General features: G+C 55.9%; 2 protein-coding genes and 2 long non-coding RNA genes across 10 annotated transcripts; 2 read left to right on the forward strand and 2 right to left on the reverse strand.

The window, feature by feature from the left end:
* Positions 1 to 7,018: 7,018 nt before the first annotated feature.
* Positions 7,019 to 8,377, reverse strand: LOC138920653 (uncharacterized). The gene is made up of 2 exons (XR_011432192.1): positions 8,240 to 8,377; positions 7,019 to 7,252 (listed from the first exon to the last, which is right to left on the reverse strand). It is a non-coding gene; the product is annotated as an uncharacterized lncRNA (long non-coding RNA).
* A 10,305-nt stretch (positions 8,378 to 18,682) lies between these two features.
* LAPTM5 (lysosomal protein transmembrane 5) lies at positions 18,683 to 42,845 on the forward strand. Its single transcript, XM_001503920.6, has 8 exons — positions 18,683 to 19,292; positions 33,708 to 33,801; positions 34,439 to 34,515; positions 36,070 to 36,201; positions 36,905 to 37,027; positions 38,202 to 38,297; positions 40,123 to 40,215; positions 41,443 to 42,845. The coding sequence occupies exons 1-8, from the start codon at positions 19,212 to 19,214 to the stop codon at positions 41,530 to 41,532; spliced, it is 786 nt and encodes a 261-aa protein (XP_001503970.3). The 5' UTR covers positions 18,683 to 19,211; the 3' UTR covers positions 41,533 to 42,845.
* Positions 42,846 to 47,731: 4,886 nt separating this feature from the next.
* Positions 47,732 to 51,170, reverse strand: LOC106782816 (uncharacterized). 7 transcript variants are annotated; one of them, XR_011432197.1, is made up of 6 exons: positions 50,865 to 51,170; positions 49,836 to 50,000; positions 49,580 to 49,730; positions 49,037 to 49,187; positions 48,797 to 48,854; positions 47,732 to 48,263 (listed from the first exon to the last, which is right to left on the reverse strand). It is a non-coding gene; the product is annotated as an uncharacterized lncRNA (long non-coding RNA). The 7 variants fall into 7 exon arrangements; XR_011432198.1 differs by having other exon boundaries at positions 47,732 to 47,928; positions 49,836 to 50,109; positions 50,865 to 51,054; XR_011432193.1 differs by having other exon boundaries at positions 49,836 to 50,109; positions 50,865 to 51,054.
* A 2,487-nt stretch (positions 51,171 to 53,657) lies between these two features.
* On the forward strand, positions 53,658 to 63,471 carry MATN1 (matrilin 1). Its single transcript, XM_001503922.6, has 8 exons — positions 53,658 to 53,970; positions 55,775 to 56,121; positions 58,326 to 58,548; positions 59,715 to 59,840; positions 60,309 to 60,725; positions 61,307 to 61,459; positions 62,218 to 62,298; positions 62,959 to 63,471. Exons 1-8 carry the CDS (start codon positions 53,880 to 53,882, stop codon positions 63,006 to 63,008), a joined length of 1,488 nt encoding a protein of 495 aa, XP_001503972.2. The 5' UTR covers positions 53,658 to 53,879; the 3' UTR covers positions 63,009 to 63,471.
* Positions 63,472 to 139,393: the final 75,922 nt, after the last annotated feature.

Here is a 139,393-nt window from a genome sequence, read left to right on the forward strand (position 1 = left end):
GCTCTATTTGGGGGAATGGAAAAGTGAGCGTTTACTAAGGTGCTAAGTATGTGCTGGTGCTCTCGATGTGACACTTTATTTTCTGCCAACATAGTGAAATCAGGAATGTTATCCCCATTTTACAGATGAGGCAACTGGACTCAGAGAAGAGAAGTGAGTTGCTCAGAGCTCCCACGGCCAGGAAGCAGCAGAGCTGGAGCTCACACGCTGGTTCTCTCTTCTTCCAGGCAGCCGTCCCAACACAGGGCGAATGTGCCGTCCAGGAGGGACAGGCCAGGCGGGGAGGCCTCCATCCTTCCTCCCTCCCTCCTGCACTCTGCGTCCAGGCTGCTGCCTGCGGCTCCCCACCATGAGCTCTGCCCCTGTGGGCAGATCCCTCCATGCTCCAGGCTAGACTTGTGTCCCCTCAAAATCCCTATGTTGAGACCTAACCTCCAAGTATTGGTGTGAGAAGCTGGGGCCTTTGGAATGGGTTTAGTGTCCTTATAAAAGGGACCCCAGAGAGCTCCCTCGCCATCCTGCCTTGTGATGATGTGCGAGAAGTCGGCTGTCTGTGGACCGGGAAGTGGACCCTCACAGACGCTGAGCCTGCCGATGCCGTGGTCTCGGACTTCTAGCCGCCAGAGCTGTGAGAATTAAATTTCCGTTGCTTTGTAAGCCTCGGTTTTCTCGTTGTGTGATAGAGACAAGCCATGGACGGTTCGGGATTTTCAGCTGCTCCCAGGATGGGAGGTGCAGGGATGCAGCTGGTCATGGGGATGGTCTCAGGGTCTCTTGGTTTCCAGGCTGCCCCTCCGTCTCGTGTGGCTCTGCCTGTCCCTAGGTGGGTGGTGGCCTCACTTTCTCTTCTGCAGACAGGCTTCCTCCATGTGGCCATGAGGACAGTAGGGCGGGGCCACAGGCAGCCTGGGTTATGTCTTCACAGCCTAGCCACCCCAGGTAGAGTGTCTCTACCGGCATCTCAGTATAAAACCCCAGGGCGAGAGTCTGATTGGCTGGTCTATTCCTGGGCCAATCACTGTGGCCAACTGGAGGTGTGACATTCCAGTTGGCCAGATCTGGGTCACATATCCACCCTTGTGGTTGGGGAGAGGGTCCTGACCCCTTGGGGTGGGGTCAAGGCAATCAGAAACAGCTAACACACCACACTTAGCATGTGCCAGCGCTGCTCTAAGCCCCTTTAATGCACAGATTCATTTAACTCTCACCACATGACCCCATTTTACAGGCAAAGGAACCAAGGCAGCGAGGCGCACGGCTGGTGCACGGTGGAGCTGGGGTTTGAACTTAGTCTGGTTCCTGAGCTCGTGCGGAAGGGTGACTGTAAAGGCCGTAGAGATGTCAGAGGCAGAGGGAAGGGCCGTTTGACAGACAAAAGCTGTCTGTGTCCCTTCTGCCACCTTTGACGGCACAGAAGGCACCCAGACCTGGGCTTGGCACACAGTGGGCCTTTTGGGATGGCAGTGCCCCTTCCATTTCCTTGGAAAATCAGGGCAGATCAGCTTCATTGCCAAGGAACCAGGTTGGTGAGCCCACTTGAAAGGTCCCTGGCTGTAGCCCAGCCTGAGCAGCTCGGAGGACCACTGCTCCCCTGCTGGGAAAACTGGAGGAGGCCATTCGGTCCCTCCCCCTGCATCCCCTCCCCCCTGGACAGAGGTCTCTCTCTCTCAGTGCAGAGGGAGCCCGGGGAGAGGGCCTGGGGTCGGGGGAGAGTCTGGAGTCTGAGGGCACCATGCTCCTCGGGCATCGCCCCCCTCCTGGGCATCGCCCTCCTTCCCTCTGTTATCCTTGGAGCCTGTGGGTCACTGGCCCACGAGGGCCAGGGGTGGGTCTCTGCTGAGCACACAAACACCAGCCCGCCATCCAGTGGCCGATGAACAAGGGGAGCCCTCAGCAGAGCTCGATAAGCTTTCCAAAAACAAGACTGGGCCCCTGGGATGCTGCGTGCCTCCCTCCTGCTGGAAGCTGCTAATTTATGCTAATGAGATGCATGAAAACCCCAAGTCCCCAGCCGGTCCAGGGTGACAGGGAGGATCCAGCTGACCAAGCAGAGGATGAAGGGGACCTGTGTTCCCCAGGCTCCCGGGTCTGGGTCCTGGCCCTTACCTGGGCCCCTGGAGCGGCCCCAGTTCTCCTGACCTCTGCCCTGCTGGACCAGAGAGGCCAGGCCTTATCCTGGTGCCAGAGGCCCTGGGGAAGGGGAAAGGGATGGGAGCTCTGGGGCACGTAGGCTGCCTGGCTGGGAAAGGGCCAGGTCCCTGACAGGCATTATCTCACTGACTACCCTCCCACCTCCCGACATACACATAGGAGTCACTATGGCCCTGAGGATGTGGAGGCCGGGAGGGGTTTAGTGGCTAGTCCAGAAATGTAAGCAGTTGGTGACAACTCTGGTCTCAGGCAACCTGGGACAGGGTTCCTGGATTGGGCAGCGAATATGGCGTGGCCTGGAGCAAGCTGCTTACCCTCTGCACCTCAGGCCCCTCATCTGTCAAATGTCAAATGGGGAGGATGCTGCTGTGTGGGTGGGAGCTCAGCAGACTCAGCTGTGACCATCAGCAAATCCTGCAGCTGAGTGGGAGCCGCTCCACCTGTCTGACTCAGAAGCCAAGCTCGTCCAGAGGGCCCAGGCTCTTTCCCCCCTGAGGAGTCTGGGGACAAGAAAAATCCCAAGGCCCACACCATTTCCATCGGAGGCCCCACCTCGTGTTATATGCCAAGTGCAGGGGCAGCTGGGGGCCCTGGGGCCAGATCTCGGCTCCTCTGGCCCCTGGGCAGCAGCCTTGGGTCGTGCAAGGGGCACGCGGTTCAGGATCAGGGATGTGGGCTCAAGTCCTGGTCCTGACTTCCTGGAGGTCACAGCTAGGCTGTGAAGACATAACCCAGGCTGCCTGTGGCCCTGGCCTCCTGGTCTCATGGCCACATGGAGGAAGTCTGTCTGCAGAAGAGAAAGTGAGGCCACCACCCACCTAGGGACAGGCAGAGCCACAGGAGATGGAGGGGCAGCCTGGAAACCAAGAGACCCTGAGACCATCCCCATGACCAGCTGCATCCCTGCACCTCCCATCCTGGGAGCAAGTGGAAATCATGAACCATCCATGGCTTCTCTCTATAGCACAACGAGAAAACTGAGGCTTATAAAGCAACTGGTCTGCCACGGTGTGACCCGAGGGTGGGCTTCTTGCTGTGAGATGAGGTCTGCAGTCGAGCGCCCCAGGGTCTGTGCTGTTTCTGCTGCCGGAAGTGTTCTGCTCCCTCCTCACCTTTCGGGGCACACGCTGTGTCTACGAGGCCCTGGCTGCTCCCACCAGGCTGAGATGCCATCTCTTGGACCTTAGCTGCTGCCCTCCTCCTGCTCACTTAGCCACCCTCTCCCGCCCCAGTGCTCACCCACTCGCTCCGGTGCCCTCCTCAGTGTTGTCTGCACTGAGCACCGTGCCCAACACCCGCAAGGTCAGGACAAACCTCACTTCTGCCCTTATGGTTTTCTCTGGTCTCAGTTTCCCCATCTGTACAATGCTGGGAGGGGTCATCTGAGGAGCTGTCAGCTGGGTCTTACTTTTCTGGGCATACCATGACCTCTGGCTGGTGAGGGACCCCAGAGGCAGGGGGACGGCTTCCTTGGCCTTCCAGCGATCAGCTGATATTCTGAGTGGCCCATCTGGAGGCCTGGACCTCGCAGCTGTGAAGAATTAATTTAACTTTTCCATGGAGGCCTTGGCTCCCAGCCCCGGCCACGTGAGTTATTTTGGGACACCCTGGTCGGTGCTCTCTGCCCTCGTCCAAATAAACGGGCCCCAACCAGCGAAGCCTGGAAATCCCCACCCACCCTCATTTCTGGCCCTGCTGGGTTGTGTGGCCAGTCAGTGGCCGAAATCTGGCATATTCTCTGGATTCCCTAAGCCTGGGCTTGGTGGAATATGCACAGATCTGAAAACGTCCTGACCTATTCACGGCATTGTGGTCTCTGCACTGGGCAAGGGCATCCTTCAGTGAAGAAAAATAAAAGTAAAAATAAAATAAACATAAACAATCCCAGTGGCAGCCCACAGAGTGTGGCGGGGCGTGCAACACAGCCCGAGACCAGGAAGAGAACCATTTTCCTGTCAGCTGATCACAAACACACAGGCGGCCCATGGGACCGGGCAAAACAACTCTAATTTTTCCACTGAGCGCGTCAGCCCTGACAAAGTTGGCTACGGTTCAGAGTCCAGGTGTCCTGGGGCCCCTCTCCCTGTTTCCCATCCCTTTATCTCCCCAACCAGGGCCTCATGCCCTGCTGCTGGCTCCCTGTGGGGTCCTGCCCAGAGACAGGTGTTCCCAGCTCCCCTGGGAGGGCCAGAGAAAGTCCCACTGTCCTCCTCGGGGCAGCCAGGGGTCCTTGCAAATCTTCTATCTCAGCATCCACAAGACAGGGCTTTTTCAGGGCTTAGGGGGCGTCTCTCACATCAGACAGCTTGGATGCTTCCCAGGGCTAAAAGATGCCCCCAGCCTGGCCCCAGCAGTGAAATGGGGAAGGAACAGGGCTCACGGGGGCCGGACCTCTGCTTTCTTCTGTTAGGGCAGCAGCAGCCTGCACTTATGGAGCAGTTCTGGTGTGCCTGGCATGGTGCCAAGGAGTCTACATTCTGCTTTAATGCCCATAACAACCCTGCGGGGAGATTCTATTCCGGGGTGTGCTGGTAAGCAGGCTCTCTGAAAAAGCAAAACAAAACAAACCACAACAATTCTTGCTGACTAGCAGTATTTGCCAATTACTGTGTGTAAATACTTCCACGTGGCCCACAGGTTGCTGGACAGAGAGTCAGGAATGCGCGTGCGCAGGCGGCCTCGGGCCCACGGGAGTGGCTCCGAGTGTGCGGCTGGTTCTCTGTGTCCCGTTCACTGGGGGCGGGTACCATCCCCACCGGCAAACGGGTGCGTGAGGCGAGCAGCTTTCTCTCTCTGTTCTGCACTGACCTTCATTTCTACTCTATGCTTTCGCCCTGTTAGTGGTGGAATTAGCATCATCTCATCATTCTTGGTCCCTCAGTCCCTGCCCCTGGGTTGTCTAATGTCTGAGGATTTAGGCAGCGCTGGGATGCTGGTGGGGAGGGGCACATTAGACCCCAATATTGTCATCTCCCAGCCTCCCCCACCTTGTCCCTGTTCTTGTCTCATCCTTGCAGGGCACTGCCGAGTCCTTCCTCACTCCTGATTACAACGTCCCTTCAGAGCACCAGCACCCTGGGGCCACGTTGGTGCCATGCCTGTGCCACCGTGGGAGCAGGGGAGGCATTCCATTCTACCTGCCCCTCTGAGGGGGGAGCTCTCGGGTTGCCCGCCACAGGGCAGGGCTCTGGCCGCTGCATCTGCCCACAGAAGGGCCATGTCCCCGGCTGCTGTGCCGGGTGGGAACTCTGCTCTCACCGCATCCCGGGGCCCTCCCTCTGTCTTGGGTCTCCAGAGCCATCTGGAGAAGTGTCACTCCAGTGGGGGCTCAGGGAGGCCCAGCCTCCCAGCTCTCTCCACGGCTCTTGCATGCCCCCTCCTGCGGCTCTGGAATCTTCCTGGTCTCGAGGGCAGCGAGGACTTCTCTGGTTCGTCACGTGGGCTTCCACATATTCATTCTCTGGCAGAGTCTGGACTTCTGAGACTCAAAAGCCAGTGGATTTGACTCCTCTGATGTCCGCATTCTTCTCTGTCGTTCCTTAGAGAGCAGCATGCCCAGCTGCCCTGAGCCGGGGGCAGGGAGGCGGGAGGGGGAAAGGACATGGGAAATTCTGGGAACGGAGGTATTGGCGAATCTTTCAACCTGTGATCCTACCATGTGCTAAGAAGGAAACAAGTGCGGAGGGGTCAAGTGACCTGACCCCCGGTCGTCTAGCAGGTCAGAGCCCGAACTGGATGAACCCAAGTCCCTAGCCCCATAGAAAGCCACTATCCAGAGGATGGGAGGGTTGTCCCCTTGGACCAGATGGGGGATGGAGGCCTAGAGAGGAGAAAAACTTATCTAAGTGGATGCACAAATCGAGGCAGAGAGAAGACTGGAACTCAGGGCTCCAGTCTCTGTCTGGTGTTGGCCCCACGGGACCAGGTGCCGCCCAGAGTCCCCGGGAGGCCTCAGAAAGCCTGAGGAGGAAGGAGAGAAACAAGAAGGGAGCTGCTAGTGCCTGGCTGCCCCCCTCGCCATGAGACCTCAGGCTGGGCCGTGCCCTCTCTGAAGGTCCATTGCTCATCTCATTTGCTGGAGGTGCTGTGAAAGGAGAAGAGATGAGGAGGCGGAGGAGCGGGCCCCCTTCAAGGCAGCCTGTTTCTCCTCCAGGCCTCTTCTGGGCACCGTGGCTCAGAACTTAGATTCCTGAAGCCCCCTCACCCCCTCTGTTATTTTCTAACGGTCTCAGACGTACACAGCAAAGTCGCAAGAACAGTATGGAAAACTGTTTTGCCCTTGACCATCGGAGAGTAAGTTGCTGCCAGGGTGACCCAGTTTCCTGGATATTTTAGTGTCTGTTTCCTACCACGAGGGACATTCTCTCCCACAAACACAATCCCTGACGTTGACACATCTCTAGGGCAATCCTCAAGCTCCATCGAGGGCCGAGCGTTGGCCCGGGAACGCCCTTGCACTGAGCTGTCCCGTCCCTCTAGTCACCTTCAGCCTGGAACGGTGAGTTCCTCACTTCCTCCTCCCTTCTCAACTTTCACACGCTTGACACTGTTGAAGATTGCAGGCCGGCTGCTTCGTAGCGTGTTCCTCATTTTGGCTTTGTTTCCTCTTGATTAGGTTCAAGTTGGGCATCTTTAGCCGAACTCTCACAGAAGTGATGCTGGGTTCTAGCTGCATCCCACGGGTGTCCCTCGCTCTGGATTTGCTCCAGGGCTGATGAAGTCTCCTGGATCCCTGACGGGGGTCCCGCTGCAGCCTCAAGTGACTCCTCTCCTCTTTGTAATGAAAAAGCATTTTGCCAGGAGATACCCTGAGACGATGGGAATAGCTCGTTCCTCATCAAAGTTTTAATTCATTTGTTCACGCCAGTATGGACTTATGGTTTTCTGTTTTATTTAGTGGGTGATGACGTGTTACTATCATCCTTAACTTGATGCTCAAAACGGGCTGGAGGGTGCCCCTCACGCTGGGCCTTGTGTCCCCGAGGATGCCTCATGATTCTTTGAGAACTTCCTTACTTTCTGGCACAAAAAGACGTTCTGGGCTTATCTTATTCTGTCCCTGGTCCCAAGCGTGGAATCAGCCATTTCTTCAAGAAAGGACCTAATTTTAAGTTTTTCATGTGATTCCCAAAGGAGATAGAGCATACAGTCATTGTCTCGTGTGTGTTAGACGTGTGTTAAAAGAGTTTATTTATGAAACACAACATTAAAAAAAAACCAACCCAGACGTCTTGGAACCGTGTTTGGGAAGTTCTTATTTTTGAAAAGTGCACTAGAAGCTTTAAAAGCCTGGGGGTCATGGGATTGTGCTTGAGCGTCTTGTGGTTTCTGCCTTGCCCCCCCAGCCTGGGGGTGCATGTCCTCCGTCTGGCCCCCCCACTGCTGCCTTGGCCAGCACAGCTGAAGCCCAGAGGGGCGCAGGCGGGGCTGGGGTCCCGCCAGAGCAAACACAGCCCCTGCGCATGCAGGGCCAAAGGAAACAGCCCTGGGTCAATATTAGCCCGCACCAAGGAGGCCCCTGGAATGTGCAGTTTGTCCCCTGTGGCCTCTGGGAGGGAGAGTGGACTCGGAGCTCACAGGATCCCTCCATGACGTTGGTCCAACCTCCTTCTGTGGGATGGGGAAACTGAGGCCCGGAGGGGGCAGGGACTAGTCTTGGGCCACAGTGTGAGTGGCGGGCTGGCCATCAGGACGCTCATTGGTGTTCTCCATTCTTTCCTCGGGGTGTTTCCACTTTTCCCCCTCTGGCTTCTGGTTAGGTCAGCGAGCACTGGACTGGGAGTCAGGAATCCTGGATTCCTGCCGGTTCTGCTGTGACACTCCGGGGATGTTACTGCCTGGCTCTGGCCTCCTTCTCCTTTATCTCTAAGATCCCGTCTCCCTGCCAGCCATGTGCACTGACCTCCAGGGGTTCTGCCCCGGAACTCGGATCCTCAAACTCAAAAGCTGTTTGGGGCCGGGGAGGAGAAGGTAAATGTGCGATGCAAGCTGTTGAGAGGTGACAGGGAGAGGGGAGGACCCCTGAGAGCAGGAAAGCGCGTGCCCTAGGGAAGGCGTTCAAAGCAAAACAACAACAAGATCAACCTACCGTGTGGCCACAGGAAGTCCCGGCGAGCGCGTTTGCAGGCTCTGCTGACTGTTTTCACAGTAGCTAGCAGGAGGCAGAAAGAGAGGCCACCTGCTCGCTCCTGATCGAGCTGTCTCTCACATGTGACCCCGCGGAGAGGAGGCAGGGCTGGGGCTGCAGCATCCAGGCCCAGGGGTTGCCCTGTGGGCTGTAGTCTCAGTGTGCACTGAGATGCGGCCCTGAGAAGCAGGGAGTGGACCCAGCCAGGCCTGGGGCTCATGTGGTCCCCCTTCTGCCTTTGTGCTGGGCGGGGGAGGGTTGATCTCAGCTCCAGCTGCCACGACGTGCATGCCACCCACCCACCTGCCGCCTTATCTGTGGGCCTTCGGCCTCCTATCTCCCAGCTCCACCTGCTTCCCGCACCCACCCTCCTACCATGGAGGAGAGTCACTGACTGCCAACCCCTGTCCACACCCTGACCCAGGCTCCCCAACCCCCTTCAGCCCTCAAGGAAGCCGAGAACCAGCTTCTGCTCATCCCAGGCCAGCATTTGAGTCCCAGCTCTGCCACGTCCTGGCTGTAGGATTCTGGGCAACTTACTCAGCCTCTCAAAGTCTCTGTTTTCTCATCTGTGAAATGGTAACCTGGTCCCACTGGATCACGGGGCTGTCATGGGGATTGAACCAGGTAAGGAAAGAGAGTGTGGAATAAAGCAGGGGCTCAGGACACACCCCTCCTCTCATCCTCAGCTCCCAGACTGCATCAGAGACTCCCGTCTCAGCACATCAGAGCCTGGCTGGAGGCCCGCCTTCTTCTGGAAGTCTTCCTTGATTGCCACAACCCAGGCTGAACTCCGACCTCCAGACTCAAAGAGTAAATAGCTCAGCAGCTTTGCGCTGGGCTGCGGTGGGCAGGAAAGGGCCTCGGTGGGCATCTGGGCGGCTTCTCATTCAGAAGCTTAGGAAAGAGAAGGGACGGGGCCAAGCCCACAGAGTGACCGAGGGACAGAGCCGGATCTTGAAGCCCATACTGGTCCTCCTTCTGCAGTCTCCCTGCTCCTCTTGCTTAACATCCTTCCAAGCTGTAGAATCACTGAGTATCCATGAGGGAAGGCGCTCTTATTTGATGAATGGGTAAACTGAGGCACAGGAGAGTAAGTCGGGACACCAAACAAATTATACAGAAGCAGCTTCCAGTTCTGTGCTCTTTCTAGCACGACCCCTGGCCTTCTGTGGACTGCACTCTTCCTTTTCCAGGAACCCAGGTGGCCAGTGGCAGACATTTACAGACACTGACTCTGTGCCCAGCCCCACCCTGGCCTGATTGAGCCTTCACTCCAGATTAACACACCGACAGGGTGAAGAGACAGCATAGTCAGGACCTGGAAAATGGTAGAACTCAGGATACACAAGTAACTCAGAAGAAGGAATGATATAGAAACAACAGCATAAAAGTTCTGGAAGAAAACATGATGGATTATTTTTATAATCAGACATTTTAACAGATACTATCACTTAAAATATCAAGAAATTCAAGTATCCTCTAAAAATGATGAAAAGAACCCATAAGGAAATAAAAGATAAACTGTGCAAAAATATTTATAACTTACATCACTGGCAAAAGCTTCCTTTATATATAAAGAGCATCTTCAAATCAATAAGATATAGATCACCAAGCAACGGAAAAAATGGGCAGAAGCTCTGGACAGTGTATAGGAAAGGAAACACAAATGGTTTTTAAACACATGAGAATATTCTTAACCTAACTTACAAAATGGATTGAACTGCATGCAATGCAAGCCATTTTTCATCTTTCATATTGGTAAAGATCACAAAGTTTGATAACTCACTGTGTTGGTGAGGATGTGGGAAACAGGCAGTGTTTTGCGTTGCAGGTGGGAGTGTATGTTCGTAAAACCTCTGTGAAAGGCAAGTTGTCAATATTGATCAAAATTGGCATGCTTGTACCCTTTAATCTGGTGATCCCACTGTCGGGAATTTATCTTACACATGTACTCAAACACCTGAAAATGATGCATATACCAGGATCTCTATTGCTGTAGTGTTTGTAATTACAAAAGATTGGAGACTGTCTAATCCATTGGTTGGAGTTGATTTTGTTATGAGGTAGCCACTCAAGGAGTACTATGCAGCCATGATAAACAGTGGGAATGCTCTTTATGTACATAAATGGAGCGAGTTCCAAATGGATCGTTCATGGGGGAACACATGGCACAGGATGTGTGTAACGTATGTTACCATTTTTTAATAAGGATACGAATATGGACGTGCTTGTGTACATGTAGAAACCTCTGGAAGGAAACACCAGAAAACAGGTACTCGTGTTTCCCCTGGGGAGGGTGATGGGGTAGCTGTTGGACAGGCGTGGGATGGATACTTACTTTTCACTTTGTATCCTTTTGTATATTTGTGCTTCGTCATCTATTCAAAAATCAGCTTTAGGGGCCAGTCCCGTGGCCGAGAGGTTAAGTCCTCGCGCTCCGCTTCGGTGGCCCAGGGTTTCGCCAGTTCGGATCCTGGGTGCGGACATGGCACCGCTCATCAGGCCATGCTGAGGCGGCGTCCCGCACGCCACAACCAGAGGTGCTCACAGCTAGAATAGACAACTATGTACTGGGGGGCTTTGGGGAGAAGAAGAAGAGAAAAAAAAAAAGATTGGCAACAGATGTTAGCTCAGGTGCTGATCTTGAAAAGAAAACAGTCAGCTTTAGAATGTGGATGGCGAGGGCGCTTACCCAGAAGGAGAGGAGCTGTGGGGTCGTCTCAGACGTCGCTAAGGGGGAAGTGAGGAGGTGGAGGAGGCAGCAAGATTTGCCCCCTGGACACGCCCCAACCTTTCTTCTCCGTCCCGAGCAGCATCGGGAGGTCCCATGCCGTGGTGGAAAGTCAAGAGGATCTCAAGCCTGAACCCCAGTTCTAAACGGACTCCCAGCAAACCAATTCACTGCTGGGATCCTCAGCTTCTTAGTCTGTGAAATGGGGACAAGAACAGGCTCCTTCAGAGTTAAAATGAGACGACACATGTGAAAGGCCAACCCTGTCTGTGCTCTATAATGCTGCCCCTTCAGCATCACCATCCCCTCTGGTCCCTGGGAACCCCCTGGGGGCAGGGCCCAGCCCCCTCCCTGCCCTCCCCTCCCCAGGCAGGAGCTCACGGCTGGTGGCTTAGCAAAGCAGTGAGGGGTGGGGTGGAAAATGTCAACATCAGATTAGCCCCGGTGGGAAGTCGCACACTTCTCCAACCACAAACGCCCCCACATTTCCCTCCAGCATAGGGGGGTTTTGGGGACATGGTGGGGGCTGAGGCTGGTGACACCAGGCACAGCTTCGGGCCTTACACTCCCAAGGCCTCTTGGCCAAGGTGTTCTTGGGGGGTGGAGAGTACCCCTGCAGGGGCTCTGGGCCTCCTGGCTGCCCCCCTGGGCGGGACCCGGAAGGGCTCTGCCTCCGGGAAGGTCTTGGCTTCAGCGGGGCGCCGCGGACCTAGTGGCAGCCCCAGCTTAGCGGCTGCCGAGGAGTGGGTCCTGCAGGCCATAGGGAGCCACCGAAAGTTCTGGAGCCAGACAGGGCTTGTTCGGAATCAGCCGTTAGGAGTATAGTTGGCAGGGAGAAAGGTGACGGATCGAGGCCTCAGAGGCCACCTGTCCGGTCCAACATCCTCATCTCTATCTCAATCCTCATAGTAATTCTGCAAGAAAGGCCAACCTATTGTTATCCCCATTTTACAGATGAGAAAACCGAGAGAGTCGGTGACAGTGGCCCTGGGTCACACAGCCGAGCAGGGGCAAAGGGGGGGTGGGAACCCAGGTTTGTCCCCTCTGGGGTCTGCGGACTTCCCCTGCGCCTGATACCTCTCTAGCGAGGGGCCAGCTACTTTTAGATCACCGGCGTCATCTCGATTATGCCTTTTACTAAGAGGTGGTATTGTCACCCGTCCCTGTGACGCTCTTACTAATGTCGTGACTATTATTGGCCTCTGCCCTTCCCAGCTGGGTTTTGGCTGGAATCATCAGGCTGTGCCCTGTGCCCCCAGTCTTGCTCCACCTCGAGGCAGCCCTGACCTGCCGGGGCCTTGGTGTCGTTCACTGCTCCATCCCCAGGCCTAGCACAGGCCGCAGCATGTGGTAGGTATACAATAAATGCTGTTCAATGAACAAACGAACCATAGAGTCACCTGTCAGATGAGCACATCCACAATGTCCCCCTGGGGGCGGACATGGGAACAGACCCAGGTTCCCCTGAACGTGAGGCCGGCGTGGCGGGGCCGCAGGGTCTGAGCTTGTGCGTCTTATTGGGGGCATCCTTGCAAGCACAGCGCTGGACCCGAGGACCCCTGGGCAGAGTCTGTGGGGGGCAGATGGCTTTCGAGTCACACGGGTCCTAGATAATTTCCTCGTTTGTCCAGTGTTTTTAATTGTTGAAGTACATACATATTCATCTCGATTCTGCCTTTTGCTAAAAGGTGGTGATGTTACTTGTGACTGTGATGTTATTACTATCTATATATATATATATGTCCTTATTGATTCTGAATTGGCGCCCAGACCCCCTGCCATTCAGACACTTGTAGGAGGACAGAGGGCCCTGAGGCTCAGTTCTGACAGCAGATCCAGCCCTTCCAGCCTCTGGGCCAAAGAAACACCTTCCCTGCTTGGAGGGCATGGGGGCTGGGCCCGGGCAGCCCCCGGAGGCTGCTCAGCCAGGGCTTCCTTCTTCTGCCCCCAGCCTCTCTGCGCAGCGAATCCAGCGGCAGGCGGGGGTGGCTGGGCCCCGGCGGCGGGCATGAGAAAGGCAGAAGGATTTGGGAGGTGAGGGGGACACTGAATCCACAGGGCTTGGTGACCAGGAGGAGAGAGGGATCCTGGGCCATGGGGAGGCTCGGGGGGAGTGGTGGTCCACACCCAGATGGCTCGGTGTGAGGTGCACTGGTCCAAGGTGGATGCAGGCGGGGTGCCTGTGTGTCAGGGGGGTGCTGAGTCTCAGCGGCTGACCTGGGCAGGGGGTTGGCAGCAGCTGGGCTACCCAGAGCAGGGACAGTGGCCCCGGGACGTGGCAGAGGTGGCTGCAGACTACAGCCTGGCCGCCTCATGGCCCTGCTTCCCAACCTGTCCAGGGCCACACCCGGTGCTGGCAAAGGGGAGGCCTCGGCCACAATTGGGCTTCTCAGCCCACGGCCGGCCCCAGACAGATCTTTCGGCAGTGGCTGGAGATTTACTGGCGCCGCTGAAAGGGTTGCAGTCAGCAGCCCTGGGCTGGCTGACTGGGGCCCCTCGGCTGTTTACCCCTCGCCAAGGAATTTGAGGGAAACGGCCCAGGCGGGCTGGAGGGTGTCCGGGCGCTGGTGCTGTTGTTAAGAACCTGCCTGGTACAACCTGCCTGGCTGGTCCCAGGGCCATGGTGGGCCAGGCCTCAGAGAGTATGGCTTTTGACCCCTCCCCGGTGTCACAGACAGGGAAACAGAGGTTAGAGGGGGGAAGTGATCATCCCAAAGTCCCACAGCAAGTCTGTTCTCCAGTTAGGACGAGAAGCCAGGCTCGTGGATGCAGTGCAAAGCAACTGAGAATTATCACTTGCCGAAATGACCTTGTTGATGTGTGTCCCTTTTTTACTGTCTCCCCACTAGAATGTTCACCCCATGAGAGCATGGACCTTGTCTGTTTTGCTCACTGCTGCAGCCCAAGCACCTAACACAAGCCTCCTGTTGAATGGATGAATGAAGTCAGAAGACGTGCGTAGAGTTTCTTTTTCTCACATTACAAGACATCTAGAGGAAGGGGGGTTCAGAGCTGGTACAGAGGCTTCATGGTGCCATCAGGGCCCCAGGCTCTTTCTCTCTCTCCCCTCCAGTATTCTTAGGGTATGGTTTTTGTCCTCGTGCTTGCAAAATGGCTGCTGTTCTTCCGGGCATTGTGTCTGCATTCCTGGCAGGAATAGTGGGGTTAGGATAACGGGGAGAAGGCCTGTGCTTATGTGGTCTGGCCCTTTTTAATCAGGATAGCCATCAGTTTCCTAGAAGTCCCTTCATAGTGCACTGGCCGGAACCATAAAGGGCAGTTCTCCACCTTTCCTTTTTTTGAACCTCTTCCAGGGACTTGGCCCTTAGGAGGGTTTCTCGCTTTCGTTGTTTGCTTGTTGTTGTTTTTATTTGATTAAGTAAAAATCCCCTATCTGGGGAAATGCCCCAGTGAGATCATTCTGACTGCGGCGTTAACAGCAGGTGCACTGCCTAGCCGCCAGCTTTCCAGGGACCTGGATCCGCGAGGTTCTTTCCAAGGGCGGCGTGAAGAGCTGGGAGGAGGGAGGTGCAGCGGGAGACTGAGACTTCCCAGGGATGACCCCCTAGTCCTTGCAGCAGCCCTGAACGCAGCATGGCAATGCCCACTCGCTAGCTGCCGAGTGAGGCAGAGGCTGGGTGGAGACCAGAGCTGGGAGGGGAGTGAGGTTCCCAGCTCCGGGTCAGTGCTCTGCTCCCCACAGATGGCACCAGCTGCATCTGCAGTCCGAGACGCTGAACTTTGGGGAACGCCCAGAGCTGATATGCAGTCAGAGGGCACTGGCACAACTCTTCCTGCCCACGGGACTGACCGACTGGTCCCTGGAGGGCCTGCTGTCCCCAAGCCCGGGCCTGTGGGCTGTCTTTGCCAGGCTGACCCTCTGAGCTCAAGGCCTGGCTCCCGTCTGCAGGACAGGGGAGTGGGGGGGGGTGCCTGAGGTGGCACGTGCAGGTCCCCGTCCCAGGCAAGCACGCTGGGCTGGGGGCAGGAGGAGGAAAGAAGCGCTGTGCTGTCTCCTATATTCGAGACCACTGGCCTTGGCCCTGCAGGTCCCGGCTCCAAATCCCCGAAGTGGGAGGGAGGTGGTGAGGGCACCCAGGGGGAGCTGCAGACCAGTGGTCTGGCAGGAAGCTTGACCCTTGGCCTGGGCGAGCTGCAGAGGGCACTCAGGGGCCCTCCCAGGGAGGAGAGACCCAGAGCCACCCTTGGCTGCCACAACTCTCATGCTTCCCAAGCGGCTGTCCTTACGCAGGACCTGCATTCTGGTTCTGCTGCAGACCTACTGTGTGTCCTGCGGCAGGCCGCTGCCCCCTCGGGCCTGCCAGGCGCGGATCAGCTCCTCTTTGCTGCCTTCCTCTCCGGACTGGGCCTGGGGAGTCTCAGACGAGCTAGGAGCCGGGAAAGGGCCTAGCTAAGGACAGAGATAATCATAGCAACAATCACAATCAAAGTACCTCCCACGATTGAGTTGCTACTCGGAGCCAGACACTCCTAAGAGCTTTTCCCGGGTTAATTGAAAGGACACCGGACTCTCCAACTCTTTGTTTGAATACGAAACCTGGCAGAGTCGCGGGTTTTATTTTTACCTCCAGGCACGTGGGTGAAGAGGGAAGTTCCAATCGCGTCCTCCCAGCTTAACAAAGAAAACTCAGAGAGACTCTGCCTTTGAGGAAACAGAGAGGTCTATCTAAATGTTAATACAACGCAGCAGCGAATTATTAAAGTAAGACGAACAGCCAGAATTACAGATTCAAGATGACTTTCCAGGCTGTGGGAATCGCCCCTGAAGTCAGGGAGCAGGGAAGATGACTTTGTCGAAGGAACACTGAGGGGGACAGGTTCATAAGCAGGTCGTCTCCATCTTGCTGTGACCGTGGACGTGTGGACCATTTCCTCCTCTTTGTCTTAAGGAATTCAGAAGATCTGAAGTTTTCAAGGGTTCCACTAAGTGACAAAGTGAGTTTAAAATGTGTTCTGCTCAAAGCTTGTCATTTGTAACAGAAAGGGGCAGAAGAGGAGAAAGGGGCATTAGCATGTGCGTTTTCTTATTTAATCCTCACAAACAATGAGATGGGTGTTGTCAGTATCCTGACCCTAAGCAGGAGGAGCCTGAAGCTCAGAGAGGTCCATGACTTGCCCAAGATCGCACAGCAAGGAAGTCCAGGGTAGCTTCTGTGAAGTATGCTTGGGCTCCAGTGTCAGAGAGACCCAGGTTCCACTGTGGCCTGTGCTGAGGAGCTGGATGAGTTTCCTGTCGCTGCTGTGACAAATGACCATCAACTCAGTAACATACAATGACACAAATTTATGATCTTATAGTGCTGGAGGTCAGAAGTCCAAAATGGGTTTCTCTGGGCTAAAATCAAGGTGTCAGCAGGGCTGCATTCCTTTTGCACGGGGGAAATCTGTCCCCTGCCCCTTCTGGCTTCTAGAAGCCGCCTGCAGTCCTTGGCTTGTGGCCCCTTCCTCCATCCTCAGAGCCAGCAGGTTAGCATCTTCCAGTCTTTGTCTGACTCTGATATTCCTGCCTCCCTCTTTCACGTATGGGGACCCTTTTGATTACATTGGGCCCAGGCGGATAATCCAAATTAATCTCAAGATCCTTAACTTAATCATACCTGCAGAGTCCCTTTGCCATTTTTGGTAACATATATTCTCGGGTTCCAGGGATCAGGATGGGGGTATCTTTGCGGGGGGAACCTTTAGTCTGCCTACCCCAGTGGCTTTGGCCAAGGAGCCTGGCATTTGGGATAACAGCCACCCCTTCCTCAGGAGGTTTGGAGGGGATGAACATAAAGAGGATCAAGCTTCCAGCCCAGAGGGAGTGACGGAGGCCTCAGCAAGGGACCAGCATGTGCTGGAGACTGGCGGCCCAGCGAGGAACACATGATCCATCGTAACGCCCGTGCTTCCCACTGGGAGACAGTACCTGGGAGATGCCACTTGCCCAGGAGGGGGCTGCCCCTGGAGGTCACTGGTCCCTCCTGGGGATGTGGCCCAGGACTCAGCATCAGGCAGACCAGGGTTCACATCCCAGCTCTGCCTCCTCCCAGCAGCCTGAGTGGGACCAAGAAGGGAGGAAACCAACAGACACGTTGACACGTGACCTCGTTTCATGTTTACCAAGGTGGAGCCTCTGCCTCTGTCTTGCACATGTGGAAACAATAGCTCAGAGACATCAAGTGCCTTCTCTGAAATCACACAGCTACTGTGGGATTTCCCACTCACCAGGATTCTCAAACTGGTGGTGCCCACACCACTCTGGCCGTTTGCCACATCTGTCTGCCTCCTGGCCTGTGGCTGCCTTGATATTTTTCTTTAAATCTACTTATTGCTTTTTTATTTAAATGTTTTTAAATGAGACTTTATATAATTCCCACAAATGGAAAATCACAGAATTCATGGGCTAGTTATGTATGTTTTTATAATGCACATTAAAATGAATTTATCATCATAAAAATGGAAAGTGTTCACCCGTGCACCATGGAAAACGATTTCACACGCCAGTGGTGGGTTTCAGCCTCCTCTTTGGAAGCTGTCTCCACTCCGGCTTTGGTTTCACCCATCAGAATGTTATTAATGGCTGTCATTTACTGTGGGATTACATTTCCAAATGGCTTCCTAGCACAGTTAAATCCAGACTCCCCAGCATGGCCTCAGAGCCCTCCTGGCCCCTGCTTTCCTCATCATCAGCCACTCTGGTCCTGCTGCTCTGGGGCAAAGTGGACTTTTCTTGCTGTGGGGCGACCCAGCCAGAAGGTGCCAGGATTTGAACCCAGGCCGTGAGCCTTGGAGCCCAAACACTGAACTACCACACTGTACCACCTTTTCATGACGTCTGGTCTCAGCAAGGCCTGTGATCAAAAATAAACAGGCCTGGAAGTGAAGGAGGAAAGAGATTGGCTGGGTTGCTCAGGAGCCCCAAGCTTGCAGAACCCCCTTGGTTCATTGGCAAACAGAGAAAGTTCTGATTAAGTCCACCAGTCTAGTTTTGTGGGTCCAAGAGAGCAACTCCTGCCACGGGGGAGGAGCGTAGAGCCCTTTTATAACCTTGCCTGGGGCAGAAATGATGGGCAGCTGTAGTGGCCAATCCTAACTCCAAGATCTCACGTGAGGGCAGGACTTCAGCTGTGTTCTCCATTGCAAGTGAGCTCAGCATCTGTACAGAGCAGACTTACCATGGGGATTTTGCAGGTGTCTCCTGTTCTCTTCTTTGATTACCATATGGATGATTTATCATCTGAGAAGGGAGCATAGATCCCAGTGCACCTTGCTTAATAGTCACGGTTTATTAATTCCAACTTTCCCCAAGAGTGAAAAAAATCAGGGGAAAAAATCCCTGATTGCATGTGAGCATCAGGGGGCCTTGAGGCCCACGAAGGTTGACTGAGAGTTTCCCAGCATGCTGTGAGGCATTAATGACCCGGCCATGGGACGAGCCAAGCCCAGGGCCTGACACATGGTTGATGGATTTGCTTAGTAATTATTCTTCTGTCCTGCTTTGGACAGAGCTCAGGAAGAGCATGCCTCTCTGAGGCTGGCAGTAGAGGGAAGAGAACACTGGCTCTGAGGGGGTGGCTTCTAGAACCAGTCAGCCTCGGTTCAAGTCCTCATTCCTCCACGGGCTAGCTGTGGGACCTTGAACAAATCACTTCCCCTCTCTGTGCCCCAGTTTCTTCAGCTGTAAAATGGGGATAATAATAGTATCTTCTTCAAAGGGTTGAGGTGAGGATTAAAGGATTAATCCAGCAGCATGCTTAGAACATGCAAGAAATATGAGACAAAGCTATTCTTGCAGGGGCAGACCTGAGTTTGAATCCTGCCACCAGCACTAACTGCTGTGTGATCTTGGGTGAATGTCTTGATCTCTCTGGACCTCTGTTTCTCTAACTGGAAATGGGTCTGGTAACAGTTGCTGCTTCCAAGGGTGGCAGCAAGCATCCAGGAAGGACAGCGAATGGACAGTGCTGACGGCGCCAGGGTCTGCACTCCCCAGGGAAGCCCCTCCTGAGCGTGTGCTCGGAGGCAGGCCAGTGGCCCTTCCCAGCTGCCCCGCCCCAGTTGTGACAATCTTGCCTCTGCCTGTGTGAAGGGGCAGGAAGGAAGTGAGGAGAGCAGCCGGCAGCTTCCCCTTTTCTGTCCTGCTCCGGGCGCTGGCTCCTTCCCCCTCAGTGCCTCGGAGGAGGGGACGGCAACACCATGGCCCCCAGCAGCGTCCGCCAGACCTGCTGCTGCTTCAACGTCCGCATTGCCACCACCGCCCTGGCCATCTACCATGTGGTGAGTGCAGGCAGGCGCAGGGAGACGGGGGTGTGTGTGTGAGGGGGTGGAAGAGGGTCCCTGATCCGCTGAACCCCCTCCAACGGGAGCACGCTGCTCACCGCCTCTCCGTGGGACCCTGGACAAATCCTTTCCCCGCTCTGGGCCTCAGTGGCCAATCTGTCAAACGGGGGAAGGGGCCTGCAGCGGCCCGGAGCAGAGCAGCGGCGGGAGCGGGGTCTTCGTCCCGAGTGGATGGGACTCGCGTTCGCTCTGAGGCTCAGTTTCTGCCTCCGGGAAATGGACAGAATAGCAGCCACAAGGGCACCGGGTGCGAACGGAACAGAGCTGGGAAAGCGCATCGGGAGCCGGGATCTCGGGAGAAAGGTGGGCTGCGATCTTGCCAGGGTATGGGGTCAGGCCTCAGGCGCAGCTTTCACTCCTCCCGTGGGGCTCGGGCTGCTGCAGGGGACAGAGGCGGGACTGTCCCTTCTGTGCCTCCAGCGGGGAGGGAGAGGGCTGAGTCCTCTGAGCTTCCACTTGGGCCAACCACTGCCTTCTCCCCACCAAAGCAAACTGGAGGCCTTGTGCTCAGAAGTGGGGTGACTCGCCCGCCCGAGCTCCCATGGGGCGGCCTGCGGAGGAGGGAGCCTGCAGCTCCCCTTCGGAGGGTGGTGTGGGTGCACAGCCTTCGTCTCCTGTTACTCACAGGCAACTGTGGGCAAGTCATAGCCCCCAGGGCCAGAGGCTGCTCCCATCTCAGTGGCTGAGGGCTGGGACCTCTGCTCCGTCCTGTCCAGATCCATCCCCCCGCCCCACATTCCCGAGCCACACCCAGCTCCCCTTGACCCAGGCGCCTTCCTCCTGGGTGACTCAGGGCCTGTGGTTAGCAGTTCTCTTATGAGCCTGGAAGGGCTTCCTCAAATTCAGCCTAAACGCGGCCTGCTGCGGTGGGCTACTGTCAACTGCTCAGACCTGGCTGCATCTGTTTCCTGCCACAGGCAGAGCGGGCAGGGCTGCGGCAAGAGTCCAGCTTTCCCTTCGGAGGGGCGGCGCTCTTCAGTGGCCAGTGCATAGCCTCTGGATCCAGACTCCTGTGTGCAAATTCTGGCCTTGCCACTTCCTAGCTGTGCAGCCTCGGGCCACTTACTTATCCTCTCTGAACCTCAGTTTCCTCATCTGAAAAATGGGCTTGAGAATCATAATACTTCTCTGATGGGGCTGTTGTGAGGACCAAGGGGGTTGATCCCTACGAGGCCGTGCCTGACACGTGGTTGAGGGCTTTGTTATCGGTAGCGCCTCAGACCTGGAGCCTGCTGCCAGCACACCTGGAGTCAAGCTGTCAGACCCCAGGACGCTGATTTGGGGGGTGCACTCAGAGGCTGCACCTGCCAATGCAAGATGGATCCTGAGACGAGCAAATGGCAGCTTGGCTGCCCCACACAAGTCCTCAGGGCGTCTCCAGGCTCTGAGATTGTGCTGTGTTCTCCGAAGGACAGTGTGGTCCCTGTGGGAAGCGGGGGCCCAGCTCTGCCACTAACTGGCTGTGTGGCCTTAGACAAGCTTCTCTCTTGGGCCTCAGTTTCCCCTTTATAAAATGAGGGGTGAGGGGGATACGGACTGGCTCAGAGGCCTCAAACTGCCACGCCTCCAGGGGCCACACAGGTCATGTGAGTGAGTGGGGGGGCCGGTGGACCTGCAGGCACCTGGGGAGCCTGCGCTGGGTCCCCTCTGGCAACTGCTCTCTTTCTGCTGACTGTTGTCATGAAGGAAGGTGGCTGTGGGCGCTGCTCCACTGTTCAGAGAAGCAGGAAACTCAGGTTTTCACGCCACATCTTCTGATATCTTCATGTTGGTGACGGATTCACGGTAGAGAAGAAAGCCCTGTGCAGGCGTGGCTGAGTCGGTCTGCAGGCTGTCTGGGCCCGGGTCTGCCCTGCAAACCTCCGACTTGGTGACTCTTGAGGTTTCTTCTTGATCGCGCCATCTGAGGCCCTCTCTCGTACGTGGTTAAGTGACGTCAGTGCCCGCCCACAGAGCTGGAGAATGTGCGAGCAAGACCAGGGAAGTCTTCTTGGAGGTGGTGCCCCTGGCAGCGTTTAGGCGTGGGGTGTACGGATGGGGAGGAAGAGATGTGCAATGGTGTGGAGGCTGAAGGACAGTGGCTTGTGCAGGGGGCGCTACAGGGACCAGCCTGGCGCCTGCAGGTTGGGGAGCAGGGGGTGGTGGGGCTCGGAGAGGTAACCTCAAGAGTCTGGACCCCCACCATACTGCACTAGTGGCACTTCGGGCTGGAGAATTCTTTGCTGTGGGGACCGAACTACACATTGTAGGATGTGTAGCCACATCCCTGGCCGCTGCCTACAAGGTGCCAGTAGCACCCAGCCGTTGGGACAAGCAAAAATACCTCCAAACATTGCCAAATGTCCCCTGGGGAGCAAAATCGCTCCTAGTTGAGAACCACTGCCTATAATGGGAGCCATGGCATGTCCTAGAGCAGGAGAAGGTGTGAGAACAGAGGAGAAGCCTGGAAGCTGGAGGCCTGGCCCAGGCAGTCATCTCTGGGCTGGCGTCCTCGCCTGATTCCCGGGGTGGACCATTCTCCTGCCCCCTCTGGGAGAAACCTCTGCTCTTTCCCAGAAAGGGCAGGGGCTGGGGGCTTTCCTGGGGCCCAGCAATCGGGTGGCAGGTGTGCTGTCAGGGCCTCCAACATCTGGATGAAAAAGAGAAGCTGCTGTCCAGATGTGTTGATCACTCAAATTGGCCGTCATCTGGAGCCAGTCATGGGTGACAGCCCTGCACACTGAGAGCTATTTGTGGACTTGGCTCCTCTAGGGAGGGTTAAATCGGGCCCTTGATGTCCCGAGACAGTGCCTACTGAGCCACCAGGGGCGTTATTACGGGAGGAGCCTCCTGCGTCCAATGGGGGAAGCTGGGTTCTCGGCTTCTGGCTGGAGAGCCTGCCTCAGGATGTCACTGGGTTTGGGTAGAAGATTTTCTGGGTTGAGGGTGCTTTCTTACCCAAACTTGCACCCAGACGGGAGTCAGAGAACTTTCTCAAAGTGGCCTCTTTGGTCCTGGCCTGTCTGGCAATGCAAAGCCCATCCTAAGTCAATGGCAGTGGGTGGGGACCCCTAGAAGACCCTTTGGCCCAGAAACCTCTCTGGCCCTGACATCTCCACTCCAAAGTGCCTGGAACCCTATAGAAACGCCTCATCTGATGACAAGCTTACAATTCTGTGATTTCAGCTACGAGCAACAGGATGCAGCGAAACAAGGCCAGGAGGAAGTGAGGCCGATGCCAGCCGTGGCTGTCTCTGGGTTACAGGATTGTGAAAGCTCTGACTTGTCCGACTTTTCTGGATTCTCCGTATTTGGTACAGGGAGCACGTAGTACTTTTTAAAGTAAACTTTTTATTTTAGGACGGTTTTGGATTTACAGAAAAATGGCGAACATAGTCCAGAGTTCCTTTCTCCCCCACACCTGGTGTTCCTGTTGTTAACATCTTACGTTAGCGTGACACAGTTGTCACAACGCATGAGTCGCTGATGATACATGATTATTAACCGCGGTCTGTACTTTATTTGGATTTCCTCAGCTTTCCCTAATGCCCTTTTTCTGTTCCAGGATCCCACGTTACATTTGGTTGTCCTGCCTCCCGTTCCTCATGGCTGGGACGGTAGCTCAGACTTTCCGTGTTTTGGATGACCTTGGTAGTTTTGAGAGTACTGGCGATGCGTTTTGTGGCACATTCTTTAGACAGGGCTCGTCTGCTGGTTTTCTCGTGGTTGGACTCGGGGAACGTGTTTGGGAGGGAGAGTGCAGGGGTGAAGTGCCCCACTCAGGGCATCGTATCAGGCGTATGCACAGCCCACATGTCCTGTCCCTCTTGATGTTGACCTGGAGGCCCCGGCTGAGGTTGTGTGTGCCAGGTTTCTCCTGAAACGTCCCTCTCTTCCTCACGGTCCTTTTGGCAGGAAGTCACTCTGCACAGCCCACCCCTGAGCGGTGGGGAGCTGTGCTCGCCTCCTCGAGGGCAGAGGAGCGATGTAAGCAACATGGGATCCCTCACGGGAGGCTTGTCTGCTCTCCTCCTTTATTACACACAGAAGGGACTGACTGATTGGCAGGGACTCACGGATGTTTATTTCGTACTCTGCCTTCTAAGCCAAAGCTCCTTGATTGGGTTGCTCCAATGCACTACTTTTTAAACTGGAAACAGAAAAGCAGTAAAGCGGCCTCTGTTACGTCAAGGCGTCTCTCGAGAATGCAGATACGTCCTCAGCCTGTCTTTATTTCACACGCCCAGCCCCAGGCTGGGACGCAGGCCCACGCCTTCCTGGCCTCTGCCCTCCCGGGGTTCCAGTCTGCCGAGGAAAAGCTGTGATGACGTCTTTGATGGATGACGGGCTTCATAGCTGAAAGGACAGATCTCTGCTCGGCTCAATGCTCTTATTAATGATGAGAAAAAAGAGGTTCAAGAGGGTCCTCGACTTACTCCACGCCACATAGGGAGGTGGGGTGGGGGCTTGCTCCAGGCCTCCGCTACTGGCACACAGGTGTGTAGACTGAGCCAGTGAGTGAATAAGTGAATTCCTTACCTGGCCCAAGTCTGTCTGGGAGGCCCTTCCTTCACTCAGTCTTCATTTCTTCTTTATCATCCAGCACATAGGAAGCTTCCTCCTCCAGGAAGCCCTCCTGATTTGTCCTCCTCAGATCCCAGGGACTCCCCTCACTGCTCCGCTTTGGGATGGAAAAGATCCCAGGCCTGTCTCCTTCACTCACTGGTGACGTGACCTTGAGCAGGCAGGTACCTTTCCTGGGTGGACCTCAGTTTCCCCATCTGTTGAATGGCGCCAGTGGTCCCTGTCTCAAGGGTGATTGTTTCAAGGTATTGAGGTGACATGGCCGCACTGGAGTTGGGGGTGGCAGGCGAGTGCCTAGAGGGGGAGCAGACCGCAGAGACCACTCCCCGTTTGAAAGCTCATATCTTTGGGGTCTAAAAATAGGCCCCATCTGCCAGTGGGAAAGCCCCGGAGGCGAGTCTGTTAGAGCCTCCACCTTCACGCCTGGTGCCCCCGTGTGGCGCAGAGAGGCCTGCCTGGTGCTCTTCCTGGAGGGGCAGGGAGGCTGCTGGGTAGGGTGGGGGTCGTTGTTGGAACAGAGTTGGGCTCCTCAGCTCTGGGGTGTGTGCCCCACTCACCAGCTGATAAAACGTTGAGGCCCACACAGCACCCCCGGGCTGATGGGGGTGGCATGAGAGCCTTCTAGGGGCGAGGTTGGGCTCTGCTGTCCCAGGCCTGGTGGGCCGAGCGACGGTGGTCAGTCGTCCATGTCAGGTGTGCCAGGACAAGCCGGACCACAGGCTGGACCTCATCCCCTCCCTGCATCTTTGTTCTCAGGCCCAAGAGAAAGGAAGGAAGGGGCTTCTGGCACTGGGAGGTGGGTGGTGGTCCCCGTTGTTGGGGGCCACCTTGATTGGAGGGGCTGGGGCCGTGCTCAGATGGGGCCTCGTGGCTGGAGGGCAGAGGCAGGGTGGGCCTGAGCCCCCCAGGAAGTTAGGTTTTTATTTTGAGCCCAGGGCAGCGGCCTGGAACCAGGACTTTACTCTGAGCTCACTGTGAGGCCTGCATTGTTCTCCCAGGGGACCCCACCCTGCTGCGGGAACGGGGAGGGGATGGCACAGAACCCCCGATGGGGCAGGAAGCTGAGCAAAGAGCTGTGCAGGGCAAGGGCGCTGGCTCCCTGCCCTTCGAGTCCTCGGCCCTGCTCTGGGGCCCAGCACCCCAGGCCAAGGTACCTCCCCTTCTCCCCCAGCCTCAGTTTCCTCCTCTGTCAAATGGGAGTCAATGAGCCTGACCTGCAGGAGACTTGAAGGAAACCAGGTGGGAGATGCACCTGGCAGCTAGTAAGCACCCCACAAATGGCAGCCTCCACTGGAGCCCCTGCTTGACAGAAGAGGAAACTGAGGCTCAGCGAGCCTGAGCAACCTTGCCGCCTGTGCTAAAGAACAATAGCCCAGGTGGCCCGCTGGCCCGGGGCCCCGCAGCTGCAGACCGTGACGGGGGAAGGGCCTCGCTGGGGTGGGGGTCAGCTGTAATATCCGGGAAGCCCTGTTCTTAGAAACACGGAGCCCGCATGTACAGACGCAGTCTCGATTTCACCTGAGAAATGGGGAGAAAATGAGAATGTTAACAGCCTGCCTCACGAGGCGGGGGTGCGGGTGAAGGGATGGGCGTGTTGGCTGGGGGCCCGGCCTCTCCTGAAGCCTCAGGAGGAACAGCGCTGCTTACTCTCACGTGGGGGCCTCTGCTCCAAAGGTTAATAGGGAAGTGATGGTTGATGGGGGCAGTTTGCGGGGTGCACAGTGCTTCCCCAGATACTCAGGAAGTGGAGGATGGTGGGGGGGGCTTGGGCCGAGCCCAGAGGCTGACTCTGAGACCCCAGATTCGGCCCCTAAAGGGAGACTTGATGACCCCCCCTACTCCGCAAGAATGGCAGAGGCCGCTGGGATTTGCTGGGCCAGGAATTTCCCCTTTGGCGCCTGCCCCCGAGGGGGAAGCCTCGCCATTCTGCCTTCTTCCATAGGGGCTGGTCTGGAAGGGCAGAGGGCAGAGGGTGGCAGGGAGGGCCTGGCCAGGCTGCCACACGCAGGCAAAGGCAGAGGAGGCCCAAGCTGGCTGCTCCCCACGCAGTGCTCCCCTTCCTACGCTGCAGGGTGGTAACTTTGAGGAGCTCTCTGCGCTCTCTGTGGGCTCCTGGCCTGTACGCCATCTGTCCCTTCTGCCTGGAGCATTCCTTGTCCCGTCTCTGCCAGCCCCCCAGGCACCACCCCTGTAAAACCATGTCTTTCCTGATTTCTCCTCCATCCCTCCACCAGCCCAGCTGCATGGCGGCTACCATTTCCTCGGGGCTCATTGTGTGCCCAGCACAGATGACCCGAGGTCACAATTCACAAGAGAAACCTCTTGCAGTTCCCTGAATGCGTCTCCTCCACTTTTGCTTTTTCTCATGCTGTTCCCTCGGCCTGGAACACCTTTCCCACTGCCCTTTGGGAGAAATCTTCTTTAAGACTTCCCGCCTCTCAGAAGACTTTCTGGAGCCCCGTGCTCCTGGACCCTGAGTTCCCAGTGGCCCCGTTCCAGGACGGTTCCCCACCCCAACTGCTGGGACCCTGTGGATTGTGTCCTCTGGCCCGGACGCTCACCCAGGGCTTGGCCCGGCCTCACTCATCTTTGTAGTCCCCAGGGTCTGACACATAGCGGGTGCCGGCCAATCTCTTTTATCTGAGTTTTGTGAACGTTTATTGCTGTATAACTCACATATCATAAGTGCACATCTTGAATGGTTATGGAGTGAACACAGCCGTGTAATCTCCACGCAGATTAAGACATAGGGCAGGACCAGCACCCGAGGCCCCTGGATCCTGCCCCACTGGCCTTGTCCAGCACAGGTGGTTCTGGAACAACAGAGGGGTGAGGTCACGCCCAGCATGCCCTTTTGCATCTGGCTTCTTTCTCTCAACGTTACGTTTGTGAGCTTCATCCGTGTTGCTCTGTGTGGCCAGCTCACTGTCCCCTTGCTGCGTCGTGTTTGGCTGCATGTCACACCGTATTTGCCTGTCCTGCTGCGAGAGGACATTAGGATTGTTTCGGCTTGGAGGCTGTCACAAATCGAGGGGCCGTGGCCAGGGCACCTGCAGTTTGGGGTCCCCACACAAGCACTTCTGGTTGGTTCATCTTTCTGCATCTTCATCTTCAGGAGCTACCCCGTCCCTTCAGCTCCTCCTCGAAGCTGCCCTCCTGGTGGGTGGGTCCTTCTCTCTGTTCTACGGACAAGGAAACTGAGGCACAGAGGAGTAAAGTGGCCAGGCGGAGGGGACAGTTAGGAGCCCGAGGGCATGGGGAAGGGAGAAGGGACAGCAGAGCAGCAGCCTGGGGAGAAGCAGGCTCTCGGGGAGGGGAGGGAGCATGGCTGGGGCTCGGGGACGGGGCCTGGCAGTGGGATCGGGGCTGGCTGGGGAGGTGGTTGGGCAGATAGCTCTGTGGGGATAAGGGCCCCCACCCGGTGGCCCCCTGATAAGTCAGACAGGAAGCAGGAGGTGGGGGTGGGGGAGGGCGCTTCCTCTTGATGCTGACGCATCTGGTTCTCCGGCCTGTCCTCATCCCAGACAGCCGCAGGGGCCCAAGGAGCACAGGCGGGCCGGAGGGGTTTCCGGGGCTGAGCTCCAGGGAGACAGTGATAATAATAACAATAATAATAATGGCCTAAGTGTGCAGGAGCCCCTGGGTGGCAGGACACGGGGTGAGGGCGAGCAGCCCTGAGAGGGGAGGGGGACAGGAAGGCTGTGCACTTGGGACCCATTCTGCAAACTGCGTTATCTGTTAGGGACAAGCCCGGGCCTGGCTCCTTGTGCAACCTCAGCCAAGTCACGCCCAGGCCCCTGCTCTCCTCATATCTAAGTGGGGGAACAGTCCTGACCTCGCCAACCTGTCAGGAGGAGCAGACCAAGTTAACGGGTGGGAAAGTGCGCGCCAGTCAGCTGGTGCAGTGCAGGTGCTTGCTGAGGGTTGGGTCTCTTCGCAGATTTTACCCCCTGAAGTCTTGGTGGGGGGGATCTCTGCCTGCCTGCTTCTGAGAGGGTGGGTCTTGAGCTCCTAGGAGCCCCCAGGAGTTCTGAGAGAGTGGTCCCAGCTTCCTGGGTGGGGAACTGGTGTTTGAACCCCAGAATGGGGGGGTCTGGTGTCACCATCAGCATCTCCCCGATCTTCATCACCATCTTCATACGGTGATGTCACCACCATCACCAACATCAGCAGCAGCATCGTGGCCATATGATCATTGCAGTTAATTACCACTTCCCAGCATGCCTGCTGGTGTCACCTCCCTCACCACCCGCCTGCCACATCCACATCCTCTGTTATCACTGCACGCATGATCGTAACTGTCACCACCACGCCAGACCCAGTGAAAAGCCAGTCCCGCTTCCCTCCACAGTCACCGCTGTCAGCACATGTCCTCCACTCCAGCCAGCTGTGGCATCACCGCCGTGCTGGCCTGGGCCGTATGCAGTGGTGCCCCCAGGACCCCCGTCCTCCCAGGTTTTCCCTCTCCAGGACAGCCGCTGCCCCCTGTATTTCAGCTTGAGCCATTGGCTGCTCCTCGGAGCCACCAGGAAAACAGGTAGAAACTCCCCTGGCCTCCTGGCCACTTCCCCGTCTGCTCAGCTTAGGGAAGTCGTATTCGTTATTGTGAAAGAAGGGGCAGGATGGGGATGGGAATGGGAACTGAGACCAGGGGGGAGCGGAGAGAAGAGGCACAAAAGGAGAATGGAAAGCTGGGGAGGCAGTGGGCAGGCTGACCATGGCCAGGACTGATGGGGTCACATGGCCTGAGACCTTGGTGTCAGGAGGACTGAGGCTGATTCTGGCTCTGCAGCAGCCTTGCTGTGTGACCTTGAGCTGGTCCCTGCCTCTCTCTGGGCCTCAGTTCCCCATTGGTAACATGCCCTCTCTCAGAGAAGAGGTATTCCTGTCCCCGAGTTTCCCTGGATCTGCACTGCCAGCCTCCGGGCCTTTGCACGTGACATCCCCTCTTCCTGGAAGAGTTTTCTCTTTTCTCTGTTGGAAAACTCCTGCTTATCCTTCAAAGCTGCACGCAAGCATTTCCCACTTGTGAAACCCTCCATGAGTCTCCTAGACATTGGGGATTCCTCTAAGCTCCCTGCGTGTCCCCCATCACGACACTGAACACATTGTCACCCATCGGGTTCCCTGGGGGACTGTGACACCTGCAGGCCAGGGGCCTATCCAGACAGGGCATAGGGGCGGTTTGTGCTTAGAGAGTGTTTGCCGGATGAACAATCCAGGCAGCGAATGAATCTCCACACAGATTCACGAACGCTGCCACAGCGCTATTTATGGAGCGCTTGCTGTTAGCCTGGCTCCCTGCTCTCGTGCCACTTGACCTCACAGCAGCCCACGAGGCGGGTCTGGTTATTATCCTCATTTCCCGCACGAGGAGACCGAGGCTCAGAGAGATGACTGCCTGGCTCGAGGGCACAGAGCTCTGTGGGGCCAGGACCATCTGACCCCAGCTCCCTGGCTCTTAACCGCCTGGTCTCCCCAGCGCGGGATTAAGGACAGAACGTGCGAAGATGCTCTGTGGGAGATGCAGGTGGTGAGTGAACGCCGTCCAGCCGGGCGTCTGGGGGGAGCGGCCCCGTTCCTGTCCAGCCCCGCCAGGCCCCCAGATCGTGGGGAGGGGTCGCGCCGTGTCTAGGTGAATACCAGGGGCACGAGGGGGAGGTGAGGGCCAGGCGTCCTGGGTATCTGGACTCTGGGGTTTCTGGGTCTCCCTGGCATACATTGTAGGTAAGAGGGACTTTCCAGGAGCTACAGAGGGCTCTTGGCTGAGGACAGGGAGGGCCTCCGGGTGAGCAGCATGGACTCTGGGGTAGGAGACGCGGGCAGCCCGGGTGACACGCCACAGTTGGCAGGAGTCCTGTTCCCTGCTTCTCCCGTGTCTAATCATCCCCGTGGGACTGGGTATAGATGGGGTGACTCTGTGCATTGACTGGAGGGGGAAACTGAGGCCGGGGAAAAGCCAGGACCAGGCCAGGGTCAGCCAGCGGCGAGGCAGTGGGGGAGGCCCCCCAGGCCCCAGCTGCCGTCCCCAGAGCTCCTGGTGTCCAGGGCTGAGGATTGGAGAGACCGGGGCTGGGCCCCAGGGCAGCCCCTCAGCCCTGGAGTCCGGGAGAACAGGCCTCAGGGTTCGGATCCAGCCAGGCCACGTGCCGCAGGGCACAGGAGTTCTCTCTGAGCCTCGGCTTCCTCTCCTGTCACGTGGGGAGAAGGTTGCCTCTCTTGGGGGTTTTGGGAAGCTGTGGTGCGGGCCTGTCTGTGCAGATCTGAGCGCACAGCAGGCGCTCGGTAACGGTCAGTTCCTCTCCATCTCATCTCTAGGGAGCCCAGCCGCCTCTCCTTCTCCTGGATCCGGGACGGGGGTCTTCTGTGGAAGGTTAGGGTCCAGCGGAGGGTCCGAGTCAGGCCCTGGGGTTGCCTCAGACTGTGACCTGGGGCTGCTCCCTGCCTTCTCTGAGCCTCCGGGTTCTCATCTGGCAAATGGGGCAGAATCATCTCCTGCCCCACTGCAGGACCGTGGAGAAGGCGAAATGGGGTGAAGGCGGGGGGGGGGGGGGCCTGTTCTTAAACACAGGTGGTTTTTACAAAAGTTGAGCTGCTTCTGATGTCGCCGCTGCTGCCGGCACAGGGGAGGGAGGGAGAGAGGGAGGCTGCAGAGCGAAGAGGAGACGGCGCCCACGTGCGTGCGAGTGGGGAAGGAGAGTGGGCCTCAGGCCAAGCCAGGAGGCTGGGAGACCCTGGGAGGACAGTGTCGGGGAAGAGAATCAGATCGAGGGCCCATTGGCCTGGGTTTGAATCCCAGGCCTACAAATGACCAGCTGGGAGGCCTTGGGCCTCTCTGTGCCTCGCTTTCCTCATCTGTGAGATGAGGGAGGGGGTAGTGAGAGCAGACCCTTAGCTGGGTTGCAGGAGGATCATTGGGACGGTGCGGGGGCGCCCCTGGCATGGACTCGGGCTGTACGGACGTCCCTTCCCTTCCTTCTCCTTCCTGGGGCCACAGCACGTTTAGGAGCAGTTCCTGGAGAGCTGTGGTTGGGATGCTAATGGTGAGATTGCAGGCGTGATGGCAGGGCCGTGAGAGACGGTTAGTGCCAGAATGGAGGAGCTGGGGGCTGTGGGTGACAGTGGTCTCTACAGTGGGGTGACGCCCAAGGGACCGCTGGGGGCTCAGGATGGCAATAAATATTAGAATTTCTAAACTTTTCGATCATATTCTTGATTAATGTCCGGATGTGTGTGTGTATGTTTCGTGGGATGTTCATGGTAAACCAAGACTGTAGCACATGCATGTGATTTGGAAATAAAGAAATACGGAAGAGCGTATTCAGAAGGTTTCGCTGACACAGGGGCGTGACCAAGACATCCGAGCCCCCTGGGGTTGGGGCCTGCAGGGGTTCTGAGTTGTCTCGGGGGCGGGGTGCATGGGAAGGAATCAGGACAGCACCGGGAGGCATAGACTCCAATCTCCACTCTGTCCCCGACTTTCTGTGTGTCCCTGGGCAAGCCACCTAACCTCTCTGAGCTCATAAAACAAGCAGAAGGAGCTTGCAAAATAAGTAGATGGAGGCTCTTTCTAGCAATCGGAGGTTGGGATTGTCTGATTCTGAGCTTTCTTCCAGATCTCAGACAATCCTGGATTCTTAGGACTTTAAAAGTCTTCTTGTGCCACCCTGGCAGGTGCTCGTGTGCCTTTCTAAGCTCAGCTGCGACCCATCTGTGGTGTGCTTGCACACCCCCAGGGACGGGGAGCTCACCATCTCACAGGGTGTCCTGTTCTGGCCTGGATTGAATGTCACCTGCATCCTTTCTCTTTCGCTCATTCGGGGTGAAGCTGGGAGGGGAAGGGCCCGGCAAAGTTTCTTCTCTCCCTCAGGGCTGCTTCCTGTGGGCGCCAGCCGCAGCGCCAGCCCCCCACCCGCCTTCCGCTCTCGCCTCCTCTTGATCTTTCTGGAGAAGTGAAGCCCTTTGTGTTCACCCTGCACCTGGGGTGGGGGCAGCTAGAGCAAGCTCTCAGTCAGCCCCTGGCCCCTGCTCCTAGTCCTGCTTGGCCCCCTTGTGAGCTCACACCAGCCAACAGCAGACTGTGTCTGTGAGCACCCACTGCCGGGCACACGCTTGGTGCTCTGCAAATACCATGCAGTGTCTTCCTTATGAAATCCAGAGAGTGCCATTTTCCAGATGAGTCTATTGAGAAGTGAAGTGACTTGTCCAAGGTCACATAGTGACCTGGATTCAAGTCCCTCTCTGTCTGGTTCTGGAGCCCAGCTCCTCATCACTCTTCCGTACTGTCCCTTTCTGCACACCCTGCACAGGATATAACATGGCAGGAAGACAGACTGAGACCTGAGTCTAAGTTAAAAAAACCCACGCAGTCAGCAAGGGGGAAACAGATGGTGGATGTCTGGTTGCCTGTCACCTGGGCATGAGTTACCAGAGCAGGGCTGCCTAGAAAGCCAGTGTAAACTTAGGCCATATTAATAGAGGTAGGGCACATGCTATGAGGAAGGAGATAGTCTTGTTGTTCTCAGTGTGGGCGAATGGTACCTGGAGAATTGTGTGTGTGTGTGGTGGGTGAAGAGAAGAAGGTGTGCTGCAAGGACATGGGCACGTGAAGACTGTGAGTTCCCCATGGCTGGGAGCATTGAGGTGGAGGTTGCATAGCACAGAATTCCTGCATTGGAAGGTGGAGGGCATGGCAAGGGGACCTCCAAGGTCCTTTCCAACTGCAGATTTGTGGCTGGCCTTCAGCTGTTGCCAAGGCCACCCCAATACTCAGGCCTGTCAGATTTGCCCTTCTCCATCATTCCTAGCAAGGGTCCCCTGAGGGGATGGGGTTCATTCATCCATCCATCCATCCACCTATCCATCATCCATCCATCCATCCGCCCATCCATCCATCTGTCCATCCATCATCTATCCATACATCTGTCTATCCATCCATACATCCATCTGCCCACCCATCCGTCTATCCATCCATCCATCCATCCATCCATCATCCATCCATCCATCCACCAAATACAATAGCTAGGGCAGTGAACAAGAGACACACAGGCCTTTCCTGCCTGGACCCTACAGTCCAGTGGGGTAACAGTGATAATAACAGTGAGCATGGATTGAGTGCTTACTATCTGCCAGGTGCTTTAGGTGGATTATATCCCATCTGCCCCTCTACGACCCTATGAGGCAGGTGTTATTACCATCCTTGCTTTGCAGATGGGGAAATTGAGGGGGCTGGAGGATGGGGTTGACAGGGCACCCCAGGGAGTCCTGGGTCAGATGCTCCCAGGCCTGTGCTGATGATTCCAAGAACTTGAAGCCCTATGATGCTCAGATGCTGCAACTGAGGTCCCACGATGCCCTGAGCCTGTCGTTATGAAAGGGGGTGCAGTCCCGCCCCGTCTTCTCCTCGAGCCTGATCTCGGTAGTCACATTTACTGCTTTACTGAGATGTGGACATAGTCCTAATGCCCTCCCGGGAAGTTGTCCTTTACTCTTTATGATAGCCTCCTAAAGTAGCTTCTAGATTATCTTCACTTTACAGAGGGGGAAACTGAGGCACCGAGAGGTCAAGTAACTTGCCCAAGCTCACACAGCTGGGAAGAGGAAGAACCAGGCTGAGCTGTCTATCCGTACAGGCCACACTTATCCAGTATGCTCCACTCCTGCATCTCCTCCAGGACCGCCCCCCCCGCCCCGTGCCCAAACAGGCCCCTGATGCATACCAGCGGGGTGGGAGGGCCGGTGGTGGAGCTGTGCAGGCCCTGGCTGACGGACGCTCCATTCTGCCCCCAGATCATGAGCGTGTTGCTGTTCATCGAGCACTCGGTGGAGGTGGCCCACGGCAAGGCCTCCTGCAAGCTCTCGCAGACGGGCTACCTCAGGATCGGTGGGTGAGGGGGTGCCTCGGCAGGGCTGGCGGGGGGCGGGGCTGGATTAGACGCCTCAGATCCTTCAGCTGCAAATGGGACCTTCCACTTGGCCCCACGTGGGGCTCCAGGAGAGAGAGCAGGTAGGATGAGGAGCTTTGCCAACCTCACCAGGTTAGAAAGGTGAGAGCGGACCCCCCGCCCACCCCGGTCCCAGCTTCTGCCCACGCCAGGACGAGATAGAAACTCCTCACGGCGGGATCAGCCACATTCGGCTCTCTCTCCAGGCCCCCTGTCCCCCACGATCTGGCTGCGCTGACCGCACCACGATCGGCCCTGGCTCGGGTCCCCTGCTTGGCCTCCTGGTCACTCAGCTCACAGGCCACTCCTCAGAGGCCTTCCTGGACCTCAGCCTGGCTAACGCAGACCCCGGCCCGCCTGCCCCCTGGCACCCTCTGTTGCACAATCCTGTGTTACCCAAGATCTTGTCTGCTGCCTTTGTGGCCCATCAAGGCTGAGAACTGCAGGGAGTGGGGCCCAGGCCTTCTTGTTTGCTGTCCTGGCCCCCGCACGGGTGGTTCCCAAAGTGTGGTCCCCGGAGCCCGGGTGGGGGTACCGGGGCACCTCTGGTCCTCACTGCTCTCCTTTGCCTTTCAGCCGACCTGACCTCCAGCTTCCTGCTCATCATCATGCTCTTTGTCATCAGCTTGAGCCTGCTGATCGGTGTGGTCAAGGTAAGGGCCTGGCTGGGGGAGGGAGAAGGGGGCCAGGACGTGGGGGGGGGCGGGGAAGGAGGCCCAGCTGCCCTCATGCCCCAAATTCCCTCCTGCTCGGTGGGCAGTGCTGGCTGCTGAGGGGGCAGGAGGCGGGTATTTTGGGAAGCCTCACCTGCACCCTAGAGATCTCCATGCTCACCTTTTGCAGTGCCTCGTGGCCACACCTGACTCCTTGGGCCAGAGGCCTCGGTTCCCTGTTAAAATGTCCCTCCCAGGGGTGGGGAGAGGGGGCTGCACGGTGGGCCGTCGCGGATCACGGACACTTTGGAGAGAACTAGCTGGGGACCCACATCCTTTGAAACTGCAAATGGAGGCAGGGGATTTTGCTAGAAGAAAGAGGAAGAATCGTTTTGTGGTACGGGGAGAGGGAGAAAGCAGTGGGTTTGACCATCCGTGGGAGGAGCCACAGCAGAGGGAGCGCGGATGGTGCAGCTCAGTCCACTGGGGAGCGGCTGAGCAGCTTGAGACAGTCTGTGCCTGGCCTCCTGCGAAAGAGGAGCCCGCCCATCCCTCGGCCCCCTGGGAAGTCAGGGCCTTTGCCACACGGCCTCGGGAGCAGGACCCAGAAAGAGGGCCGCCTGGGCAGACAGGGGCCTGGTCCTCACAGGATGTCTCCAGGCAGGGATGTCTCCACCTTGCCTGAAATGCCACCAGCACCCCAGCTAACGCCGCCCTCTGGGAAGCCCTGCACCCCAGGGAATGACTTCACCTTGTGTGGGTGGCTCCCGGGTCCTTATGCAGAAACACAAATGGTCCAGCAAGGAAAGGGGACACGGGCGTCCCTGCCGGCTCTGAGAGTCAGGCTGGGCTGTTTTGGCCGCCTCCTGAGTGATTTTAGACAACCACATGAGAAACCACAAAACCACTCCTGTGACTGGGCCCCTCTGTGGGTTCATACGCATCGATACCGGTCACAGTGGTCACTCGTTCTCCGTTGAAGGAGGGGCACTACGGCCTTGGCCTCGTGGGGCCTCTTACTGCAACTGACCACCCCCGGGGATGCCCGCATGGAGGAAGGTCCGGCTGTTCAAGCGGCGCAGGCTTCTTCCTGCCTCCAGGCCTTTGCTCAGGCTGCCCTCTGCCTCCATTCCCCTCCCCCTTTCCCTCCTGCTTCTTTCCAGATCTGCCCCGTGTCCCCGCCTCCAGGAAGTCCTCTCTGATCCGTTCTCATCTGTAAAATGGCCCTTCCTAGTTAGGTTCTTGAAAGCGAATCAAGTCACACCCTGTTCCTGGAGCCCCTGGAGCACTTGTCTCTATAAATGGGGACCGTCCCTGTGTCTCCTGCGACAGCAGGACTCCTCGCGCTCAGGGCCTGGATCTTACCTTCTCCCCATCCTCAGAGGCTCCCTCAGAGGAAGGCGTGTGGATCCGCAAGGGGTGACCTCAGCGGAGCCCAGCGGGGATGACTTGGGAGGGAAGGGGGCTGCCAGCGAGGGGGCACACAGGGACATCAGGCTGCGTGGGGGGTTGTTGTGCAAGGGACCCCCTAACGGGGCCGGGCCTGCCTTTCAGAACCGGGAGAAGTACCTGCTGCCCTTCCTGTCCCTCCAAATCATGGACTTCCTCCTGTGCCTGCTCACCCTGCTGGGCTCCTACATTGAGCTGCCTGCCTACCTCAAGTTCGCCTCCCGCAGCAGCCGGGCCGTGAGTACCCAGCCTGGGGAGGCGGGAGGGGCTCAGGCCAGCGGAGAGGGGGCCTCCCAAGGCCCACCCTACTTGGTGACCTTCAGCAAGTCCCTGAGTCCCTCCACATCACGCCACGTTTCTTCCTCTGTGAGATGTGTCTATGATCGCATCTCAGGAGCATTAAAGATGAGATGCACGTAGGGTGCCCAGCTCGTGGGACACCCTCGACAGATGCCAACCCCATGTGAATTTACCCCAGAGGAAAGGACACAGGCCCTGGTCAGTCCCCAGCCCCTGCTTTGCCCCTCCTTTGTAACCAAGCTGAGGGAAGGGAGATAAAGATAATTAAAGCAGTGACGAGCGTCTGCAGTGGGAATGTGGGCGATGGCTGGCGCCCATCACTGATGCAGCTCCCCAAAAGTTACTGTTCACACTTCCCCTGACAATGGTCCTCCAAGAGGCTGAGGTGCTGTGTTGCAGAAGGATCCAGGGCTGGGAGCCAGGGGACCCTGGTTCTAGTCCTTGGTCTGCCACCAGCCCTTGGTGTGAACGTCCAGGAGTCTGTTTCTCTCTGGATACGGTGGGCTAGAGAGTTGCCGACGTCTCTGGCTGAGACAGTCTCTCAAGTTGAGATCCCACCGTGTGCCCCAGGTACCAGGGCCTCTGGGTTGGGGCTTCATTGCTGATCTGTCTCCTTCGTCCTCGTTTCTGCCCTCTAAAGGGCCCCTCCAAGGTCCCACTGATGACCCTGAAGCTGCTGGACTTCTGCCTGAGCATCCTGACCCTCTGCAGCTCCTACATGGAAGTGCCCACCTATCTCAACTTCAAGTCCATGAACCACATGGTGAGTCTGGGCCGGTGGTCCGCTCCCATCCCTGGCTGTGTGGCCTCGAGCAAGTTGCTTCCGCTCTCTGTGCCTCCGTGCCTAGGCTGGGTTCCCTAGAAGTGGAGCCTGGGAGGAGGATTCTTGTGTGAGTTGTTTATGGAGAGACAGCTCTCAGGAAGAAACTTGAGAGGAGGGAGGGAGGCAGGTTAGACAAAGGGAAGAAGCCAGGTGGACATGTGGCTTCAGGAGCAGCCCCGCCTGAGCACAGACAGAGCCCTGCAGTGTGAATGGCACCGCGGAAATAGTGTTCGTTGTTTATTTCAGTCTAATGAATAAATGATTGTCCTCTCGCACAGTTTTTGAGGATTGGGGGTTTGACAGGGGCTTAGCTGGCTTGTTCAGACTCAGGGTCTCTCCCGAGATCTGGATGGAGCTGCGGACGCCGAGGGCTTGACTAGGTCTGCGGGATCCACTCCCAAGGGAGCTCGCTGGCATGGTGCTGCCTCAGTTCCTCACCATGCGAACCTTTAAAAAGGCAGCTTGAGCGTCCTCGTGTCGCGGCTGCTGGCTTCCCTGAGGGAGTAGCCGAGAGAGCACGGAGCAAACGGCCGGTCTTTCCAGGCTCGTCTGGGAGGTCGCACTCACCTCTGCCATGTTCTGTCATTTGGGAGAAGTGAGGCGTTGAGTCTGCTCACGCTCAAGAGTGGGCAATGAGCTCTACTCTCTGAAGGGAGGAGGGTCGAAGGATGTGTGCACAGATTTGCAGACATCGCCGAGGTCGACCCCCAGGGCAGCAGCCTGCATCCCTCAGTCTCTGTGGCGAGCTCCCCCCGGGGGAGGGGCGCAGCCTCCCAGGTGCTTCAGGACTAGGTGGTTCTAGCCCCCAAGAGGAGCCTCTCTGGAAGGGTGCAGGCGTGCTCACCGCCAACTGGGGGATGGGTGCACCAGCCAGGTGAGGCTGTCTGGGCGGGCTTCCACTGCATCTGCTTCCCTGATTTGCTCACCTGTCAGATGGGGCTGATGGTAGGTGGCACCTGCCTCCCGGGGCTGTTGCAGGGGTTCAGGTGCGATTATGGCCATGCCACCCACGTTCCCGCGTACGTGGTGAGCGGCTTGTTATTCCTCAACGTGAGGGCGCTGTTCAAGCTCCTTGTGGCCAGAGGCACTGACGTGGCCCCCAAATCTGTTGCAGAATTATCTCCCCAGCCAGGAGGGCATGGCTCATAGCCAGTTTGTCAAGATGATGGTCATCTTCTCCGTCGCCTTCATCACCGTCCTCATTCTGAAGGTGAGCGGTCCCCGCCCCACGGCTCCGAGAGGGGCGGAGAGGCTGTGCTGCCCCAGGCCCACCCATGCCAGATGGTGAGGAGGCAGAGAAGTGTTATCTTCTGCTGCTCCCCTCCCTGCTCTTGGCTCCTTACTCCACCCTCCCCACGTGGGGCCCTCAGGGACACCCCATTTAGAGGAAGTGGATCTGTGAAGACCAGCTGTGTTCCGGTGTCAGGGACTTAGTGTGTAACCCAGAGAGGGCCTGATCCAGGGGAAGGAGGAGCTGTTCTGTCTGGAATCAGATTCAGAAAGACCCAGGTTTGAATCCTAGCTCTCCCCTCACTAGCTGTGTGGTTGGTTTTCAAGTCACTTCTCCCTGGGCCTCGGGTCTCCTCTGCGAAAGGGATGTAGTAAGTCTTGCTTTGTTCATGTCACAATTTTATGTGATTCAGGCACCAAAATGTAGATGGGTCCTGAGGTCATATTACTAGAGGTTGGGTGATAAGAAGGAGGGAGGAGAATGGTTTTTTCTCTGGGGTGGTAGGCCCAGAGGGTAGAGTCCAGTTTCAGGTCCCAGTTCCTAGAGAGATGGTGACACACTGGAGTGTGTTAATAGCAGCACAGCACAACCTGGAGGATGAAGAGGCCAGAAAACTCGGCCGTCTGAGGGAGTTAAGGAAACCAGAACAATTCAGCTTGGAAAAGAGATGACTTGGGGGGACAGGATCGCCGTCTCCAGATACCCACCCGAAGGGCTCTCATGGGGACTCTAGACGCCACAGCCGTGACCTGCAGCCTGAAGCCACGGGGAGGCTGATGTCGCCTCAACAGAATGAAGGGCTTTTAAAAAGTGTTCTTTTCTGACTGTGAAATTGACAAACGACCCTGTAGAAATTTGGAAACTACCGACGGGCAGAAAGAAGACAAGAAGCCCACCGTCCCCTCACTCTGAGCCCAGCTCCGCGACCTCCGGGTGCGCGTCCTCTGCCTTTCTGCATGGGCGGCTGCCACCAGGCATCACCCGCTTCTTTCTGGGAGCGGTCGCGGCCCTCGCCTGATGCCAGCCTGGAAACAGCTTCACGCCTCTCACGCTGCCCTCCAAGAACCGACCCGTCCCAAGTGCGTGGTGTGCCATCAGAACCTTCCTGAAGGCCGGCGGGGGCAACGTGGGGAACCTGGGGAAAACCAGGGATTTTCCAGATGACAGGACCTGCTCTCCTTCCTCAGGAGGTAGTTCGGGGGCAGAGCGAGAACTGTTGGTTGCTGCGCCCCTGGGGACTTCACTCCCACCTTGGGAGTCCTCGCCCAGCTCCTACACCACCTGCTAGGAGAGAGCAGCTGCCTCCGCCATCTGACACGCACAGACATCTGTACGTGCAATTTTTCTGGGTTTCTGAAGATGGGACACTGCTCCATGCACTGCATACGTGATCTGCTTTAAGAAACAACATTTCCTGAGCAATTTTGAAGAAAGCCTCTCCCGCCGTCAGCTCTGTCTCAGGATGGGTGGGGCCATTTCGGCGGGTAGTGAGCTTCCAGTCCCCGGGGGGTGGAGAGGCAGAATCTGCAGGACTATTGCCAGAGGGGGCTGCAGGGTGGCCCAGAAGCCTCCAGAAAGTCCCTCCCTGCAGTGTGTGGGGCAGTGAGAAGGGAGACACTGGCTGGACCTGGGACCGGCAGGTGGGGCGCCCCCCAACCAGAATAGGAGGCTGAGTAGCAGCAGCTGGCCGCTGCCTTCTTGGGTGAGCTGGGGCCCCCAGGAGGCGCCTGGCATTGGTCCCAGGCCCCCTGGGGCGGTGAGGACGGGGGGCACAGAGCACAGCCTGACCCGGGCCTCCTTCCAGGTGTACATGTTCAAGTGTGTGTGGCGATGCTACAGATTCATCAAGTGCACGAATTCGACCGAGGAGAGGAGCAGCTCCAAGACGCCCCAGAAGGTGAGCCTGGCTGGGGGGCGGGTCCCACTCACTGTGTCCTTTGGGGCAAGTCTCTTTCTCTTGCTGGGCCTCAGTTTCCCCACTTGTGAGAGGAGGGGTGGATCGGAAGAAATGAGAAGATCTCTTCCAGCTCGGATAGTCTAGGATTCTAGTCACACATTCAACATTTTCTGCCTCTCTCTTGGTTGGCCTCATACCCACCCCTGGGCGTGCAGAGAAAACTGAGATGCTGCCCCTCCTACAGGAGCGTATAGTCCAGAGAGAATCCAGACACAGAGCCCCACTTACAACTCAGGGTGAAGCACGGGGACCATGGAAGCACAGGGAGGCACCTGGCCTCATCTGGGGTGTCAGGGAAGGCTTCCTGGAGGAGGTGACACTTGAGCAAGTCTTAGACTTTCAATTGGTACAGGTTATCTGGGAAAGGGGAAGGGGCCTTCCAGACAGGGATGAGGGGCTCCGAGGAGCAGCTGATTGGAGAAGTGAGGGGAAAGTGCAGCCTGTTTAAATGACTACTGGCTCACTTTCCTCATCTGTAAAATGGGGATTGTATTAGTCAAGACCTTTTTGGTTGCAAGTAGCAGAAACCCAACTCAATCTGACTTAAGTAAAAAAAAGGAACTTATGAGCTCACAGAACTTGAAAGTCCGAGTGGGTCTGGCTTGGGCCTGGCTGAGTCCTGACATCTGGACGTGATCTCATCCTCTCCATCTCTTGACTCTGCTTTCCTCAGTGTTGGCTCTATTTTCAGGTATCCCTTTCCTCATGGTGGCAAAATGGCTGCCAAAATCCCTAGGCTGACGTCCCACCCTCTCAGCAACTCCAGTAGAAAGAAAGTTCCAGGAGTATGTCTCATTGGACCAGCTTGGGTCACAAGCTTATCCCCAAACCAATGATGATAGCCAGGGGGATGAAATTCTACTTTGAGTGGCCACGCCCAGGGTTGCCTGTACACTCCCTGCATGTGATGGATGGGACCGATTCTCCTGAAAGCACATGAACTAAGAATGTTGTTATCAAAATAAGGGGTTTGATGCTGAACAGGCAGAGGCAAGTCCGTCTGCTTCAGGAAGAGAAACTGCACCTGCCTCATGTGTGTGTTATGCGTGCTGGTCGTCCTCGTTGTCATCATTGTGGCAGATGTGGGGGTTGGAGCCCCTTGGCTCCAGGATGGGACCATGGTTCCTTCTGGCCAATCCTCATCCCTCATCTCTCTGTCCCTCCCAGGTGGTCCTGCCATCTTACGAGGAAGCTGTGGCCCTGCCATGCAAGACTCCGGAGGGGGACCCAGCGCCACCGCCATACTCAGAAGTGTGACGCCCGCCAGGCCCCAGCCCTGGCGCTGTGAGGGGCGGAGCTGCCTTGCAATCCGCTTCTTTGCTTTGGGGCCCCTGCGGCCTGGGTGCACCGCCCGGCTGACTTCAGGACCATCTGCTTGTGTCCCCCTCGCTGGCCTGCTTTTCCTGCGGGACCTGGGAGATGCTCGCCATTGGGTCAACCCTTTCGGCTGAATGACTCCTTGGGTCTCAAAAATTCAGTCCCACACTCAGCTTATTTTGAGCAGCTCTGACATTTGTTTAAAGAATTGGTCATCCTAAACTCAGGGAATTTGGTTAAACAACCCCCACTTGACCAGTTTAACCAAGTGGCTGACAAACCAGACACACTTGTCAGTTCAGTAAAGTAATCCGGTCCAACAGCAACAGTCTGTTGCGCTGGTTTATAAATAGTTGCCTGTTCACAGAGCAGTTTAGCCAAGTAATCAGCAGTGAGTTCTCCTACCGGAAACATATATCCGATTTCTTGAAATGGCTTGCTTTAAACACTGATCGAGTCAGCACCCATCAGTCAATATAGAATAGTGATAAAGTTCAATAATAAAAAAAAAAATCAAATTAATCCCCAAACCATACAATTCAATCTAATCCGAAAACCAGCTGCCCACTCTGGTCAATCCATCCCTTCTAAGGGGCTGAATCATTGTTAATTCAAATGAGGATTCAGTCACACTGTTGCCAAACTGGCATTCAATGTCTAGTTCCGGGAAATAATAATTGTTTCAATCATCAAACAGTCCCTTCGAATACACAACTGCTTTGCTAACGAGTGGTCATGATCAACCATCACTCGCACGTGGTCAGTGTGGGCACACGGCAGTGGGCTCTCCTCGCCACGCTCACCCCTGGTAAGGAGCAGCCAGGCCATCCCTCAGGCCAGCCGGTCTGCCGCCGACTCGGTGGAGGGGCCTCAGTTCTGCCCGATGCCTGTGGTCAAGCAGAAATTCAGCCCTGAAATCAGGCAAATTCGTTTGTTGGACTAAATCCACAGGTCAGTTCAGTCAAAACAGGCAAACCCTGAGTGGGCGCAGATGCCGCCCGGGGGCCGTGCTGGTGGTGGGGGAGGGGAAGCTTTGAGCCCCAACACCCACTGCTCTGCCTGCTCCCTGTGGCCAGGGTTCCCCAGGGGGCTGACCCACAGGCGGAGACGGGGCCACGGAGGCAGGTTCTCCGGGGTCTGTGGGGGGTACGGAGGGAGAGGGCTGTGCTAGGGGCTCCCCACCGGCACCCCCTTGTGTAATTGCTTTGTGTGCGACGGGGAAGAATTTTCAATAAAGCAGCAACATGCTTCTCTCTGGCTGATGTGGTCCCTACAAGGTGGTGCAGGCGGGGCTGGGGCCCCAACCATCACCCCGACACACACAAACACACACACATACACACACCCCTGTCCGTCCAGTCCAGAAACTCAAAGGGGCCATGTCTGGCTAGAGAGTGTCATGACCTGGCACTATTTCTGACCACGAATCATGGGCCACGTAAGCACCCCGATGTCTCCCAGGGCACAGGGGACAGGTGAACTCTGCTCACTTGGTCCCACACTGGGCACTGGGGGGGATGGCAATGGGCCAGACTTGCCTCCAGTTACCCACCAGTCTGGGGGAGGGGAAGACAGATCTGTGAATGACGACAACAGCCCATGGCCAACACCGCGACGGGGAAAGTCTGAGGGACCTCAGACAACCAGAGGAGGCTTCCTGGAGGAGGTCACACCCAGTTGAACCTGAAAGATGAGTGGGCAGCAGTCAGCAAGTGGGGAAGGATGTTCTGGGTGAAAGTAGCAGGATGTGGAGGGTGGGGGAAAGGAGCTGGGACGGGCGGCTCCAGCGGCTGGCGCTGGGGAGGGGCGGAGGCCGGCGGGGCCTTGGGGTCTGGATCGAGAAAGGCCTTCGCAGCGTTAGGTTCTTTGCTGCAAGCCCACACTGGTACTTCAGCCACGAAGGGCATTTCCAGGAGGGAGACAGTGGCAAGCAACAGAAACCTTAGTGGACCAAGTTTATTTAAAGAAAAAAATGGGGTTGTGATGTTTCTTGGCTGACGTTAAGTGAAAAGTCCAGGGGTTTCTGGCTTCTTGGTTGGACCTGGGAATCAAATTCTTCAGCGATCTCTTTCTCTCTTTCTCCCGCCTTCCTCCTCCCTGGTTAGGTCAGCAGTGAGCCGGAGGCCGGTGGAGCTGGGCCTGTGGCCAGCACCAAAAGAGGCCTAACTGAGCTGGATGGCGCACCCCACAGCACGGACTTATCCTGGCACAGGGGCGTCTTTGAGGGGCTTTGGGCACCGGAGTTAGAGGGCCGGGTTTGGGTTTTGGGAAGGAAGAGACCAAACCCTGGGACCCCTAGGAAGGCTGGTGAGGTCGTCCCGGAGAAGTGGACAAGCGGATTCCAGAGGTGGTGTTGACCTTCAGGGCTGGTTGGCTTTTCTCCGGGATCCAGATTTCTCCATGGATTTTGTCTGCTCTTTGTCACATCCCCAAGCCACTGGAAAAGTGAGGAGCGGACAGGGATGGACAGCGAGCTCCCATCCACACCCGGGGAAACTGAAGCCCAGAGATATCAAATGACCTTCCTGAGGCACAGAGTGGTCAGGGACTAGACCAAGTGCCATTTTTTTTTCCTACTCTAAGTGGAGGCTGTTGAGAGGGGCTTGGGCCCCAGTGTGGGTGAGCTGTTGCTTCTCGTGAAGATCCATGTGACGAGGTCCCCAGGAAACAGCAGCGAATGGGGATTGGGGCAGAAGTCACGAGAGGAGGGGGTTGGCCATGTCTCCAGTCTTGAATCCTCGTCAAGAGGACACCAAGGGGCCACGGCTGTGTGTCCTGAGGACCAGCCAGGGGGACACTGCCACCCTCCCCTGCCCCCAGCCCTGGCACCGAGCCAAGGAGCGGGCTTCGATGTATGGCAGGTTTGTGCTCTGTGGCTGGGCGCCCGGAGGGGCTGGCCCGAGGAACGGAAATAGCTGGGTTTGGGGAAGTCGCGTGGCTTGGCCAAGCCAAGCCAGCCCGCAATGTGCTGGGCAGCCCTTGCTGCGGCCCTATCAATGCCCCATTTGAGGCTCACACAGGAGTCCTTTGACAGGGCTGGCTTTGCACCCACTGAGAGGGCCTATTTGAGCTGGATGCTCGGAAAGGGTTGGGCTGGGCAGGTGAGGGCTGCCGGGACCGTCTCGCCCTTCGAGGGAAGGAGAGTTGGCCAAATCGAGCCCAGGTCACCAAGCCAGAGCACCTCAGTTCCCCAGGACTGTGATGGTAGCAGGAACGGTCCCCCATAATTGAGTGGACCCTGCATGCATCCTCTCTGTGCCCCACGCTGTAGGCGCTGTGTGATGATTATTCCTGAGGCTCAGTGTGGGCAAGCCTCTTGCCTATAGTCACGATCCATTGAGGGGCAGAGCTGGGGTTGACTCTAACAGGCCTGACTGGAGCCTGAGCTTGTCCCTCTGGTCCTCTCTGGCCCACCTTGTGCACCTCACAAGGCGAACAGAGTGAGGGCATCATTCGAGAACCTTGGAAAGCCCTTAAGATAGGGCCTGAGTTGTAACCGTTGCTGTGTGCCTGGTGGGAGGACAGGCCCGGCTCAGAGCCTGGAACTGCTTGTGATGGAGGACGGCATCCACTGTGGGTCCTAGACCAAGGCTGACTGGGAAGTGGTGCAGGCGAGGCATGCTGGGGGCGTGAACTCAGCAGAGGCCATGCGGCAGGGACTCAGGAGGCATTTGGGAAGAAGGACCTGCAGGGCCTGGACATCAAAGTGAGGGAAAGGGAAGGTCCAGGCTGGCGCCCAGGTTTGGAGAGCATTTGGGATGGTGGTGCCCAGGTTTGGAGAGCATTTGGGATGGTGGTGCCCAGCTCTGAGCCGAGGACACAGGACACGGGATGGAAGAGGGTGTGCTGAGTTTTGGGGGTGTTGCATTTGAGCTAGCTCGGGGGGACACAGGACGGGAAGGGCTGTGGAGCTCAGGACGCAGCTGTGTCTATAGGTCTGGAGGTCAGGAGAGAGAGGAGGAAGGTGGTTGGGATATGAGTGTCATCTGTGGATGTGTGGGTGAGATGTCCTGTGGGTGGGACGTCAGCCAGGTTCCTGGAGGTGCTAACCCGTCCGCTGGTCACGAGGCTGGCCCGTGGCCTCCTGTACACGGCCCCAGATGAAGACGCCTCCTTGCCCTGTCCAGCCTCTGGCTTCCAGCCTGCTTAACCCCTTGTAGGGCCTGAGAGCAAGACAGCACGGTGAGGCGTGCCAGCCCCAAGAGACACCTCATACACAGAGGCTGCGGCCGGAAGGGGCCGAGGACAGGATGGGCGACCCAGTCATACAGCAACATCTGGGGGCGGGCGGGTGAGTCCACCCACTGTGCAGGTGAGGAAAAGTTGCCCCGAGCTGGTGGGCATGCTGTCCCACTTTGCAGAACCTCTGCCTGACTTCTGGGGAGACCAGAGATTCATGTCCAATCAAGCATCCTGGGAACGCCTCCAATTTGCCATGAAATAGTTGTAAGTGTCAAGAAAAGCAGTTTCCAGGTTAAGGGAAGTCGAGGGGAAGACCCATCCTTGGGTTTCTGGGTGGCATCAGGCTATAAGAAGCAGCTACCGTGGGTCTCTGCGGCCACAGGCCCCTGCCCGCTACCCGCCCGGACGGGCTCCCCTGGGGCCAGTGCTCAGTGCCAGCCTCTCTCCTGGGCCTCCAGGAGGACGCCTCCCTAATTAGCTGCCAAGAGTGTTGCGATGGGCAGCAGGCTGGCAGGGCCGGCCGGCCACAGGGAGCCACAGCCCGAAATAAATAGTCTCTCTGGGAAAGTTCTGCTGTCACCTCAGAGGCCCAGGTGGTCCAGGAGGACCCTGGCCTTGCAGCTTCCTCTGCTCCATACGCCGGGGGACCGTCCAGGCAGGGGGACAGCACGGGCAAAGGTCTGGAGATGCGACCACATGGCAGAGGGACACTCCAGCCTGGGTGCCGCCGTCTTACCTCTGACAGCTCACAACGTGCAACGCTGTAAGTACGTCCAGCCTTGACCTTGACAGGGCCACGCTGCTGAACCTTTGTATGTCGGTGGAGCTGAAGTCCTTTCAGAGGGCTGGGGAGGAGCGGCGGTGTTCTAATGCACTTCAGCTGGGGCGATGGAGGAACGAGGGACATGCCAGGGACGTCCCTGGGCACCTGCCCAGCTCCTCTGCCCTGGGGAGATGATGTCAGGGACCTCAGGGCTCGTGTGGGAAGGGAGGTGTAAACGTCTCTGCGGTTGGCCATCCTTCTGAAGGCTGTGGGTAGAAGGGCCTGGACACTGACGGTCCTTGGTTGCCCGTAGTCACTCCGTGAGTCAGACGGGGCCAGGCCTTGCTTCCAGGTCGCCGACTTCCACAGGGTGCTTTCCCACCAGCCTTCATCGCTGACGGCACCACAAAGGGAGGGGCCTGGAGACTAAATTAGGAGAGTGACCACCGGGCTGTAGTTTTGATATGTTAATTAGCACCTGGTCCTTCCCTTACGGACCCTGAAGCCACTTTCTTCAAATTGAGAAATGCTGTGTTTCCTTGTCAATCCACTCCCCTCCCCCACCCTCCCTGGTTCTACCCCGTGTATACCACCTGCGGGGGCAGAATTCCAGATGGCCCTCAGTGACCCGTGACCCTGATCAGTCTCTCCCCTTGAATATGGGCAGAGCCTGTGAATCTGATGGGACAGTCCTTCCTGTGATTAGGTTATGTCACAGGGTACCGTTGGCTTTAAGCAAGGGAAATCATCATGGGTGAGCCTGACCTGATCAGGTGACCCCTTACAGGGGCTGGGCTCTTCCTGAAGAGAGGGACTCAGTATGGCAGCGATTTGAAGCCTGAGAGGGCCTTGGAGGGGGCCAGATGACAAGGAACTGTGGTGGCGTCTAGGAGCTGAGGGTGGCCCCTGGTCAATCAAAAGGACTGGGGCAAGGGGGAGCCTCAGTGTGACAACCTCTGGGCACTGAATTCTGCCAACCATCACGTGAGCCTGAAAGAGGATCCAGGCTCCAGAAAGGGATGCAGCCCGGCTGACGTGGTGGTTGCAGCCTTGTGAGGCCCTGAGCAGAGAGCCCAGCTTAGTTGTGCTCAGACTTCTGATCGACAGAAACTGAGGTCAGACGTCTATGCTGTTTTAGGTCACTAAATTTGTGGTCATTTGTTACACAGCAATCAGAAACAAATACACCACTCCTTCCCAATTTGGCGGAATTTTATTTTTCTCTCCTAAGCTTTTAAGCGGCAGCAGCAGCAAGAATCCTGAAAATCTGCAGACCTGGTCTGTGTGGCTCCAGAGTTTTGAAGCTGAAGGATGAAACGGGTGAGCTGACCACTGTTGACACATCTTCATCTGCTCTTCTCAGCTCTCCAGAGGCTCAGTTCGGAGGCTGGCTGGAGGATTATATTAAATTCAGGGCTCAGATCTTTGAGAGGGAAGGAGACAAATCGAAATGCCACTGGGGGCTGGAACCGGGCTGGTAAGGGGCTGAAACCCGTGTGTCATAAAGGATGGTTGTAGGAAGCGAGGATGTTTTCATAAGGGAAGAGTGGACTCAGTGGGGGCGTGACCACGATCTTCCGGTCGCTGAGCACGGATCACCAGGAGACCTGCTCGCTCTCAGAGCCAGATGGAACCCTCGGGGGGTCAGAGGGCTCCCCGTCCGAGAGGCGCTCTGCCATAGGCTGGACAGCAGCTTTCCCGAGACAGGAGAGAACTTGTGCTGCTTCTGGAAGGTTGGATGTGACCGGTGGTTGAGTTACATCAGAGCCACCTAGAGAGCTTAGAAACACGGATCCACCAGCTCTGGGGTGGAGCCTGGGAATCTGCATTTTTCTTTGGAAAAACCTAAAACCAAACTTTGTCGACAATTTAGAGATAACTGAAGGAAGTACAAAATAAGGAATAACTTGCAAACACATCAAGGTGAGGCGTCTGCTCAGAGCCCGCAGCTCCCAGCTGGCTCCGGGGTCCTGTTCGGACCCTCCCTTCCTCGCCCTCACCTGCCCTGCCTGTCAGGGGCCTGCTCTCCCCGACCCCCGGGAGGGCCCCAAACACGTCCTGGTCTTGGACCCCCACCCTTGTGAAAGCTTTGCCTTAGCTTCGCCTAAGTTGCCCCCAAAATAGACCCTGAGACAGAGACTTGCACAGGAAGTTTCTCTGGGGAGGTGGTCTCAGGAAACACAGAGGTCCCGGGAAAGAGGGGAAGTGAGACAGGGAAGGGATAAAAGCCAGTAAAAAATGCATAAATAAAAGGGTCACCTCTGTGGGGCTCACTGCTGCTTGATCCCCTGCTGCCCTCCTCACTGTCAGTGTGCAGCTGTAGGGAAAGCCACAGGTGGGCTGCAGGGCCATGGGGTGGGTCCGCTAGGGTTCCCAGCGCTAAACCCAGGCCTGCCCCCTGCCGCCCCCCAGTGCCCACTCCCTCTTCCAGCGTGATTGACACTGGGAGCCACTCCCCAGGGAAAGCTCCACCAGCTGCCCCTGGGGGCGTGGGCTCACCCTCTGGCCCCAAGGACGCATCCAACGCGGTGGCCTCTGTATTTTTAACACCCTCTCCAGGTGAGCACAAGGGGTGGCCACGCTGGATTTCCTGGTCTAGATGACCTTTGAGTTTCCTGCAGAGCCTGACATTCAAGGTTTCATGTTTCCCCTAAAACAAGGTGAGTCACTGTTTATCGAGCACAAACTCAGATAAGGTGCCTGTGCCAAGGGCAGCATCGGAGGCGCTCATGGTCTCGTAGGGGAGAGTCACCCAAACCAGTAAGGAAAATCCGAAACAGAATCTGCTGCAATTAAGGGGAAAAATGTGCTATGAGGAGGGAGTGACTCATTCTGTGGCAGAGAAGAGAGAGGGATGCGGGGGGTAGAGGGGGAGGCAGAGAGACAGGCAATGGCCTGGGGAAGGTGGCGAGAAAGAGCCTGAGGAGTCTGAAATGCCCAGCTGAGTTTGACTTTTCATCTAGAGGTGATGTAGGGCCAATGGGAGCTTTCTTTTTCTCTTGGGAAGAGTGACAGAGAGTGTCACTGCTCCTGAATACCCACCTCCTCCCCCTGGGCTGCTAGGCAGAGTCGGCCGTGTGCTCCTCGTCTGAGGCTGTTCGGAGAGACACATGCTGTCTCTCTCTTGACTGTGTGGCTGACCCAGGACTTGGAAATGGCAGGACAGCAGCGTGCAGGCAGCCTTGGGGAGGGCCTGTGCAGGGAGGCACCTGTCTAGCCCGGGTCTGCATCACCAGAGAGAAACAATCCCCGTGTTAAGCCATTGTGATCTGAGGGCTTGTTTGTTACTGCAACTCACCTATCCTGTCCTGACCGATACAAGAAGGTGCTGGAGAAACAATAAACACGGATGCAGCATTCAATACACCTCATCCTCCTCCATCCTGTGATATTGGCGTTGAGATCCCGACTTTACAGACACGGGACAGGACAGCAGCCAAGTGAAGGATTCACCTGAAGTCAGCTGGCAGGTGACAGAAGAGGGACTCAAACTCCGCTCTGTCTGGTTCCGGGGGTTTTTCATTTCACGAGTTTCCTCCCTGTCTGCATGCAAGCCCCTGGTGGAATGCGAGCTAATTTTGGGGGGGGGGGGTATGTGGATGAAAAAGTTAAATTTAATTAACTTTGAATTTATTTGAAGGCACATTGTAATAAATATATAAACTGTACATCAAACCAGTGATTTCACGGCTACTATTTTGTAGGAGGAGGAGAAATTTTTTCAAAAAGTGCGTTGATTTAGAGTGAATTGAAGAGAAGGATTAACTTGATAACAGTAAAGCTGTAGGTGGATCCAGCAAAACCGTGATGACGGTGGGCGAAGGATGAAGGGGGCACCCGGCCCTAGACCAGGTGGCACCTCTCGTCCCAGGAGCGCGAGCTCACCAGGTCTGCTGTTGAGGAAAAGACTGGGCGGGGGGCGCAGGGGCGGGCGCTGTGCGCCTTCCGCTGAACCACGCTCTGCTCACGGCCCCTCACTTTATCACAAACGCTCTCTCTTGGATAAAACACTAAAGGCTTTAAGTTTCTGGAAACCTGAGGTGTGTGAAAACAAGGCCGGGGAACAGCGGGAACCCTTCACGGCGGCCGGTCCCAATCGAAGAAGGCCCCTCCACGCATTTTTTTCTCGGGCCCATACCGGACGCACTGTTCCCGATTTTGATTCCCGGGGAAAAATGTTTCACATCTTACAAACACAAATATTTATTTTCTTTCCTCAAGGTATAGGCTGAACCTCCAGCTCCGCTCCCCCCGCAGCCCGCGCTCCCGCTGTGGAATGTTCTTTAACCCCCTTTTTGGGTCCCCATCTCTGTTCCTGAAAGCTTACCTGTGGCATATTTCTGGAGCTCCGCTGGTGAGGGGGAAGTGACACAGAAAAGGCGCCTGTGTTCCTCCAACGAGGCCACAGAACCGCCATTCAGAGCCGGAGCTGAAAGGGCTGTTTCACGGGCCCAGCTGCAGCCCCTGCCAAGAGGGCTTTGTCCCTGAGCTCCGGACGCAGCCCTGTCCATCGGGGAGAGAGCGGCGGGGGGGTGGGGGGGGCGGGGGGGGCGGGGAGGGGACTCCAGCTCACGTCCTCCTCGTCCACCACCAGCGGGACCCGGGGGCGAGCTCTCTGCCCAGGGGTCACTGCGGCTGACCCCAGGCTGACCCCTGTCGGTTAACATGGAAATGGAAGTGGATCATCATTACTTCCTTCTTTTAATTCATTTCTTCATTTGCTCACCAGATGCCGTGTGCCAGGAAGCATGTGTGGTCCTAGGGATACAGTGATGATTGAGATGGGCAATGCCCCCGCTTGGAGGGAGCTGGCATCCTCTGGGGGGTCGGTGGGGGGGGGTAACACTTTTTTTTTTTTTTGAGGAAGATTAGCCCTGAGCTAACATCTGCCACCAATCCTCCTCTTTTTGGTGAGGAAGACTGGCCCTGAGCTAATATCCGTGCCCCTCTTCCTCTACTTTACATGTGGGACGCCTACCACAGCATGGCTTGCCAAGCAGTGCCATGTCCGCACCCGGGATTGAAACCTGCGAACTCTGGCCGCCGAAGCGGAACGTGCGAACTTAACCGCTGCGCCACTGGGCCAGCCCCCGGGGTAGCACATTTATAACACAATTTTGGGAAATGGTAAGCACCACGGTGCCCATGCCCTACAGCAGCTCTGGAGAAGAAACTTTGACTTACAGGTCATAGAGAGAAAAGAAAGCAGCAGCTTCAGCTGGTTTGGGAATTATACACATAAATGAAACTGAAATGGGAGAAGTCAGAGAGAAAGGCTTTTTGCCTCCTTGTTCTCTAAAACTGGGGCAAAGGGGAAGAGGCCTGAGTTCCAGGCTTGGCTCTGCCCCTAAACCGGCTGGACAGCTTTAGGCAAGTCATGTACCTCTCTGGGCCTCAGTGTCCTCTCTGACAAATGGGCTAAGGTCCTTGGATCTGCTGGCCTCACCGGTTTGTTGGGAGAAGGAAGGTGACACGGTGATGGAGTGAGGGACTGCCACGTCACGTGTGGAGGGACTGTTACCTTTATTGTTGAAGATTGTGAGAATGCTGGTTGGGTCTGCTGTGTCCGGCAATCACTTTTTAAAAACTGTCCATGTGACGGGCCCGGTGGTGTAGTGGTTAAGTTTGCGTGCTCTGCTTTGGCAGCCCAGAGTTTGCGGACCTACACGCTGCTCATCAAACTACATTGTGGAGGTGTCCCACACACAAAATAGAGGAAGATGGGCACAGACATTAGCTCAGGGCCAATCTTCCTCACCACAAAAGAAAAACAAAAAATGCTGCATGTACATTTCTCTTTATTGAGGAATAATCTACACAGAGAGAAGTGTTAGTGATTACACCCCCTGGAAGGATGATTGTCCTTCAACCCCTACAGCTACCTCTGTCCTCTCGTAGCCTCCTCCCAGTGAGGCAGGCAAGCTGAGAGCCACCATTTCCTTGTCATTCTGCGTGATGTCAAGCTGAGGCTCAGAGATGTTAAGTCACCGGCTCCAGGTCACACAGCCAGTGAGCAGCAGAAGTACATTTGAACCTGGGTCTTTCAGGCGGCCAAGCCCATGCTCTTTCTGCTCCCATCAACAACTAGACCTGGATGCAGTGGCAGGGACCAGTCCTGGTGATGGTCCTTTATTCACAAGCCTTTATTGTTGCCTTCTCTGTGCAGAGCCTGGGCTGGCCTGGGTACAGAGATGAATCAATCAGAGCTCCCCGCTTGTGGGTGAGACAGACAATGCCCAGAAGCACAGGGAGGGGGCCTATCCCAGGGGGCTGGGGGAGAGGTGGGCATGCAGAAGGTGCCTCCACCATGGCCACATCCAAGCAAGCAGGGTGGCTGAGAGCACTGGCCTGGGGCCCTGTCCTGGCAATGACACTTCTCAGCTGTGTGATGTTAGACAAGTTACTTCACAGCTCTGTTTTCAGTTCCTCATCTGGGAAATGAGGGTAATAATAGTAGCTGCCTTGCAGGGTTGTCAAGAAAATTAAATGAGACAGTTCATAGAAGTCTGCTCCTGCAGTCAACCCTGGGAGGTAGGCACTGCCAGCGTCCCCAGTTTCCAGATGAGGAATCCAAGGCACAGAGAGGGGAAGTAACTTACCCATGGTCACACAGGCAGTATATAGCATACCCAGGTCATTTGCCTCCCGAGTCTGCGCTCTCAACCATCTTCTCCACTGCCTTGTGCATACTAACTGCTAACATACACGATTCTGATTCCGATCTTGAAAGATTCTGTCAGGCAGAGAGCTAGCGGGAGGAAAGGGCATTCTGGGCAGATGGCTCTGCCTGTGCAAAGGCCTGGAGGAGAACTCGAGAATCCAGGAGCAGCTGGAGAGCGGGCTGTGTGTGCAGAGGCAGGGGACAGCCAGGGCTGGAGAAGGGGAATTGTGTTCAGGGAGGAAACTGGGGTTGAACTGCAGGTGGAGGAGGATCTGGGTGTGGGACGAGGGTGCCGGGCTGGGGCACGAGGCCACCAGACTCTGGTTTCCCGGGCTTGGCGTGGCGGCTTCGTGACGGCGCAGGCTCCAGGCCTGGAGGAGCCGCCCTCCGCCCACCTGAGATTTCCTGAATTCCAGCGCAGCTCTGGTTGCTTCTGCAGGCAAAGGAGCCCTTGTGGTTGCAGGGGCCTCTCGGACCCAGGCCAGGCTGCTCCCTTCCTCTCCAGGCACACACACCTCCATTCAGCGGGGGCCCCGCCCCTCCAGGGGGCTGGGGGCCAGGGCAGCCACCCCCACGTCAGTGGGGGGCCGCCTGGCTGGGAGGCTGGGCAGCGAGGTTGATAAGACCCGGCCCCCACGGGCCCCCGCAACTGTGCCGGCTGCTGTCCACGCTGCCAGAAACATGAAGGTCATCTCTGGCACCAGCCTCGTGCTGTGCGGCCTGCTGCTGCTCCATGCCCCACGCACACTTGGCCTCGCACCCCCGTCCAGAGGTGAGGGGGCCTGTGGGAGGTGGGGGACACTGGGCGAGCGGCCCCTGACCAGCAGTCTGGGGGTCGGTCACTGAGATGGGCAGAGGCTAAATGGGATGCAGGATGGGGAGAGGGGCAGGGAGGCAGGGGTGCCAGCAGGCTGGTACAGGAGCAGGCAGAGATGGTGACATCCCTAAGGCCCAGGGCAGGGGTGACCCTTGGTCTGTTCTGCTGAGGGACATGAGGGGTCGCTCGAGGCCTTTCTCTGGAGACCCTGAGCCTTCCCTGGGGCTTCTGAGCCCCCAGGCTGCCCTCAGGGACCATGTACACTGCAGGGCCCGCGGTCCTCTGGATCATGGAGGGCAGAAGCTGCCCAGAGCGTCTGCTGACGTCTGCAGCTGCACCGAGCCCAGGGCCAAGCTCACGGCTCTTTCAGGAGGGCAGCTGGGGGGGGCCAGGACTCCATCCCCTCTTTGAGTAGCCCTCCAAGCACATCCTGGACTGGGCTCCCTACGAGGCTGCAGCACTCTCAAAGTTTCAGCCTTGGGCACAGAATCCTAGAACGCCCAACTCTTCCTGTACAGATGGGGAAACTGAGGCTGGAGAGGGGCGGACCTGCCTAAGACGACACAGTGAGATAGCCCCAGAGCCTCCTGCCTCTTGACCCACTGCTCTGTGTGTGGCCAATTCCTTCTCTCTCTTTGGGCCTCAGTTTACTCATTTGTAGCCTCAGCTAGTGGGAACCCGGGAAGGGCTGTGAGGTCATTTCTAAGGTCCCATGAGGAACTCTGATACCCAGGTCGAGGGCACAGTGGCTGGGGGCTGGGACAGCCAGCACACCTTCTCTTTTTGGATTCTTCCTGAATCCCCACTCAGGAGTGGCTGGGATCCAGTGTGGGGTGGAGAGGGGACTACATCCCACCCGCTGCGGGCCCAGGCCAGTGAAAGCCTCAAGCAGGCAGCTCCGTTCTCCCCCCCGGATGGATGAGAAAACTGAGGCTCCCCTAGGGCCACAGCGGGGCTGAGCCGGGATTCGAACCCTGTCTGCCTCCTTCCGCTCCATGCACTTCGAGCACCCGGTGCCGCCTCCCAGGGTGTCTGGAAAGACATGCTCCCCGGGCTGTGTCCGGGGCCACCTGGTCAGGCTGCCACGGTGGCCACTAGGAACTCCTGCCCCTTGCCCTGCCCTTGGACACCAGCCGGCCAGCTCCGCCGGGCGGAGGGAGACTCGGTCCACTTTGGTGATTCGCTCTGATGCTCAGATGAAAGAGGCCGTGTTGACGGGCACTGCGTGGCTCTCAAGGCTGTGCCCACCCCGGACGGCCCACCCTCAGTGCCTTCCTGCCCGGCTAGGAGAAAGAGCCGCCCTTGGTTTGTGGCAGCCCTTCTGGGCTGAAACCTGAAAAGTGGGTTTTAAAAGCTGTCCCCCTGAATGCCCACTGTGTGCCCAGCCCTGTGCTGGCACATCTGTGCCCTTGGCTCATCCTCAAAGGATCCTGTAAGGATGGGGTCATCAGCTCATGGTACAGACGAGGAAACGGAGGCTCAGAGAGGTGAAGTGAGTTACCAAGGGCCAAGGCTCAAGCCTCGTCCTTCCCTTGGGGCTGAGCTGTGTGGCCTTTGGCAAGTCGCTCATCTGTGTGTCTGCTCACGTGCTGACGAAAGGACCCAGCCAGCCGGGCCCAAGTCGTCTGCTCTGCCTGAGGCCTTGAGTCCAGATCGCAGCAGCCCCTGATGCTCGGCTCCTTTGCCTCCGAGCGTCTTCGGTCCAGCCTCCTGACCTCTGCCCCTTGCTCATCGCCCTCTCTTTCCTGCCCCCTCCCAGGGCACCTCTGTCGGACGCGGCCCACGGACCTGGTGTTTGTTGTGGACAGCTCGCGCAGCGTGCGGCCAGTGGAGTTTGAGAAGGTGAAGGTGTTCCTGTCCCAGGTCATCGAGTCCCTGGACGTGGGGCCCAATGCCACCCGCGTGGGCCTGGTCAACTACGCCAGCGCCGTGAAGCAGGAGTTCCCGCTGCGGGCCCACGGCTCCAAGGCCGCGCTGCTGCAGGCCGTGCGCCGCATCCAGCCACTGTCCACGGGGACCATGACGGGCCTGGCCATCCAGTTTGCCATCACCAGGGCCTTCAGTGAAGCCGAGGGCGGTCGCGCCAGGTCCCCCGACATCAGCAAGGTGCGTGCCCGCCCTGCTGGGTTCCCGCTGTTTGTCGGCTCCCACTTGTGCTAAGAACTTTGCCGGCACGCTCTTTGGTTCTCCCGACACCCCCGCGATGGCCGTTTTATTGGGGACCAGACCCAACTAAGAGAAGAGGCTGAGCTGGGATCGAACCCCTCTTTACCCACCTTCCGACCCCAGGAGTCACAATGGGGTGACGATGATTTCAGGGTGGTTGACCTTGGCTCCCCAGCCCGTCTGAGCTCCTCGAAGGCACAGCGAGAGGGTGCAGATGCTTATGTGATGGTCAGGGGCGTGGACACTGCCGCCGGCCTGTCCACGTTCAAGCCCCGGCTCCACCACACCAGCTGTGCCTCCCTGAGCAGGAGCTTCAGCCCGTGCGCCTCAGTTTCCTCACCTACAAAATGGGAGCAACACAGCGCCTTCTCAGAGGGCCGAGGCAGGACTAAACGAGTTCATCTGCTGAAGGCGCTCAGCACAGCGCCTCGGACCCAACAGGCCCCATGGAGGCGTTAGCTGAGTTTGTATTTAGTACGCCTTTGAGGGGAGGGGCTCAGAAACGCAAAGCAATGCCCCCAAGTCACACTGGCTGGGGCTCCAGGCCGAGCGTGAGCGTTTGCACAGAACTTGCATCCATGGGGCAACGTTTCAGGACTCAGCCCGGGGCCTGCGAGGCCGGTCAGTGTCCTCTCCCCGCAGGGCCTCCCACCGGCCTGCGCCTCCCTCTCGCAGCCCTCGTGGGCCTGAGGAGTCGCTATTCATCTGCCCAGCGCCCCAGCCCAGGGGAGGTATTCTTTCTTATCGCCCTCCGCGCCCCACTCTCTGGTAGGCAGACGTGCCTAACGTGACTGCCACACGGATAAAACCCTGCTCAGAGGTGGTATCCCCATTTTACAGATGAGGAAACAGGCACAGGGAGCTTAAGCAAGTTGCCCAGCTAATAAGTGGTAGAAGTGTTCCCACAGATGCTGGCGTATAATCCCAGGCATTACAGCCCTCCAAGAAACGACCTGTTGGGTAGCCTGCTGGTCTTATTCTGTGGGGACCGTTCACAGGTTCTGACGTGAGGGTGATGGTTGTGGTGGGCGAGAGAGGAGAGACCCTCCAGCAGGTGACACTGAGGGTCTGGGGGCGCTGGCTCAGGACATCAGGCGTTTAACCTGGAATTCAGCTGTGGGGGCTCCTACCAGGTGGAGTGAAAGTCCCAAAGCTGGATTGAAGGGGGACAGCAGCGACACATGGGGACTGTGGCAGCATCTGGCAGTGATGGTCACCAGCCAGGTTTTTAGTGCCAGGAGCCCAGGCCTTTGGAGGCGTCCAGGGCAATGATTCTAAACTAGTAGCTGCCCTTCCAGGCTCCCGACCCTGAGTCCTCTTAGGAGGACCTGGCCACCCGCCCTGATCCAGAGGAGGGAACGGAGGCTCAGGAAGGGGGTTGTCACCAGGGAGCTGCATTGCTAACCCAGGCCCGTCTCAATTGCAGTCACCAAGACAAGGGCAGGGACCCAGGAGTCCAAGCTGACCCAGGTCAGACGCAGAGAGGCAACCAAGGGGGCTGATCCGAGCCCCAGATTGGGGCTGAGCTGTGGGGACCCCAACTTCAGGGCACCCCAGGGAGGGGGAGGAGGGCCAGGCTCGGCCCCCGCGGTCTTCTTTCTAGGGTTCAGAACAGAGGAGCCTGTGGGAGGGAGCAGACAGTCTTTCCTCTACGGAAAGGGCATGTAGCATCCCGCGGAGGGAGGGGGGAAGGCGGCCTCTTCCCCCCAGTGCTTGGGCATCTATGTGGGAACCGCCCCCTTCCCAGGCCGAGACGGAAGGACGTCCAGACTGGAGGCCCAGCCGCTGTTCCTTAGCCTCCGCCGCCCTCTGGTGGCCACAGGCAGAACTGCACGGCGCTGGGGACACGGGCTCGGCTCCGTCCTCGGTGGCCACGGTCTAAGCGGGGAGACATCCAGAGGCCCCGGTCGGATGTGTCTTTCTGCCACAGGAAACCTGTCTCCGCTTCCGCTGGCCAGGTTCTCTTCCCCGGGGCAGAACACCTGCCACAGACTAGCCGCGTGACTGGGCAAGCTGCTCTGCCCTTCGGGGGCCTCAGTGTCCCCTTCTGTCCGGGGCCCCGGGCAGGGGCTCCCCGGAGGGCCAAGCGTCCCAGCCCATTCGGGCAGGATGGCCGGGCCTCACACGCTCCCCGCGTGTCGCAGGTGGTCATCGTGGTGACAGACGGGAGGCCCCAGGACAGCGTGCGCGACGTGTCTGCGCGGGCCCGGGCCAGCGGCATCGAGCTGTTCGCCATCGGCGTGGGCCGCGTGGACAAGGCCACGCTGCGGGAGATCGCCAGCGAGCCGCAGGACGAGCACGTCGACTACGTGGAGAGCTACAGCGTCATCGAGAAGCTGTCCAAGAAGTTCCAGGAGGCCTTCTGCGGTGCTCGGGGAGGCGGGATGGACAGGGCAGGGGCGGGGGCGGGGCTTAGAGAACGGGGCGGGGCCAGGAAGGGGGCGGGGCCGAGAGTGTCGGTGTCGGGGCGGGGCCAGGAAGGGGGCGGGACCACGGCGTGGGGCGGGGCCAGTACGTGGGCGGGGCCGAGAGTGTTGGTGTCGGGGCGGGGCCACGGCGTGGGCGGGGCTGAGTCAGTGTCGGGGCGGGGCCAGGGCTGAGACACTAAAGGTAAGGGCGGGGCTAGAGCTAGTGGGAGGGGACAGCGCTGGAGCCCGGACGGAGTCAATGTTTGGGGCGGGTCCAGGGCTGGGGCGAGGCCTGGGAGGGGCAGTGGCCTATATAGGGCGGGAACTGAGAGAGAGCCAACATCAGGGGCCCGTCTAGGGCTGGGGGCAGGGCCTAAGTGGGTTTGGGCAAAGTGAAATTTGGGTCGGATTGGGGTAAGACTAGCGCCGAGGTCGGGACCTGATCCAGGGGCGGGTCCCCAGCCTGGAGGCTTAAAGAAGCTGGGGAGGGACGAGCCAAGAGCCGTTTCTATGTGGTAGGGTCCTGGCAGGGACGAAGGAGGGTCCCGAACCCGGTAAGAGGAGGCGTTTGGTCAGGCGTTTGGGCGCCAGGCTTCTGTGATGAGGGAGAGGCCGAGAGGCCTGGGCACTGGGCAGGAGCAGTTTCAGAGTCCAGCGCAGAGGGGAGGTGGGCCTGTGAGGGCTCTTTGGGGTGGGACCAGTCAGATGGGGCGGGGTCCCGAGTAGAGTGGGAGGGGGGACAGGGCAAGAACTTTTCCCCATTTGTAAAACGGATCTAAGAAGAGCATGCCTTTTATTGTGAGGGTTCGATGAAATAATGCACGGTACAACACTCAACGTGTGGACTGAACAAATCCTTGCTGAGCGTCTTTTGCGTGCTGTTCATTGCAGCGTGTGCTGCTCTAGCCTCTTGGGGTCCAACAGGGAACAAGACAGATTAAAGGTCCTGCTCCTGTGGGCTGTACCTTTGTAGCGGGAAGTTTCAATTTATCATCAGCATTGTCACCTTCTTCAGGGACATAAGCTCTGGTGCAGTGATTTTGGCCTGGGCTGAGGGTCTGGGCCACCTGGCTGAGACCTCCAAGGCCCTGTGACTGTGAGATTCTGAGTCTCCTGTCCCTGCAGTGGTGTCAGACCTGTGTGCCACGGGAGACCACGACTGTGAGCAAGTGTGCGTCAGCTCCCCCGCCTCCTACACCTGTGCCTGCCACGAGGGCTTCACCTTGAACAGTGATGGCAAGACCTGCAATGGTCAGTGGGCTGGACACAGGCAAGCCCGGGGTAGGGTGGAGGGGCCGGGTTGGGGCCTCGGTCACACCCCTGGAAGCCCATGGGAGCCTCCTTACACTTTGCCTCTGGACCAATCGGCAAAAACGATAGACACCTTGTGGAGTTTGGGGTCTGCAGAAAGTTCTCTTGCAACTTCTGTGCCTCTTTTTGTCACAATGGGTGGTAGGTTTAGTGTGGTGGAAGGAGTCACACAGTCTTGAGTTCAAATCTTGATGCCGCCACTTCTGGGCTGCGTGACTTAGCCTTTAGGGCTTCAGTTTCCGATGCTGTAAAATGGGGCCAGGAACTTTGGCTTTATAGGGGGAGTTTTGAGGACAAAATGGGATGATCCCCGGCACAGAGCTTCGTGTGTGGTGGGTCCCCAGCCTGTGATCTGGACGGATGGCTCTGTCCTTAAGCTTCATCCTCTCACCTCCCCACCCTCCCTAGTCTGCAGCGGTGGTGGTGGCAGTTCAGCCACTGATCTGGTCTTCCTCATCGATGGATCCAAGAGTGTGCGGCCGGAGAACTTTGAGCTGGTGAAGAAGTTCATCAACCAGATCGTGGATACGCTGGATGTGTCGGACAAGCTGGCCCAGGTGGGGCTGGTGCAGTACTCGAGCTCCGTGCGCCAGGAGTTCCCGCTGGGCCGCTTCCACACCAAGAAGGACATCAAGGCAGCTGTGCGGAACATGTCCTACATGGAGAAGGGCACCATGACTGGGGCTGCCCTTAAGTACCTCATCGACAATTCCTTCACTGTGTCCAGTGGGGCTCGGCCCGGGGCCCAGAAGGTGGGCATCGTCTTCACGGATGGCCGGAGCCAGGACTACATTAATGATGCTGCTAAGAAAGCCAAGGACCTTGGTAGGTGCTGCCTGCCTGGACCCCGGACACCACTGATGGCCAGGGGTACACAGGGTACAGCCCAACTATAGCTTGTCTTAGTGTCTTTTCTAATTGGCGCCCTAAACCCAGGTTCAATGTGAAGCAGACAGGATGGGTTCATGCATCTCTTTCTTATACTGATGACAAAACCAGGCCCCAGAAGAGTAAGTGGCTTGTTTTGATGGTCCTTTTAGGTGGGGCTTGGAACTTTTCCGGTTGAATGTTCCCAAGAACACACCAACTATTGGAAGGCAACCCCACTTTGGGACAAGCCCGAGCCTCAGTTTTATCACCTATCAAGTGGGAATAATAATAACCACCAGATGGACAGTTAGGAGAGTTGAATGACATGACGAAGCTTCCAGTACAGGAAGTTAGCACAGGTCTGACGTACAGTAGAATCTCAGTAAATGTTGATTTCCTCAATGTCTTTCTCCCAGGCACTGTGCCTGCAATTCCAGCACCTGCCACCGGGAGGCATGCCTGGGCATTCTCCTGGACGCTCCCCTGGGGCTGCTGGTCCCCATGGCCACCCTTGTGCATCTTGTTCCTCTTGGCAGGCTTTAAGATGTTTGCCGTGGGCGTGGGCAATGCGGTGGAGGACGAGCTGAGGGAAATTGCCTCCGAGCCTGTGGCCGAGCACTACTTCTACACTGCTGACTTCAAGACCATCAACCAGATTGGCAAGAAGTTGCAGAAGAAGATCTGTGTGGGTGAGTGAGGGCAGAGCTGGCATGATGGAGCAGCAGGTGGGGCTCTGTGTGTGTGGGGGGGTGGAGCCATCCTGGAACTGGGCGTGGGTGGGGAAAAGCAGGAGCTGGGGTGGCACCAAGAGCTGGCAGCACCAGGAGGCGGGCTGACCGGTGCAACTCTCACTGCCAGCGGGCATATGTTGATTGCTCGTTGCACGAATGGCACTGTTCTCAGTGCTCTCCTAATATTCAATTCCTACCAAATCTTAACCCTGCTACCTCCCCCGATCCTCCCTGGGGACCTCGCCAGCTGGTTCCCGGTGGTAAAGGGTGTGAACTCCAGGGCCAGGCAGGCCTGGCTTACATTTGCTCTGACACTAACTAGCTGTTGGTCATGAACCAGTTCCACTTCTCGAGTTCTTCGTTTATAAAATGGGATTAATGACTTCAAACCCAAAGAGTTGGGGTGAGGCGTCACCAGATGACACAGAGGCCCCTGCCATCGTAGTCCTGCACACAGTAGGTGCTCAGCGTGGAGATGCTGTCACTGGAGCTCTTTTTGGGGCTCGGAGGGAGCGGACGACATTCAGGGGTCGCCCCCTCCATCACTCCTGGGAGCACTGTCTCAAGAACTCTACATGTCTCTGCCTTCTCAGATCTCCTGGGCCCCACACTCCCCCGAGACCCCCTAGTCCTGGCCCTGGGCAGTGCCCACCCTGGCCCCCGCTGGGCAGCCACTCACCATCCCCTGTTCTTTCCTTACTTCCTGCCCGCTCCAGAGGAAGACCCGTGTGCCTGTGAGTCCATTGAGAGATTCCAGGCCAAAGTGGAGGGGCTGCTGCAGGCGCTGACCAGGAAGCATATCCTTTCGTCAGGCCACTGGGGACAAGGGGCGCGCAGGGGGCAGGGCCTTGGGGGGAGAGGGGAGGGAGCCACGCCCCCTCTGCGGTGGGTCAGGGCAGGCTCCTCCTTGCCTGCTTCCTCCTGAATTCTGGCTGGCTTCTGGCCAGATAGGTTGGCTCCAGTTTTGGTGCTGACTCTGTCAAAAGCAGAGGCTCCCAGAGGGTAAACAGAGAAACTGAGGCAGGAGCCAAGATCTAGAGACTGGACACACACACAGAGTCCTGGACATGCTCAGGTGCCCCGTGGACTCCCCATTTCTCAGGCTCTCGGTGACGTGACTAACACCAGCCCCCACTGAAATGGGGCTGGGCCTCGATCGGGTCCCCTGGCTCAGGCAGGACTAGGTGGGGGACCAGCAGCCTGAACCTGCAGCTGGGCGGGGCTGGCATTCAGGGCTCACTGTGACCGGCTCAGTGTTTTGGAATGCACCATTCCGAGGACAGGGGAAGGGCGAGTTTTGACATTGGGAAGAACGCATGCTGGGGGGTGGGGATGAGAGAAAGCCCTGGAAGAGGGGCACTCTGAAGAAACAGGAAGTGGGGGTCCCCAGTGCAGGGGCCACCCACATCGCTGCCCTGCTCTGGGCAGCCTGCACCTCTCCTTAACTCGGGGTCCACTGGAAGCTGTGAGTAAGCGGCTGGCCATCCTGGAGAACAGAATCGTCTAAGGCCACCTGTCCTGCTATGGCCTCTCCATCTCCCGGCCCCAAGAGCAGCTCAGAGTCCCGCGTGTGTCCCCTAGAGCCCCAGTTTAGTCAAGCTTTGCCATTTCAGTGAGGGGGCTGGGGAGGGGCAGGGCCCCCGGAAGGCACGAGGCCCCCCCACCCCTGCCATCCTGCGAGCCCTGGCGGGGAGTGTGTGTCTGAGTGTGTGCTGGGAGCATGTGTGCGTTTGGGAGCACGTGTGTGCCTGAGGGCAGGCGTGTGTCTGGGAGCAGGGACGCGTGTGCGTGAGTGAGAACACGGGCGAGTGTAAGAGTGAGTGCGTTTGCATTTTTTTCAATCAAAAGCTTAATATATTCCTATTTTTTTAGTGCACCTTTCTTGACTGCGAGACGCTGTGAATCTCTTTTCTGATTTCTCTATTCCCTTTTAAAAAACAATTAAATGTGATTTAACTTAAGCACTGAAAGGGGCCAGAGGCGGTGTGGTTATTTGCAGAGCAGGAGGAAGGACTGATGAGGGTGGCGGGTGATGGGGGCCATTGCAGGATGGTGGCGGTGGTGGTAACAGCGATGACAGCAATGACTCCAAAACCAGTTCGCGTTTGTCCTGCCTTTTCCATTACAAATGCATTTATGGGATCTCACTTCATCCCCCCAGTAACCCTGCCCAGAAGAGACTTGCGTCGTCCTCATTTTACAGATGGGAAAGCTGAGCCTCCGAGGGATGGGGTGACTTGCTCAGCAGTGGGCCAGTTGGAGAGAGGGAACTTGAATCCAGGACTGCAAGACAGCGAAAGAAAAAGGCATTGGAGAAAGACGGCCGAGGCACCAGAGGGACTCATTCATTCATTCACGCATGCACGCGTGCAGACAACACTTACAGAGTGCATGGCTGCTGTCGGGCAGTGGGGAGATGGTGGCCTCTGGGACAGACTCAGGCCCTGACCTTGAGGGACTTACAGTTGAGCAGGGTGCCCTGTCACCCGCACCCCAACTGAGGAAAAGACAGTGGGTTTAGGTTGTACCCGGAGCCCCCGGGGTGAGTGTGTGTTGGTGGGTGTGAGTGTGCGTGCGAGGGAGGTGATGGGAAGGGTCCCAGGCTGAGCCCGGGCTGGCCCTAGGTGCCCCTCTGCCCTCTCCCCAGGCCCCTCTCAGAGTCCTCTCTGTGGCTTCCTTGGGCTTCAGCAGCTCCACCCCCACCCCCAACACGGACAGCTGCAGCCCTCACCTCAGGGACCGCACAACGGGAGACTCCTGACCCCCTGTGCCCTCAGCCCTGCGCGGGGTCTGCCAGCCTCTCCCTGGCCCCCTGGAGCAGTGCGCCTCCGGAATCTCAGTCCCTCACCTCCCAGAGGGCGAGCTTGGGCGATTTTCTGAACCCATTCTTGTTTAATGGAGCATTTTTAATGTTGCTACTAGATTCACACTTGAGAGCGTGTAAAAGGCTTTTTACAAGGAGCTCAGATCATCCTGAAGGATCTTCCTGTGAGGTAGTTGAGGGAGGCAGAATAACACCACCAACAGCACGCCGGAGCCACACCAGCACAACAGCACACCCTCACCAGAGTAACCTAGCACTCACACAACCGCCGGGACAGGGACCTGGGCACCAGCACACACACCTTTCACCGAGCCCTTTCTCTGTGCCAGGCCCTGCGCTGGGAGTTTTTCTGCCGTCCCAGGAGGCTCCTTGTCACAGCACTCCACCTGTGGCGATTGCTGAGCCCACACTGCCTTTCTTCTAGATTGTCTCACTCCCCACACACAGAGGGAGGGCAGGACAGCAGCACCGATGCCCTGTGACTGCTGCACTCAGCTGATTGGTCAATGGGAGGACACCTGACCCCCATTGAGCCAATCAACATCTCTCTTCTGGGAATTTGGATGGGAGGACCAGAGTGACCTGGCTGCTGGTGCCGGAGCTGGGAGGTCCCTATCTTCTTCCAGGTGTGCCGAAAGGCAGAGATTGGAGGCTGCATTTGCTGGGTCTCTGATGGCTTTCCAGTCCAAGGGGGTTTCAGTTATTTATTGCTGTGTAACAAACTACCCCGGAACTTAAAACCACCACCTCTTATTGTCGTGATTCTGTGGGCTGACTGGGCTCATTTGGGTGGTTCTTCTGCTCCCTATGGTGCTGGCTGGGGCTGCGGGTCTCAGCCAGGCTGGACCATCCAGAGTGGCCCATGCACGTGTCTGCTCCCATGGTAGACAGGGCTGCCAGCCTGGACATCTCTCTCTCTCTCCTTCTCTCTCTGTGTGGTCTCAGGGCCTGACCTTCTCCACGTGGCCTTTCTGGGGGAGGAAACTGGACTTCTTACATGGCAACTCAGGACTTCCAAAAGCTTCTTAAGTCTGAGGCCCAAAATTGGCCCTGAATTAATTTCACTGCATTTTGTTGGCCAAAGCAGTCCTAGGCCAGTCCAAATTCAAGGGGTGGGGAGACAAATTCCACTTTTCCAGGAGGGTGCGTGTCAAAGAATTGTGGCCATTTTTAATCCACCATGTGGGGTTATTCACTGGTCTCCCTCAGTGGGCCTGGCTACGCTCCCTGCCTTGGCCATTCATAAGACACTAGGAAACCTTAGCAAAGTTTAACGCGGTGGAGTCATGCAATGTGAGAGCCCTGACTTAGCTGTCCTCTCACCTCCATTTCCTTCCACCCCGTGGTGGCCTTGGAGTCTGGGTTCTCATCCTTCAATTCCAGGAGGTGACTGATCATCCCAGGTTCCAGCACCTCTCCTCAGTTGATGGTGATTCAGTGGGGCCTTTCTCCTCTCTGAGTCCCGCAGTCTATATCCATGGAAAAGAGATACTGGCATGGCCTCACAGGGGGTTGCAGGGTGCAAGCGAGATGCGTGGGGAGCCCTCAGCCCAGTGCCACCCACACGTCACATCCAAAGTGGAGTTGGCATCGTCGACACCATCTGGGGGGTGGTTTCCTGGCCACAGGGACAGGCCACACCTGTCAGTTCCTCAACACCTCCCTTGCTCCCATCTGGTGCCGGTGTCCCTTGAGCTGCTGTGGCCACCTGACCTCCAGTGGCCATGCCACCTGGGCCACCTGTAACCCACTGGGAGACCACCCCAGAGTACACACTGTGACTCTCTGCAGTCTTCTGTTCCTCAGCAGGGAGCTTGGCTCACCTGCATTGTGTTAGTGGATCCTGAGCCCCCAGCTCCACCAGGAGAAAAAGACGAGGACAGCCTTGCCTCTGCTTTGAGCAGCACCGCCTGAGTGCGCCAGGGCTCCGGGAGGCGAGGTGTAGAGGGTGGTACGAGCCTGCAAGCTTCCGGGGACAGCAGCCTCCTCTGTCACTCAGTCACGCAGCAAACGACTACTGCACCCCGGCCAGGCCCTCTTCTAGGCCCCAGGGGGAGAATGGAGAACAGAAACAGACAGAAGTCCCTGTGTTCATGGGCTGATGTTCCCGCCTCACTTTACTTCTTGCTGTGTGAGCCTGGACCTGTCATCCCCTCTCCCTGTGGGCCTCAGTTCCTCATCTGTTAGATGGAGAGATGATCCAGAAACGGAGGAAAAGAGAAAAATCCCCAAAGGGGTGTATGGTGTGTCCTCAAAATCCGAAAGCTGCCAGTGCTTCTTCTGTGAAGTCAAACAGGATGGAGATGTGCTGGGGCCACCCTTCCGGCCTGGCAGAGACCAAGCCCAAGGCTGAGTTTCCAGGAAGCATCTCGTCGGGAGGTGATGGTAGCGGAGGGGTTCGCAGCCCCTTCTGTGGAGTCATATGGCCCTGAGTGTGGCTCCGCACGGCCCCCTCACCTTGGACAAACTCCTTCACCCTCTGGCCTCAGCTTCCTCAACAGTAAACTGAGCAACAGCATTCTCCTCACAGAGTGGTCGCGCTGAGGGCACCCAGACAGACAGAGGGCTTGGTGTGTGGGCAGTCAGCCCCGGAGGGCTCCCTGGAGGAGGTGACAGAGGTGGATTTGCAGGGAACTTGAGGGCTGGAGGGGGCCCAGTGGTTGAGCAAAGACCTGCAGGGGAAACCTGGAAAGTGAGGTGTGTTGGGAGGGAGAGGAGAGCCGAAAAGGGGCAGAGAGGGAGCGGGAAGGAAGCAGTGCAATTAGGCTGTGGGCTCTAGGGCCAGTTCCAGTCTGATTTCCGTCTTCTTCCCTCCCCACCCCTTCCACAGTTATTAAGCATTGCCAAAAAGCCACAGCGTACACCAGGCACTGGGAATAGAATAGAAAATGCCCAGATGGTCTCTGGCCCCATGGCCCTCACAGCCTGGTGGGGAAGACAGCATTAGACGGGAAGTTGCACGGGAATCTGGCTGTGACAGCAGGATGGAGGGATCAGGGTGTGTTGCAGGGGCATGTAACAGAGGGTCCAATCAAGCCCTGGGGAGGTGGGGAGACGTCCTGGAAGAGGCGGACCTAAGTGTGGATCTAAAGGCTCTTCAGGAGTTAGGAAGGTAAAGGCGGTGGTGGGGAAGAGCATGTCAAGTGGAGGGAGCAGCATGTGCAATGGCCCTGAGGCAGGAAGGCTCCATGTGGCAGGAGAGCAGGCATGAGCAGGGAGGAGGCCCAAGATCAGCCTGGGCAGGGGCTCCATTGGGAGGGTGGTGTGAAGCCATTGAAGCGTTTTAAGTAAGATGATGGGACCAGATTCTCCAATGACAAATGGGACTTGTGCTTCTCCCACAAACACCTGGATGGGGTGTGAGGTGGGCTGTGAAGAGGCCTCAGCTGGGACGGGCAGGGGCCAGAACTCCCTATCACATGCCGGGGGAGGTGCAGGGACCCCGAGGCTGGCTCTGCTGGGTCACAGGCAGGGCGCCTGACCCACCTGTTGGGACGAGGCAGTGAGAGCTCGGGCTGGGTTCAAATCCTTACTTGTGGGAGACTGGGGAAACTGCTCATGATGGTGGCTCCGAGGGCCCCAGTGAATCCTTCCAGGGACACTGTGTGGCAGCATTAGCGTCACCCAGGTTACAAGCAATGGGACTTGTCCGAGTATGTGGAGGAGCCAGATTCCTCGGTTTGCCTGACGCAGAGGCCTTTCCTAATTACACAGCTTAGCTTTGCTGCCTGTGGTCGTGAACGTCAAGCCCCAGGTGCGTGGCAGGTGCTCCGCAGCTCCCAGGGGCCTCTCTCTCCCGCATCGTCCTTCCAGGCAGTCAGCAGGCTCACAGCTCGGCAGAGGGTGGACCTGCTCCCAGAGGAGCTGGGCCCAGGGGGCTGAGGGCAGAGTGGGCAGGGTCGGACCCCAGAGGAGGGGGCTGGTGGGGCCAGGCAGGGAGCGAGCGCCCCGCCAAGCAGACTGGGAGTTGGAGAAGGTGCTGGACGGGGAGACTGATCCGAGTCCAGAGCCAGGGAGGAGCCCACAGAGTGAGGCTGGGGGGGGCCACAGCTCAGAGGCTGAGAACTGGCGGGCCTGAGGCTGAGCTCGGGCCTCCTGCCGGCTCAGGCCCCAGTGCAGGCTGAGCCGAGGTGAGTTGGGGATCTGGGGCCTGTGGGCTGAGCCTCAGGATTTTTCATGAAAGTCACAAATGGAGGGGGGTGTTGCCTAGGACACAGCCATTGGGGGGGTGGGCTGTTTCCTGTTTCCAGCATTCCTGCTGGAGGAATTCCATGGCAGGAAGGAGTGTGCAAGACGCAGCTGGCAGGAGAAACGGTAAGTCAATCACCCGGACACTGGACCACAGGAGCCATGGGTCAGAATGGGTGAGCTGGGGCTCTTGGCTGCAAGGGAGAGGAACTCCACACCACCCAGCTTCAGCGCAGGAAGGGGCTTGATGGGATCCCGTGGCTGAAGGTGCTGGGGGAGGTGCTGTGCTCAGCCTCGTCTTCAGGCCTCTGGCTCTCTCCCTGCTTGACTCTGGTCTCCACCACAACAGCCTCACACCCAGGCAGGCCCTCTCCTGGAGACCACCCCACAGCCTTCTGCTTGCACCTTCCCGGCTCCACGTACGCAGAATTCAGCCTCACTGGCTCATATTGGGTTCTGCGCCCACCCTTGAGCCAGGGGGTTTTCCTATCCCTCGGTGATGGGTGGATCAGCCGCACGGGACCCCCGAGGCTTGAGAAGGCTGAGCAGTGGTTCCTCAAGGAGGAGGGCTGGTCATCTGATACCAGGTGTGGGGTGGGCAGAACTGACAGGTGTCCCCAGTGGTGGGGTCAGAGATGGGTGGAAGCCCTGTCTGGAATCGATCCTGTGGATCATTCTTCTCTGCAGGGGGCTGGGGCTGGGGGACCGAGCTCTTAAAGGGCCATGTTGCCAGGCTCCGAGGAAGGCGGGCCCGGCATCTTGGGGTCTGTCAAACCCAAACTCCCGCTGCTAACGCATCCCAATTCTTCCCACGTTTGCCGCGGGTCCTGTGAAATCCACCCTCTCCGTGTAATTGCCTCGTCTCTCTGCTCTCCCTTTGATTAACAGACGGTTATAAACAAGTCCCAGAAAGAAGGAAAACCGGCATCTCCCCCGGGCAGCCATGGTCTATGGGCAGAGGCGAGTTACTTTGTAATGGATATTTTTGTTTTTTTGATTTTTGTCTAGATAAACAGGACTAAACTAATTAGGATTTTTTTTCTCCTTTCTTTCCTCAGGTCTTGGACTACAATGGGAGTCTCTTGGCCCCACAGTGAATTGCTTACCAGGTTTCAATAAGGGGTTTGTCTTCGCAATTACAGTTCATTACTGGATTTACAAGGGAGGGAAGATGGCAAAGTCTGCTAAGGGGATTGTTCTGCATCTCTCCTTTTTAATTACATGATTTTCTCCTAGACCAATACGCTGTGAAAAATGCGGGGGTGGGGAGTTCCCAAGACCCCATCTGTTCCAGATGCGAATGCAATTAATACTGGAGGAGGGGGGAGCTGCTCCCCGGCTTCCTGCTGCCTGAGGATGGGCCGGGCCTCCTCTCCGAGCCGCTGTGGGGCTGGGAGGCTTGGGCATGGAGCTCGGTTGGCATCAGGGTATGATGACATGGGGAGGGGACAGCTCTGCTCATGGGGGCACGGCAACCTTTGAGCGTTTGGGGTCAGAATCAGATTTAGGCCACCCGCTGAGTTACCATGTTTTTATCCTCCACTAGATGCTGGGTGACAGGTGAACAATCTTTCATTCAAATGTCTCAGGGATACTTTTCATAAATTTGTTTCTCAAATGGGGAAACCAAGGCTGCCAGTTGTAAAGTGTCACACAGCCGGCAAGTGAGACAGCTGGGATTTGAACCCTGGAATCTCTGGCTCGAAAGTCAGGGCTCTGTCCAGACCATTGCCTCTCTGAGGTTCAGACTCACTATAATTTGGAAGGGGGTTCTAGTCCTTTCTCCGCAGGTTGGGACCATAGCAGGTTGACTCCCCTTCCTGTCTGCTTCTTTAGTTCATTCTATACACTGATACCAGAGTGATGATCCTACTGTACATATCTGATCAGGTCACACCCCTGCTCAAGAACCTTCTCTGGCTCCCTATTGTCTGCAATATAAAATTCAAATTTGGCTGGACACCATGGGCAGTGTATGATCTGGCTGATGCCCAGGCCTGTTGGACTCCAAATTTCCCACTATCCCCACTTGCCCTTTGCTGCTACCTGGTGGCCCAGTTCCCCATCTGTGAAATGGACCCCTGACACCGGGCAAGACGATCTCTAGGACTGCCTTGGACCTTGGATGTAGCAATCTTAGTGGGGCTGGAATCGCAGGCCTGAGGCTGCCATGGAGGAATCTGGCCACGGGATGGCACCATTGGCCCAGGAATGGGGTGGCCAGGCCCTGCTGGGGGACCGGGATCAGCCACTATCTCTACAAGCTGGGCTAGTTTCCCTCACTTGTGGCTCTCGGTGCACCTAATCGAATCCCCATAAACTGCCCCCTCTCTCTTGCACACACAGGCTCCCAAGGGGGCAGTGGCCTCTCTCCTGGGGCAGACCATGGATATGGGTCTCCTTGGGGATGGTCGTTATCTCCCCTCCCCAGCCGGGCCGCCCTCTCCTATTCCTTGCTCTGAGATGCTCTGGGAGGGGCCTGGGCTGGATGCATCTATTGCCTCCCAGGGCCTGTGCAGGGGCTTTGCTGGACCAGGGTGGTAGCTCTGACCCAAATGTTGGGGCTGGCTGGGGAGCTGGGTAGGAGCACCCCAATGAAATATTTTACTGTCCCCTGCCTTCGCTTGTTTCTATGGGGAAACGGCTCAGGCCCATGTCCCCAAATCCAGACATAAGTGTTTCTGAGCCAAGATAACTGCAGCCTGGAGGCGGGAGGGGGATATCAGAGACCCCGAAGTAGAGATGACTGAGGGTCCCCAAGAAGCCCACTCCAGCATCCTGGAGAGAACAGGGACTCTGCAAGGCAAACAGCTGCGGCGAGTCCGGGCGCTGACCCTGACGTGCTGCGTGGCTTCGGGCACATGCCCGCCCCTCTGGGTCTCAGTCTGCTCACCTGGCAAATGGGAAGAACAGTCCCCACCTTGCTGGGGCAAGGGGCTATGACATGAGACAGTGTGTCAGTGCCGGGCGCAGGGGGGCGGCCCACGATGCTCAGGACGGGAGCCGCGTCCTCGTCGGGTCTGGGTCCAGGCGCCACCTCAGGTCACAGGCCTCCCAGCAGGGCTTCCAGGAGGAGACGGCACCCCCGCCCGATCAAGCCCTGTCCTTTCCTCTCTCCTCGAAGACCTGCTGACAGGCCAGGGCTGTCCCTCCGTTGCCCCTCAGTTCACAGGACCCGAAGGGGGTCCTTTTGTCTGTCCCCCTCCTCGTGAAGTGCGAGTGGCTGCCCTACTCGGTGGTGGGGCCAGGAATCTGGGGTCTGAAGGGTGATGGTCTAGAGAGCAGCCTCTCTGCCCGCGCCCAGGCCTGGGAGCCAGGCGTGGCCGCGCCCTCGGCCCTCTGTGACCCCGGCGACTCCTTCACCTTTCTGAGCCTCATTTCACTGACGGTGCCTTGGTCTGTGCCGGGCACGCAGTGGGTACCTCATCCGTATGAGCCGACCCTGAAGCGCCAGCACCCGGACAGGCACGGCCACTCCATCCTTTCTACGGTCTCCACCCGAGGGGGCCGGCCTGCACTCAGTTACGCCCCAGAAGGAGCTCAGCTCTGCCTCCAGGGCCTGGATCAATAGGTGCATTGAAGGAACGTGTGAAAGGATGAAGGACGTCCCACACACAACGTATCTGCTCCCTCTGCTTTCTGTGGCCCTTCAGCGGCCATAATAATAAATAATTGATAAATAGTGATTTATAGTATATGACAGTATAGATAGCATATTCTATATACTTATATATTACATAGCATATATAAATAAAAATATATTCATAATATAACCATACAACTAATCAATGTAAATAGAAAATATAAATAAATACATTATTATATAATATACCTACAGCATATTACATAACTATAAGTAGTAACTTGTGAATGTAAATCTCTGAGTTGCTAACATTTCAGTGCCTACCACAAGCTCGGCGTTGTCCCGACAGCGGTGACCTCCTTTGGGAGATGGGGCTCTCCCCATTTTACTGGTGGGGTAGAGTGAGGCTCAGAGAGCAGAAGGGACTTGCAGAGGCGAGTGGAGGCTCTGGGACTTGACCGCTGTCTGCCCTGCACAGCCCCTGAGCCTTCCTTCCTCCAGGGGGAAACCCCTTTGTTGCCCCAAGTGCTCTTTGGGGTTCATAGGTTGGGGTCCAGGCCCCGCTGGCCCTGCCCCTGGACCCCTCCAGCTTGCCCACATCCTTTCTGCAGAGCTGGCTGGTAGAGACTCCTTGCCCAGCCCCTGCAGCCTCTGCTGGCCCGTGAAGGGCTCTCTGCTGGCCACCCCCATCCTCGCCGGCTTGGCCACACTGTTGCTTGGGCATGTGGCCACCACATGGGAAGGATTTTTCCCTTTTCTTGGTGTCAGATTTTCCCTCGCTGCTTCCTGCCTTTATTCCTGGAGGAGCCCTTGGCCTGTGGACGGCACGCGCCTCCAGCCTCTCTCCTGTGGGTGGTGCAGAGCTGGGAATCCGGTCCCGAGCCTGGGGCCTCCTCCAGGAGCCAGGATGGGCGGGGAGTCCATGTGGTGAGCACCCCCACCATGCACCCCGTTCTCAGGGGCTCTGGGGCCCGCCACAGCCTTTTGATCCCCTCCCCTCGGGGCCTTCCCTCACGGGGCCTGGGGTCAGCCGGGCCCCCTCCAGCTGCCGAGGTGTTTCCATGGCTGAGGCCCAGCCTGGGGGCAGCAGGCGAGGGTGGGGCCTCCCCTGGAGAAAGAGAAACCGCTGCTGCCTGGGGCTGGGCCAGGCTGGGAGAGGCCAGGCCATGGCCACCCGCCCAGATGCCACCTCCTCCCGCCTTCTCCCAGCCTCTCCAACAACAGCCAGGAACCTCCCAGGGCGTGGGACGTGCTCGCTGGGGGTCCGAGAGGTGACTGTGAGTGGTGCATGGACAAACATTAATATTTTATATTTTACCAGTCGTGTATTTATTTTAGCGAGTATCAGAAAAAACCCACAAGCAATTACTGCTTTGAACCCTTGATTTCGTGGATATTATTGCTCAGAGTGAGGCAAGTGGAAAAATGGAGCCTGTTTGGAGTCAATTTAAAGGGAACGACTAAGTCAATGTCGTGCGGGTGGAGGCTGCAGACGGCACAAAGCAGGAAGGGCCAGAGAAACTGCCGGAACTTGGGAGCCGCTGACGAGGCCCATGAGCCCGGAGTGAGACCCCTGGGCGTGCAGCCTGGCTCTGCCTGTGGCTGAGGGGCCTCGGGCAGTTCCCGCACCTCCGTGAGCCTCAGTTTCCTCATCTGTAACGTGGGGGGAGCAGGAGCAGCTCGCAGGGCTGTGGTGAGGGTGAGATGAGATGAGGAGGGTGGAGGGCGGCGCCCAGTGTGGCAGCGGCGGTTGGGGGTTTATTATTATTAGCGGTAGTGCCACTGTTGTCATCAGGAGCTTACTCTGCGTGAGGGGACCAATGGCTTTCATCGGGGGAGAGAGCTGGTCACCCAGATCCTCAGCAGAGCCCCACGTGAACAGCCCCCAGCAGGGCATCTTGCTCCTACCTCACAGCCCTGGGCCACGCAGGCCTGGGTGGGTGTCCAGCTGGGCCACCCACTAGGTGGTGACAGCTTCTTGGAGCCACCACATCTTTGATTGTAGACTGAGACCAAGAGACCCATCTTGTGGGGGAGTGGCTGTGAGGAGCAACAAGAAAAGGCAGGTCAGGTCCCCAGAATAGTAGGGCTTCATCCTGTGTGAGGTTTTGTCTTTCTGTGGGGTAAAGCTCTGCTGGTCAGGCAGGGACTGTTTGGTGCAATCTCTGGGGGTGGAGGCGTCTCTGGACCACTTCTGAGTGTTAGGTGTGTTGTCCCTGACAACATCATCTATCCTTCCATCCATCCTCCATCCATCCATCATCCATCCTCCATCCATCCCCCATCCATCCATCCATCCATCATCCATCCTCCATCCATCCATCCATCATCCATCCTCCATCTATCCATCCATCCATCTGTCCACCATTCATCCATCCATCCATCATCCATCCTCCATCTATCCATCCATCCATCTGTCCACCATTCATCCATCCATCCATCCATCCATCCCCCATCCATCCATCCATCCTCCATCTATCCATCCATCCATCCGTCTAACATCCATCCATCCATCCATCCATCCATCTGTCCACCATTCATCCATCCATCCCCCATCCATCCATCCTCCATCTATCCATCCATCCATCCATCTAACATCCATCCATCCATCCATCTGTCCACCATCCATCCATCCATCCATCCATCTACCATCCATCCATCCATCATCCATCCATCCATCATCCATCATCCATCCTCCATCCATCTACCATCCATCCATCATTCATCATCCGTCCATCTATCCATCCATCCATCCATCCAATAAATGGTGTTTGAGTGCCTGCTGAGTGCCAGGTGCCATGGAGCAGACAGCACTGAATAGACAGCTGAGGTCCTGCCTTCACATTGCTTCAGTTCAGCAGAGAAACCATCATGAAGCACTTATAACCCAAAGTGTGAGGATGGCTGTGGAGGGGGAGACAATCTGCTGTGGGTGCCCCTTGCAATAGTCAGGGAAGCCTGCCCGGAGGAAGGGGCATCTGGGCAGAGACCTGCAGGATCAGGAGGAGTTCGCCAGTGAAGGGGTGGTGGGTGGGTAGGGACTGTCCTGGTGGAGGCTCAGCCTCCCATGGGAGGTGCAGATGGGGTGGTGGGGCAGGTCCAAGAAGAGAATTGTGGTTGCTGTGGTTGGGATGAGGGCAGTGGCCGTGGGAGCCCTGTGGGGGGTTGGGATGTTATCCTGAGGACAGAGGGTGCTCAGGGGAGGGACCCGAGCAGACTTGGGTCTGAAGGTTCCTCTGGGCACTGCTCGGGTGTGGACAGGGCCGAGGGGGAAGAAGCCAGTCAGGAGGGGGGGCACTGCACTGCCGGCTGGAGGAGCTGGGGGCTGCAGTCTCAGTCTGTTATGAAGGGAGTGAGCTCAGCAAGGGACACAAAGGTCAGGCGAGGGGGGCCCAGGTTTCTGGCCCAAGTGACTGATGGGGTGACCTTCACGGAGGTCCCTGGGAAGAGAGGTAGGTTTGGGTGGGGGGAGATGCTGGGTGTGGCTGTGTCCAGGGACTTGAGGCAGCTGTGGGTGTCCAGGGGGCAGGTGGGAGGAAGGTCCTGAGCTTCCGGTAGAGGTTTGGGGTCATCGGTAAATACGCAGGTGACTGAGGCCTCAGGGGGCGATGGAAGGGAAGCAGGAGGGAAGGGCAGGGAGGCAGTGAGGGACAGAGCCCCAGGACCCTGCGCTTAGGGGACGGGAATAAGGACCAGCAAGGGAGGCTGAGGAGGGGCCGAGGGGCCAGAGGGAAATGAGGAGGGTCCCAGGGCCGAGAGGAGAAGGAGGGAAGGAGCACAGCCTGGGTGTCGCCCAGAGGCCACATCTGGGCTGCAGGACGGCCACTGCTGAACCAGCGGAGGGCGGAGTGGCCTGGACAGGGACAGTGTCACGAGGACTGCAGTGGGCACAAGAGTGTGTGTGGAGGAGGCAGCCAGTGTGGACGACTGGTTTAGGAATTCAGCTGCGAGGGGAAGGGGAGGGTGGCGGCCGGCGGGGGCATCAGGTTCAGGTCTGTTTGTTGTAAAGTGAGAGAGACTTGAATACCATCGTAGGTTCATCAGGTGCTGAAGCATGGGGGGATGGAGCTAGAGATAAATAAACTTAGGTAGACAGAGAGATCCAGCCCGGCCCCTGCCCGCCCCCTGGACAGGTTGCGGTGGTGGCCGGGAGGGGCAGGTCTCCAGGCCCCAGGCAGCAGGAGGGGACTCTGGCTCCATCTTCTGGGGAGGAAGCGGAGTGCCCTGTGTGAGCTGGGAGGTTTGGATATTTGGTGCCAGGGCGTCTGGGGGTTCCTCTTAGGAGGTTTGGATTCTCTCTGGGTAGAGGAAGTGATGTTACCCACTGAGAAGGACAGGAAGGGGCAGGGGAGCATGGGGAGGGGCAGAGGCTGAAACGTCCCCTTGGGATGAGGCCCTTGGGGCAGGCAGGGTCCGGGCACTGACCCCAGGAACGCTTTGGGCTTTCTGGGGGTGTGTGGGTTGTGTATCTGTGCATTGGGTCGCAAGCTGGGCTCTGGGTTAGACTGACCCAAGCCTGTCCCCCACCCAATACTTGAACCCATGTTACCAACTTGGGGTGTCCCGTGTGCCAGGGAACTTGCTGGGAGAGGAGGGCCCTCAAGCCCTGGGCCTAGGAGATACCCCAACCTGCCAGCTGGTCCCCTCGACTCTTCCTGCTCGCTGCTGCCAGGGCGTTCTCTAACATGTGAGCTTTATCCTGCCATGCCCCAGCTCAAGAGGCTTCACTGTCTCCCAGCTGCCTGTGGGATCATGTTCCCCCTTCTCAGTCTGGGATGCAGGGCTTCTCAGAGTCTGGCCCTGCCTCCTTTCAGGCTGTGTCTTCTCCCCGCTCCCTCTCTCCCTCCTGACACTCCCACCTGTGTGCCGTACCTGGGGTCCAGCCACGCTGAGCTCTTTCTCCAGTAAGCCAGGCTCTTCTGCTCCTCCTTTCTTTTGCACATGCTGTGCCCCTGCCTGGAATGCTCTTCCCCCTCTGCTGAGGCTGGTGACAACCTCGCCCCTCCTTCCTGCTGTCTTCCCTGATTTCCCCAGGAGAGTCTGCTCCCTCCCCAGTGCTCCCTCAGGACTCCACCAGATCTCCATCCTGGCCCCAGTCACCAGTCATTCCTCTGCCTGCGACCACTCTCACTGGACTGCAAGGGCCTTAGGATGCTAGTGATGGTGTCTTGTTCTTCACAGTGTTACCCTCTGGTGCCAGCACAGAGCATCTCAGTTCATGCCTGATCCATCAGCTAGAGAGTGAGTGGAAGCATGGGTGGACGGAGAGATGGAGGGACAGATGGATGCATGGATGGACGGATGGACAGATGGACAGATAGACAGATGGATGGATGGATGGATGGATGGATGGATGGATGGAGAGATGGATGGTTGGGTGGACAGATGGATGGACGGATGGACGGATGGATGGATGGACAGTGTCAGGAGCCAGGAGATCTCCAGGAAAAGCAGGAGCACGCAGAGAGCTCAGAGGCCACCTTAGATCCTGCCTCAGCTCAAGTTCACAGATGGCCCCCGGGCTGCCAGGTCCACAGGTGGGGGCATTGCTCCTATTTTACAAACGAGGAAACTGCGGCTGAGAGAGGCCCACAGTCGTGCATCTAGAAGTGAGAGCACCACGGTTTGAGCCTCAGTTTCCCCACCCGCAGTCCAGGGCTCTTCCCTGGGCTGACGCCTGTGGGCCTGCATCCTGCGCCCCGTGCCTGGTGGAGCCCATCCTCTTGCTTATTCCGCGCCTCTGTCGATCGGGGCACAAGGGAAATCATGTGCGTTGGAGCCGGACAGGTCTGGGTGGGAATGCTGTCACTGAGCAGCGGGGGACTTGGGTGTGCTATGCCACCTCAGACACTCAGGTTTCTCATCTGAAAAATGGGGACATTAACAGAGGTTCTCAGGGTTGTTGTGAGGATGACATGAGGCAAAGCCTGTGAGCACCCATCGTGGGCCTGGGGAGGGGCGGGGCCTCCACACACAAGCTCCCTCATCTCCCCCGACCCCCCGGCCCAGGCCAGCCCCTCCCTTAGGCTACTGAGGCCCTGGTTCCCCCCCTCGGTCACGTGGGTCATGTCCTGGAACTGCCTGTGTCACCTCGTTGGGCTGTGCGGTTACTATAGCTGCCACCACCGCCCGGGCTCCAAGTGGGAACAAGCCGGAGCAGCCACAAGGCTGCAGGTTCTGCTCTGTCCCCCGACGGCGGCTCCAGCTTCGCGAGGCATCTTCCCACCTCGAGGCGGCCCTGCGTCTGGGCCTTGAGCCAAAGGCCCGTCCTGCCTTGGCCGGGGTGGGTGCGGGGCTCCCCTCTGTTCATATCTGGCCAGAGGGGTGGGGCAGCAACTGCCAGATGCTCCTGCTGACCAAGCTGAGGCCACAGGGAGCAGGCTGGTGGGTGCCCTGGGCTGCCCGGCCCGAGCGACTCCCCTCCCCTCACATGCAGGATTCTGCACTGGCTGTGAAATGTTTCACCTCCATCACCCCTGTTCCTCTCCTCCACGGCCAAATCTGCAGGCTCTGGGCTTGGGGTCCCTCTCTGCTGCAGGCGTCCAGGACCCCCACCGTCCTGCCGCAGTCGGGCAGGTGGGGAGGGCCGCCCTGGGATGTCCTGGGGGACCGACTGCAGATCTGGCCTCCTCCAGAATTCCAGCCCCTCCTGCCTGGTATCCATTTCTCTCCTCCCAGGGGTCCAGTTTCTTTCCAGAGAAACCAGCCTGAGCCCACCCGGAGACCCCCAGGTTAAACAGCAACTGTAGAGAAGACCTCCATGGCGGCGGGGCGCGTAGATCGGGAGAAACAGACAACTGAGACGGAAGTGGGCTCCTGGCTTCTTGCTCCCTAAGCTGCTTATTTTGAGTGAAACACACCAGAAGGATCCCCTTGGCCTCCGATGGCTGCATCTGCCATTGTCATAATTAACCCTAAAGGAGCAATTCCCAAAGTGACCCGCTGCCACCATGGCTGCCCAGGGCTGTTTCTAATGGTTTTTAACCTGGGGCTTCAAGACCCGTTTAGCCCACTCTAGACCTGGGAGCCGGTGCAGGGTCCCTGTGGTGACCTTACTTGGGTTATAACGGGTGACAGCTCGCACGGTGAGGGTCCCAAGGGCAGGACAGCAGCCCACACTCGCCACCCTGGGGCTGGGGGCTGGGGAGGGCAGGAGGAGAGAAGCCGGGGTGTGTGTGCGTGCATGTGTGTGTGTGTCCAGCCCTGTATCTCCAAGCTTGGGGGGTGGTCCCCAGGGGAAGCGTGTGTGGGAGAACCCAAAAAGCAGACTGTAGACTAATATCAGGTTCTAAGCGCAGGGTCCATCTGTGGGCAGGTTAGCCAAGCCCAGGTGGAGGTGGGGAGGGGGCTGAGGGGGTGCTTCTGGAATATTTCATTCAACTCTGAGGCTCTGGGTCCTTGAAGGGAGAGATGGGGGTGAGCCAGCAGAGGACGAGAGGGAGGGGAGGATGGAGTGGGAACTCCCAGGGGCTCCGCTTTTTAAAGCTGGGAGGTCCCTGGAGATAAACCGCTGAAGCGCCTCCTTGTGAGGACACTGAAATGTAAGAGGGCCAGGCTCTTGGAACCTTCCCTTCCCTTCCTTCAACAGCAGGGGCCCTTTGGAATATGCCAGTACCAGTCATAGCATCTGAGATGCACAGAATCTTGGAATCAGAACATCTTTCACAGACTCACAGATGCGTTTTCTAGAGTCTTTGAATTGCAGGATCTGAGCATCTTGCCTTTAGCCAGGTTCCTGGAATTAGGGGATCACAGATGCATCCTGGACTCGTGGGCCCACAGAATCCTAGGATTTAGGAATCTCTATAAAAGACTTGGAACAACATCGAAGCATTCCGAGAAACTGAGAGTTGAAGTAGAAATCTTGGAATCAGAAGGTTAGCACAGGAAATGGCCTTAGTCCAATGCCTTCCTGTAATACAGGAAGCCCTCCCTTCATTGCCCTGTAGTGACTTGATCACTTTTAGGGACGGGGAGCTCATCACCCAAAAGGGCAGCTTGTCTCACTGTTGAGCAGATTTGGCTGCTCATGCTGAGCCTGAATCTGTCCCCGTGTGAGTCATCCACCTCTCTTTCTCTGGCCCGACTCCCTGCCTTCCCCTGTCCACCTCGGAGAGCTGAACGGGCAGAACAAGTGACACAGACACAAGACGGAAACCATTTCCTGGCTAAAAACAATGCCTTTCCAGGGCAATGGGGCTGCGGAAGGCGTAGGCCACGACAGCTCCTGGCAATGACACTCACCCCTTCCTTTGGTGCCCTGCCTGGGTGAGAACAGGCCATCTGCAGCCTGCCGGCCCTCATGGTGCCCCTGAAGCTCTGTAGAGGCAAAAGTTGAGCAAGCGAAAACCACTGGAAACGATCATGGAAAAGGCAAGATCTGCTCCCAGCCAATCCCAGCCATCAAGAAGCAGCACGATTTGATGGTGACGCCGAACACCCTTCCGACTGTGGAGCTGGATTTCATTAGGTTGTTTTGAATGTCAACTAGGGGTGAGGTGGCACGAGATACGATGGGAAGGCCCAGTTCTTCTGACTAGCCTAGGCCATGATACAGAGCTGAAGTGTTGGCTCTATGGCCAGAGTACCTGGTTGGAGTCTCAGCTCTGCCTCACACTAGCTGTGTGACCTTAGGCAAGTTGCTAACCTCTTGTGCCTCAGTTTTCCCTCCTCTGAGGAAAGGATCTGAGAATACATCCAGGATGCTCTCTGGTTCACTCAGGCAGCCTTGCTTCCCTCCATCTGGTAATCCACACGGTCATCGGCTCAGTGCATTCACTTATTCTTGATCTCACCCATCCTCCTCATTCATTCATTCATTCATTCAGGCAACAAGTTCACTGGTTCCTCCACTCCTGAGTGCGTTAATTCATTTGTGCATCCTGGAATACCCAAGCGGGCTGTCCAGCCTTTCTCCAGCTTGTGGGCAGACAGCCTGGGGTGTGGAAATGACTCTGGCCTTGGGGCTGGTAGAAAACCTGTGATTGCTTCTAGGTCACTTAAAGGTGCTGGGAATTGTCAGGGTCTGGGGTGTAACTTCATCTGGGTCTCATGGCCCCAGATCCCCGGCTCGTCTCCTCCACCCTGGTCATTCAGGGACAGAGTGACCCGTGAATGGGTGGACCTGGAGGTCTGGTCAGAACAGCCTCTCTGCAGGGGAACGTGCTGCCTCTGAGTGGTTTCTGTGTGACCTGGGCCAGACCACCTGCCCTCGCTCTGCCCGGGAAGTCCCTTCACCCCTGGGGAGGGTGTCTGAGCACCAAGATGCCTGGGCTGGGAGAAGGTTCTGTGTTGTGCAGAGAACTGAGGCCCCTCATCCACCCTGTCACAGCCCGCGTTTTATTGATATGTATTATAGCGTAAGAACACAAAATGGCAGATTCTTTCTTTATTCCAGAAAATTAAAGGGTCATTTTCCCTTGAGTGTCTCACTTCTGACCAGGAGGGGCTGATGATGGGGCCTGGGCCCAGTTCAGAGTCACCTCGGCTGACCCAGGAGGTCAGCAGATGGATCATGTTCAAAATGCATTCTGTGTGATACAGAGGACTAAGGGCATCCTGCTGCTAAGTGCCCACTGGTGGTTGCGCTAATTAATTGATTGTCGCTTATACTTGCGGCCCCTGGAGGGATGCATGCAAATATATGCAAATTAAAGAGGAGTGGGTTGAACCCAAAGCCTGGCGGGCATCCGCCTGGATCGGGCTGATTTCTCTGCCCACCTTTCCCTCTTTCCTCCCAAGTTCCCAGGGAGCAGGAGGTGGGGAGGGGGAAGGGGCCTGAGAGCCACAGACCCAGGTTCGAACCCCTGCCCTCCCCACGGCTGTGCCATCAGCGCGCTTGGCCACCACCGCACAGCAGGCAGGTGAGGATGCTCTCGACGTAAGGGCCCCCGCGGCCCAAGGAAGCGGGCGCTCGAGCTCCCGAATCCCGCGTTTCCGAGGCTGCGGGGAGAAAGGCGTCCGGCCCGCCTGGAGAGGCGCGGGCTCCCGGAAGGGTGAGCAACGCCATTGCCCCTGAAGAGCGGCACCTGCTCCCCAGCCGCGTCCCCGCCTCCTCTTCCTGTCCCGGGTGCGTGACTTTTGCTGAACAGCTATCCCGGGGCGGGGGGTGGGGGATTAAAAAAAGACAGGAATTTAAACATCCTGGAAGATTAATTCTATGAAATGGGTGGAGCCTCCCCACAAACCCACACAAATGACGTGAGGAGCAGTGGGTGGGGCTGGGGTTTGGAGGGGTGGGGCTGGGGCCTGGAGGATTCGTTCAAAACCTTCTCTGCCTCCTTAGCTCCGAATTGGACGCGGCTCACAGTCCGCAGCCTTTGCAGAAGAGTCGTGGTGGTGATGGGGGGTTGACGTTTACTGAGCGCCTGCTGTGTGCAGGGCCGGGTATCTGCGGGACCCCAGCAACCCCGCTCTGCCCCCCGCAGGGCACTGCTGCCCCCACTTTCCTGGAGGGGAGTTGGGGCTCTCAAGGGTGACTTGACGTGTCCCAGGTCACTCAGCTTGTCAGGGGCAGGAGGGGACTGAGCCCCGGCCTGGCTGACCCCGGCGTCCCTGCTCTCTCCCTGGCCCCTGCAGAGGCACACGGGGATCTGCAGTCAGGGGAGCTGGCCCTCCGGACAGCAGTGGTGGGACCTGTCACTGACCCAGAGGGCGCTGTGTCCACGTCTGACTCAGCTGACAGTGAGCATTTTCCTGTGAAGCGCGGGCTGGGCTCCTGCAGGAGGGTCCTGGGCCCCGGGAATGTGTGTGTGACGGGGGCCCTAACTCCGAATGAGCAGGTGGGGAAAGAGGCCCAAAGGCGTTCTGGGGAAGCCCAAGGCCGCCCTGAAGAGACGGGCTGTGGAGACTGCAGAGGACCCTGCTGGCAGATGGACCAGGAAGGGCATCCAGGCGGGGGACCCGCTGGGGCAAAGGCTGGGAGGGGAGGGTTGACTGGCAGATGCATTCTCTGAGCACACCTTCCATGACACTGCTAGGCCTGCCTTTGTAGGTTCTGGGGGTGCAGGGGAGACTCAGGAGTGACTCCTGCTTGAGTTGTTCGCCATGTAGTTGGGGAGACAACCTGGGACCCAGAGAATCGCAAAAACTGAAGAGGTGGGGGCTTCACTGCTTCTTGGCTGTGTGGCCTCAGGCAAGTTACATCACCTCTCTGAGCCTAGTTTCCTCACTGGTGCAGCAGAGATAATAATGATCTGTGCCTCACAGGGTGGTGGTGAGGATTATGTGAGAAGAGGCATCTAACAGGTGAGGACAAGAGCCTGGCACATGTTACGGGCTCAGAATATGTTCTGTACCAGCTGCTCTGGGGCAGAGTAGAAGGAGCGATTAGTTCTGCCTGGAAAGGGCTTCACCAAAGAGATGAATTCTGGGCTTTGAAGGATGCATAGGAGCTCCTCAGAGGGAGGAGGGTCAGAAGGGTCAGGTGGAGTTAAGGTGTTGGGAGCACAGTGAAGACCCCTCTGCCTGGAGTTTCCTGGAGGAGGGATGGGAGAGGAGGTGGGTGGTAAAGCTGCCAAGTAGGGAGGCACAATGGCTTGAGGCAGCCGACAGAGGGAGCCACAGCAGGTCCTAGAGCAGTGATGCATGTGATGTGGAGGATGGCTGTTCTGCCCAGTGACCGCCGATGTCATGCAAGGGAAAGGGAGGAGCAGGAGGCTGTGCTTCAGGCCTCATGAGGGAGCACCTAGCTCTGGGAGGGTGGGAGGTCAGGGCCCAGCACACAGTAGGGCTCATGGAGTGTGAGCTCTCATCCTTTGTCCAAGCCCCTCACTTCACAGATGGGGAAACTGAGGCTCAGAGAGGGCAAGTGACTTTCCCAGGGACACACAGCAGGCCTTCCTCTGGGACCCCAGAGGCTGCCTTTGCCTTGGGGAGGGGGAGGGGCAGTCTAGGGAGGGGAGACATGGATCTGGAGGCCTTTGGGGCATCGGTGTCAGTGTGACAATCAGTTAAAGGCCCTTTCTCCCCAGGGAGGGAATGAAAGTGGCTCAGTGGGGGAAGGAGGGGGGAGTCACCCTGAATCCTAACCCTGGGTAGGGGTGAGGAGGGAGCAGGGAGGGGGCTCCATCACCCTCTGTGAGCCCAGGCCTCTGTCTCTGGGAGAGGCGGTGGGGGGCTGCTGGGGTCTGTTCTCCTGAGGGCGAGTCCAGCACGGGCCAGAGTCAGCCATGAAGGCTCACGCTCAGACGGCCCTGCTGGGCCCGCACTGTCCTCAGCTCCTTTGTCCTCAAACTGCCCTGGGAGGACATGGGCTGATATCACGTCCCCACTCAATGACAGAACAGCCCAGAGAGGGTCAGTGACTTGTCCAGGGCCTCCCAGCTGGGGAGCACCGGGGCCCAGGCTGGCTCCAGAGTCCGGGCTCTCAGCCCCCAGCTCTGCTCCTCCTGAGGGGCCATGGTCTCCTCGCCTGCCCCCTCTGACCACCCTCCACCTTCCACCAACAAGGAGGTGCTGTCCCCTAGCTGGAGCGGCCTGGCTGCAGTTCCCTGACCAGCCGTCGCCCTCCTGCCCTGGCAGGGCTGTTGAACTGATTGTTCCCTCACCAGAACTGGCTCCTCCCCACCCCCCCCCCACTCTTTCTCCTGCCCCCACACCTCCTCTCCCCACTCCTGCCCCTCCTTCTCCCAGGCAGGATTTAGCATGCTCGGCCTCAGACCCCAGAGCAGACAGCCCCTCCTTGGGGAGCCCCCTGACACCCCAGGCTGGGTTAGGGTCCCCCTCTGGCTCCCACACGGCCTGCACTTCCCCATCAGATCCCACTGCATCCCCGTCATCTGTCCCCCTCGGGGCTGGGGGCCTGGAGGGCAGCAAATGTGTCTCTGTCCCTGTGGTCAGGCTCTTGTGGAGAGAGGGCTCTGTGCCCGACTCTGCCCTCACCAGCTGTGGGGCCTCAGACAAGGCTCCTGACCACTCCGAGCCTCAGTGTGGCCCTCTGTATAGGGGATGTCAGTCATTCTCTCAGGCTCGCTGTGCTGCGAGGTGAGACATGTGGAAAGGGCCAGGCACAGTGACGGCCACACAAGTCAGGGGCTCCTCGACACCAGCCCTCCCCTTCTTTCCATCCTCCCCTCCCTCTGAGGGGCCCAGGGCTCCCCTCTCCTCAGGGCTCGCCGCCACCCACCTCCTGCCTCCCTTCGGAGGAAACTTAATGAAAACTTCCTCGAGGACGCACAGTTCCCGAAGTCTGCTTCGCCAGCGGCCCTGTGTGGGGAGGAGTTAGGGAGGCCGGCTTTCCTCCCGGCAGAGGGTGGCGCGCTGCCACACCAGGCCTCTCTCTGACGGTGTTTCCCTCTTTCTGCCCTCCTCGCTCTTCGTCTCCCTGCCTCTGAGCCGGCTCCACCGCACGTTATAGCTGGAACTCAGGGAGTGAGTGGCTCTGCTTTATAGACAGTCACAGACCAGGGGAACGGGGCGCGAGGGCGGCCCCCGGCGGGAGGTCCCACGGCTAAGGACGGTCAGAGCCCAGATTCAACCCCTTTAGTCAACTAATTCATGTAACAAACATTTATCCAAGTACAACTATGTCCCACGACTTGGAACGCCCCTAATTTAATAAAATCCAGTGTGAGCCAAGGGCGTCAAATGACGGACACCTGTGTGTGGGGCCGCCCCTCCCGGGCTCTGGGCGGCTTCCTTCGTGCATTGATTACGTTCATTCTCACAGCAGCCTGGGCGAGGACATCCTGCCCTCCCCACGTTACTGAGGACCCTGAGCTCTGAGAGGCGAAGGAAATTAAGGTGACCCGGAAAGTGTGGCGGTGGGCCCGACCCGGGGCCCTGGACTCCAAGTCCAGTGTGCTTCCCGAGGCTGGAGACAGGGTCGGCTGCTGGGACCGGGGTGAGCCCCTTGGCTGTGAGGATGAGTTTGGATAAGGAGGCCCCAAAGCTGGCTTTACAGGTGATGGTAGGGACATCTCCGCTTCCTGCTCTCACCTCACTCCTGGACGGTCCCCGGAGTCTGGGGATTCTGCCTCAGAAACGTCCCTTGAACCATTTTGGATTTGGACGTGGGCCCTGCTGCTGAGGATGCTGATGGTGGATCCATCCTCAAGCTCACTCAGCCCCAGATCCTTACTGGAGATGCCCAATATTACCCCACGGGGCTGGCACGTTCCCATGAGAAGCGTGTGGTGCCCAGCACAGAGCCTGGTACACGGTGGGGGCTCAGCGACAGCTAAGCCGTGAGTCAACTCTCTCATCCACTGGGGAGGCCTCTGGGGCTGCCTCAAGGCGCCCCTGTTGTCATGCCCCAGTGGGGATAGGGCTGCCAGTGTCTGAGCCAAGAGGGCTGGGTCCTCAAGATCCCAGAGTTGCCCCTAGGCAGCCAGTGGGGCTCAGAGATGAACAAGACGTGGTTTTAGTCCCTGCATCTCCAAGGCCTGGCTGATCCCTGGCCCCTCAACTTCCCAGGAACAGAAAGTGCTGTGTCCCAGTGTGTGCTGGTGATTCGAGCCCTGAGAGACACCTGTTGGCCTCCCACGGATGTTTAAGTCCTGCCATCCCATTAGATGGGGGAAACACATAAAGACATAAATAAATCACAATGTACTTGAAAAGGACCTGTGTGGAGGAAGCTACAACCTTCAGAAGCAGAAGAGAGAAGATGATTTACCCTTCAGGGATAGGGAGAAACCAGGGAGCCTTTCCAGAAGAGGAGAGCTCTAACCTGGGTTTTGCTGGATCAATAGGAGTTTGCCAGGTGGACAAGGAGGAATAAGGTACCTTGAGAAGAACGGAATGCACAGTGGAAACAGGAACTGAGTGTGCTTCAGGGTAGTAGGCTTATCAGGGGAGAGGGTGGACCAGGTGAAGGAGGGTCTTGAATGCCAGGCTAAGGGGTCTCTGGTCACCCCTGTGCTTGGGCCTATGTGTCTGCTGCAGATGGATGCCAGCAGTGGGCTTTCTGCCTGGCTAGAGCCAACCCCATCTCCATGGATACTCTTTTCCAGATCCCCTAGCCACAAGCTCTGTTGCCTGCAGGTCAGTCCTGACCCAGCTACATGGCAGAGGGTCCCAGCTGTGGAGGGCTGAGGGGGGGCAGGCAGGCAGTGTCAACAGCCTGGGCTCTGGAGTCACAAAGACCTTTGTTCCAGTCGCAGTTCCATCACTAACTCATTTCTCTGAGTCTCTCCTGTGACTTGGGGGTCACAGGGCTGCTCCCAGGAGGTTGTCAAGAGGAGGAAAAGATGATCAGATTATAACAATGGCTACCTTTCCCCAAGCATTGCTAGGTACCAACAGCCCCGTACCCACTTCACACACTTTCCTCATCTAGTGCTCTTCACACCCCACGGAGCCACGCTTAGCACTGGCACAGTGCCTGGCACGTACCTGTTTCTGCAGCTGTGATTTGGCAGCTCTGAAATCCCTCCCTTCTGCCTCACCTGCCCCCTCCATGCTGTCTGAATGGCCACTCCCACCTGGTCGGCCAGAGATGCCTGTTCCCTGTGAACTTGCAAAGGGCACCGTCCTCAGGAACCTGGGGTGCACAGGTCCCCGAGGACCAGGGTCAGGCCATGGAGCCATCAGGTGGTGGCTGGCTGGCTGAGAGCGAGCTCCCTATGTGTGACAAAGACACCCCACCCCCCCGTAGATCGGCAGGTGGGCTGGTTCGGTGAGATGGACCTCTCGCCTCCTCACTCCCTCAGGTGTAGACACACGTGTTCCCACGCAGACGTCCCCACACCTGCACAAATGTCCCCGTGCAGGCACACACTGTCCCCTCGTCTACTCAGGTGGCTCAGTCAGACTCCTGCTCTCTCTCTCTCCCTCGTAGTCACTCAGTTCTGCCTCCAGCGCCCCAGATGGAGGGGAGGGGGGGCGAGAGGGGGATGGGGCACTGAGGACCTCCTCATGTGAGGACTCTCCAGCTGACCCTGAGTGCACTGGTGGGTTTGAGCAGAGGAGTGACAGGCTCTGATGTTCCAGCGTGACTGGCTGCTGGGCTGGGGTTGAGCAGGGTCCCTGGGGGGGCGGGGCGGGAGGAGCAGGGAGAGCCTGTGGGCAGCTGAGAGAGCTGTGGGTGGCTGGACTGGGGTAGTAGTGGGGTAGAAGTGGTCCGTTTGGAAATGCTGCAGGTCAAGCCGTTGGGACTGGCTGGAGGATTGGGGGTGGGGCGGGAGAGAAACTGAGGAGTCAGGATGCTCCAGGCTTTAGCTCGAGGAGGGGAAGGATGAAGTTTCTCTTCACAGAGATGGGAGGCTGTGGAGGAGGAGGCCGGGGCCTTCTGGGCACAGGGGCAGGCGGGGGTTCTGTTTTGGATGATAAGTTGGAGACGCCCGTTAGATGGCCAGGAGGAGATGTCAAGAAGGCGGTTGGATAAAACAAGCCAGGATTCCAGGCTAGAGAAACGCACCGGTGTTGCCAAGGACGGGACCTTATTCCAGCCTGGAAACTGTCTGGAGCCATCTAGGGAAGGAGAGTAAACAGAGGGGAGAGGCCTGAGGACCCAGCCGGGGCATTTCCACACGTGGAGGGCGGGGTGATGAGCAGGAACAGGCGAAGGAGGCCTCCCCCTACCCAGGAAGCCCCAGACCCAGCCTGTGGGCCTGCCCAGGAGCCAGCCGGGGCCTGCAAGCCAGGCCCTTAGATCAGAGGCCAGGGGACAGGTACACCATGTGGGGGTTGAATCTACATACTGGACAAGGCCAGGATTAGACACGTAGGATTTTAAAAAATTATAGGAAAAAAATCTCCTCTCAAGGTGAACTGCTGGAAATTTTGAAAAATCCCCACAAAATTAAAGGGCTGTGCTCCCTCTCTGCATCTAGAAAGCCCTGACCGTCTCTCTCGGCCCTACTTTCCACCTCCACCTCTCCTCTTCCGCTGCCTCCTCTCTCTCAGATTCCCTTTTTCTCTTCCCCCCACCCCAGAGCCAACGTGGTTCCAGTGCAGGCGCAGAGCTGGGGGGCCCCTGTCCTGGTGGGTGTGAGCCCCTCCTCCCAGGCCTCACTCTCCCCACCTGTCAAGGGGCCACTGGCTGAGCTGACCTCTCAGGGCCTCCTGAGGGGGATGCTGACAGATGCCCCCTCCCCCTCCTCTGCCACCTGACGTGGAGCGCGGGCAGGCGCCGGGCTGGGACGCCCCTCCTACCCTGAGTAACGGGCCCACATTAATGGCCAACCAAGATTCTCTTCATGTGTGCGCCTCTTACTGGCCCCTTGCCTCCTCCCTGGGCAGTAAGGAGAGGAGATGAGGAGGATTCTGAGGCACTGGCTGGATTCTCAGGAGGGGAGGGCCAGACATACCCTGGAGAATATTTAAATAAACAACTAGGCACCGCCTACACCGATGGGGGTCGGGGCATGAGAACCCAGAGGAGGGAGCCCATCGGAGCCCCAGTCCTCTCTCATCCCAGCTCCGTCCCCACCTCCCCCTGCAGTCCAGCCTTTTCCTTCCCCCGCCACCCAGCCAACCGGCCCCAAGATCCCAGCCTGATTTTCTGGCTTGGGTCAAGTGTCCACTCCCGGTCCGACCAACTCCGGTCAGAGGGTGTGGTCACGTGTTACAAACTTGGTGGAACCCAGAGGACGGGATCGTGCCCCTGAGAGGAGAGCGTTGTCGTGAGCTGCGCGGGCATCTGGGAAGGGTCACGACCGCCCCGAGGTGGCGCCGCGAGCTGGGAGTGGGGACATCAGCGGGAGCTTGTTCGGGGGGCGGGGCGCGGGGCGGAGGGGCGGCCGCGGCCCCCGGAGGGAGAGCGAAGGCGGCCCGCCCGAGCTGTGGGTGTTCCGTTTTGTTTCCTTCTCAGACGAAGAAGAAAGATCGTTTTCAGAAAAATCGTTTCATAATGTACGGTCATTCAGTTTATTTGTTTATTTGATGATCCCTGCTCCTCCCCACAGAACGTCAGTCCCAGGAGGGTGGGGCCCGTCTGTCCGCTTTAGGGCTGTAGTCCCAGGAGAGCACTGCTGGGACGTGGAAGACGCCCAATTCATGGATGTGGAATGAATGAATGAATGAATGAACGAATGAGTGCTCGCAAGGAGCAGAAGTCTCAAAAGAGAAGAAAGTAACTCCCCCGGTTTTATATTTTATTTAAGCGGCTGTTATAAGCATCATCGTCATTAATAACAACGAGTATCCCGCGCATGAGGACGTTCCGGGCTCTGCGCTGAGCGCTTTGCACCTGTTTTCTTATTCGAGCTCCAAGCGCAGCCTTCCAGGAGGTGAAGGTGCTCTCGCGCCTCCCAGAGGAGGAAGGGGACTCTCAGAGGCTGAGTGCCAGGGGCGTGGCTGGTAAAGGGCACAGCCGGGCCCGTCTGTCCCACTCCAGTTGGTGCTCAGAAGCACACGCAGTCTGCCCTACTGTGTGCAGGCCCTGCGCTGGGCCTGGAGATGAAGGACACAGCGTCCCACTCCGGGAGGATCCCACTGTGCGTGAGGGAGAGGAGAGCCACAGGAGTAATGAAGAGTGTGTGTGCGGGGCTGGTTCTCCTGTCTGGACCTTACTCCACAGATAGGGAAACTGAGGCCCAGATTGGAGCAGGGCCTTGCCTGTTGTGACAGAGGCTTGGAGTCCTCCAGGAGGAAGGAGGGAGGTGAAGGGGAGAGGGGAAGCTCAGCAGCTCTGGGCTGGTCGTGTTTGTTCACCGAGGATGCTGTGGAGATGGGCTTGGACCCCAGAGCCCAGCGTGGGCTGGGACAGGCGGCCAGGTCGTCTGTGGGGCTCCAGGGGCATTACCGGGGCAGCCAGATGGGGCAGATGGAGGGGAGAGATGGCAGGGAGAGAGCTCCTGCCTTGAATTTAGGTGGTGTTGACCTGATGTGGAGGCAGGTGGTAGAAAAGAAGAGAAATCACAGAGAACCACAGAACCTCAGCCCCAACTTGGCACAGTATCAGTCAACGTGATATTTGGTCTGTCTGGGAGCTCTAGAACTTTCCAAAGGGGAAGCGTTGTCAAGTTGTCCCTTTGTAGGGACAGAAGGTGGGGGGTCCAGTGCTGGGCAAACAGTCACTGGCAGGGATGGAGGCAGCTCTGTCCCTGGTCTCCCTGGGAATTGTCCCCCCCCCGAAGGATGCTGACAAAGGTCTGTGCAGCCGGTCACCGGCCCGGGCTCCGAGGGGCTGGGCGGCCGCATCGGCCTCTTGGGGTTGTCTGGTTGTCTGGGGGTAATGGCCTGATTGCTCAAAAGTCCCTGCATCCTCCAGAACGTGACCCCTGAGAGCAGGGCCTCCGCTCCCTGCTCCCCCCAGACTCTGCACGGTGCCAGGCTCATGGTAGAGGAACGAGAAAATGTAAGACCTTAACCCTTCCCCCTGCTCACTCAAGTGTGGACCCAGGCAGGCGTGACCCAGCAATTGTACGGGGTTTCGTGACACACCAGGGCCACACGGTGCTCCACCGGGACTGGCACTCAGGTCCCCGGGCTCCCAGAGCAGTTCCAGAGAATGAGAGATGCCACCCCCCACAGTGCGTTGGGGTGCGGGTTCTGGAGACAGAGGAGGTCTGGGTTCAGACCCTAAACCTGCCTTTTACTCAGCATGTCATAGCGGGCGATGTCTTAACTTCTCTGAGCCTCGGTTTCCTTTTCTGTAAAATCTTACTTCCGAGGTGTTTGCGAGGATGGAATGAAAACAATGCATGTGGAGCACTTAGCGCAGAGCTGGGCATGCAGTAGGCAGCCAAGGAAGGAGGACATTATTATTAGTTTAGTAGTAGTTATTGTTTATTGTAATGGTTGTCTGTGGGACAGAGGCCTCGCCTGTCCTGATGCTGCTGCGTCCCGGGGGCCTGTGCTGCCCTGGCGCACAGCAGGTGCTCAGAGTCCACTGCCAGTGGCCGGGGGTCTCCTCTGCGCAGCTGGATGGGACCTCCCTGACGCCCCTTCTGCCAAAGAGACGGCGGCAGCACCACGTGACTCTCAGAGGAGCAATTTCACGGACTCTCCATCTCCCTTTTCCCTTCAGCCCCATCCATCTCCGCATTGACTTCAGCGGCTTCTCGTGCCAGCTTCTCTCCGGCAGAATGACAAGCAGCCAAGGTCTCATCGCCTTTGCTCCGGCTTTTATCTGCCTGACTTCACGAAGCTGGAGCCCTGACCGCCGATCAGCTGGATAAATGTCGAAACTATATTAAATCACAGGACGCAGGCGGGTGACAAGAGAGCACTTGTCACCCCCCTCTTGCCCCTGCTCCTGGCCCTGAGCTGGCCGCAGGGAGGCATCCTCATGCTCTGAGACCTGGCTTATTTTACCTGCACTTCTTCGTAATCACAGTCTTGGAATTGGAAGCAATTTTCTCAAGGTGAGAGCTGGCGGCGGGCAGGTGCATGCACTCGCAGGCTGTGGCCAGCGGTGCTGACGCGCCGGGCCCGGGACCTTCATGACAGGCAAGTACCTGGTTTAACAGTCCAATACATCACAGGAACTGCCAGGCTGGGTTGTTTTCTCCTTTTACTTTTTACTAGTTTTTTAAAATAGGAAAGTCATGCAAGCTCACTGAAAATCCAAGCAATGTAGAAGTGTGTAAGTTAGGCTTTCGGTGTCCTGTTGCCCCACCTGAAACCCGCTTCCCTGATGAAACACCACAGATATTGATCACAAAGAGCCCTTTGGATTCACGCCTCCTGCAATCCAGTCATCAACCCCACAGGGTAGACTTTGCCATTCGCTCTTTTGAAGGACAAGTAAAGGGTGTCAGAGCAGCAGAGGGACCCCAAGGCCACGCAGCTGGTTTCTAAGTGGGGATTGAACCCACACCTGTGCGAAGCCTAGGGCACACCCTTCCCACTTGCCCTTCACTGCTTGTGTATATATATATATATATATATATATATATATATATATATATATATATATAGTTTTTTCTCTAAGTGTGTAAAACTTGTCTTTCTTTTACAAACATGGGATCATACTATAAGCATCATTCTGCAGCTTGCTTCTTCCTTTGAGGATACTTTCCTAGGCGGCTCTGTCTCATTTTTGGCAGCAGCTGCCCAGTGTCCTTCTGTCAGAGGCACACACATTGGTTTATCTGGTTCTTTTCAAGTGAATGTTTAGGTTGTTTTTGGGGTTTCTGCTGTCATTGGCAGTGCTGCAAGGCACATAAGTCCCTGACTTTTCCCCAGATATTTTGATTATACAGTGCTATATGCATAAATTTTCTTCGTTAGATATTTGAATAATTTAGATAAAAAACACTTCCTTGGGCTACCCTCCCCCACTGCTCACCTCCACATGTCAATCCCCTCTCCATAGTAACGGCTCCTATCAGGGTGGCACATAATCCTTATAGATCTATTTCTATGCATTTCTCTACATACATATGCATGTGTTTTTGCTATGGGTGTTTTAAAAAACCTAAAAGGTATCATGCAATATGCATCTTTGTGCATCTGGCTTTTTTTCCCGTTAGTAACGTCCCAGACATCTTTCTATGTCGGTACATATACAGCTACCTCTTTTTTTAACGAGGCCATGTGTCATGTTCCATGGCACAATGCGTCAGCTTTTTAAAAAACCATTTCCCTATGGATAGATATTTAGGTTTCTTCCCCTTTTCTTCTCTCTATAAAAAGTACTGCAATAAACATCCTTGCGCGTGCGTCACTGTGTGCACGCAGGAGCGTTTTTCTGGTATCTCTACGTAGAAGTGGATTTGCCGGCTTCCTGACTTCAGCACTTCTTCCTATGCTCCGTCCACTCTGTCTTCTAAAACCCACATCAAACATGACATTCTCTTTCTTAAAACTCTTCAATGGCTTCCCATTTCCCTTAGGATCAAGCCCAAACACCTTAGCCTGCGGTGCTGGGCCCTGCGTGGATTGGCCCTTGTCTGTCACTCCTTGCTCACCACAAGGTAGTTTCCAGCCATACCAGACTTCTTTCTGCTCCACGCACAGGCCATTCTCTCTCTCCTCCAAGCCTTTGCACATGCTGTTCCCTCATCCTGGAATACCTTTCCTTCCTTTTTCTACCTTACCCTCTCTCCTATTCTTTACCAGGATGACTCATACTCCTCTTCTGGTTTGAAAGGAACTACCCCTTCCTCCAGGAAGCCCTCCTGCTCTCGTGCTCTGAGCCTCCACAGCACAGCATTATCCAGCTCTGCGGTAATTGTTAATGATCTGTGAATGCAAGATCTATGTGAATGATCTGTGAAAGCAAGTTCATGTCCATCTTGTTCATTACAGCATTCATTAACACCACCTTCCAGCACACTGTTAGTAAATATGTGGGGAATTAATTAACAAATGAGTTCAAGAGGCACAGGGTGGAAACAGCACGACTTTGGAACAAGACAGACCTGGGTCCTGAGACCGCTTGCACACTTTACTCCCCCTTGGCAAATAGCATCCCTTTTCTGAGCCTCAGTTTCCTAAATGCAGATGGCAATATTATTATGCACCAGCTGGCTGATGTGAGAAAGACAGTGAAGGCAATTGTGTTTGGAGAACTCAAAAGTGTTATGCAAACGGTAAGCTTGATTTTTACAGCAACAGGTCAATGAGAATGAATAAACAGACATTGTTCTGATAAAGTTGTTGGGTTTTTTTCCCTCTCAGGTTGAAAATAACAAATACCTGAACTAGAAGGTGGGGGAGGAAGAAAGGCTTACAGGCCACGGGCCACAGCATGCCAAGCTCTGTATTAAACAGGTTGAGTATATTAATTTTCTCCAGAAAGGGCTTGGACGACGTTCATTAGATTTATTGTTTGGTATTTTGTACTTTTTTTTTCTGTTGTAAATAGTATCTTTTTTCTTTTTTTTTTGCTGCTGCATGGAAGTGTAACTCAGCATCATATATTGATTTTGTATCCAGTAAACGTCTTTATTTTTAGTTTTTATTGAGGAATAATTGACAAATAAAGTGGGAAGATATTTAAAGTGATCTAAGATATTTAAAATATATTAAAATAAAATGAGATATTTAAAGTACAACGTGAGGATTTGATATATGAATAAACTTCTTTAAAATTCTGTTTATTTATCTGTAGATTCTTTTAGATTTTCCACATGGACAATCACATCGTCTGCAAATAATGTCAGTTTTGTTTCTTTATTTCAGCCTTCATTTCTTTTCTTTCTAATCTTCCTAGAAGTGGTGGTGGCAGGTGCTCTTGTGTTGGTCCTGATTTCAAAGGGAGGGCTTTTTCCACTGCACCATGACGTCTGGCGTTAGTGCTAGATTTTTCACAGATGCTCTTTATCCTGCTAAGAAAGGATAGTCTTCGTTTGCTAGAAGTTTACTCTTGAAAGGATGCTGAATTTTATTTGCATATATTGAGTTATTCATATGGTTTTTCTCTTTTAACCTTTTAAGGTGATGATTTACGTTAGTTAATTTTCTCACATTAAACCAACCTTGCCTTCCTGGAATAACCTTAACTTGGTCGCGATATGTTTATTATTTATACTTTGCTGGATTTCATATGCTAATAATGTGTTTAAGAATTTTGCATTTTCGTTCTTGAGCGAATTTGGTCTGTCATTTTCCATTCTCATGTTGTTCTTGTCTGGTTTTAGAGTTGAGGATTGACTAGCTTCATAAGCTGGAAGTGTATATATATATTTTTGTTATTGAGTTAATGATAGGTTACAATCTTGTGTGATTTCAGTTGTACATTAATGTTTGTCATTCATGTTGTAGGTGCACCACTTCACCCTTTGTGCCCACCCCCCACCCCACCTTTCCCCTGGTATCCACTAATCTGTTCTGTTTGTCCACATTTTTAAATTCCTCATATGAGTGGAGTCATACAGAGATTATCCTTCTCTAACTGGCTTATTTCACTTAACATAATTCCCTCAAGGTCCATCCATGTTGTTGCAAATGGGATGATTTTGTTCTGTTTTGCAGCTGAGTAGTATTCCATTGTATATATATATACCACATCTTCTTTATCCATTCATCTATTGATGGGCACTTAGGTTGCTTCCACGTCTTGGCTATTGTAAACAGTGCTGCAATGAACATTGGGGTGCACAGGACTTTTGGGATTGCTGACTTCAAGCTCTTTGGATAGATACCCAGTAGTGGGATGGCTGGATCATATGGTAGTTCTATTTTTAATTTTTTGAGGAATCTCCATACTGTTTTCCATAGTGGCTGCACTAGTTGGCATTCCCACCAGCAGTGTATGAGGGTTCCATTCTCTCCACAACCTCTCCAACATTTGTTACTAGTAGATTTAGATATTTTTGTCATTCTAATGGGTGTAAGGTGATATCTTAGTGTAGTTTTGATTTGCATTTCCCTGATGATCAGCGATGATGAGCATCTTTTCATGTGCCTATTGGCCATCCATATATCTTCTTTGGAGAAATGTCTGTTCATGTCTCCAGCCCATTTTTTGATTGGGTGGTTTGATTTTTTGTTGTTGAGTTGTGAGAGTTCTTTATATATTATGGATATTAAGCCTTTGTCAGATATATGATTTGCAAATATTTTTTCCCAGTTAGTGGGTTGTTTTTTTGTTTCAATCCTGTTTTCATTTGCCTTGAAGAAGCTCTTTAGTCTGATGAAGTCCCATTTGTTTATTCTTTCTATTGTTTCCCTTCTCTGAGAAGACATGGTGTCCGAAAAGGTCCTTTTAATACTGATGTCAAAGAGTGTACTGCCTACGTTTTCTTCCTGAAGCCTTATGGTTTCAGGTCTCACCTTTAGGTCTTTGATCCATTTTGAGTTTATTTTGGTGAATGGTGAAAAAGAATGGTCAATTTTCGTTCTTTTACATATGGCTTTCCAGTTTTCCCAGCACCATTTGTTAAAAAGACTTTCTTTTCTCCATTGTATGCACTCTGCTCCTTTGTCGAAGATAAGCTGTCCATAGATGTGTGGTTTTATTTCTGGGCTTTCAATCATAAGCTGGAAGTATATTTGAAAGATTAGATTGATCTCTAGCTGGAATGTTTGAGAAAGCATATTACAAAACCATGTGATTTTTGTTTCTTTGTGGGGAGGTTTCTACTTTGAATCTACCTTCTTTAATTCTTCCATGTATAAGATTATGCAGTTTTTAAAATGTCTTTTGGAGTCAGTTCTCGTAAGTCATAGTTTTATAGGAAAGCGTCAGTGTCATCTGTTTTCAAATTTATTGTCATCAAGTTGTTCCTGATATCCCGTTTCATCTGTTTAATCCCTGTAGCTTCTATGGGATGTTCTCTTTCTCGTTGTTAATGCTGTTTATTTGTATCTTTGTTTACTTTTTTCTTTTCTTGTTTCAATCATTCCAGGGGCTGCTCTTTTCTTAGTCTTTTCAAAGAACCAACTTTTGGCATTTTCAGTCCTCTCTATATTATGTTGGCTTTACTTGTTCTGTGCCTCAGTTTCCCATCTATAAAAACAGGGACAGTAACAGTGTGCATCTCATATGCTTGTTGTGAAGATTAATTGAGCTAATACATGTTAGAATTGTGCTTGACACATAACAGGTGTTCAATAAATAGTTGCTCTTGTTTCTGTTTTTGTTAATAATTTTTGCTCTCTCCTATTTCCTTCCTTACATGTCTTTAGGTTTATTCTGCTGTTCTTTTTCTAACTTCTTAGTTTGAAAACATATCTTGTTAATTTTGGGCTCTTTTCTATTCTAATGTAAGCATTTAAGGCTGTGATCCTCTAAGTGCCCCTTTTAGTGCACCCAACAAATTTTAATGTATTGTAGTGTCATTATTATTTTTCTGTATATTTAAACATTTCCATTATTATCTCTATTTTAGTTTTGAATTTTTTAGAAATATGTTTTAACTTCTAAAAGCAAGGATATTTTTTCCTGTTATCACTTTTATTATTTGTTTCTAACCTAATTGCTTTGTGCCCTGGGGCTGTGCACCAATCCTGTGAGATTCCTGGGGCCTCCGTTAGGTCCTGGCACACGGTCCAGACTTGGTTCTCTTTGGTGTATTCTCCTAGCAGTTACTCCAGCAGCTGTCTTAAGATGCCTGCTTCATTTAACCAGGCTTAAAGTTAGTCCGTAGTTTCACTCTGCTCCTGAACAATACAGGAATGCCAGAATGCTCTGATCACCTTCTCCCAGCTTACCTGGGGCTCCTGTCTGGTGTTTTTGTTCTCTCTTGTTTCTATGTAACCTCTGACATGAGATCTTATTGTTAATGTTGTTATACTCTTGTCATTGAACTTAGGTATTATTGTTATGGTTTCATGCATTTAGTGTTAGCTCAGGGTTCTCATGTGATAATCAGCACATCACATTCCATTTTGTCCTCAGTCATTACATTGGGATTCATTTTCTTCTACCTAAATCACATCCTCTAGAGCGGAATAATTTCCCTCTTGCCTGAAAAAGGCATGCTTTAGAATTTACCTTCTGCTGGTGGTAGCCTCTTTGTTTTCATTTGTCTGAATATGTCTTTTTTTGGTCCTCCTTAAAAGATAGCTTTGCTAACCTTCTATGCTGACAGTTAATCTTTCTCAACACAAGGAAAATAGTATTTCACTGTCTTCTTCTAGCTTCTAGCATTGCTGTTGAGAAGTCAGCCATCCTTACTTAGTAAGTATCTATCTTTTTTTCCTCTGGCTGTTTTTTTTTTTTTTTAATTTTAGTTTTTGTAATACAGTGTTACTGTCTGTAATCACTGTACTGTGAATTAGATCTCCAGGACCTATTTATCTACTAGTTGCAAGGATGTCCCCTTAAATGACATCTCTCCCTAGGGGGTCGGGGAACGGGAGAGATGCTGTCTCTGGCTGTTTTTAGTGTTCTCTTTGTCTTTTGGTGTTCTGCAGTTTTATTATATGCATTTCAGTGTGGCTATCTTTTTTTTCTTTTTTCTCCTCAAAGCCCCAGTGCATGGTTGTACATCTTAGCTGGAAGTCCTTCTGGTTCTTCTGTGAGAGCCACCACCGCAGCATGGCAACTGACAGATGAGCGGTGTGGTTCCATGATTGGGAAGCACCAGGGCCGCTGAAGTGGAGCACCTGGAACTTTAACCACAGGCCATCAGGGCTGGCTCACAGTGTGTCTGTCTTTTAATTTACCTCATTTAATATTTTTGGGATGAAAATTGTTGTCTTCCAATAATTATGGATATTATCTTCAAATAGTATTTCATTCCCCTTGCCTTCTAACTTCGCTTTCGTATTTTCCATCTTGTCTTCTTTCTGTGCTGCATTCCTCAGCATTATCTTTCAGATCACTAATATTCTCTTCAGCTGTTTCCGAACTGCTCTTTTCTGTAGTTCATTCTAAAATCTGCTTTGTCAGTTTTTTATAGTGTCTTGTTCTTTGCTCATATTTTCAAGCTTCTCTTTGACTGCATCACACATATTAGACTTCATTCTTTTCTAGCTTGTGTGGTGAATAGCACCAATATCTGGAGTCCCTGTAGGTCTGATTCTGTGAGCTGTAGTTTCTGTAGGCTCTTGCTCACCGTGCTTGGTCTTCTTGTGTGTTCTGTGAACTCATCTTCCTTACAGGTTGTGTTCTTTCAATTTGCATTTGCTGCTGCCCATCAACCTGGCACAGCTACCAACCTAGAACCACTTTTTTTTTTTTTGGTGAGGAAGATTGGCCCTGAGCTAACATCTGTGCCCATCTTCCTCCGTTTTGCGTGTGGGATGTCACCACAGCATGGCTTGATGAGCGGTGCTAGGTCCATGCTGGGGATACGAACCTGCGAACCCCAGGCTGCCGAAGGGGAGCATGCTAACTTAACCACCATGCCACGGGGCCAGCCCCTGGAACCACTTCTTATTAAATGTTCTGTTTGAACGATACATATCGTAAATTTGACTCCAAATCCACATGAGAATGGGCTGGCATTTACTATCCTTTACTCAGCATTTCCCCCTTTCTCTGGCACTGACTTTGAGTCAGCTCTGCTTTCTTGCCGCTCTTCTCTTTGCAGTGTGTTTGCTAATGATTCAGCCATTTGCTAAGGGTGTAGCTCTTTGGGGAGGAGTCTCATCTTTATGCAGGAATTTCCCGTTAGCCCCACCACCTTGGACGGCTCTGGATCTGTCTCCTTCCAGGTCTCCAGAGTTTTGTAAAATCTTTGGGGAAGAAGCTGGTTTGGGTGCTCTTGCCTGCTAGGCACCCTGCTATCTCTTTGTTTTTAGCCTCTTGGGATTTCATGCTTTTGTGCCAGTTCATTGATGCCTTTAAGATGAAAAAGAATCCAGGTCATCTGCAGGGGGAGAGTTGTTTATGGAATCTGGTCGACCACACTGCCCAGAACAGAATTTCAGGTGGGACGTCTGGGCTGGGCTTTGAGGGATGGACAGGAGTTTAACAAGTGAAGGAGTGGTGGAGAGAGTGGACTCCGGGAGAAGGAACAACATGGGGAAGAGGGTGTGCGGGGGCTAGAAACAATGAAACATCTTCTGGAAAAGGCAAATGGGTCAGGGCCCAGCACATAGTAGGCGCTCAATAAGCATCTACTGATTATCTGCTGAGCGAGTGGGCGTATTTGGCTTCTGGTTAAGTGCTTAGGGGAATGCTGAGTGGTGAGACTGGAGAAGTGTATGAGGACGGGATCACAATGAGCCTTGAACGCCTGACAAATGGACTCAAAGTTGATGGATACAATTTTGAGAAGCTCAAACCTTAAAGGCTGGGCAGGGAAAGAAGGTCCTGCTGAGAAGACAGAGGAGGACTGCCCTGAGAGGCAGGAGAAGAATGTGGAAGAGCTTGAGGAGGGCGGGGGTAAGGGAGGCTGTGCTGGATGGTTGCAGAGAGGACCTTGTCCCAAATTAGCCTTTTCCTGGATTGGGGAAATTGGGGGGACGAGTTAAGTAATTTATATATATATACAAGTCTAAAGTCTGCAGGGTAGGATGGCAGGCTGGAGACTCAGGGACGAGCTGCAGTGCGAGGCCAAGGGCCATCTGCTGGCAGAATTGTTTCTTGCTTGAGGGAAGTCAGTCCGTTTTATTAAGGCCTTCAACTGATTGGATGAGGCCCACCCACATTATGAAGGACATTCTGCTTTCCTCAGAGTCCACTGATTTCAATGTTCATCTCATTCAAAAAAACAGCATCACAGAAGCATCCAGAATAACGTTTGGCCAAATATGTGGGCACCGTGGCCTAGACAAGAGGACATAAAATTAACTGTCACATGTGCCAGCTTTGGATTACACCCCCTGAGCCCTGTGTGCTCTCTTTCTCTTTTTCCTTTAAGGTCCTTGGGAGGAAAAGTGTGAAAGGCATTGCTCACACCCCTGAGAAGGGACCCCGAGGCCTGCCCCCTGTACTGAGGTTGCGCCCTGGAGGGGACGGGAGAAGTCCGTATGGAGCAGCTCACAAATTCAGAAGGACAAGGGCTATGAGCCATTTTTTCCCCACGACTCATCCTGACGTATGGGGAGCCCCATTCTGCAGGGTGGCGGAGATATGATCTCAGTCAGTTCTAGGTCACCTTCTGCCTTTCCCCAGGGTGTGTCTCATTCCAGGTTCTCCACTTTGGTATCTGTGGACGCATCTCCCGCCCTCCCGTCTGCCGTGGAGACATGCGGGGAGCTGAGCCTCGTCTACCTGCAGGGCTGCTCTGAGTCAGCCCTCTTCGGGCCTCTCCTGGCCTGGCTGGGAAGCAGGGAGTCCTGTGAGGCCATCTGCGGCCCTGGCCCCGGGATACTCCCATCATCCCTTTCTTCTGGGGTCTTCCCTCCCTTCCTGGGCTCTGTAGGGAAGGATGCTCAGGACCCCTCTGCTCTCAGCTCCTGCACACTGTCTGGGGGGTGTGTGCTCTCCTTCCTGGGGTACAACTCCAGGGGGTGGATAGGAAGGGGCCTTCTGCTTAGGAATCCAGTCTGTATTCAGCAAGTGCTTACTGAGCACCTATCTCATGGAAAATAAAGCAGAACAAAAAATCCCTACCCCCACACAGTTCACAGACTACTTAGAGGGGAGACAGACAGACATATAATAAAAGGTGGAAATGCACAGTATCTTGGAAGACAATGAGTGCATGAAACTTTAGTGTGGGATAAAGAGGGCAGGAATTACTGGATTGCAGGGGACAGAAGTGTAATTTTAAATGGGCTTGGCTGGGGAAGGCCTCATTGGGAAGGGGACATTTGAGCAAAGGCCGGAAGTAGGTAGAGGAGTGAGCCACGCAGAAGTCCAGGAAAAGAGTGTTTCAGGAGGCGGGAGGAGACAGTGCGAAGGGCCTGGGGTGGGAGCACATCTAAGGTGTCCAAGGCAGGGTGAACGGCCGTGAGGCTCGAGGGTAATGAGAGGCGGCTGCTGGAATGGGGGGCTGAGAGGTACAGGTGGCCAGGGTGGGACAGGGCTCCTAGGCCCCTGGAAGGACTCAGCTTGGAGTGTGAGTGACAGATGAGTCTCTGGAGGGTTGAGTAGGGCTGACATGGTCTGACTCAGGTTTTCAGGGTCACTCAGGCTGCTGTGTCTACCGGAGATTGAGGGCGGCAGGGGTGGGAGCAGGGGGACCAGCGAGGGGACTACAGCAGTAACCTAGGGGAGAGACGGCAGAGGCTTAGCGGACCAGGGTGGCAGCAGTAGGGCTGGCATCTGATGAAGATTTTAGGCTGGTTAATTTTAAAACTGCAGATGAGAAGCAGGCTCCGAGGAGTGGAATTTGCTTGCCCTTGATCAGAGACAGTTGCATTTGTGAAGGAAATCTCCATGCCTCCCTCTCTGCGCCAGGAGAAAGGGGGGATGGCCTTATCTCTGGAAACTCTTAATGGGGAAGGCAAGAACTTAAGTTTTTTACTATCTGGCAACCTCGTGTAACTGACCACTCCCCCCCAACATCCTCCTTTGTCTTTAGCTGAGGATAATATTTAAGAGGTGACTTCCGCCATTTACTCAATCCGGTTTGATTCTTGTCTAAAAGTTGTGGGACCGCCCAATGGCCAGACCCTACCGGCACTGGTACCATTTTAACTTTTTTTTTTTGTCTTGTAAAGAGATAACTCACATACCTATGCCTTAAATTTAACCTTACTCTCCACCCAACTTTGCAGCAGAAGCGGCAGCAGCAACTTGCCGGCAGCAGCTCTGCCTGCCCATGTGTTCTGTCTCCATGCCAGCGGCGGCAGCAGCAGCTCTCCATGCCAGCAGCATCTCTGACTGCCCATGGGTCCTCTCCCCATGCTATTCTATTCTCTAAATAAAAGAGCACTACTGCCAGATCTTAAGAGTCTAAGAAATCTTTCTTTCGACTCCTTGGCTCACTGACCCCGCATCAATCTGAGCTCTCGTCAGGGCTCCTGCCACCTCCTCACTCCCCTGACCAACCCAGCGTGTCTTTCCCTTGTCCCCATGGAGAGCCCCGCTCAGAATCCCTGTGTGTCTTTTCACATGTGTGGTTGACACCCTGGGGGCCTAGGTCTTGCTACTCAAAAGTCAGAAGAGGTGCAACCGATACTCAGTTTTCTGGTGAAAGTCCTTTCTTTGAGTCAACGAGGCCAGAAGGACCTCACCATGGCTGAAGCAGGGTCAAGTGGGGACCAGAAATAAAGGAAAAATGTTGATTATATGCCAAAGGTATTGTTCCTGCACAAATAAAGGCTCGTGATAAAGATTTCAGCGGGCAGAGAAATAGCGTCCGAGACTGATTCTTAGACTTCTCCAGGGCAATTTTCAGAGGCTCGGGCCTATAGCCAGCGTGCAGCAGCAGGTGGAGCCTGCCCTGTAAAGGCGGAAAGCATGACAGTGGTGTCCAAGGGTTACCTCTTTCCAGCCGTGAGTGGCGATGAGAGTCGCTCCATTCTCTGTTCCTCCCCACCTTCTACCCTGCCACCCAGTGACGCGCGGTGGCCGTGAACACGGACTCTGAAACCTGACAGCCTGCAGTCATGTCCTGGGCTGCACGATCCTGGGGGGGCTGGAAGCAGAGAGGGCAGGAGGGAAGAAGAGGGCGTGAGCAGACCCCGTGGTCCCCTTGCTGCCCTCTTCCCAGCTGGGGTCCCTGAACGCTGGTCAGGCCTGAGCGGGAGCAGGAACAGGTCTGTGGCTAGACCAGACTGGACCTTTCCCTGCTGGCCAGTGGACGGGACTAAGCTGTGGCATCCACCTGGGATGTCCTGGAGGGGTGAGGGGGCCTTAGAGCACGTTTGAAGGCAGAGTTGGGGGAGAATTAGACCTTTTCTGTTTGTGCCTCCATCAAGTTCAGCCCATTCAGTAGACTGGTTACTATATATTTTATGTTTCTTAATGAGGCAGAGGGACTCCCATACCGCCTCTCCCCAATTTTGGGCATCAATATGTTTACCACAGGGCTATTTATAACAGCAAAAAAAAAAAAAAAAAAAGAGAATAACCTAAACAACTCAACAAGAGGAGTTTGGTTAACTAACTGTGGACCATCCAGAATATTCCACAGGCGATGAAAACATTGTTTACGCTCATACTGGATGGGAAATGCTTTATACTATACTATTAAGTTTTTATTATTTTTTATTTTTATTATTATTATTATTTTTTTTAAAGATTGGCACCTGAGCTAACAACCGTTGCCAATCTTTTTTTTTTCCTGCTTTTTTTCTCCCCGAACCACCCCCCAGTATATAGTTGTATATTTTAGTTGTGGGTCCTTCTATTTGTGGCATGTGGGATGCTGTCTCAACATGGCCTGACGAGCGGTGGCATGTCCGCGCCCAGGATTCAAACCAGTGAAACCCTGGGCCACTGAAGCGGAGTGTGCGAACTTAACCACTAGGCCACAGGACCAGCCCCCAATTATTTTTACTTTTTTGAGGAAGATTAGCCCTGAGCTAACTACTGCCAGTCCTCCTCTTTTTGCTGAGGAAGACTGGCCCTGAGCTAACATCCGTGCCCATCTTCCTCTACTTTATATGTGGGACGCCTACCACACACAGCATGGCTTGCCAAGCGGTGCCACGTCCGCACCCGGGATCCAAACTGGCGAACCCTGGGCCACTGAGAAGCGGAACGTGCGAACTTAACTGCTGCGCCACTGGGCCGGCCCCTATACTACTAAGTTTTTAAAGAACCCTAGGATGCTAAGTTACACATACAGATCAATAATAACTGTGCCTGAAAAACTAATTTAAAAAGTGCTGAAAGAAATAGAGCCAAACGTAAAAATAGACCTTTGGGTGTTGAGAATATACATTAAAAAGAAAAACCAAAATACCTATTTTTTTATGACCAGTGTACACTGATTTAATTTAATTTGAAAATGAGTATTGTTATTGTTATTGTTTTTCTGACTCCATAGTTCGTAAAGCTTTCAAACATTTCCTTCCACCCAGTGTAGGTCGTGAAATCCCTTCGCTCCTCCCCCCTCCCCCACTTCAAGAGTTGGCCCCCCTCTGGAGTCCTTTCCTTTTTATTACACACTGTTTCTCAACTTTCTTTTCCCCCCTCTGATTTGTCTTGGAAATGTCTCTCTTGATGGCATTACAGATGGACCTCATTTAAAAAAAAAAATCTGCATTTCCTTCCATGGTGTGGACCACCCGTGCTGTATGAGCCACTCCCCCCGGAGGGACATTTGGGGGTTTCCAGTTTCTCCCTGTACAAACAGTGCTGCTGGGAACACCCTGGCAGGTACATTTTCCGGTATTTTTGGGTAGATTTCTGTAGGATAAATTCCTGGATGTGGGTTTGGGGGTCAAAGGGTACAAGCATTTAAATTTTGATCAGCCTTGCCTAGTCGCCTTCCAAAATACTGTACTTATTTACACTCCCGCCAGCTCTGTCTGATGGGTCCCAGGTATTGTTTTTACCGTGGAGATAAGAATAACAAAATAAACTTTAGTATTATTTTTGGTGAGGAAGATTGGCCCTGAGCTAACATCTGATGCCAATCTTCCTTTTTTTTTCCTCCCCAAAGTCCCAGTACATAGTTGTATATCCTAGTTGTAGGTCATTCCAGTTCTTCTATGTGGGATGCTGCCACGGCATGGCCTGATGAGCAGTGTGTAGGTCCACGCCCAGGATCCAAACCTATGAACCCCGGGCTGCCGAAGCAGAGCACATGAACTTAACCACTCGGCCCCGGGGCGGCCCCTAAGCCTCCCCACTCCCATTTTGCTGGGCTCTGCATCCCTGAGCTGCAGGGACGCCCCAGGCCATCAGATCTCAGGTCTGATGCTGAGCGGAGGGCTCAATCATCCACCCTAAGACATCTTCTTGCAAGGAGGTGGGGCACACTTTAATGCGTCTTTTTAACATGGGCCAAAATAACTGAATCGATCATTTCCTTTTTGGTTATCATGTGCCCACATGTTCTGAAAAAATCTCCTTTTTTCTTTTTTTAAAATAACTTTTGGCCTTTCACAGATTTATACTATGAACATCAGGGTAATAAATTTTATTTTTTTGTTGCTATATGACAGCTAAGTGGCAAATGAGTCAAGTATATTTTAAATTGGGACCCCCCCCCCCGCCCCCGCCCCATTCCTCAAGGTTCTGCTTAGAATAAGTGACTGGACGTGGGTCAGGAGGCTAAGGTTCTAGGTCAGCCTCTGTCACTTTCTCGTTGTGTGACCCATGGCCAGCATGCCTCAGTTTCCCCATCTGTGCAATGGCTGCTCAGGGCCTGGCTTCTTGCTCATCCCCTTTGCTGGCTCAGCCTCCCTGCCCTGGGGCTTGTATCCAGGGTCTGGAGGTCCGGATGGTTCCAGAAGACGCCTTCCTCCTCACCCTCCGGAGGACAGCAGTGCTGATGGGGTCCTGGGGTTCTGGCCTCCTGTCAGGGCTCTGGCTGCTGTCTCTGCACTTGTCAGTTCTGGAGGACATATGTGTCCCTGTCTCCTGTGCTGAAGGACAGGCTGGGGGAGGCAGCATGAGTCTCTTTGTCATCTTTAGGGGCCCTGGGGTGGAGCTGGAAGTATCCCTCACTGTCTGGCCTGGTCTGTGGGGAACGTGCAGTGCCTACGGTGGCTCAAATCCTCCTGCTCCTGTCTGCTGCTTGAAGGATCGTGATGGTCAGAGCTTAGAGACCATCTCCTCCAACTTCCCTGTGGATGGGAGGTCCGAGGCTCAGAGAGATCAATGACTTGCCTAGGGTCGCCCAGCAAATGAGTGGCAGGGCTGAGATTTGAAGCCAGCCCCAGGAGACGCCCAGGGCCCGCCCTGCTCTGCTGCCTGTCTGGGGATCCTCCTCATTCCACCTAGGCTCCTGCCCTGCCTCCCGCCCATCTGCCGTGATTCATTTGGTTCCATCTGGGGCTGAAGCTCCCTGTGGCCCCATCCTTGTGGCTGGGACTGCAGACGTGGGGGCTGCTGGGCCCCGGCTCCGCGCTGTTTATCCATCAGCTTGATCTGGGCGGGCTGGGAGGCAGGCCTGGGACCACACGGAGCCGGATGCCGCCTCTGCACTTCTGACCCCTTTCCCGGGTCATAGGGAAGGAGGAGAGGGTGCTCATGTGTGCCTTTCTCCCAGAACCCCACTTCCTCCCTGTCCCTGGGCCTCCACCAGTCCTAGGACCCCGTCAGGGCTCAGCTGGAACACAGCAACAGCCTCCTGACTTCCCATCCCGTCTGCCTAACCCCTTGGCCCCCCAGTTTTCCAGCCTCCATATTGGCCCAGAGAGAACATCCTGAAACTCAGCTCTGGTCCTGTGCTGCTTCTGCCACACCACCCTCTGCTGCCAAGGGGCAAATGTCCCGCCCCCAGGTTTGTGGGTTTGGGGTCTGGTACTCTGGTCTCCCTCTGGAGAACTCCCCCAGTGCCTATTCTGGCTGGTGGTTTGGGCGGGGTGGGTTCCTCCCCGGCTCCCTGGCCTTGCCCGCTGCTCTTTGGGCCACCAGGGCAGATGATAAACGTGAAGCAGGACTGGTGTCTGCCTTTGGGTTCTGTGTCCCTGGGATGTCAGCTCCACAAGGGCGGGGACTTATGCCTGTCTTGTTGACTGTCCTATGCCCGGAGCCCAGAACGGGGCCGGAGTAGGGCAGGCACTCAATAAACAGCCAATGAATGAATGAATGACTGTCTGCCCTGAGTGTCACCCATTGTCGTGCCCTCCTCTCTCCAGATGGCCTTGACCTGTCCCTAACCAGGTGCGCCAGGAACCAGCCTGACCTGCATCCCAGGAGACCTGGGCTCCAGGCCCATCTCTCCCTCTAGGCTGCTATGTGTCCTTGGGAATTTCCTCCACCCTCCCTGTGCCTCAGTTTCCCCATCTGTACACTGAGGTTTCCAAGGTCACTCTCCCTCCCTCCCAGTCTCTTCGCTGATTCTCCAGCTTTCAGCCGCTCCACCCCACAACACAGCCCCGCAGCCTCATGTCACCCTGCGGCGGGGAGGGTCCTGTGGAGGTGGCTTGGCGGTGTTGAGAAGCCTGGCATGTCCGCCGTTCATGTCTAATTACTCTGGTAACCGTTTGCTGCCTCTTTAATTCCCTCGGCAAACATCCCATTACTGGGAGTAATTGCCAGCCCGGCTAGGGCTGTGAGGCGTGGAGGTTCGTGACGGCTCTGCCTCGGCCCCCACGCCCTGGACGTGCTCACACAGCCCGGCCTCGGAGAGGGGCTGAGGGGGCCGAGGATGGACCTGGGTTCAGGCCCCAGCGCTGCCACTTGCTCGGACAGAGTGACCTCAGGGAGGTTCCCCTGCTCTGGGAGCCTCAGTGTCCTCATCTGTAAGATGGGCATGGCTGTCTGCCCAGTTGCCCTCCATCTTCCTGGCATCTGTCCCCTTCCTTCTCCCCGTGACAACAGCAGGGGCTCCCACGGTCCTACTTGATCCTGTGGCCACCCCTGGCCGTGACTCATTGGTCGACGGCAATAGGCACCCAGCCAGAGCTGGGCCAGTCTGGGCCCCTGTGCCCTTGGCTGCAGGGATGGGCGTCTGAACCATCCCTGCAGCTGCACTGAGAAGGGGTCCCTCTCTGGTGGCTGAAGGTGTGACTTCCGACTACTGCTGGGCCCGAGTTTTCAGCCTGTGGAAGGAGCCAACGCAGAGGTGAACGGCAGGGCCCTGGGGCCTCTGACCCCTGCTCCAGCTCCTCATGGGCCCCGCGGCATCTCGATGTTCCAGTCTCCCTGCAAATGCCCACTTTGGTCTCAGCCGGGGCGAACTGGGTTTCTGTCACTTCACCCAAATCAATCCTAAAAATCCAGGTCTCATAGCTGCCCCCTACTGGCTGTGTGAGGAGATGAGATAACATGGTGCCGGCCGTGGGACCCTACTGTGGGCTGGGGAGGGTGAGGCTGGCTCCCGTTAGCCCACAGTGTGATCCTTGTTACATGACCCCGTTAGTCTGGGTCCCTCTTAAGCCCAGAGCAAACAGCATCCCCTGGATCTGATCAGGAGCTTCACCTCCTTCAATCCGGATGCTAAAGCTTTATTAATAAAGTCCTCCAGAGAGTAAGGCTCAGAGGGAACGGCCTCAATTTCCGGGGAGTGGGAGGTGCTAACTCCAGCTGGGGACCTGGGGAGGCAGGAGCCACGGAAAGGGCAAGGATTCAGATGAGCAGAGGTGGGTTTGAGATCTGGTCCCGAGATGCTACGTTGACTCAGTCCTCCTCGGCCTCTGTATTCCCATCTCCCAAATGGGCCTGACAGCAGCACCGACCTTGCCGTGTTGTGCAGATCAAATGAGGAAAGGAGGGGAAATTTCCTTAACTCTGGTCTGGGCACTCGGGGCTGTGCGGGGCACTGTTGTTGGCATCATGAGGGCAGTGGCTGGGGGCCAAGTTTCTTCACAGGAAGTGCCCTGGGGCAGGTGACCTCTGCACTCACTTGATCGTTCCATCCCTCCCTCCTTCACCTGCTCAGAAATGTGCCTTGAGCACCTGCCAGGTGGGCATAGCACCGGCTCTGGGCAAACCTGGTGGCAGGTTCCCGCTGTCCCAGAGCTCAGGGATGGGCAGGACGAGGGAGCGGAGGGACGTGCTCCAGGACCAGCTGCAGTTTCCTGAGGTTGGAGCAGGCCTCCTGGGAAGGTCTGTAGGAGGACGGGGCGCAACTGGGGAAGGAGGGAGAGGCAAGTTGGATGGATGAGCGGGTGTGTCCGGCGAGAACCTGCTGCTCCTGTAGGGGCCCTGGTGATAGGGGCTTGGACGTGCCCCCCACACACAGAGCCCCTCATCCTCAGCCCTGACCGCCCACAGCTCTCCAGACGCCGCAGGAACTGGAGCTGGAAATGAGCTCCACTTCCGGCCTCCCCACCTGGAGGAGGGGCTGCCTTGGGCCTTCCTGCTACGGGAGGCGATGGGACTTGGAGGCAAATTCCTGGGCAATTTCAGGGCTGGGTGTTCTTTGGAGCAGGCGCTTGAGCAGGGCTTGTTTCTGAGCAAAGAGACCCGCGTGAGGGTGAAGCTCTGGGACTGGGGCGGCTTCTCTCCCTCCCGCAGGCTCATCTGGAATTTTCCTCTGTAGGCTGGGACGGCAACTACTCACCTGGTTTGGATTTTCCCCCTGCCATCCCTCTCTGGGCCTGGCCCACGTGGGTCCCGCTGCTCCTGGACCCAGATAGAACCCGGGTCTGGGGAGACGGAGCCTTGGGCAGCCCAGCACGAGCCCGGAAGAGGCCTCTGATCCATGAGCCTCTGGATTTAGGCGGATTTAGCAACTGGGTTTCCAATCGATTTCCAGGGGGAGGGAGGATGGAGCAGAAGCTCCTGAAAAGATTCGCAGCCTTGCGCGGATCTGCACAGGCAGTGGGCAGGGAGTTATCGATGTGACCTGGGGAGAGGGAAACTAATGAGGTTAAGAGAAACCCATCTGTGTGAGGTTCCTCCGGGGCCCCTTGAAGATGTAAACGTCTACTTCCCACGCCCAGCTCTGCAGACACCAGGGGAGAGGATGCGAGACTCCGGGCTCCTCCTCCCTCCAGGCCCTGGAGGAGCCTCTGGCTTTGCAAAGGATTGAGGTCTGCAGAGTTTCCCCAACTTCAGAGCTCAGATGTCTCTGGAGACCCGGGCTGGCTGCCCCGCCTGCCCTCCCGACAGGCCCCAGCTCGGCCCCGTCCCTGCAGCCCCCTCCCCTCGGCTGCAGCCTGTGGGTCCCCCTGCAGCCTCAGGACAGGGAAGGGAGGAGGACACCACCTTCGCAGGGCTGGGGAACAGACAGGCCTGGGTTGGAATTCTGTGGGATTCTTCCACCTGCTGCTGTGGGACCTTGGGCCAGTTCCACACGCACTCTGGGCCTCAGTTTCCTCACCTGTGAAATGGGAGACAAGACTTCCCTCCGAGGAGGCTGTGGGAGGAGAGGCGGAGTAAAGCGAGCAGCACAGCCCCTGGCATGTGGTGGGGGGGACACGGGCTGGATGTGACGGGTCCCAGTTAAGGAGCTGACCCGGACAGCCGTTGTCTGTGTGATCCTGGACACGTGCCTTGGCCTCTCTGAGCCTCAGTTGGCCCCTCTGTGAAGTGGGAATAGAGCGGTGGGTGTGATTAAAAGGGACAATGCCAGTCACTGCTCAGCATGGTGTGGAGCCTGTGGTTGGTCGTCCTGGATGCCTTCACTGGCCCCCTCCTCGTGGGTGGCTGGTGTTGCCTGGGCGGAAGCTGCGGCCGTGGCCCTGGACCGGCTCAGATAGGAGCAAGGGGCTCCAGACCCCTCCCCTCGCGTCCACCCTGACGAGGCCGGGAGCTGAAGCAGCAGCTGTGCCTGGAGACGAGTCACAGCATGGGGTTTGAGCCCTGCCAGGCCGTCCCCGCCGTGAGGACACAGGAGGCCATGCCCCCTCTCCGTGCCTCGGTTTCCCCATCTGCAGAGCGGGGAGGATGATAAAGATCGCAGGTGTTGCTGAATAACTATTCTGCGCCAGGCACGTTGTACGTGCTTTCCGTGCGGCAAGTCATTTAACCCTCACAGCCGTCCTATGAGGTGTGTATTATTACCATCTTCCCATTTTACAGGTGAGGAAACTGAGGCTCAGACGGGCAGAGCGGCTTGGCCAAGGTCACACACAGCGGGGATTTGAACCCCCGGCTCCGACTCTGAGGTCCAGGCTGTAAGCTGCGGCACTTGCTGCCCACGTTGTTAATAAACCTGCCATGGTTAGGACCTGATGTCTGGTTTCCCGGGACGGACGGGCTGAGCTTGGAGCTGGGGTGATGGCGGGGACCTGGGGGCTCCAGGGGCTCCTCAAGGTGGTGCACTATGCTCGGGGCTAAAAACACTGCTGGGTTTGGGGTGCAGGTGGCAGAGACAGTGCTGGGGACACAGAGCTCCGTGCTGCTGTGCAGAGGCTGGGAGGGGCTGGACCATGAGTCCAGGCGCAGGTTTGACTCCCGGGGACACTGGCAGGGCCCTTGGGAGTCACTTACGTGGCTAGAAAATGCTCAGACCCTCGCAGGCTCAGCTGTTTCCGGGATGTCCTTCGTTGTCACATTGGCTGGTTTCCATGGCTTTTGTTAGGAAGCTGCCTGTTGCCTCGTATCTCAACATTATTGTTTGTCGTTTGATGTCCCAGACACTGTAACCTGGGAAAAGTTGAGACTTTTCTCCTCTGCCATCGCTCAGTTCTGTGGATTGTCCTACCTCGTCATTTAGCAGTCATCTTTTTTCATGAACTTTCACTGATTTCCTGGTAGAAATATTTCTTGATGCTAAGAATCCTGTTTCAGATGTCCTAACATTAGGTTAGAACATTTGCACCTGTTTTTTCTTTTCTTTCTTTCTTTTTTTTTTTTGTGTGAGGAAGATTGGCCCTGAGCTAACATCTGTGCCAATCTTCCTCTATTTTGTATGTGGGATAGAGTCACAGAGGGCTTGACGAGCCGTGTGTAGGTCTGCCCCTGGGATTTGAACCCATGAGCCCCTGGCTGCCCAAGCAGAAAGCGTGAACTTACCACTAGGCAACTGGGCTGGCCATGGCACCTGTTTTATTGTAAAACAAAATCAACACCTCACTGGGGACGCCTGTGTCCCTCCTGGGTCCTCACTGGGGACACATGAGGTGACATGTGAGATGACACCAAGAGGCCCGGGGCTCCAGCCTGTGGCAGCTGCTCTGCAAACACCAGCCCCTCCTTGTCCTCGAGTGGACGCCCCTCGCTGGGTGTAGAGAGCACGTAGACCACCCAGGCGAGTCAATATTACCCTAAAGAGGGTCTCTTCACTTCCCTATGACGCCATTGTCAGCAAGCCTTCATTGAGCACCAGTATGCCAGACCCTGTGCTAAGCCCGGGGCCCAGAGAAAGTTCTTCTTAATGTGTACTGGTCACATCCCTCCCCTTCTGACCCCTCAGTGGCTGCTCCTGGACCCCAGGATGAAAGGCAGGCTTCTCCCACGGCCAGTGGCCCCTGCCCCATCTCCCTCCTCTGCTCTGGCTGTGTCTCCCCAAGCTCTTTCCTCTGAAGGGCCTTTGCACATGCAGCTCCCTCCACCTGGGAGGCCTCTTCCTGTCCTCCCTTCACTTGGCAGGTCCCTCTGACCTTTGGGTCCCACCCACCTGCAGACTGTTCCCCTCCCCCGGCGTCCTCTGCTGACCCCCTGCTTGTCCCTTGGTCCCACCCAGCATCATCTGTAATCCTTCTCCTGGGTGCTCACTGGTACCAACTGTGGCCCACACTGGTCTGTGAGCTCCGGGAGGCCAGGCGCTGCGTGGGCCCCGCTGCCAGGGGTGTTCCCAGCGCCCAGCTGAGCCCGCACAGACTCCGTGTCCAGGGGCTCTTTGTTGACGGGCGAGTCAGCAGAGAGGACTGGGGGCCCAGAGGCTCTGGGGCGTCGGCACGTTGTTACGGAATGTGCCAGGTCTGCATAAGTCAGAGCCAAGGGGGTGGAATCCCAGGTACTGGCAGGACCCTCCCAGACCTGTGACTGGGGTGGCGTTGGGTGACCCGCACCCCAGAGACCAGCATCCGTGTGGCCTGGGGCTGGTGAGCGCCGGCCTCCCCTCCATCCTCAGTCGTGCGCACCGTCTCCACCTGCTCAGGGACCTGGTCCAGCGGTGGCGTCAGTCGGAGGCCTGGGCTGGGCTGCAGTGACCGGTGGCCGCAGCTTCCCTGACACGAGTGAAGGCGCCTCTCTCTGTGCTGATGTGCTGGGGGCAGGTCATCAGGCTCTGATTGCCGAGGTCGTGCTGGGCTGGCGTGGCTTCCCTGGTCACAGCAGCAAACCACGGGCCGGCCTTCAATGCTCCCTCCTGCAACTGACAGACACGGCGGCCTCTCACGTCTCCTTGGCCAGAGCAGGTCACAGGCTATGTCTGCCTTCAAAGGGGCAGGAAGGGCAGCCCCATGGCGAGTCAGGAACGAGGAGGGGTTTGTGTCATCCCTCCGTGGCTCCCCGGCGCCTGCCCAGGGCCGAGTGTGGAGCCGGTGAAAGCAGGTGCCTTTCGGTTCAGTTCAGTCCTGCAAATGCCGTGTACCTGCCCTGGGGGAGCCCTGAGATGACAATGACACGGCCCAGGGGGTGGGTCAGACGTGCAGAAGCGTCACCAATCCAGCGATCTGTGGGCAAACCTTTGTGCTTTGTCCTCCCGCCCAGGGCAGTGACTCTGGGGGTCCACACGCCCTGACTCCGCAGCTGGCCCTCCACGAGCCAGCCCTCCGTCCTCACCTCCTCTCTCACCCCCGCTCCCCACGCTGGCCTTCCAGGCAGGACCCAGCTGCTTCCGGGCCCTGAGTCCTCCACGCCACTCACTCTGGCCTCTGAGCCTTTGCAACTGCTGTTCCCTCTGCCTGGACACAGCTTTAAGAGGGAGGCCTTGGGGGCCAGGCCTGAAACCCGGCCCTGTCAGTGACCAGATGGTGAACCCGTTCCTATACCTCTCCTGCCTCGGTTTCCTCATCTGTAAGATGGTATAGTGGCGGCATCTACGTCACACTCACGGGGTGGCTGAGAGGATGTGATGAGTTAATACGAGTAGAGCCCGCGGGACAGGCCCAGCACGTGGTCGACGGACAGTTGGCTCTGCTGCTCAGCAGCCCCTCCCCCATCTGGCGAAGACCTTACCCTGCTCTGGTCTCAGTGGAGATGCCCCACGCCCCCTGGGATGGCGCCCGGCATCTCTGTGCCCTTAGTGTGCATCACAGGGCCCAGCACAGAGACCCAGCTGCCCCCTAGGCCGCCTGAGCCCGAAGCCCCTTCCCGGGGCGTTTGCCTCCCAGCAGCATCAAGAGGAACCAGCGTCCGACAGAACAAGACGCCTGAGGTGAGCGGGTGCCCAGCCCGAGCCCTGCACAACCCGGGGGCCAAGGACAAAGCCTCTCTCGCCCCCAGAGCAGCTGAGGAAGCCTCGCCTGGTGCCGGGGTTTAAAAGGTGTGGCCGAGCCGCCTCCTGCTGTACGCGGTTACTGGAGCCCTGGCCCCTCTCTGTCTGTCTGTCTGTCTGTCTGTCTCTCTCTCTCACACACATGCACAGAGCAGTGGCTCCTCCGCAGCTTCTCTGTGTGGCGCGCCCTCTCCTGGTTTTCCGAACTCTAAGGTGGGCGGGATCCGGGGCCAGGCATCTGGATGATCCCCTAGGCCCTTCCCCCATGTCTTCTCTCTGAGAATGGAGGGTGCTGCCCTGGGGACCAGGCTGCCAGTCATGCTGCTGCAATGGGAGGGATTTCCAGGGTCTTCTCTGAGAGGGGGTGGGTGGTGGAGGGGCAGAGAGCACAGGGCCGGGCTCCCAGGGCCGAGGGAAGGTGCTGGAAGGGAGAGGGGGAGGTGCTACGATGTGCTTGTGCCCCCTTGTGGCTGCCCTGATTTATTAGGTGCCTGTGGTGTAGATTTGTCACCCAGCTCTTTGGGGTCATGAACCCCCAGGGACCGGCTCTGGGGTCTCCTTGGCCCTGGGCTGGGTCCAGTGTGACCCTTCTTGCCCGCCCTCTCCCGCAGGAACTCAGAAGGCATCTGGTTCAGGTTTCTCAGCCAGGGGCGATTTTGCTCCCCGGGGGACATTTGGCAAAGTCTGGAGACATTTTTGACGGTCACAACTGGAGTGGTGGTGGTGGGTACCCCTCTAATGGGTAGAGGCTGGGGATGCTGCTGAGCGCAAAGGACAGTCCCCACCACAAAGAAGTATCTAGCCTCCAACATCGATAGTGCTGCTGTTGAGAAGCCCCACAGGATTTATGGAGAATGAGGCTCAGAGAGGGGCAGTGACCTGCCGAAAGTCACACAGCACATCAGTGGCAGGTCCAAGATGACAGCCTGGATCTCCTGACTCTGGCTGATCTGGCCGGCGGACCAGGCACCAGTGCCAACAGCCTTGGTGCCAAGCGGCCTCTTTTGTCTCAAGGCCAGCTTTTATTTCTCTCTAAATAATTCCAATTTCAGGAACATTTTTTGTCAGTAATTTTATGCTTCCTTGTCTTCAATTGTGCTTTCTCTCTGGGTAATCTGAGGCTCACAGGCAGCTGAGTATGACATGTACATTCCAATGAAATGCAATACACAAAATAATTGAGCGTATTTCTCTCCTGTCTGAGCGGCGGATTCATCTCCCTGACACACCTCTGTCTCCTCTTCCCACCCGCCATTTTTTGTCTGAGTTTTTCCTCCCTTAGAGTCTCCGGGATTCTAATGGCTTCGTGGCACCTGCTCATGAGAGATACACAAAAGATCCTGCCTTTATAGCTGTGTCCCTGGGACTGATAAGCAATGTTCCTGAGGAGGCGGGACTGCCGGCCTCTGCATGGGCCCGGAGGGGTCTCCACTGATGCCGGGGAAGGGTAGGGGTCCGTGAGCGGGACGGGAAGGGTTTCCCGTGGGTGCAGGGACCCTCCTGGGCAGACACCGTCTGGGTGCAGGGTGAGCACGGGTGCCCTGGGCATGACAGTGAACCATGGGCTCAGCTCCAGAGGCAGCGAGAGGCCTCAGGTGGAGCTGGGTCCTGTGCCTGGGGGGAGAGGGGAGGGGGATGGCTGAGCCCCGCGAGGCAGGGGACGTGCCAGGTCCGGTCCTGCAGGTTCTTGTCTGCTGTGGGGAGCGGTTTTGTCTCCAGCCTGAGACACGGGGAGCCCTGAGTGTTCTAAGTGAAGGAGGCACAAGAGGATTTCTACGGGGAACTGTTCTCTCCGGTGCTAGTCAGGAAAGGATGGTGGGATGGGAGCCTCAGTAGGAGGCTGGGAGGAGGCTGCGGAAAGATCCAGAAGGGAGCTGATGGGGTGTGAAGAGGCCGTCGAGTGGGAGAGAGAGAGCAATCATGTTGCCTCCATGGACATTTATTTTGTTCATCTCTGTATGTCCCACAATAATTGCTGAGTGAAAAAATGCACGGTCACTCTTTAGTCCTTGTGTAGGGTGGTAGGTGGGGGGTAGGGCAGTAGGAGGGGTGAGGGAGCTAGGAGGAGGGCAGGGCAGTAGGAGGGGGTCAGGGTGGTAGGAGGGGGTCAGGGCGGTAGGAGGGGGTGAGGGCGGTAGTGGGGGTGAGGGCGCTAGGAGGGGGTCAGGGCAGTAGGAGGGGTGAGGGAGCTAGGAGGAGGGCAGGGCAGTAGGAGGGGGTCAGGGTGGTAGGAGGGGGTCAGGGTGGTAGGAGGGGTTGAGGGCAGTAGGAGGGGTGAGGGCGGTAGGAGGAGGGCAGGGTGGTAGGAGGGGGTGAGGGCAGTAGGAGGGGTGAGGGTGGTAGGAGGAGGGCAGGGTAGTAGGAGGAGGGCAGGGTGGTAGGAGGGGGATCAGTAGGAGGGGGTCAGGGCGGTAGGAGGGGGTCAGGGTGGTGGGAGTGGGCCGGCTGTCCAGAGGGTCCTGGCCCTCGTGGCCACCCAAGGATTTGCACCTCAGGGGGTTGGCTTGGGCTCGCCCAAGGGGCGAGCCGCCTCAGGCCACTGGGGGGACTGGGGAGTGCTTGTGTGTTCTGGGAGCGGCCGTGTCTGTTCAGCCCCATCTCAGGCTCCTTGTCGCTCCATGGGGAGCAGCCGTGTGACCTTGGGGTGCTGCTGGGCTTGGCCCCAGGTGTTTTCTCCGCTGCAGTGTCACGTGTCTGACGCCGGGAAGGAGACCCGGGGACCCGTCAGTGCCGTGGGCTCCAGAAGCGGGTGGCGGCGGATGCTTGGGTTGGCATGGGCAGAAGCGCAGCTTCATGGTGCTCACGTTCCTGTGGTGGCCGCATCTTTGTAGCCCCAGCGTCCAGCCTGGTGCCGCACACATAAAAGTCATCCAGAACCCATCAATGGTGCAGCAGGAAGATTTTAGAATTTGAGTCAGGAGGACCAGGGCTGTTGAGTCCTGGCTTGGTGGCTCAGCTTGTGACCTTGGATGAGCACTTTACTTCCTGGAGCCTCTGTTCTCACAACTGGGAAATGGGCACCAGCGCCCCCCTTCCCAGAGCTGCCCTGCTTGGTCGCCTGGGGTGCTGTGGGTGATGGTGACGGCCACGCCCTCCCCCCCGAGAGTGCCGTGATGAGAGCTCTTGGCATCAGAAACGTCAGTTCGTCTCTGCCCAGGAGGGACGATGAGAAAGCCCCTCACTCTGAGTGCACGTCCCTTCTGCCCTCGAAGGCCGCTCAGGTTTCCAGAGGCCCCTGAGAAGTGCAGCCATGCTGGGGCCTCGCCCAAGGCCTCTGCGAGCCCCGCCCCAGGGGGACTGCAGCAGGCATCCAGGGGAGGGAGTGAGGTGTGGGGCCCGAGGTGGGGTGCGGGGAGGGCAGGGGAGCGGGTGGGGGAGGAGGGAAGAGGTGTTGCTAACAACAACAATAGCTACACACTTCCATTTTCAGATGAGGAGAGTGCGCACAGGGGGGTTGAACACTTTGCCCGCGGTCACGCAGCTGGGGTTTGGACCCAGGAGTTCTGGCTCCACAGTCTGGCTCTCACCCGTGAACGTGAGGAAGGAGAAGGTGGGCGAGGGGCATCAAGGGAGCCCTTGGCCGGCCTGGCACAGCCCGCAGTCCTGCGTCCTGCTTCCCCCAGGCCCCAGGAGGGAGGTGACAGGCGGCCTGGGGCACTGGCTGACATGGCCTCTGGGTCCTTCGGGTGGGCTGCCTGGGTCTGGGTTTGCCCAGATGGTTCCGGGTTCCTCCTGGGACCTGCTGAATCTTCCTCAGCGCCCCTGAGAGTGTTTCCCCAGACCCGTCATTAGCGATGTGACGGTTTATGCAACAGCTAATGAGTCCTAATGAGGAGGATCCATAATTGATCGGGAGCAGAGTCTGTCAACCCAGGTCGCTTCCTTCCTCTCGGCTTTCCCCTGGGGCCAGCAGTGCTTGGAACAGAAGGGACCAGGGCTCCCAGCCCCTCCTACACCCCTCCAGACCCCTCCCCAAAGCCTGTTCTGTCCTCCGCTCCGCTCCTGTTGAGTCCCCTGGGCCCTCAGCCTGATGACCCCCTCCACGCCCCACCTCTTCCCCTCCGTCCCCCAGCCCCGCCCGGTTGGCTCTTGCTCACGTCTCTTGGACACCTAGCAGCCCCTGGGGACGCCCTGTCTCCAGGCTCACCCCTTCTGGTCCCCTCCCTCACATGGTCACCTCGGGGAGCAGGGGCCTTGGGGACAGGAGCCCCGGTGCCTTTCCTGACCTCGCCTCTCGCCAGTGTAAGAAGGAAAGAAAGGGAAGAAGGAGACCAAAACTTTTGGCTCTGGATGAGACACGATTGCGTCAAACGGCTAACGGAGCTCATGGTGGAGTGTTTTGTTTAATGCCTTGATCTCTTGTCTGCTGAGAAACGAATTCTGTCAAACCCCTGAAGCCAACTGTCAAAGGAAAGCTCTCTGGGGAGACGAATCTCTTACTCTGATGGCAAAAGTCATTCGAAGTGATCCATTAATCCATCCCCTTTGGAACCCGGAGCTGGGTTTTGAAGCCTGTTCTCCCTGAATGTTTTCCCACCTGAGCCTGGCCTCGGTCTCATGAAACACCGCAGTGAAGACGGGCCGTGGGCATCAGGAGAACCATTTGGTTTCTCAGGGCAAATTTTAGGGGGAAATGGCCGAGGAAAAAGCCTTGTCTCTGTGTCTGCTTTGGGGGAGAGGTGCCCGCTGTCAGGGCTCCGGCAGCCTGGGGGGGACAACTGCGGGAGCAGGAAAGGGAGCCCGCGGGAGGCGCATTTACAGAGCTGAGGCTGTGCGAGCACGACGAGGGGGGCGTCCAGGAGTGGGGCAGGGCCTCCTCGTTCCTGCTGGGGTGAGGGCGGCCGCTTCTCTGCTCCCTGCCCTCCACCCTGCACCATCGCCTGCCTGTGCCTTCTTACCAGAAGCCAACCTGCATTTGGGGTCAGCACTTTCTGGTTTACAAAGTACTTCATTTGTTCATGCATTCATTCATTCACATTATTCACACCCTGCTGATTGGGGCTCACGGTGAGTCATGATCTGTATGAAGCCCTGGGGTTACAGAGACCCACAAGATCCAACCTCCACATCCCAGATTCCAAGGTTTGATGGTGGAGATGGGGAGTACTCAAATGCCTGGCACATAGTAGGCGCTTTCATCAGTTAGAATGTGTTGGGCAGCATGTAACAGAAAACTCGACAACAGTGGCTCTCACAGTTAAGACGTGAAACGCCCTCGTATAACCAGATGTTTTGAGCAGAGCTTGGTGAACTGTGGCCCTGGGCCAGTTTGGCCTGTTGTCTGCTTTTGTATGGCCCGTAAGTGAATGGTGGTTTCTACAAGTGAACATTTGCAATCAATCTGATCACAAGGAAAACTAACTTTGAACCCCAAGTAAGTAAGATGTTATCTCCCCACTCAGTAAAAAAGAATGCCATTATTCTCATTAGATCTGTGTTACAAAAATTATACTTGATTATTATATTTTGAATTTCATCAACCATAGATTTGTGGAAATCTATTTTCTCTCTTGTTAAATAAATACATAAGATTCTTGATTTTGCCTCTTGGTTCACAAAGCCTAAAATATTTACTATCTTTCCCTCTACAGAAAATATTTGCTGACTCCTGTTCTCAAGGGAGGTGGTCTCAGCTTGGTGAGATGCTCAGGGATGTTAACAAAGATGTTTTTCCTCTTTACCATCCTTGGCTGTGTTGGTTTTCTGTCCTTCGCTTTTCACTTCGTGGTTACAAGATGGCTGCCACAGCTCCAGACATCATGTGCTGTCATGACAGCATTCAAATCAGGAAGAAGGGGGTGAAGCGGGAGCACAAAAGAGTACTTCTTGGAAGCAGCTCTCTTCCACGAGCAGATTTTCCCTCACATCTCAATGGCCAGATCCAGGTCACATGCCCACCCCTGAAACAATCTCTGGAGAAGGGGACGGGGTGCCAGGCTTGGCTTCCCCAGGGCTGGGGAGGCCACGAGACCTGAGCCTGTTGCTGCAGAACAAGCCCAGGGTCCTGCAAGTGAACGGAGGAGGGGTGGCTGCTGGGCGGGCACCTTCTCGTCAGTGCTTGTGACTGAGAGTCCGGTTATGAGGGGTCTGGGGTGGTGGCCGAGCCCGGGCCCTGGGGAGGAAGCTCTGCCCTGAGCCTCTGCTGCACAGGCCGTGTGATCTGGGAGGTGCTTGACCGCCCGCAGCACAGCCTCCTCCCCGTGGGGTGGGGACCGTCACAGCACCTGCCGTGAAGGTGACATGGGGTCGAGCGTGTGGGCACGGGGTGTGAGGAGGGCGCGTGGACAGCTGCTGGCTGTTGCAGCGATGAGCCCGTGTGTCAAGGGCCCATGGCGCCTGCTCTGAGCAGTTCTGGGGTGACAGCTGCAGGAAGACCAGCTCCCACGTGAGGACACTCCCTGCATGTGGGTGCCTTCCTTGCGCTCGCTCACTGCACCCACAACCACCCGGGATGGGGGGCTGTGTTCACCCCATTTACAGCTGAGGACACCGAGGCTCAGGGAGGCAACCCCGAGCCGGTGAGGGCGGACAGGACTCCAGGACGTCAGGTTCCGGCCACCGTCCTCTGACCCACCGCAGGGCTGGGTGCAGCCAGCATGGGCAGGTGCTCAGGTGACCCCTCCCCTCTGCTGACTGTCAGCCGGGTTCATGCTGGCGGCTGAGGCTGACCCTTCTCCTGACCCTGCTCTCTGTCCCTCCCAGGGCTCCAGGGCCCCGGAACCTGCCTGTGACGTGTGGAGATTTGCCATCCTCTGGGCTGCCCCTCCTCCCCAGGGCGACGCATGGACACAATGTGTCATCAGGGGTGGGGACACATGATCGTCAGACTGGTGTCACTGAGTCTTGGCTGTGAACTGGCAACTTGCATTCTTGGGGAAACAATATACATTTATGCAGGACATATGCCTATGCTAATGATGGGTAATTACACTCCATATTTATAGATTTATCAAATATGCAAACCCACTTCTGACAGTTACACACCTCCAGGCACGTCACATTAATAACTGGCCAGCACTGCAGTGTAGCTGGGCGCCAAATGTGAGACAAAACTCGCAGCCCAGCCCTGCTGGGGGGGCCTCGGCTGTCACCCTGCTGGCCCCCACCAGACCTGTGCCCATCGCTGCTCTTCCAGCCTTCCTGGTCCTCCTGGCTTCCCAGAGAGACCACCTGCTTTGTGGGGGTGTCTGGAGGGAGGGAGCAGCACTCCTGAGGGCCGTGAGGCAGGAGGGACTCAGTGACTTGGAAGACTCGAGACAAGCTGTGAGTGAGCCGTGGGAGGGGCTCAGGGAAGGGAGGCTAGAGGGGGTTGTGGCGGGGAGTAGACTGCCGGGCCTCAGGGACAAGGCCGGGAGGGATGAGCTGCATTAGGGAGGAAGGAGGAGCAGCCTCTCTCTGTCCCCACTCCCGTCCCCCAGTGCAGCCGAGGAAACACAGCCCCGACTCCCAGGCTCTGGGCAGGGACCGAGACCCGGGTGCTGGGGACAAGGAGGAGGGAGGCAAGGATTGGGGGTGCAGGCGCCACAGGCTCGGGCCTTTTAGGAGATTTCCTGTCATCAGATGGGGCTCCCTCAGGACTCATTTCCTGGGGCCCGGCTACTTCTGATTTCCTCAGTCAATGCAAATTTAATAGCAGCAGGAATGGACACATTTGGTTGAACCACCACGTGCAATTTCTGGCAGTTAACGATTCTGACATGAAGAACAGCAGTTTCAATCCATCCAAAGTGTATTACATTTTTTGCCACCAGCAGAGACCACATTGCTTTTCCTTTATGAGGCCCCCACCCCCAGGGAGCCGGCCGCCCCGTCCTCCCCGCCAGCCCTGCCCTCTACCCCACCCTCCTGAGATGAGAGAATCCCCAACAGAACTTAGAAAAGGCCTCCAGAGCAAAGTTTCCCAAATCTTGACCTGAGATTTGGCTTCATTGACATCCTCCTGGGAGCTTGAAAAGATCTCGACTTCCAGATTCTGCCCCCTGAGACCTCAAACCAGCGGGTGCGGGGTGGGCCGCTGGCTGCCTCTCTAACAAGCACCCATCAGAGGTTCTGCTGCTGCGGAGCCCCTGGGAAGCTCGGGTTTTCTGGACCTGCCTGGCTCAGAGACACTCAACAGCTCACCAGCTGCTATTACCTGCTGGGAAAATCTAGAGTTCTTATCCTGGCACGGAGGGCCCAGAACGGGGCCTCGCCTCACTCCACCCCCACCAGCTCCACTTCCCCGTGGGCGCTCCCGGCAGGGGGGCTGCTGGAAGATGATTTGATTAAATAGGAAGTTTGCCTGCAGAGCTGCTGTGTGTAAGTTGCTGCAACTCTGAGGCCGGTGCTGCTGCCCCATTTCACAGCTGGTGACACAGGGGTGCAGGGGTCACAGGGCAAGGAGTTCAAGTCCATCTCGTCATCTGAGGCCACAGTGGCCACTGCTTCTGCCTCTTAAGCTTTATTCCTTCATTCGTTTGTTCATCTACCCAACAAATATTTATGAAGCACTTACTACATGCTCAGCCCTGTTCCGGGTGCTAAAGATACAACAGGGGACAGAACAGGTACAGCCTGTCAAGGAAGGTTGATAGATTCGGTTGATAAAGAAATGACAACTGAGTTGCCTATTTTTTTTTTTTTTTTTGAGGAAGATTAGCTCTGAGCTAACATCTGCTGCCAATCCTCCCCTTGTTGCTGAGGAAGACTGGCCCTGAGCTAACATCTGTGCCCATCTTCCTCTACTTTATATGTGGGATGCCTACCACAGCATGGCGTGCCAAGAGGTGCCATGTCCGCACCCAGGATCTGAACTGGCGAACCCCAGGCTGCCGAAGCGGAACATGCGCACTTAATCGCTGCGCCACTGGGCCGGCCCCTGAGCTCTCTTTAGATTCAGGTGACTTATTACTTAGATAGGCAACAAAAGCAAGATTAACCAAAATGCCAGATCCCCATGGCCTGTGGCCCATAGGATGACACCAAAACAAAAGGGCCAGTGGGGCGATCTGGTGATGGAGCCACCCCAGTCTAAGGCTGTGCAATTTTATCGCCTACAACTGTACCCTAAGGAAGACGGTCTCATGTTCCGAGTGGACCACAGTGCACTCTGCCAAGACTACCTGTGGTTAAGTCTTATCTTCATGGTCTATGTGGAGAGTACAAGTTGGCTGGGCACCAAGGCAGAGGCATCCTCCTACGCAGCCCTGCTCCCTGGGGGTCTGGGCATCAGGGTTGTTTGAAAGCTCCCAGGCAATTGCAGTGGGCAGCTCGAGGTAAGAACTCTGCTCTAGGTTTTTTGTGATCTCTGAGGATTCCTTCCAGCCCTGCCTGATACACACACATCCATCATAGACTATGTGTGAAATACAGCGTATACAGGTACATATCTCTCTATCTCCGTCTCTGTCTCTATCATCGCTCTTTCCATCTCCATCCCATCATCTGTCACCTCTAAGCACCATTCACCTGCCAAGCCATGCCATTTGGGACTCACCTCCTCCATGGGAGGCCTTTAGTTCCTCCACTTCCTACACAGGGTAAGTGAGTGGTCCCAGAGCTGATAAGTGGCAGAACCAAGACCTGAGTCCAGGCTCCCCCCAGCCCCCGCATGGCTCCTCACGGCTCTTGGGGCTCTCTGGAGCCAACATGCTGGATCCTTGTTTCAAGGTTCTGTGATGGTCTAAGCATCTAATAATGTCCCATTCTAATACCCACTATTTCACTGTCTCATGACCCTTGCTTCATGATTTTGATAATTCTACTATTTTAATATTATGCATTTTTATGTCCAACGACTATAACATTATTATTTCACTTTAATAACCTTGGTCTCCTCTATCGCATTCTAATATTTGGTGAGTGTAGCTTCTGGGACTGTGAAGTGCCCTCCCTCCCTGAACTGGCAGCCAGTGCCCCAACCGGAGCCTCCCCGAGGCTTTGAGCTACCCCCTTCTGCCCTTTTAAATCCCGTCCGAACCACCCAAGGCCTCTCCCTTCTCTGGGGCCCACTTCAGACTTGTGAAGTTTATGGCCGTCACAAAATGTTATTAGCCATGACGATGACAGTGAGAACAATTATGGTGGCTGAGAGACTCCCACTAGATGTAGGACCCACAGTGAATCACGTTTCTGGAGCTGAGGCGGCCACCATGGCTGTGCCTGACAGACCTCTGCCTGGTGGACAGCGTTGGCCACAGTCACAAAGTGAGGCTGCCCGCTGTGGCAGTGCTCCCCTGTGTCACCCAGGCCCCTGCAGGGAGCCCACCCAGGCCCAGGGCTCCTTTCCTGTTTGGGTTCCAGGCTCCTCCCTCCTCTCCCTGCTCTCAGGGCAGCATCTGAATGCAGATCCCTGGGGGCCTCTCCCAGAGGGTGGTGTTATATTCTGATTCCAAACCCTGATGGAGGAGGCTCAGTCCTGAGCCCCAGGCTTGGTGGAGGGAGGCAGTGTGGTCCCGTGGTTAGACCACAGGCTTTGGCCAACCCTGGTTTCCAGGCTGGATTCTGCCATCTCCTTACTGTGAGACTTTGGGAAAGTTACTTAACCATTCTGAGCTAGGTGTCCTCCTCACGTGTGAGTTAATGGCATCTGTCTTATGGGGTGGGGGCCAGACTTACACTTGATAATATAGTCACATGCTCTGCAATCACCAGTAAACACTCCATGGATGAGGGCTGTTATTATTATTACTATTGCTATTGTTGTTTCGGGCCTGGTGGTCTCTTTGGCCCCAAGCCCACCCAGGTGGCTCATCGTCCTGTGCCTGGAGGGCGCAGGGCCGCCTGGGCCTCTCCCACGGGCGAGGTGAGCAGAGAACGGCCTCGGATCCCACAGACCGGGTTTGGACTCAGCCTCCAGCGCTCACTCGCTGTGCACCTTGGCGAGCGGCCTGCCCTCCACGCGCTCTCGGTTCTCCGCTCTGTGCAATGGGCGTGTGTCTGCTGGAGGCAGTTTCCTGGACTCACATCGTTGAGGTTACGACTTTGGGCAAATTTCTCCACCTCTCAGTGCCGCGGACCCTCGTCTGTAAAGCAGCACCTGCTCCCAGGATGCTCTTCTTGCTCCAGGCCCCGAGGGGGTGCTGGCGCTGAGGGGCCTCAAAAAATCTCTCTTTCTGCCTCCGCCGCACTTAGAGATGAAGAAACCGAGTCCAAGGGACTCAATTAAACGTTGAGAACAAGACGTTGTATGATGTGCTAAATTCTGCAGGGCGCACAATTAGGGGAAAAAACGATCCGTAATAAAGGGCTAATGGCGCAGGACAGACGCCGAGCGCCCCGGGGAGCTGGAGCCGAGGGAGGAGCCTCCAGGGCCGGGTTCCTGTTAAGGACGCAGCTCTTTCCCCTGAACGTAAGTAACGCGTCCTTCCTGTGCAGCGTTTGGAAAGCGCGAGGATGTGAATAGGAGCAAACGTGAGTCCTCTGACGCCCGCCTCCCAGAGAGCGTGGTATTTACGTGTTCACATCCTTCTTCGTTCCTTTCTCTATTCACCCACGAGCACGTATTTTCAGGATTGATCTCACGTGATGTGACTGTCAGATGGGCTGGGGTACGATGCAGTAACAAACAGCCCCCAAAGCAGCGAAGGTCATTCTCGCCCGTGTGAGTGTCCCCGGTGTTCAGCAGGATGGCTTTGCTCGTCACTGACCCAGGGACTCAGGCTGGGGAGGCGCCACCGTCTTAGGGCGTCAGCATCTCACCGAGCTTCTCAGTCACTGTGACGGGAGACCTGCCGGCAGGGTTGAACTCTGACCCTTCAGTGCTCCACCCAGAAGGGACACTCGCACCTCGACTCACGCTCCCTCGGCCAGAGCAGGTCTCACGGCCACCCCGACGTCAAGGTGATGGGGACGTGGGGTTCGCCTGGGGGCACCCAGAGGGGAGCTGGATCCAGGTGACCGTGGCCGTGTCCTCTGCGGGCTGCACGAGCAGACTGGGGTTTTCCTACCCGGAGCTCCAGTATGACCAGTTTTCTGTCTCATTATATATTCTTGGAAATAGTCCACTAGATTAATGTTTCATAATTTAACTAATCTGATTATGTAATTTGGATGGTTTCATTTTGTACTATTATGAATAACACTGCAATGAATATCTTCACTCTTTAATCTTCCTCTAAATTCCTACTTTGTTAGAATAGCCTCCTGTAAGGAGGTGTTGGGTGAAATAGTATGACGTTTTAAGAACTGATATTGCCTAATATTTAGGGAGTGAACACTTCCTGTTTGCTGCCCTTCATGTGACCCCAGATCTGGGACCTTCTCCTGCTCTCCAGGCTCCCACCCTGGTCCCACCACCGTCATGCCTGGACTGGTGCAGTAGCCGCCTGCCTGGCCCCTGCCTCTGCCCTGGCCCTGCTCCCGTCACTCTCCCCGCAGCAGCCAGGTGACCCTGTGACACTCAGGGTGGGGCCGTCCCTGCTCTGTCCACGCCCTGTGGCTGCTTCCTCATGTGGGCACAGTCCATGCTGATAGACAGTGGCCCCAGGGGCCCTGCAGTCTCGCCCCGCATCCCCCATCCCCCCTCCCTCACTCCCCTCCAGCCCCAGGGCTCCTTCCTGGACCTGGAGCCCTGGACACGTTCCTGCCTCAAGGCCTCGCCCTTGCCCTTCCCTCTGATGGAGCCCCCTCCGCGTGTCTGCTCTGCTCCCTCCCTCCCCTCCTTCAGGTCTTTGCCCCAGTGTCTCTTGCTGGCCTTGAAGCCCAGGGCAGTCAGGCTCCACCCACCTCTGCAGCCTCAGCACCTGCCGCGTCCCCCATTCAAGATGGTCCAGTCACACAGGCCTTTCTTCAGCCACTTGGACCTCTGAGCCTTTGCGGGTGTTTCCTCTGCCTGGAGCATCTCCCCTGGCCCCCTGGCTGCCTCGTATTCATCCATCGGGTCTCCATGTAGAAGTGTCACTTCCTCTGGGAAGCCCACCTGATCTCCCCCCACAGGGTGGGTCCCCTCTGACCCTCATCATGTTATAGCTGATTCTTTATGTAGTTATTGCTTTCATGTCAGCCCGTGCTCTATGGCTGGACACCCCGAGGGGCACAGACTATGTCTGTCTTAGTCACCCCACGGCCTTGCTCCTAGCTCTGTACTTGGTACACAGCAGGTGCTTAAATATATTGGGGACCCTGCCTGTCCAGGGGCCTGTCCAGAGTACTGGGAGGCAAGAGGCCCATGTTGGGCAAGGGAGAGAGTGAGGGGAATAGGGGATGTGGGCCAGCATGGGACAAACTCAGCCTTTGCTGAAGGATGTGAGTGGGTTTACTTGCTCTGAACCATCAGGAAGGACCCAGAAGCCACAGCCCTCTGTAGACAGGGCCCAATGTGTGCTGGTTAGCGGGTGGGGGTGAGCAATCAGGTCGTGTGCCCTCCTCACCAGGCACGTATCACAGGAGGTGGCGAGGCTGGGGCATTAGGAAGTGAACGCCATTCATCCTTAGTTAGAATGTAATTTGGCTAAATGACTTCTCACGTCATTTCCCTGTAATCACCCTCCGGCCCGTGGCTGCCTTTCCTCCCTCTGTCTTTCCTCCCCTCCTTGAGGCTGTATCACTTTTCTTCTTTTTCTCTTTGCTGAGCTACAAGACAACAGAATAAGAAAGAGGAGCAGATCCGACTATACAAACCCTTTCTGCGAGAACCAAAGAAACCATTTTGCAAATTGCAGGAAATAATTAGAAATTAGAACAGCATTTATGTCAATTACGGCTGGAGATGGAGAGGAAGGTGGTGGAGCGGCGTGGGGCGGGCAGGGCCTCTCCTCCATAGTGGGGGCAGCGGGGCCGGGGAGAGAGCACTGGATGGGGGCCCCTCTGGGCCTGGGCCTTAGTGAGCGCCTGCGACCTCCACCTGGAACCTCTGTGTGCAGACAGCTGTGCAGACATGTGCTTGTACACACAGCCACACAAACACGCAGACACACACACATACACCCCCCGTGCATACACATGCACACAGGTGCACACTCATCTCACATGCACACACACAGCCACACAAACACACAGACACACACACATACACCCCCCGTGCATACACATGCACACAGGTGCACACTCATCTCACATGCACACACACAGCCACACAAACACGCAGACACACACACATACACCCCCCATGTACACACAGGTACACACTCATCTCATGTGCACACAAACATGCACACCCCCTGACTCAATCCAGTTCATTCCTCCCCTGAGATTCCTCTCAACTCACCTGCTTTGTGTATGCCCACTGCCCTGACCTTGTGTGACCTCCATCAGCTCCCACGGGGACCCCTGCCACACCCTCCTTGTCCTCCCCATCGCCCTCCCCCGATCCATCATTCATCGAGTGTCTGTCGAGCCTCTCCTATGCACCAGGTGTCATCTGCACTTGGGAGACGGCCGCACCTCACGGCTCATGTTCCAGGTACGTCTCTCACACTGTGGTCCAGGCACCTTCGTGAGTGCCAGTCCTATCCTGCCCCTCCCTGCTCCAGATCCTTCTCTGGCCCCTGCTGCCCTCAGGAGGATGCTCTCACCCCACCACAGCCTGCTGCCCTCGAGCACCTCGTCACTCCGCAGCCCGCACCTGGCATGCAGGCCCGTCTCCTACCGCCTCCCTTCCACCATCGGGGCACTGAGCCACCACACTGTGCGCTCGCATTCCTCTGGGCCTTTGCACATGCTGTTCCTCCTGCTTGGAACACTCTATGTTCCCGCTCTACGTCAGCTTGCCTGCCTGCTCTGTTGTCCCTGCCTTGGGAGAGCGTCTCTGACTGCCCCTCTTCCTCAGGCTGGTCACGTCCTCTCCTCTGTGCCCTTCCATTGTTCAACTCTTATGCCATCAGAGCACCTGGGCCCCTGTTCTCAGGGTCTGAACACACAGCTGCCTCCCCACCACAGGCTGTGAGCTCCAGGAGGCAGGGCTGGGTCTCGCTCATCTTCACGGCTTAAGTCAGAAAGAAGGTGGTTGCCAAATGTGTCCCCTCCCCTCCCTGTCCCTTGGCTCCTGCTTCACTCTCCCCTCCCGGGAGCTTTCGCCCAGAGACGTGCCCCCAGGCCCCTGCGCAGCTTCCCCGACCCCACCTGGAAGCTCCGCATGCAGAAGGCAGCTTGCTGGGCTGCTCAGAGTGTCCCAGCGCTCAGAGATGCAGCTCAGAAACGTCACTTGGACCCAAAGAAAGGAAATGGAGGCTGGAATTTCAGGAATAAGAGGCGATCAGAAGAACATGTCCCTCCTGGGCATTGGGAAGGCAGGTCTGCTCAGTTCCTCTCCGACGACAGCCTCGCTGCACACCTGCCTTGCCTTCCCGCCAGCTTGTTGGGTGCCATGGGAGCCCCTCCTGTGCCAGTCCCCTGCCCGCACCCAGTGCCTTCTGCTGCGTTTGGTGGGGGTCTTGGGGGTGAAGCCCGTGAAGGTTTGGGCCCCTAAGACCGGGGGGCCCAAGGCGTTCCTCACCCCATACCAGTCCACCCCGAGCCTCCAGCCATTTGTCAAAATTGCCTCTAAGTGTCCTGCCAGAGTGTGGGGACAAAGCTCTGCTCAGGCCCCTCTGAAACTCTCTTCGAACGGGCCCTGACTTCAGCCTTCCACTTTCGTCTCTGTCTTGTCCAGGGTTAGCAAGAACCCTGCTTAGTCAGTTTAGCCCGAATCCTCCACTCTCAGCAGGACACTGACCTCCCTCCACGTGGGGTTAGCTTCCTCAGCCTCCACCGCCCCCGTGGGATGTCTCATCACCCGGCCTGCCTTCAGCAAGAGTCCAGCTGGGCCCCGTTAGCCAGAACCTCTCACCGCTGATGTTTCCTCTCAGTAATTTTCCATTCTCTGGCCCCGACCCTGCTCCTTGACCATGAATTCCCACTTTTTCTTGTTGGATTCAGAGTTGAGCCTAACATCTCTCCCCTACTATAAAACCACATTGTAGTGCCCCCAAGGAATAAAGTCTGCCTTACTGGGTTTTTTCTTCTTCTTTTTTTTTTTTGCTGAGGGAGATTTGCCCTGAGCTAACATCTGTGCCAGTCTTCCTCTATTTTGTATGTGGGTCGCCACAGCATGGCCGCCAACAAGTGGTGTAGGTCTGTACCTGGGATCTGAACCCGTGAACCTGGGCCTCCGAAGTGGAGCACGCGGGACTTAACCGCTAGGCCACTGGGCCGGCCCTGCCTTACTGTTTTTAACAAGCATCACCGATGATTCTTTTCTCTAACAACGGCTCTAGTGGCCTCTGCTCTGGGCAGGTAGGTCTCGGCTGTGACTCTGTATGCCCCCGTCTCTCCAGATTTTGGGCTGGCAATTTGCTCTGCAACCTCAGCTCTCTGATGAGTCTGAGAAAAGTCACTGGTTTGCGGTTTGTTCGGCTTTTCCTGGCTGTAGGCACAGGAGCCGCGGCTTTCATGCTGAAACCGGAAGACTGTCCAGTTGCACTTGGAATAAAATTCAGCCTCTTTCCTGAGACCTGACCTAGCCCCCGTGAGGATGAGTTGTTAGCACTCCACTGAATTGAACGTGTTCCCCCTAAACCTCAGACTTCCCCCCAGGGCTGGGCTGCACGCTAAGCTGACCACGTGGCTGAAGTGGGGTGGGAGGGCCTGTCTGAGTGAGGAGCTAAGGGAGGCCACAGTGAGTTCCCAGGAAGCCATGGGAAAGCCTGTTCCCATCCTTCCCTAGTTGGGTGGTATAGGGCAGTGGTTAAGGACGTGGGCTCTGGCATCGAAAACCTGAGTTCAAATCCAGCCTCTGACACTTACTAGCTCTTTGGTCTTAAATTCATTAATAAACCTGCCTAGGCCTCAGAATCAACATCTGTAAAATGGGGATTACAATACAAATCCCATGGGTTTGTTCAGAAGATTGCCAGTTAACATAAGCAAAGTGCTTAGAATGGTGACTGGCCCTGAGCAAGCAGCCCCCAAATTTTGCTGAGTCTGACCTGAGTCAGTCCCCCGTCTCATGTTTTCCTGAATGTAAGCAACTTGTTCCCACCTCAGGGCCTTTGCACTTACTGTTCTTCTTTTCAGGATTGCTCTGTCCCAGTTCTCAGCATGGCTGCTCCTCCTCCTCCTCATTCAGATCTTGGCCCAAATGCCACCTGCCCCCAGAGGCCCTCCCTGGCCACCCAAGACAAAGCAGCATTAGTCCCCCAGTCCCTGAGTCACTCTCTGTCACATCGCCCTCTTTTATTTTCTTCAAGCACTCAGCCCCTCTGAAATTGTCTTGTTTATCTGCTGATTTCTTTCTTCCTTATTTCTTTTCCTTTTCTCCGTCTCATTTCCTGGAGGTTAACCCCGCACGGTGCCTGGGGCCTGGGACGTAGCGGGTGGACCTGTTCTGGTTGAATGACTGAACAGATGAATGGATTCTCCACTGATTCTGGATGCTACTCACTGAGCTTCATTTTTGAAGGTTTCTTGTCCAGGGGCATTTACTGACTCCTGGGATCCCGATGTCATTTCATCCCCATGGAGCCAGCGAACATTTGAGCCTTCAGGGGATAGCTTCTTCCAGTTACAGAAGGATGAGCTGAGGCCCAGTGCAGGTCACAGAAAACCCCACGCACACTGCCTTAAACTATAAAGCTAGTGGTGCATTGGATATCAGTCAAGGATTGATCCAGCATCTCACTTCTGTGACCAAGGCCCCAGTGTTTCTCTATCTCTCTGCTCTGCCTCCCAGAGAGTCAACCCCATCTTCAGTCTGGCTCCTCATGTGCTTGCAGCATCAATGTGGCCACGTATTTCCTTTCCCATTTCCTGGAGGATGTTGCCTCCCCCAGGTGGAGCACAGAAGCCCTGGCTTCTCTCTGACTGGCTCATGTTAGGTAACATATCTGCCCCTGAACTGGTCTGGTGCTGACTGGCCCTTCTGGGATATGGCTTAGCTGAATCAAGGATCACCTCCGGAGGAGGGGGTGGGGTTAAGGCTGCCACCTGCAGGGAGAGGCCTGAAGTGGATGCTGGAGGGAGGAGCCTGGTGTCCCCTCTTCCCAGGGAGCAGAAGCCACCTGGCCAGGGTGAGAGGCAGAGGCAGGACCCAGTCTGAGGGGGAGGATGGGCCCGTGAGCCCACGTGAGGTGGAAGGGAGTGGGGGCCATGTGAGTCGGTCCCTGGGATGCCCCTGCCTCAACCAACGCTCCTTCTTCCGAGGGAGATGGTCACAGCGGAGCTGACCAGACTGAAGATGGTGAGACATGCTAATCCGGGCTGGTGCTGCCGCCCTCCCCCTTCAGGAGCTGAGAATGGATCCTGCTCCCAGCGGATGAGCCCCCGTCCTGAGCCTCTGCCCCTCCCATCCCTGATGGCCCTTGTGTCACATCCTCTTGGCCGAGGTGCGTTGCTCCAGGGCCCCGCAGCTCCGTGCTCTGGCTGGAAACGCACTCGGGCTGCTGCACTCATTGGAGACTCAGGGGGCACCAGAGCTGAGGGGCTGCAGAAACTGTACACTCGGGGAACCGAGGCCTGAGCTCAGCTTCCTAGTTTCTCCTCACAGAGCTGGGCTCTGGATCCTTGTTCTCAGCCCTGGTCCTTCAGTCGCACCACACAGAGTTGTTCCCTCCTCTCAACTCCCCGAAAGTGGAGGCCCCCCCCCGCCGTGTTCCCCAAGCCTCCTCCGGGTGTCCCTTACCCCCAGTCAGGGCGGCCGGCCAACCTCTCCAGCCTCGTCCCCATCCTTGGCCCCCTCCCCTCTCCCCCACCTCAGGCTTCAGCCACAATGAACTTCAGAAAGTCAACAGTCCTAAGGCATGATGTTTACTGAGAACATGGAATGTTCCAGAAGCCAAGTGGAGTGCTTTACACGCATTGTCTCTGTCATCCGGGCAGCGTCCTTGTGATGTTCTCTCTGTGCCACACACTGGGCCAGAGGCTTGGGGTAGAGTCAGGAGCTGAAAGGCACTGCTGGCCTCCTGCAGCTTCCAGTTTAGCTGGAGAAAACCGACATCAGCCAAAGAACAAAGAAATAAAATCACAGAAGATTCCAGCTCCTGGGGCCGGGCCTTCAGAGAGGATTCTAAGCCAAGCTGTGCTGCGATCTGCTATCCCATTAAAGACATCATTGATTTATTCTCCGTCCTTCTTCTGTTCGTTGGGCACTCACTGTTCCCTCCTGTGGTCGAGGGTCTGGGCCAGAAAGTGAGGAGGGTTAATGGAGCGCCTGCCACCCTCCAGACACAGTTAACTCGTCCTGTCCCCACAACCGTGCCACCAGGTAGACATAACTGTCCCCACTTTGCAGGCAAGGAGGCCGGGGCTCAAGGCCGTCCAGTGAGGCTCTGACAGACAGCGACACCTTTTTTCCATCTCTGTCTCCCCAGGACGGGGCTCCCACTCGGCCCAGGAGACTCTGTTGCTATCATTACAATGACAATAATGACCATGGCGGCAGCAGAAGCAGCCACAGCTCCCCTTCCCTGTAGAATCCACCATGTGGCTGTCAACGTGCAAGCTCTTTGCTTATACGAGGACGCTTAATCCAGACGACAAACGGGCAGGGCAGGTACTGGCCCCATTCCACCCGCAAAGTAACAGCCATGTGGGGATAAGACACTGGCCCAAAGGCAGGGGCAGGACTCGAACCCAGGTCTGCCAGGTCCTTGACCAAAAGGAGTGTGTCATTCATTCAAAGAGAGGAGGGACGGCCATTCCTGCAACAGGAAGAGAGAAACCGAGAAGCAGCAGGGAGAAAGAAACAGATACACAAAGAGAAAGCGGATGAGAGACCCCGAGAGAAGGCAGGCAGGGCGGTTGCCTGGGGTCCCACTGGGGCGGTCCAGCTCCTGCTTCCAGGCCTGCGTCAGGCCCAGGTGCCCCTAAGTTCCAGAGTCACCTTTGGAGGCCCATTTCTCTTAGCTTAAATTACACTGTTGTTTGCAAAGAGCCCTGACTCAGATGCGAGGAAACCTGCTTATTAAAAAAAACAACAGCTGCTTAAAAAAAAGCAACAATTACAACAACGAGTGTCTCTTGCTCAGAGAGGCCTCATCAAATAAGAGGAACGAGGCTTTTGCAAACCTATATGGAAATTAAACGCGCAATCTGGGCACACACTTGTTTGACAAGTGATAATTAACCGCTGACAATATAATTTCAGTTTGGATGCAAACGTGTTTTTCATTAGAAAGTAATCAAAGACGTGCTTGCATCTGGGAGACCAGCCTCCCGCCGCGGGAGCTCCGCTTCTCTGCTCAAAGGTTTTTAGGGCTGGCATTGAGGGCCCACTGTCCCTGGCCCGGTGGGCTTGGACCCCAGAAGTGACACTGGGAACAGGTCTCCAGGGCAGCTTCCGGAAGGCAGCTCAATCAGCCCTTCTCACTAAGGGTCCAACATCCTCCTCCAGGCATCTCTGACCCCAAATGTGCCCAGAGCTGGCTGGCAGGGGCTTGGCACTAACCCCAGCTGCATGGAGGGAGCGGGCACTCTCGTCTCTCCAGCCCCTACTGTGTCCTCAGTCCTGCAGGGGTCATATCCCGTCCCCCACTACAGAGGTGGAAAGCCAGGCTCAGAAATGTGGGCGTCACCTGTTCAAGGCCACCCAGCTGGTGAGAGGCCAGATAGAGATCTGAACTCTGACCTGCCTGACTCCCAAGTCTGTGCCATACACCTCGCCCCCTTTCCTCTGATCAGCTCAACTCCTCTGTGCCTCAGTTTGCTCATCTGTAAAATGGGGTTAATAATACCTCGTGAGCTTATCGCGAGGATCAAATAAGTTAGTACACAGAACGGTGACTGTTACATAGAAATCCCTTAATAGACGTTAGCTATGAGACTTACTATTTAATTCAGATAATAAATAATATCATCATGCCACCTTCATCCCTCCTTCCTTGGAGATCAGCTGGCTCTACCCGTGCAATCATCTGAGTCGCACTCTGGACTCCGTCCTGCGTCCATTTGAAAGGAAGAGCCACATGGGACCCTCGCTCTCATGAGCATGAGGAACACCAGGCACCCAGTGGGGCTTTCCTTCTTGGCTTCTGAGGTCCAACCCCTCTGAGCACAGACATCTCAGTTTCCTGGTTGCTGTTGTCACAAAGGCTCTACTTGTCTTACCTAGACTCAGCTTGTGGCCCATTGTGACCGGTGGGATCATTTTTATCCACATTATTGTCCCTTAAGATTTCCTAGATGCCCATGGAATTTGCACCCCCTCTCACCTTGATCCTGCTGGCTGCACAGAACCACTCATTGCTCCTGGAACAGTCTACACTCTTTAACACATCCAGCCTTTGCATATGTGTTGTTCCCTGCCTGGAAAGCCTTTCCCTTCGCTTCCCACCTGGTGAAATTTGAAACCCAACTCAAACATCATCTTTTTGTTAAAAAATTTTTTATTGGAGTTCATAATAGTTTACATCAATGTGAGATTTCAGTTGTACATTATTTCTTGATTGTCGCCACATAAGTGCTCCCTTTCACCCCCTGTGCCCACTCCCCAGCCCCCTTCCCCTGGTAACCACCAAACTGTTTTCTTTGTCCATGTGTTTGTTTATATTTTACATATGAGTGAAATCATCTGGTGTTTGTCTTTCTCAGTGGGGCTTATTTTGCTAAGCATAATTCCCTCCAGATCCTTCCATGTTGTTGCAAATGGGATGAATTTGTCTTTTTTCTGGCTGAGTAGTATTCCATTGTGTGTGTGTGTATATATATATATATATATATATATACCACATCTTCTTTATCCAATCATCGGTCAATGGGCACTTGGGTTGCTTCCACGTCTTGGCTGTTGTGAATAGGGCTGCAGTGAACATAGGCATGCGTATGTTACTTTGGATTGTTGATTTCAAGTTGTTTGGGTAGATACCCAGTAGTGGGATGGCTGGGTCGTATGGTATTTCTATTTTTAGTTTTTTGAGGAATCTCCTTACTGTTTTCCATAGTGGCTGCACCAGTTTGCATTCTCACCAGCAGTGTATGAGGGTTCCCTTCTCTCCACACCCTCTCCAACATTTGTTACTTTTAGTCTTAGTGATTATAGCCATTTTAACAGGCATAAGGTAGTATCTTAGTGTAGTTTTGATTTGCATTTCCTTGATGATTAGTGATGTCAAACATCTTTTCAGGTGTTTATTGGCCATCTGTATATCTTCTTTGGAAAAATGTCTGTTCATCTCTTCTACCCATTTTTTGTCAAACATCATCTTTTTGATCACACCTTGAGCCCAGATCTATTTGACTTGATTCCGAACACAGAGGAGGGGCTCCTCATGCACTTATTAGGCCCCTACTGTGAGGTTGACTTGGTACATCTGGATGCGTGTCATCCCCGTTAATCCTCTAAGCAACCCTGTAAGGTGATCTGTATTATCCCCATTTTACAGATGAGGAAACTGAGGCTCAGAGAGAAGAAATGACTTGCTAAAAGTCACATATCTAATAAATGCCAAAACCTGGGCTATCGACACGGCCCCAAGCTGCGTCTTTTTCATCTTAGCTCAAATAAATCCATTTAGTTCCTCCTTTAAAGGCAGTAGGATGTGGTGCCCATAAATTTGCACTTATATTTGTCACGAATCCAGGCCTCAGACTCAAAAGTATGTGCTCTCCCGCACACAAGCCCAGGCATGCCCCGGCAAAGGAACAAACTCAAACACATCCATATGGATATTTGCATTTTCCCAAGGATGTAAGTGAGCACGCCCACTCTATTCCAAATCTGTCCACACCCCAGCCCCGTGTGCTGAGCCCTGACCCATATATACAGCTGCCTCCTGGACCCGCCACTTGAGGACCCGTGGGATCCTCAGACCCAGTGAACCCAGATAGGATTTGAGTGGATGGGGCAGGGGACAGGCTCAATGCACAGACTGGGTTCTGACCTCCTCCTGAAAATGTTCCCTCTACAAGCTCTAGAAACATTTGATAAAACGTAGCAAAAGGGAAGGGGACATCGCCAGGACATGGGAAGGAACGGACAACCAGGTGGCAAGTGTGTGAACTGGTGCAGCGGCTGCTGTGGTGCAGGGGGAGGGACGGTCACCGGCTCAGAGCTCGGGTTCTATGCTCTCCAGGAACAGGAGACGATGTTTTGGGTGCACTGTGGGAAGCTGCATAAAGCTGAGATCTTTGAAGGGCTGAATCTCAGAGATAGAGTGTACAGGAAAATAGTCCATTGCCAAGGACAGCAGGGGAGCTGGTCAGCTTCTGCTGGGCCTCTGAGAGGAGAGAGAGCCTTGTTGGGTGATCCTTCACTACAGGCTTGTGCTTCACTTGGGTTTGTGGTTTTAATTTATATTGTGGGCGTTGCTTGTAAAGCCTCAAATGAAACAATTAACGTGTAATTGGTCTCAGGCTGGTAATACTTCTAGGGCATCTGGTGGAAGCGAATGCAGAATAGTTCCGGCAGGGCACAGCTTCCACCAAGCTGCTCAGATCCCCACGGATAAAGCCTCGCTGCACACGAACTCAAAACTCTCAAGTGACAAACAAATGAGAAGATAAATTTACCCATCAGTGAGAGTCAGTTGCCACGTAAGCCAGGACAAAAACAACCAACCAACCAAACACAGAAAACCCAAAGAATTTCAACTAACAGAGCAATTCTGCTAGAAACTATACTATACATATATTTGAAATGATTAAAAAGATAAAAAAAAATACCAAAACACGAGAATAGAATAAGACACTATAAAAAAGAACAGAGTGATTAAAAAATAGAGAATCTAAAAATGACATGGATAATCATTGCAATTAAAAAAATCCTCGAAGGACAGACTGGACAGTAGATTAGGGGTAACTGGGGAAATAGTCAGTTACCCGGAATACAGACAGGGGGAAATCACCCTGAACGCACCACAGAAAGGAATGGAGAAGTAGAATATGAAGGAAAGGGTCAGAGACGTGAAGGAGAGAATGAGAAGGCCCGACAACCCTTTACTAGGAGTTCCGGAATATGAGGCTGGCGAGAGCTAGGAAAAGTAATACTTGAATCAATAAGGACCGTGACTTTTACAGAAAGACTTGAATTCATAGTTTCAAGAAGAAACTGAACAGGTACAATAAATAAATCCACAGAACTTCCTGTTTCAGCTCTGACATGTAAGAGCTTGGAAGTTGTCACGTCTGTTCTTACAAGGGGAAGAATATGGACATATAGATAATAAATTTTCCTGGCTCCATCAGAGAACTGAGGTTGCAGAGCAAACTGCCGCCCCCAAATCTGGAGAGAGAGGTGAACCCAGAGAGTCACAGCTGACACCTGCCCACCTAGAGCAGCAGCTGCTGGGGCCAGAAACCGGTAGGAACACTTAAATGATAGTTTTGATGAATTTCTGGAGGCTTAGTGCGGATTAGTGTGAAGGTGAGAAACTCCTTGGGTGCCGCAGTCTTGGAGG

Source organism: Equus caballus, chromosome 2 (assembly GCF_041296265.1).
Source record: "Equus caballus isolate H_3958 breed thoroughbred chromosome 2, TB-T2T, whole genome shotgun sequence".
In the NCBI taxonomy this organism is placed as follows: Eukaryota; Metazoa; Chordata; class Mammalia; order Perissodactyla; family Equidae; genus Equus; species Equus caballus.

Bases quoted from the DNA above. Each gene is read 5' to 3' on its own strand.
- LAPTM5 (XM_001503920.6), top strand. From the start codon at position 19,212: ATGGCCCCCAGCAGCGTCCGCCAGACCTGCTGCTGCTTCAACGTCCGC. The intron at 36,202-36,904 runs GTGAGTACCCAG...TGCCCTCTAAAG, and splicing joins CCTCCCGCAGCAGCCGGGCC to GGCCCCTCCAAGGTCCCACT. The intron at 38,298-40,122 runs GTGAGCGGTCCC...GCCTCCTTCCAG, and splicing joins TCACCGTCCTCATTCTGAAG to GTGTACATGTTCAAGTGTGT.
- MATN1 (XM_001503922.6), top strand. From the start codon at position 53,880: ATGAAGGTCATCTCTGGCACCAGCCTCGTGCTGTGCGGCCTGCTGCTG. The intron at 56,122-58,325 runs GTGCGTGCCCGC...CGCGTGTCGCAG, and splicing joins GGTCCCCCGACATCAGCAAG to GTGGTCATCGTGGTGACAGA. The intron at 59,841-60,308 runs GTCAGTGGGCTG...CACCCTCCCTAG, and splicing joins TGATGGCAAGACCTGCAATG to TCTGCAGCGGTGGTGGTGGC.